This window comes from Moschus berezovskii, chromosome 19 (assembly GCF_049115385.1).
Source record: "Moschus berezovskii isolate FMDL1 chromosome 19, NW_MosBer_1.0, whole genome shotgun sequence".
Taxonomy (NCBI): domain Eukaryota; kingdom Metazoa; phylum Chordata; class Mammalia; order Artiodactyla; family Moschidae; genus Moschus; species Moschus berezovskii.
The window spans coordinates 31,195,145-31,339,323 of record NC_142478.1 but is presented as its reverse complement, the minus strand read 5'-3'; positions in this window follow the sequence as shown (position 1 = coordinate 31,339,323).

The window sequence follows — 144,179 nt, the reverse complement described above, 5'->3', positions numbered from 1 at the left end:
CCTTAAGCCAACTTTTTCACTCTCCTCATTCACTTTCATCAAGAGGCTTTTTAGTTCCTATTGCCATAAGGGTGGTGTCATCTGCATATTTGAGGTTATTGATATTTCTCCCAGCAATCTTGATTCCAGCTTGTGCTTCTTCCAGCTGAATGTTTTTCATGATGTACTCTGTGTATAAGTTAAATCATCACTACAAACAAAGCTAGTGGAGGTGATGGAATTCTAGATGAGCTATTTCAAATCCTCAAAGATGATGCTGTGAAAGTGCTGCACTCAATATGCCAGCAAATTTGGGTAACTCAGCAGTGGCCACAGGACTGGAAAAGACCAGGCTTCATTCCAATCCCAAAGAAAGGCAATGCCAGCGAATGCTCAAACTACCACACAATTGCAGTCATATCACACACTAGTAAAGTCATGCTCAAAATTCTCCAAGCCAGGCTTCAGCAATTCATGAACCGTGAACTTCCAGATGTTCAAGCTGGTTTTAGAAAAGGCAGAGGCACCAGAGATCAAATTGCCAACATCCACTGGGTCGTGGAGAAAGCAAGAGAGTTCCAGTTCAGTTCAGTTCAGTTCAGTCGCTCAGTCGTGTCCGACTCTCCACGACCCCATGAACTACAGCACGCCAGGCTTCCCTATCCATCACCAACTCCCGGAGTACACTCAAACTCATGTCCACAGAGTCGGTGATGCCATCCAGTCATCTCATTCTCCGTCGTCCCCTTCTCCTCCTGCCCCCAACCTTTCCCAGCATCAGAGTCTTTTCCAGTGAGTCAACTCGTCGCATGAGGTGGCCAAAGTATTGCAGTTTCAGCTTTAGCATCAGTCCTTCCAATGAACACACAGGATTGATCTCCTCTAGAATGGACTGGTTGGATCTCCTTGCAGTATAAGGGACTCTCAAGAGTCTTCTCCAGCACCACAGTTCAAAAGCATCGATTCTTCGGCGATCAGCTTTCTTCACAGTCCAACTCTCACATCCATACATGACCATGGGAAAAACCATTGCCTTGACCAGACGGACCTTGGTTGGCAAAGTAATGTTTCTGCTTTTTAATATACTATCAAGGTTGGTCATAACTTTCCTTTCAAGGAACAAGCGTCTTTTAATTTCATGGCTGCAATCAGCATCTGCAGTGATTTTGGAGCCCAAAAAAATAAAGTCTGACACTGTTTCCACTGTTTTCCAGAAAAACATCTATTTCTGCTTCATTGACTATGCCAAAGCCTTTGACTGTGTGGGTCACAGTAAACTGTGGGAAATTCTGAAAGAGATGGGCATACCAGACCGCCTCACTTGCCTCTTGAGAAACCTGTATGCAAGTCAGGATGCAACAGTTAGAGCTGGGCATGGAACAATGACTGGTTCCAAATAGGAAAAAGAGTGTGTCAGGGTGTATATTGTCACCCTGCTTATTTATCTTATATGCAGAGTACATCATGAAAAATGCTGGGCTGGAAGAAGCACAATCTGGAATCAAGATTGCTTGGAGAAATATCAATAACCTCAGATATGGAGATGACACCACCCTTATGGCAGAAAGTGAAGAGGAACTAAAGAGCCTCTTGATGAAAGTGAAAGAGGAGAGTGAAAAAGTTGCCTAAATCTCAACACTCAGAAAACTAAGATCATGGCATCTGTCCCATCACTTCATGGGAAATAGATGGGGAAACAGTGGCTGACTTTATTTTTTGGGGCTCCCAAATCACTGCAGATAGTGATTGCAGCCATGAAATTAAAGGATGCTTAGTCCTTGGAAGGGAAGTTATGATAAACCTAGACAGCATATTAAAGTGCAGAGACATTACTTTGCCAACAAAGATTTGTCTAGTCAAGGCTATGGTTTTCCAGTAGTCATGTATGGATGTGAGAGTTGGATTATAAAGAAAGCTGAGCGCCAGAGAATTGATGCTTTTGAATTATGGTGTTGAAGAAGACTCTTGAGAGTCCCTTGGACTGCAAGGAGATCCAACCCATCCATCCGATAGGAGATCAGTCCTGGGTGTTCTTTGGAAGGACTGATGCTGAAGCTGAAACTCCAATAGTTTGGCCACCTGATGCAAAGAGCTGACTCATTTGAAAAGACCCTGATCCTGGGAAAGATTGAGGGCAGGAGGAAAGGGGGACGATAGAGGATAAGAAGGTTGGATGGTGTCAACGACTTGATGGACATGGGTATTGGGTGGACTCCGGTTGTTGGTGATGGACAAGGAGACCTGGCATGCTGCCATTCATGGAGTCACAAATAGTTGGACATTACTGAGTTGACTGAACTGAACTGAACTGAATTAGGTCATAAAAAATCAGTAGCATCTTGGGCACTCTTTCTCCTTCACAAAATTCCTCACTAACGGGAAATAATCTGCATTTTGTGGCAAACCTTAGGGAGAGCCCTTGGTGAGGAACTGATGACTCCAGACAACAGCTAATGTTGGTCTCTCTTTTTTTAAATTAATTTATTTTAATTGGAGGACAGTTACTCTACAATATTGTGATGGTTTTTGCCATTCACTGACATGAATCAGCCATGGGTACACATGTTTCTCCACATCCTCAACCCTCCTTTCACCTCCCTCCCACCCCATTCCTCTGAGTTGTCCCAGAGCACTGACTTTGGGTGCCCTCTGGTCTCTTAAGTGAGTTTGGAAGTAAGATCTTCTTCCAGTTGAGTCATGAGATAACTGGAGCTCCATCCAAACTTTAATTGCAGCAAGAGACTCTGAGACTTTTAGGTACCTAGCTATACCATTCCTGGATTTCTGAGCCAAAGAAACTGTGGGATTATAAATGTTTTTTGCTTTAAGCTGTTAAATTTAGGGGTAATTTGTTACTCTGAAAATATAACAAATACAACTCTCATGTTTCCCTACTTACAGCCACAACCTTGACATTCAAAGCATATTCCATGGACAAGCAACCTCCAAGAAATTTTTAGAAATGCAGAATCTCAGGCCCCTTCCATGACCTCCTAAATTAGAGTCTGAATTTTTATAAGTTTCCTAGGTGATTTTTAGACTAGTTAAAGTTGAGATGTTACAGTCTGGAAATAATTGTTTTAATTAGAGGTTGGGAATGGGTATCAAAAAAAAAAAGATGTTTGATAAATAACAAAAGGACTATTGATAATAAATAAAATTTCTCAGAAGAAGATTAAGATTGGGTAAAAGCATATTGCAGAAAAAAATTTCCTGGAGGCATTATAATCTCACATCATCAATTACTTAGCCTCATGGAATTTGATCTTTGAAATGCAAAGAAGCAACAATGATGAATTCATTGGTTTATTTCCATAAGAAATAAACTTTGACAAGATAAATGATAGAGAGGCAAAAATAAATAGGAAAGCTTTCAATGAAAAGCTTTGACCATTTTACTGTAACAGCCAACATTTCACTGTTATATCCCATTATGACATGAACTCCAAACCATTACTCTCCAAGGATGTTGTGCCAGTGCATTTCTCATAATAGCAACCTAATCAATTTTGAGGTCTTTTTTATGTTCTCTTTTTCTTAATTCAGAAAAATTGCATGCTGTAGGATCTTATAAGTGAATAACTTGCTTAAAGAAAAGTCTTGCCTTCAGTCTGGAACAGTTCCTCAGCCTTTTCTTGAATTTTGTGACTTCCACATTTTTCAATCAACTAGTTATTTTGTAGAAATGCTTCTGAATTTGATTTGTCTGACATTCGCTTATTATTTCCTCATTATTAGATTCAGGTTGTGTCTATTTCTCAGGAAATCACAGTGCAGTGCTTTTCTATTGTTTCCTAGTTGCTGGTGTACAATTTCAACATGTTCTGTCACTGTTGAGGCGAACTTTGTTTACTTGAGTAAGGAGATGTCTGCCCAGCATAATGAACTTACTGTTTTACATTTTGAAATAAATGAGTGCTCGTGCCATAGTATCTTGAGACTTTGTATATCCCTTCAGACTTTTTTTTCATTTATTTATTTATTAAATTTAATGTCAATATGTAGATTTTAATTTTACTTGATGAGTTTTAAGTCTTTACTATTATTCATTTTGACACTTATGTTGTCTCTGATTTGACCAGTGGGAGCCTTTTAATATTGACAGTATATGATTCCCTTATTATCTAAGCTTTCCTTCCTTTCTGGCATAAGAAAGTATTTCAGACTCATCAAGTACTTTCCCTTATCTATCTTGGAATTATCCCTTTCTCCAATGAACTGTCGTTCCCTTTAGTGAGAGTGGTGTTTAGACGCCAATACTTGGGAACTAGATGTGTTCATTGCTGTTGCCATTTTGCTGCTAACAGGCAGTGAGAAATCTGGCTCCCATTATTCTCCATATATCAAATTTTGAAGTCAGTCTCCACATATTTTTACCAACCTCCTGTCACTGGTACCACATCTCAGTCCCTGGCCAGAGTGTGGATTCTATACCTCCTTACCGTGTTTGGATTCTAACAACTCATGCTGAGCTGTCTTCTTGTATAGATGCCCTCTGTACTTAATTCTGGAGAAGGCAATGGCACCCCACTCCAGTACTCTTGCCTGGAAAATCCCATGGATGGAGGAGCCTGGTAGGCTGCAGTCCATGGGGTCTCTAAGAATCGGACACGACTGAGCAACTTCACTTTCACTTTTCACTTTCACACTTTGGAGAAGGAAATGGCAACCCACTCCCGTGTTCTTGCCTGGAGAATCCCAGGGACGGGGGAGCCTGGTGGGCTGCCGTCTATGGGGTCGCACAGAGTCGGACATGACTGAAGTGACTCTGCAGCAGCAGCAGTATTTAAGTCTCCAAACCATGTACTGGGACACCTGCCCAGACAGAGACTCCCTCCTCTCTTTACTTAAGCTCTAAACCTACATTGGGTTGATTCTCATGCCATCTACCACTTCTTCATGAATACTCTTTTCTTGTCACTCACAATTTGGTATATTCCACCTTCCTTACTCTGCTCATGCCATAGCCCCACTCCTCCTCCAAAATGACAGTCTCCTTACTCTTGTTCAGGTTACTTCTCTACTGGACCAATGCCCACCTAACCCTATTTTGACACTTTACACCAGGCCCCTTGCTCAGCATTAAAAATGGCTTTTGGTCTGAATTGTCTAGGAAGAAAAAGAAGGGGAAAGGAAGAAAAGAAGTAAAGGAAAAGACTCAGTATACTTTTGGCAAATTATTCTTCTGCTAAGTCAATCAGAGCTACTTTTTATTCTTTGCAAATAAATGTTTAAAATATGCTATAAAAAAGAACTTCCTTTCAGGAAGGCTTTCACAAGCAATTTATACAGCTGCCCATTTAGCAATTGGTGATCTAAAGCAATAGTCTATGGGAAACCAGTGAGACAGTCACCACCAAGGGATACTAGGAAATGGATAGGAACATGTTAAAAATGCAGGCAGGAACTCTGCACCACAAATATAAACCATCAAAATCAAGGAGGACCTGGTCCTGGATTAGTTCCTTTTACAGTTGAGCTTGACTCACTTTGGGCATCTGGGTGGACTATAGAGGAGCAATTAAAAGTAATAAGAAGTGAGATGGAAAAGAGGAAACTTCCTGGTAAGAGAAACTTGACTGACATATCTGTCACCTCCTATGTGGCAGAAATTGTGTTAGGTGATGTCTCACACATATCTTTGAATGCTCACAGCAACCCTGTAAGGTTGGTTTTGTTTTGCCTCTGTATATAGTTGAGGAAGTTTAAATATTTTTCCAAGATGGCACAGTTCTTAGACGTCTGTTCTAAAGATATGGTTTGAATTCTACTTGCCTAATTCCGTGCTACCAATATTTTCATCACACCCAACAGTAAACTTGCTATTTTGTTTGATTACATTAGAGTAATATTCTCTCTCAAACACACATACACAAACACATATAAACTCTGGTTTCATTAAGCATTTAATCATTCTTAAAATTTTTTACTTTTCATTACTTCCAGTAAATATAGTGGTTGATATATGATTGTTTTATAATTAATTATTATTGATGGATTCACATAATTTGTAATATGTTTCCCTTGTTATTCATTTGAAACCATCTGATGTCTCAACATTCAGTGCATTTGAATTAGAAAGTATTGGTTCTTAACTTTATTTGGGGACTTTGCCTTGTCAAAAAATCATAAAATCTCTCATTCTTTCTCATACACACATTATCATTTTAGTGGAAGAAAATTTTGAGATAAAACCTGCACTATTAATGGAAAATAGTATTAGAAATAGTTTTAAATTTCATTTATTTAATTATCATCTTACAAACCCCTGGATTCATTTGGTTTCAAATTATGGTCATTTATTACGGAAAGTGCTGATCAGGAAGGAGGAATACATAAGGAAATATGTTCTTATATATTTTATGTTATTATTTTTTCAGATTACTATGATGATTATGTGTCAGTTAATTAAAGATTATTATTCATGTTTCTTTTTTGCGTGTCATAGTGCACGGCTTATTTATAAGCATCTAACTACTGTAATCTGTTTTTCCACCCACACAATGTCAATAAGATTTCATTTCTGACCTTACAAATGGAAAGCACAGCTTAATTGGTTAAACAGCAGTTCCAATACCTTAAGTATTTGGTCAATCTCGTTTCATTCAACTAAAGGTCAGGAATATGTACATACAGGCAAATATGTTTTTCACATTGAGAAAATAGATAGGTTAAAGCGATGCGGTAGTTATGGGTGTTGAAGATTGACAGTCTAATAAAAAGTTACTAGAAAATATTTCATATAACCTTCAAATAGTAGCCATATTAATAGGATTTAGGGCAGTGATTAATGCTTCCATAATCCATTATCATTAATGTAATTATTCAGAGAAGAAATAAGAATTTTAGGGGAAAAGAATCTATATCCATTTCAAGTGCCTGTGTAAACAGATGCCAAATTCAACTTTTGTTTTCATTTCTATTAACTTGATTTAATTAGTTGACTGTTAGTTGACATACAGTCTCAGTGTTTACTTAAAACTAAGAAACTGTAGCCTCACTGAAATATTTGTAGCTAAAAATCAACCATAGTGGAAGGGATTATTGATTTTCAGAATTCATGTTGCTTTTAAATTTTTATTTATTAGTCTGGAAATTTCTAAAATGATTGTTCAGTGTTATATGTTTGCTTTCTTTGTAGATTTAGTGCTGCATATTTCAGCAGATGAGTTCACATATTAGAAATCACAACGCTTTTATAAAAAACAGATGGTTCAGCATCTTGACTTCTGTAATGACCAAGCCTCACATTTCCGAGACTGTGAATCTTTTTGCTTCTTCACTCAGACCTTCTGATATGTCTACCCAAGTATTATATATAGTGCTATACATAGTGCAAGGGACAGAGAAAATTCCTTCCTGAGCCCTGCAGGCAATCAGTTTATACCCTGAAGCATGATATTTGATTGCTCTTATTATCTGAGTTTCCATTTCTAATACAGTTGTCAGAGCTCACAAAATCAACCAGTCCTTTGTAAACATGCAGTTCTAGAATTGGACTTACCCTCTAGTTACAGCAAATTTCATTGACAGTCTTTGTCCTTTGCAAGATGACATTGCATACTTCAAGATTTTATGAACTGAGATGTGACACTTAGCTACTGCTGCTTTCTCAAAAATTGAGCACAGAACTTTATAGAAAAGGAAAAAAATCACTGATAAATTCTCAGTGAAATTTCAAAAAGTTCCTGAAACTTGGTAGTGGTGGTGGTTTAGTTGCTAAGTCATCTGAACTCTTGTGACCCCTTTGACTGTAGCCCACTAGAATCCTCTGTCCATAGGATTTCCCAGGCAAGAATACTGGAGTAGGTAACCATTCCCTTTTCTAGGGGATCTTCCTGACCCAGGAAGTCTCCTGCATTGCAGGTGAATTCTTTGCACTAAGCCACCAGGAAAGTGTCCCCTGCTGAAACTTAATGCAAGGTAAATATGATTTTGCCTAAGTTAATAAACAGATTAATTTCTCCATCTTCTCTCTTGCCTGTTTATTTTATACTAACAAAAACTGATCTACTAAAGAGCTCCATATTTTCAAGTCACCAAACTATATTCACATATATGCTCCCTCCCCTTTTCCAGCAAAATGCCCTGCCGATGACCTGTGTGTTGCTAAATCAAATGATTTGTATTATGTTCTCATCCTATCTGACCTCTCCGCAGATTCAGCACAATTTGGAACACATCCAATTTGGAACACTTCCCTCCCTCTCTTGGTTTCCTCTATATCAGGTTGCCCTGAATTTCCTACCACCTTTCTGACTATTTATCCCCAATCTCCTTCTCTCATCATTCTTAAACGTTGTATAGTTCATCTAGGTTGTACCAGGTCTGTGCACATTTTGCCAGTAAACCCACCTTTATGTTGATGACTCTTGAAGTTATGAGTTTAACCGAAATCTTCCTCTTGATTCCAAAACTGTGTCTGTTTATCTACTTGATGTCATCACATGTGGGTGTATTCCAGGTATCTAATAAAAAATTAATTAAAAAATTATAAAAATTAAAAAAAAATTGAAAATTGAAAAAAAAATGTAATATATCCAAAACTAAATTCTTGATGTCTCCCCTATACCACCACCCTAATGCCTATTCTATCCCCCACTTTTCCCTATCTTGCAGCTTTACAGTGTGCTTGTTATCGTGCAAAAAAATCTCAGTCTTGGGAAGTAATAATGAGTAAGTTGGACATCATCCTCTCCCTTAGAACGTCATTTTCTAAAGGGGAGACAGACAAATGAAACACAGGAAAATAACATAGTTGAAATTCATAATTTCTGTGAAGGAACAATGACAGAATTCAGTCAGGAGCTAACTTCTACTGAGTATTATTTTAAAATGGGGAAGGCTTCTTCACTCCTAAATCTTTTTCTGCTTTGCAATTCCTACTGTCTTTCTACCTTCTCTCACTCCTGTCAGGAGTGATTGTCAGAGCATCATGCATAGTGAACCTCTATAGTTTTGTTCTCCCTTTCAGAAGTACCCTTGACTCTGCCAAGCAAGTACTAATGCCATAAGTGTTTAGAACCCAGGTCCTGCCCCCATGGGGACAACCCACAATCCTTTTACTGGTTCATTTCCTTTTTCCCTCTTGAAATACCATCTATCTAAAAAATATTCTCTCAATGGATCACTTCCATCCCATTAATTTTACAAGTGTTTTCCCTCCTGTTCTGGATCACAAATTGATCCTTTAGGAGTTTTGAAAGGTTTTAGATTTGTGGCTGTGACCTCAAAGACCTCAACATCTAGAATAAGTATTGGAAAACCGACCCAGGCTTAAGTTTGGCCATAACCTGGTTTAGTTTATTAAAGGTTGTACAAAAACAGATGAATATGCAATAAAGAGTGCATGTGACTTGCAAAACCTAAAATATTTACAATCTCATCCTTGACAGAAAAAAAGATGTTTGCTGACTACTACTCTAGAACATGGAGCTAGGAATCTTAAGAAATAAATTGGAAACAAAATTTTGGTACATTAAAATGAATATGGATAAATTTAGAATACTGGTTATTCTCTCTCTCTTTTTCTCACTGTCTCTTTTCTCCCTCACCCCCTTTCTCTTGACAGTACTAAGCACTGGGATCAAGAATGTCATATCATCTGGAATAACTCTCCAGGGACTTGCATAATGGCTTGCTTGCCCTCTTTGGTGGCTTTGGGATTCCATTAGTTCTCAGCTTCTTCAAATATTAGTCTCAAGGGAGTCTTGGCTCTGAACTAATTTGACTTCTGAGGTCTTCCTCCATTCTCATGGAAGCTCAGCTCCTTGTAGGCATCAAGACCTCTCTATCAGAGAATGAGCAAAATTAAAAATTGGGAAGTATGGATTTTGTAATTTATATTTTTTAGACTCAAAGACAAGAGAATTTGATTTGAAATGTTTACTCCAGAGATGATTTTGTTTCCTTTTCTTTGCTGGGTGGTAGGCTGTGTTATCTTGCTCCTTGGAAGAAAAGCTATGACAAGCCTAGACAGATTGTTAAAAAGCAAAGACATCACTTTTCTGACAAAGGTCCATATAGTCAAAGCTATGGTTTTTTCAGTAGTCATGTACAAATGTGAGAGTTGGACCATAAATAAGACTCAGAGTCAAAGAATTGATGCTTTCGAACTTTGGTACTGAAGAAGACTCTTGAGAATACCTTGGACAGCAAGGAGGTCAAACCAGTCAATCCTAAAGGAGATCAACCCTGAATACTTATTGGAAGGAGACTGATGCTGAAGCAGAAGCTCTGATACTTTGGCCCCCTAATATGAAGAGCTGACTCACTGGAAGAGACCCCAATGCTGGGAAAGATTGAAGGCAGAGGAGAAGGGAACGACAGAGGATGATATGGTTGGATGGCATCACTGATTCCGTGGACATGAGTTTGAGCATTTTCTGGGAGACAGTGAATGACGGGGAAGCATGGTGTGCTGCATTTCATGGGGTCACATAGAGCTGGACACAACTGAGTGACTGAAAAACAGCAACAAGGCTATTGTACCAACCCAGCATTGCTCTAATCATCTTAACCTCCATTTGGGATAAGCACTTTGATATGTGCAATTATCCCATTTTTGAAGGTTCAGTTCAGTTCAGTTCAGTCGCTCAGTTGTGTCCAACTCTTTGCGGCCCCGTGAATCGCAGCACGCCAGGCCTCCCTGTCCATCACCAACTCCTGGAGTTCACTCAAACTCATGTCCATCGAGTCGGCAATGCCATCCAGCCATCTCATTAGTTTCTATCTCCCTGTGACATTGGTTTTCTGTTTCATTTTCCAGTCTCTACTCTTTTTCTTTTCATTTTTTTATTCCCTAAGATTTCTACTACTTTCGATGAGCTCAGAATGCATTAAAATATGCTTTATCCATATTTCCTACTACTTGAGTACATCTGGTATTTTATGAACTCTGCTACCCCAAGGAAGAGCCCCTCCACTGTATTCTGAAATTTTCAGCTAGGATATATTTTCAAAATGTAATTTTGAATATTTTGCTCTTTTTATAAATTCTATAAAGATACTTCAATACTCTTTAAATAAAACCCAAACTTCTTTAATGGGCCATGTAAGCACTGTTCTATACCTTCTTCTCCAAATTCAACCTTCACGCTTTCCCTGTAATGATCAAGTTCTGGCCATACTGCTCTTTAATCATTCAGTCACTTTCTGGCTGCTTCTGGTCCATCAGGTCTGGGCTTACACGGCACTCTTTCAATTTCTTCCCATAGCTGGATAGGTCCTTTTACTGTGTGTTTGCTTCACGGCTACAATTTGCTTCTACTTACCACAACTTGCAATTATATGTTCATGTTTGAGGGCAGAACCAGTTTATTTTTATTTTTAATAATCATTTGTCTGCATAGAGTTGGCAGATAGAGTTCAATAAATTCAGTAAATATTGTTGCATGGATGAATGAACATGTGGGAAAATGAAAACTTCTGACTTATGACAAATAATTTTCTCTAAGATTCAAACTAAAACATAAAACAAAATCAGGTCCTAGTTTATCTAGGTTCGATAAAAATGGAGTGGTTTTGAGTTATTTAATAATGATAATTATCAAAAGCATTCATTAAGCTGCTGTTTTATTTTTGGTACCTCTGAGTAACATTCAAAATGATTGGTATAGTTTCTGATCCCACAGGGATCAGCAAATGGTGACTGATGACACTGAGGAATGTACAATAAAAGTTTTAAAAAGAGTCGTTCCTGTCCCACTCTCATTCAAGCATGTGTTCTAATAATGCAATAATTTTTTCCTTTTCCTCTAGGGTTTTTTTTTTTTAACAAGATATTCCTCTCTGAGTATAAGCTTCCTCAGGACATGAAAATGCATTTAATGTCAACCTAGTTTTTAACATTCCAGAATGATTATTAAAAGGAGAGAGAAAAACAAGGAATGTAGATAAAAATATTTATAAACAATAGAGTTACATATAGTATACCTGACTCTGCTAAACCCTCATCAGAGCTAGAAAAAAAGATACTCTTTACTAAGAATGCTAACATTTTCAAAAAACCACTTAAATCAGAGCATGGGTTAGTGCATATTTTCAAAGGGACTCTATTTCCAGTCAGAATCAGACATTTTCTGACAATGGGCAATTACCTTACATTTTTTCAACTGCCATTTCAACTGCTATCATGGTGTCCAATCCTCAATGCATTTTAAAACAACTTCAAACCTCTCACACTTTTCAATGATTTAATTAAACCAAACAGCCTAGTTCTATCAGGAAGTTACTTTTCTCTAAAATTTCAACATATCAGTAATATTAAAATTTCTTTGGACACCTTTTTAGTAAACTTCCTGGATAGTAAATGAGCTGACAGGTTTTTCTGTCATCTAGTTCCTCAGAATTGCACTATTAATTTATGAAAGAACTTACAGATGCCCAAATATTATCTTTAAAAAAACCACATTTATTTCACTAGTTATTAAATTGTAATCTCTTGACTCTATTTAAATATTTTAATTTACTGGTCTTCAACTATATATTGTTCATATATTACTAAAAAGAATTAAGAAAAATATCTTATTTGTCATACTTTTAATGTTCACTGTATCTTTTATTATATATTTAAATAACTTCAAAATATACAGTTCTGGCAAAATTTACAGCCTTACATTTTTTAACAGAATAGTTAAACCATTCTTTTAAATATCTCTGATGAAATCTAAACAATCAGTGATTTAATGCTATATAATCTTATTAAAAGTACATGAACAAGATTGTCTTATATAATGAAACATTTACATCATTCCTTTTTCTCCTGCAGAGCAAATTTTCTACAACTAAGGAAAAAGAAAAGGCTACACTGAGATGGGTAGGAGGGGCAGAGATGCAGTCTAGTCAGAACCCACACCCCTGATGTCTCAGCTTGGGAGTAGAAAGGATATTACAATTATGGAGCTTTCCCTAGGAGCAAGGGGTTAGACTCCCCAACCTGGGGACCTATATTGGGAAGACAAATTCCCTTGGCATCTGACTTTGAAAACCAGTGAGGCTAATGTCTCCGAGAGTGGGAGGGATGTGGGAAATCAAGACTCTACTCTTGAAGGGCTCATGCACAAACCCACCTGCTCAGCATCCCAAAGTAGAGGCAGCAGCTTGAAATGTGCTTGGGTCATATGAGAGGGAGACTCATTGACTAATTTCAGGTAGAGATCTGGTGGAACTTTTTCTGAGGATGGAAGCACTAGCAGGCATGATCTTTTCTATTTTATGCTTTTAGTCTTCTTCCATCTAGCTGCCCCAGTTCAGTTCAGTTCAGTCGCTCAGTCGTGTCCGACTCTTTGCGACCCCATGAACCACAGCACGCCAAGCCTCCCTGTCCATCACCAAGTCCCGGAGTTCACTCAAACTCATGTCCATCGAGTCGGTGATGCCATCCAGCCATCTCATTCTCGGTTGTCCCCTTCTCCTCCCACCCGTAATCCCTCCCAGCATCAAACTCTTTTCCAGTGAGTCAACTTGTCTCATGAGATGGCCAAAGTATTGGAGTTTCAGCTTTAGCATCAGTCCTTCCAATGAACACCCAGGATTCATCTCCTTTAGAATGGACTGGTTGGATCTCCTTGCAGCCCAAGGGACTCTCAGGAGTCTTCTCTAACACCACAGTTCAAAAGCATTAATTCTTCGGCGCTCAGCTTTCTTCACAGTCCAACTCTCACATCCATACATGACCATGGGAAAAACCATAGCCTTGACTAGACAGACCTTGGTTGGCAAAGTAATGTCTCTGCTTTTTAATATGCTATCTAGGTTAGTCATAACTTTCCTTCCAAGGAGTAAGCGTCTTTTAATTTCATGGCTGCAATCAGCATCTGCAGTGATTTTGGAGCCCCCCAAAATAAAGTCTTACACTGTTTTCACTGTTTCCCCATCTATTTCCCATGAAATGATGGGACCAGATGCCATGATCTTCGTTTTCTGAATGTTGAGCTTCAAGCCAAACATTTGCACTCTCCTCTTTCACTTTCATCAAGAGGCCTTTGAGTTCCTCTTCACTTTCTGCCATAAGGGTGGTGTCATCTGCATATCTGAGGTTATTGATATTTCTCCCGGCAATCTTGATTCCAGCTTGTGCTTCCTCCATCCCAGCGTTCCTCATGATGTACTCTGCATATAAATTAAATAAACAGGGTGACAATACACAACCTTGACGTACTCCTTTTCCTATTTGGAACCAGTCTGTTGTTCCATGTCCAGTTCTAACTGTTGCTTCCTGAGCTGCATACAGGAGGCAACAGTTAGTTGCCCCAGGTACCATTTAAGTCACTCTCCTAGCCAGCACCTTGAGCCCTCCCCAGGTTTTTCCAAAGACCAGTCCCACCATCCAATCTCTCTGGCTGGTGCTCCAAAACAGCTCTTACCTCATCCTACTTGGGATTAAAAAATATGTTCATCCCTATGTTCACTACACCATTATTTATAATAGTCAAGATCTGGAAGAAAGCAAAATGTCCATGGATAGATGAATGGATAAAGAAGATGTGACATTACAATGGAATATCAGCCAGCCATATTAAAGAATAGAATCTTTCCATTTATAAAAGCGTGGATGGACCTAGGGCATATAATAGGGCTTCCCTGGTGGATCAGTGGTAAAGAATCCACCTGCAATGCAGGAGTTAGTTTGAAATCCTTGAACAATTTAATTATACCAAACAGTTTTTTACTTAGAGGCAACTTTTAGACTTGATTTAATCAGAGAACAGAAATGTCATTAATTTAATTATACCTTTGCCTATATATTTTTAATAAAATATTATTTTATTACCACACTCATTGAACATACTCTCATGGGAACCTTGGAACATCAGATTTAGTTTATTCAAACTATTTGGAAAATGTCTGTCATGAAACCTAGTTGACAAAGCCATATCTCATTGTTAACTTAATCAGCCAATCAGACTTGCTGCCAGTCAGAAAAACATTAGCTTTATTTTTCAGTTCTAAAAATATGTTAATACACTTTACTATGACACTGTCTCACTTTTGAATTCAAAGAGAGTTAAAGAATGGATGCTTTATGTGAGTTTGCCTGCTAAATGAAATAAAACATGACATTTTAATGTTTCTTTCTGATAATAATATCTTTGCTAGCATGGAATTTGATATTATTGTTTTTGATGATGATAAGGGGAAGTGGAGAAGTGAAGGGAAAGTTGCTTAGTTGTGTCCAACTCTTTGCAACCCTATGGAGCAGCCCGCTGGTCTCCTCTTTCCATGAAATTCTCCAGGCAAGAATACTGGAGTGGGTAGCCATTCCTTTCTCCAGGGGATCTTCCTGATCAAACCTGGGTCTCCTGCATTGCAGGTAGATTCTTTACCATCTGAACCACCAGGGTAGGGGAAGGAGAAATGAGGTCATTAGATGAAAATTTTTTATTATCACTACTACTCTTTCATAGAGCTGAATTCAGAACACCCTAACACCTCACTTTGTTGATAACAAGGAAAGACAAAGAGCTGTTCTGAGGTTTATAACGTCTTAGTTAAAAGAGTTTAAGGGTTAACAGCAGTATTTCAATTTCCTATGTTTGGTATTTCAAAGGACTTACACTCAAGAGCAAAACATCACATGATGGATGTAAAAGTGAAAGAAAAGCCATTGAGGATGGGGCAGTAGCAGTGGTACACTAGTATATGTTTAACAACTGACTCCAAAAAATGGCACATGGGTATATACATACCTAAGTTACTATAAATTTTACTGATCTAAAGGATGTGTAGCATGCATTTTACAGATAACAATGAGACCATTGTAAATCCTGTATAGGGAATTAATTCTCATAGGATGTTTCTGTTGATTTTTGCTAAACTGTTGTATTTATAACCAACCATTGACTACAATTGATGTCTGTGTGTGGTTCTGTCACGAATGTTGATTGATACTTTGATTACAATAACAGGAAAGATGGAAGTGAAACAACAAAGGCATGTTGGAACTTGACTTGTTTGTCAATGATATGACTGATTTCTTTGCTGAATCAGATTATAGTTTGAAATCTTGGAGGAATATTTCCTCAAACTTTTTATACTATGTGCAGTGTAATGTACACTTTTAAATTGTATCTGAATTATTAACATTTTCTCCTTCACTTTCTTATGTCTCTTTTTCTTTCTGGGTGGGGAATGAGTGGGTGAACTGCGCCATGCAGCTTGTGGGATCTTAGTTCCCTGGCCTGGGATTGAACCTGGACTGGCCATGGAAGTGAAAGTGCTATCCTAACCACTGGGGTACCAGGGAACTTCCTCTCCCTTTCTTAGGCATAACTAATCAGCAAACAATTAATCAAACTCTTCTTTGCAGTGTTTGTTGACTTTTTTAGTGATTTTTAAACTACATATCACTACATGTGGAATTTGAAAAAGATATGGAGCACTATTCCATAATATTTCTAACAAACAGATACAGTATATATAAATAATTTCAAAAAGATAGATAATAGTAAAAATAGAGTAAAATTAAAGAAATATGGTGAGTTCTGAGTATTTGTTATCTTTGGTTTTTAATACAATTTGATTGTAAGTTTATATCAATTTTTGGTAATAGCTGAGTTTAACAACTGAATTGCAAAATTTCTGAAAATTTGATCATTGATTCTTAGGATACAGTATGAACCAGTTCTATTCTACTATTGCAGGGAAATCTAACAGCATAATTCTTTGACTACCGATGTGTAGAAAAGAGGACTTATGGACATAGAAATCTAGAAATTGATTCTCTGAGTTTCTTAAGGGAATTGTTTTTAGATACCCCAGTTTATAATTTTCTGTCATATTCTTTCATATAGTCATTTAGATGACATTTTCTTTCTTTTCTTTTTTCTGCAGTACTTTTTCATTGACACTGAAAATGATGTTTCTCTTTATTCAAGGCAAAAATAATCCAGACCTTCTTATTACCAATGCAGGGATTTTAGATTTAATTGTATCTATTATTCATGTCCCCATAGTGGTATTATACAATTCCATCCTTGCCAAGGAGTCATGGTGGGTAGAGCATACTCTCCTACATTGAGACATTGGGTTTGACCATTTGTATAGGATATGGACATGTGCCACTCTGAACTCCATTCGAATAAGGATTCTTGCTTGCCTCAGATAGTGGGAATGCTATCAACTGAGGAACTTCAGCTGATAGCCCATGAGGAGATTGCTTTGGCTCTAAAGAGGCTTCTTACCCAAGTTCATGTACTTACAGGGATGACTCATATCCAAAGGCTGCCTGAGGTGGAAGTGAAAGGCCCCAGACATTTTGCCAGAATGGGTAACAGTTTGATGGGCCATTTCAACTCCTGCTAGATCTGTGAGTTTGGATGACTCTATTAACCTGCCTCATAGCTCAACTTCTTCCACTTCTCAATCCTACTTCTCCTTTCTTCCATGGGTGTTGATCCTGAGAAGACCTCAGCATAAACAAACTGAATGATAAACTCTTGCTCAGAGTTTGCTTTCTAAAGAACCAAAATTGTAACAAGTCATGTTAGAAGTGGTCTGGAAAAATAAGCAATAATATAGGATTTGGAGGCTGGATTACTCACCACCCAGTTGGAAATGATGTTCTTATCATTGGTGGTTAAGTAGGGCACCAATAAACCCTGATACAAGTGGTGGTTTAATTGTTAAAATTCCAGAGGTGATGGATTTGGCCACATATACCTAGGAAAAAGAAAGCATTCACTGTTGCAGTGTATCAAGCATTTGAAAGATTTGAAAAAAATAATATCCAAAAGAGAAATGAGATTGAATGTCAATTACTAACTATACTGACACTCTAGAAAAATATAATGACAGCCTGAGAGTGATTGACTGGCAACTGGAAATTGTCAGGTCGGTTTATTTCTCTCCCTTGGTTCTCGACTCACTGTAGCAAAGATCTGGAACAATGGACTAATTACAGCTCAAGCAGGCAGTATTTATTGGCTCTTGTCTCAGTGTAGCAAGGATTTGAAATATCAGACTAGTTACAGCTCAGTTACAGCTCAAGCAGACAGAACTTTTATTAAACAGACAGTTGATAGTACACTCCAAAGATGTGCGGGCAAGTCAGCCCTAAAGGAGAGGCCACAATCCCTCTCGGCTTACTTTTTATACTTCCCATCTCCTCCTCTTGATTTTGCCCTGTGCAAAATAGGGCTTATACCCACCACCAATTAGGAAAGGGAATGCAAGTGGGCATATGCTCAAGGCCAACCAGGAAAGAGAGCATATCTGGGCACATGTAAAATAGGGATTTTACATATTCATCTAGGTGGGCATGGGCTGAGAGTTTTATAACAGCAGGCTCCATTGCTCATGTCTTTCCCATAATTCAGTTTGTTATGTATGCATAGATTATTTGTTGTTGTTCAGTCATTAAATCGTGTCTGTCTCTGTGAGACTCCATGGACTGCAGCATGCTAACCTCTGACCTTCGCTATCACCTGGAGTTAGTTCAGACTCATGTTCATTGAGTCAATGATGCGTCAAAATATCTGATCCTCTGCTGCCCGCTTCTCCTCTTGACCTCAGTTTTTCCCAGCATCAGGGTCTTTTCCAATGAATTGGCTCTTTGCTTCAGTGGTCAAGTATTGGAGCTTCAACTTCAGCATCAGTCCTTGCAATGAATAATCAGGGTTGATTTCCTTTAGGATGGACTGCTTTGATCTCCTTGTTTTCCAAGGGACTCTTAAGAATCTTCTCCAGCACTACAATTTGAAAGCATCAATTATTTGGCCCTCAGCCTTCTTTATGGTCTAACTCTCATATCCCTACGTGACTACTAGAAAAACCATAGAATATAGACCTTTGTCAGCAAACTGATGTCTCTGTTTTTAATACACTGTTTAGGTTTGCCATTGTTTTTCTTTCAAGGAGCAGGTGAATTTTAATTTCATGGCTGCAGTCAATGTCCACAGTGATTTTGGGCCCAAGAAAATAAAATCTGCCACTGTTTCCTTTTTATCCCACCTATTTGCAATGAAATGATGGGACCAGATGCCATGATCTTAGTTTACTGAATGCTGAGTTTTAAGCCAGTTTTCTTTACTCTCCTGTTTCATCATCATCAAGAGGCTCTTTTTTCTTTTTTGCTGAGAATACATACCATATTCAACAAAAAAAGAAAAAGTGTCAATCCTAAAAGGTCACATGCTACATGATTCAATTTATTTTGCATTTTGAAATAGCAAAATTTTAAAATGAGAGAGATTAGTAGTTGCCTTGGTTACACACCAGGGTTAGAGTGGGGTGAGAAGGAAGCAAGTATGGTAATAAAAGGTCAATAGGTTGAATTCTTGTGATAACAGAACTATTCAGCATCTTGACTATGGTTACAGATACACATGCCTACATGGCAATATTGTATAAGACTAAATACACACACACAAGTGAGTATAAGCAAAATGGAAAATCTGAATATCAATCGGTGGCTTGTATCAACATCAGTGTAATGGTTTTGATATTACCCTACAGATTTGAAAATATTACCATTGGTGTAGACTGACTAAGTTAAATGTTGGATTCTCTATTATTTTTAATTAAAAAATCAAATGTCCAGTAGTACTTAACCCAGGGTTGGAAGTAAGATTAAAGATTTAAAAAACTATTAACGTAATTCACTATATTAAAAAATTAAAAGGGAAGGATACTGGTACCTTTGCAAAATATACAGAATTTTGTATATTTCTGATACTAAGTTCTTGTTAAAATAAATAAGCAAAACATCAAAACAAACCATCCTCTTGGTAATTAAGCTGAGGATAAAAATAAACTTCTTAACTGGGTGATCAAATGTTTATGCAATTTTTCATAACAAGTACCTTGCCTAATCATAAAATACTAGAAATATACTCATTGAAGCAAACAATAACACTAAAAACTCCAGCTTCTCCTTGATGTTGTTCTATAGATCCAATCCAATGTTAAGAAAATAAACTTTCATAAGATTTAAAAGTGATGATAATATGACATAAAGCTATCTTACTTGCAACTGAAATGATTGCCTAAGGAAAAATAATGTACAATAGAGTTAATTAGAATCTATTAGGCCCAATACGGAGAAGGCAATGGCAAGCCACTCCAGTACTCTTGCCTGGAAAATCCCATGGACGGAGGAGTCTGGTAGGCTGCAGTCCGTGGGGTCGCTAAGGGTCGGAGACGACTGAGCGACTTCACTTTCACTTTTCACTTTGACACATTGGAGAAGGAAATGGCAACCCACTCCAGTGTTCTTGCCTGGAGAATCCCAGGGACGGGGTAGCCTGGTGGGCTTCCGTCTATGGGGTCACACAGAGTTGGACACGACTGAAGTGACTTAGCAGCAGCAGGCCCAATAAAAGAAAACTGATCAGAGTATAGATAAACTTACAAAAAAATCCATAGCTTTTCTGTTTAGTGGAAAGAACCAGTTAGGAAATGATCAAATAGAAACAAAACAAAACAAAACACTACATCTAGAAAAGCAACAAAAACTATAAAGACTCTAGAAATAAACTTTAAAAGTTTTCAAGCTCATTGAGGGACATGAGAAGGAACTGAATTAATGGAAAAATATTCCATGTTCTTGGACAGGATGGAGTTCTGTATTTTTGGAGAGATTACTAAATTACTGGATGGGAAAACCAAATTTTTTTTAGTCAATTTCCCAAAATTAAATTATTTATTCAGTAAATATTCTGTTGAAAATCTCAAAGGAATCTTTTCTGTAACTTGATTTTAAAATTCATTTGTAAGAAAAACTTTAGCTAAAGAAATTTTGAAAAGAATACTAAATACTGCTCACATCCAAATATTCTACCAGTATTTTTGTACACATTATATTCAAGGGTGGATAATTTCTATGTTTGGGAAACTGCTTCAGGACACTGGGATGTATGGCAATTTTCTCAACTTAGTCGTAAGAGTTGAAAACTCTGATACTAGATATAGTACAAAAAAATACCTATAAAGACAGTAATTAAATGATACTAGTTCTCACTCAAGAAGAGGCATTTTGATTAATAAAGCAGAAATGATCAGAGAAGCCACCAATTAAAAAATTTATGCTGATTAGATAGTTATGTGTAAACATTTTAAAGGTAAATATATAGGGTAATATGCTTTTTCGAACTTGTGGAGAGGAAGAACTTTGTAATTAAATTATCAAGGGAAATACTGAAAAAGCTGCCTTTATAAAAGTTTTAATTTTCTCTAAATAATGTCAAAATATAAAAATGTTTCTGAAAGAATTACCGTTTGCTATATATTTCAAATGATTTTTTATTGCTGTTGAAAATTCTTCAATATGTCATTCATTAAGAGAAACAACCAATTTGTGAAACTAGCATAATGTTGACTTTATAAAAATGATGCATTCTCTATAAAATATGCTAATACAAAGTGGTTATGTAGTCATACATATATATGTATATACATATATGTAAGAAATTGTGATAATGAAGTCCTTCACTCTTAATCTACATAGTTCTATATTGTTTACTATTGCACCTTCAGTTCAGTTCAGTCGCTCAGTCTGTCCAGCTCTTTGTGACCCCATGAATCACAGCACGCCAGGCCTCCCTGTCCATCACCAACTTCCGGAGTTCACTCAAACTCATGTCCATCGAGGCGGTGATGCCATCCAGCCATGTCATTCTCTGTCGTCCCCTTCTCCTCCCACCCCCAATACCTCCCAGCAGCAGAGTCTTTTCCAGTGAGTCAACTCTTCGCATGAGGTGGCCAAAGTATTGGCGTTTCAGCTTTAGCATCAGTCCTTGCAATGAACAACCAGGACTGATCTCCTTTAGAATGGACTGGTTGGATTTCCTTGCAGTCCAAGGGACTCTCAAGAGTCTTCTCCAGCACCACAGTTCAGAAGCATCAATTCTTCGGCGATCAGTTTTCTTCACAGTCCAACTCTCACATCCATACATGACCACGGGAAAAACCATAGCCTTGACTAGATGGACCTTTGTTGGCAAAGTAATGTCTCTGCTTTTTAATATGCTATCTAGGTTGGTCATAACTCTCCTTCCAAGGAGTAAGCGCCTTTTAATTTCATGGCTGCAATCAGCATCTGCAGTGATTTTGGAGCCCAAAAAAATAAAGTCTGATACTGTTTCCACTGTTTCTCCATCCTTAGTAAGTTAAAAAAATTATATCTGACAGGATAAAATCATTATTGTCAGGATTACTTCGGTTTCAGCCTCTCATTCTTCCAACCTCTATATGCTATGGCACTGATACCTGCAAGTTGCATTCTGATAGCATCTGGAGCTATTTTGATCAAGGCAGGTTGTGACTCAACAGTTTCTGTTTCCCTGTATGTAGCACATCGAATACCCACTTGTCGCAGATGAGCCCTGAAGGTCGTTGTGCCTGTTAAATTTCAACTTTCTGGTACTCTTTTTCACTTAATTTTCCAGCACCTTTTACTTTGGTAGCTTCTCTCTTTAGCACTTCAATTCTGCATCAGCCTGGACCCTTGCCCCAAAGCATGTGCTCTAGAACAATATCTCTGCTTTAGGATTGGGGCATGGCTGAGAAGTTCTTTTTTCCCAGCTTTGCTTTATTTATCACTGTGAGTGAGTTAAATACCAATTCAGGTCTCTCTGATTCTCTACGCTCATTTGATTTAACTTCTGAGCCAAAGGAAACTTAGGGATGTTGGAACATTTCAGACAAGGTACATCACACTCATTACCTGGCCATTGCATTGACTGTCAACCCCAAAGCCTAGGTAATCTCTTTATCTGTGCTTCTGTCTAGCCTCAGGTGCCATCTTTTCTCCACCAGTGAAGTCTAGGTTTTCTTCATTTGTCCTTCAGTGTTCACTTTCACACAGCTCCATCTTTTATTATGTCCTGAGAGGTTGACCTTTGTAGACCATGTCACCAGTGGGATGATCAGAAGGCTGGTGGAAATAGACTTCATTGTATTTATTCTATTTCTGGTTTCTTCCCACAAAACCAAAACTCCTTTCAAAAGGCTCTCTCCTATTGTCAACTTCTGGCAACTGCAACATTCCTTTATCCCTTCAAGCCTAGCAAAAGTAGCTATTGTTTATACAGGATATTTTACTGTATCTCTAAATTTTCCTTAATGTTGCCTACGTCTTTGTTATGGATTCGGTCTTAAAGTTTCTTCAAGCCACTGTTTTGCGTCCTGCTAGCACTCTGATGCAAGTCTGACTATTGCGGTTAGTAAGACTCAAGCCTAAGCACTTTTTAGTTACAGCGCTTAAAGTAGTATGAACGCTCACCCTTTGACTTGATTTTAAAAATCTGTTTCCTCTTAAGGTAAACTATATTCAAAAAGTAAGAAAGATAACAATTCTTGATTCTTCTCTAATCACAGTTGGTATATTCTCTAATCACAGGCTGTACATAGTCACCCTATGTATTTAACTTATATGTAAAGTACATCATGCGAAATGTCAGGCTGGATGAAGCACAAGCTGGAATCAAGATTGCTGGGAGAAATATCAATAACCTCAGATATGCAGATGACACCAGCCTTATGGCAGAAAGTGAAGAAGAACTAAAGATCCTCTTGATAAAAGTGAAAGAAGAGAGAGTGAAAAAGTTGGCTTGAAACTCAACATTCAGAAAACTAAGATCATGGCATCCGGTCCCATCCCTTATTGGCAAATAGATGCTTAAAAAATGGAAATAATGACAGGCTTTATTTTCCTGGCTCCAAAATCACTGCAGATGGTAACTGCAGCCATAAAATAGAAAGACACGTGCTCCTTGGAAGACAGACTATGACCAAACCAGACAGCATGTTAAAAAGCAGAGACATTACTTTGCCAACAAAGGTCCATCTAGTCAAAGCTATGCTTTTCCCAGTAGTCATGTATGGATGTGAGATTTGGATTATAAACAAAGCTGAGCACTGAAAAATTGGTGCTTTTGAACTGTGGTGCTGGAGAAGACTCTTGAGAGTCCCTTGGACTGCAAGGAGATCCAATCAGTCCATTCTAAAGGAGATCAATCCTGGGTGTTCATTGGAAGGACTGATGCTAAAGCTGAAACTCCAATACTTTGGCCACCTCATGTGAAGAACGACTCATTGGAAAAGACCTTGATGCCGGGTAAGATTGAAGGTGGAAGGAGAAGGGGAAGACAGGGGATGAGATGGTTGGATGGCATCACTGACTCGATGGACATGAGTTTGATTAAGCTCCAGGAGTTGGTGATGTACAGGGAAACCTGACCTGCTGCAGTCCAACAGGTTGCAAGGAGTTGGACACGACTCAGCGACTGAACCGAACTGAACTGAATCACAGGTGGAAAATACTAAAGACACTTGATGTTTCTTTAGTCCATGATTAAAAACAATGGTAGTTTAGGGTTGATATCCATACTGATAAAATTAATTATAAATATCTACACTTATCAGAATTAACAATTGTGAACTTAGAAAACTCTTTTAAGTTCATGCTTAATCTATTCAGCATTACATTTTCTTTCTTTTCATTTCTTTCCTACTAAGTGTTGTGTTTATGTGTGTGAGTTGCTCAGATGTTTCTGACTCTTTGCAAACCGATGGATTGTGCCTGCCAGGCTCCTCTGACCATGGCATTTTCCAGGCAAGAATACTGGAGTGGGTTACCATTCCCTTCTCCAGGGGATCTTCCTGACCCAGGGATCAAACCCAGATCTCTTGTGTTGCAGGAAGATTCTTTACTGACTAGGCCACATATTTTCCTGCATGCTTCTCTCATTAAATCATAATGAAATTTTCGGGTATTTTTATCTTATCACCTTGTATTTCATATATGTTCAATTAACTATTTAACAATTTGATTAGAAAGCAGTCTTATGTAAAGTAATTGAAGTTCTGGTTCAATATAACTGATTTGTTCTTCTATTTGGTGGTATACAGTTATTCAGAAAGTGTCTCTTTAGCATTTATTATGTGCAAGGCACTATTTTAGGGACAAGGATTTCACAAAGGAAAAATTTACAGTGGACTGAAACCAAAGTATTTTCTTTTAGCAAAAAAATTTAAAAACTTCAGTGAAAAACAAGTCTTTTTAAAGAGTTGCTGCTGCTGCTGCTAAGTCACTTTAGTCATGTCTGACTCTATGAGACGCCATAGATGGCAGCACACCTGGCTCCTCTGTCCACAGGATTGTCCAGGCTAGAATACTGAAGTGGGTTGCCATCTCCTTCTCCAAGGGTTTCTAGTCTTAGCCTTTTAATACACAACAGAACATTCTTATTATACTGTTTTTATGGAAAAATGCATTATAAGTATTAACGAACTTTAAGAGGATGCCTGGCTTTCAGTCTGTTTAAATTGAAAACTCTTTCTATATGACTGCTTTTAACATTTAGAAGAAGATGCTCTGAAGACTTATAAATCTAGGTTAACAATCAGAACTATAAAAAAGGTAATTTAAACACTTGCTTTAAATCATTTTTGGCATTTCTCTTTCCCTGCAAATGATAAGGAAAGACAAATCGAGACTTAGAAATTAATTAAATATAGAACATTATGCCAAACATAAACTCTGGGAATTGGTGATGTACAGGGGGGCCTGGTGTGCTGCAGTCCATAGGGTCGCAAAGAGTAGGACACGACTGAGCAACTGAACTGAACTGATGGCAAACAGGTTTAACCATTACCATAAATTTTAAATCAGAAAGAAGTAATTACATTTGAATGACACCTGTCTGGGATTGAAGCAAAAGGTACAGTGGGAAAGGATCCTTATTGACTTTTCCTTTTGGGAGTTGTTAGGCCTCAGTAGGTGATGATAAGTCTGCTATGAATGATGATGTCATTCATTATTACGTCAGGAGAAGATCCTCAGTTCCCAGAAATGCTGACCATCTGTCCTGATATATGTTCATCATATCACTCATAACACAAAATCTTCTTTCCAGGCTCCTTAATTTTGTGGCTGTATCCATTTTCAAGTTTAGCTAGGTAAAGAATTTCTGTTCTTGTAAGATGAGTCATTAATCGAATCTTAGGATAGCTTTTGTCAGAAGATTTTAAATGTAATTTTAAACATATGACATAAATGCCTTTTACTTAGTTCTTTTATTTCTTCCTTTACCTTTATCATTCTATTTAAAACGGAAGTTATGAATCCTATAATAAGTTAAGATCTTTTGCACCCAGTCTATCCATTCCCCTTTTCAAAGACTTCAGAAGGGAGGCAGTAGCTTCAGTTACTTCATGTCTAGTGGAAAAATGATAGAGTGATCTTTTGGGTCTTTTTCCAACCTCAAAAACTTCATCTTTCTGAAGGGGAGGTTGCACTTGCCATTTGCTCTGCCACATTTCAAACATTTATCACTGTCGTTTAGAAGCCTTGCCTGCCATCCTGCTGAGGGTGTGCATGTGCTATTTCTTGAAAAGTGTCATGCTGATTACTCTTATTTTTAGATCTAGAGTGTGTTTGTTTCCATTTGTTTCACAGCCTACCAGCAAATAGATGGCTATAGTTTTTCAGCCAGACTTTATTCATGGGGTTTCCCATTCCTATATTTGTATTAATGCTAGAAAAATCTCCCATGCATAAAAATACTTGCACTGTAGGTATGACTACACCTGTGAACTATGCTTTAAAACTCAGCTTTAAAAACAGCCCTCTTGGGGAATTACTTACAATGAATCAATACTTTCAGAGCTTCTGTGTTCAAGTTGCCTTTAGCGATAAATTATTGTGCTAGTTGATTCTGAGATTGTTTGTGAACATTTATTTGTTTCTAATAGGCACCTATAAATCTCAGAAAATACACTCTATTGGAAAGCCAGTACATTTGATTTGCAGATGTTTGGGTCACAAAGTATAACTTCAATTTAGAAAAGAGGCAATCGATAGAATAATTCATTTTCTACACACCTCTCAGTTACTTGATATTAAACCTGCCTAGAAACTCCTCTGTAGTGGACAATGTGATCGTCTTGCAAACATATATTTTATTCTTTTTCCAATGTGAAACCCACTCTGTAGCCCCAGTGTGCAGCAGTTGTGTGATTTGGGAGAAAGACACTCAACCCTGATTGTTAATCTCTCTCTCTTGACACAGTGATTAATTTAGCGATAGGTGTGTGACCCTGTTCATAGCCAAAGACTGCAAGGTGTTTTCCTGGCTAGAGGGCTTCATTCAAGCAAGGCCCAAATAAGCATGGACATCAGCACTTGTATTCCTTAGGTATGGGAAGCAAATGTATTTCCCCATTCTAGGACCACCACCATCATGTAACCTGTGTAAAAAGGCCACATTGAGAACAGAGTGCCCTGTAGTTATGCAGCGTTCAATGAGCATAATCACAAATGAAGCCCCGGTTGCCAGTGGTGACAATCTTGTGACCATGGAGTGAAACCACTCTGAGGACAAAGCTGACATAAGAGTAGAGCTGAGAGTATTACAGAATAAAGATGTTGTATGTTCAGGCAAATGATTTTGTAATATGGCATCATTATATTCATGGTATTAAAGTAAAGTTGGCATGTATTATCTTATTTTTTATTTCAATTTATCTGAAGAAAAGATCAATGTAATGCTTAAGGTATATAAAATACCTTTTCATTTAGTTAATTGTTCAATTTTTGCTTTACCTTTATATTCTCTTTAAAACTAGAGTTATGTATCCCATAATAATTTGAGATTTTTTTGCACCTATTCTATCCACTCTTGATTTTGAAGATTTCAGAAGACAGACAGTAGTTTCAATCACTTTGTGACTGAAGAAAAGATAAATTGAAGAAGGGAAGTTAAATTCAGGAAAATTTTTACCATGAGGATTATTGGTTGTTTAAAAATTACCATTAAAGTAACAAAATTTATGAAAATAGTTTAGAGTTTAAGATCAATCTGTTTTCTTCTGATTAAATGCCCCAGTTTTAGTGAGTAATACTATGAAGGAGGAGACAATTAGCATTGTTCACTCTCTTTCTCCTCCTATTTTTCAGTTCGAAAGGGTCATCATATTTTTGTTCTTTTCTGCTCATAATTCCCTTTTTTTGTCTTTTGATCTTAGTTCTACATATGAACAGACTTACTGCTTAACAATATCACCTTTCCCTTAGCTTCTTCATCCCTGACTTCTTTATTTGAGTCATCTTGTGGTCAGCTGAATGTCCTTTTTGAGAACCTGCTTTATCAAGTGGTTCATGAGTATCATATTATCTGTCCACCATTGTAGAAGATATGTGTCACTCATTTTCATAATTAAATAACACCTTAACTAGACACACTTTTCTTTGATAACACTTTCTTTCCCTTGGAATTTCATAAATATTTCCCTGATGGCTCAGCAGGTAAAAAATCCACCTGCAATGCAGGAGAGACAGGAGACATGGATTTGATCCCTGGATCAGGAATATCCCCTAGAGAAGGAAATGGCAACCCACTCCAGTATTTTTGCCTGGAGAATTCCATGGACAGAGGAGCCTGGTGGGCTACAGTCCGTAGGGTCACAAAAAGTCCAATCCAACTGAGCACACACGCATAAGCACCTCATTTTTACTGGCACTGAAGACATTTGAGGCTAACCTCATTTCCCACACCCCCTCATAGGTGACTTTTTTAATTTAATGGATGAAGAATTATTTCTTTATTCCTGAGCTTCTATAATTTAGCTCTGATTTCTTTCTATCTCAGTAACTCTAAATTTTCCAAATAAAATGTATTTCTTTCATTTGGTTACTTAAGTCTTCCTAAACTTTAGTGCATTTTTCCCTTATTACACCTATGAATGATTTTATGTTTTTTTGTGTGTGTGTTTTAGACGTCTCTACTAGAGAAACACAAGTTATTTTTATGCTGTTTCTTCCTTACTCATCCTTCTTATCCATCATCACTGCTCTAGTTGTTTTAATCTTTTTGCCTCTATCTCTGTCTCTGTGTTCATTCGATTACCTCAAGCCTTTTATACAACATTAATTTTATTTGATTGTAGCCAGGTCTGTCCTGATTTCTGTTATTGAGAGTTTTCTTATTGTGTCAAAAGTTGTGTGTTTTAGTTCTTTATATTCTTAGCTTTGCCATTCTCTCTTGCTTTATATTTTGTTGGTATAACATCCCACCTTTGAGCTATCATATTTCTCCTTACTTTAAAAACTTTAAATTTCTTTACTAAAGTCTTTTATAGAGCAAAACACTGGTAAGAAATCCACCGTGTTTCCTGTATTATGTGTTCTACTGTATTATTTTTTCTGTAGTATATTTGTATGGTTTTTATACCATTTATTTTTATTTTTAGATTCTCATCATCATTGTCCATGATGAATTTAAGTAGCTCCATCCAGATCCTGTTGTATGTGCAACAGAATTCTTTCTGAGTCTTAATATCCTTCTGACATAAATACATTTTTATCTTTCAGCTAATGTTTGCTCTCTCCCTGGCACCATGAGAGGAGACTAATTTCTTGCCATATTGGTTTTGAACTTCACCACTGACATTGATTTTGGACTTTATATTTTATGACTAACGGGATGTGAACAAAGATGTCGTGAACAGGCATTGAATGCACTTGTACGATGACTTGTCCTCCTGGACTTCCACCTTCTGCTATGAGGGGAAGCTTCTCTAGATAGCTGCTAGTTCCAGAATATAGATATGTGTGGGGAAAAATTAAATCCAGCCCCATCCTTGAACCAATCCAAGACTCTCTCAGCTAAGCCTAGGAGTATCACAGCCACCTCACAGACCCACGAGTGAGAAAAATAAATGTCTTTTTGTTGTTGTTCTTCCTGAGATCATGGGGATGTTTGCTTTTCAGCACTATTGTGACAGAAATTGACTAATACCTCTTTTCATTTTATTTGGAAATAGTTTGTCTATTCCTTTCAAATGGACTGTTTTCAAAGTACTTTTCTAAGGCCTCAGACTATAAAGGTGGGAAAGGGATCACATAGCTGAGACTTAGACAGACCTAGGTAAGGGACTTAAGTTCTTCTCTCTTCTGAGGTCCCATTAAATGTCCTGTATCATGGAGACATCCCACTGTTATGGCTTCAACATCTTTTCCATTTTAGTACAATGGCATGAAAGATGTTAGACCTTGGTGGCTGTTTTCACTTCGTGGCTATGTCCTTGAGGTGGTCTTGCTTTGATGTTTTAGCATTTTAGAGTTTTCCTTGATATTTCCCTGGGCCATTTAATCACTGCCTTAATATACTTGCCCTCAAATTGATAGAGCAATATAAATTCTTAAAGCTTTACTGAGACATATGTTCTTTCCTTGTCACTAGCTCTAGGGAAAGAGAGTTAAACAGCTATGCCATATCGCTTACTTTTGGACACATCTGGATGTTTGGTTTTGGTTTCTTATAATTATGAAATTGTTTATTCACTTATTTATTTAATATATATTCATCTTACTAGGCAACGGAGATGAGGACCTCATGGTCCTAGTTTATTTTACAGTCCTAACCTGGAATTCATTTATGTGTCATGTAGAAATGCCAAGTGGAAATTTTAAACAATTAATAGATACAAGTTCAAAATGTATTTTTATGTAGGAAAGGAAGTACATTGCCTGTTAAAAATAAAAAAGAAACTAGCTGAGAAAAACTTTTATTCTAAAAATATGTTTCTAGTATATTATATATCTCAAGTAGTTTTTTCGTTCAACTTGAAATAATCCTCCTTTTAGTACTGTATATGAAAATGTAAAAGATTAAATATTGACATAAAAAAGCCATGGTTTTGGTGTTGTTGACTTCATACCATGCATTTATATACTAAATAATAGGATGTCTGCTAAGTCAATAAAATGAAGTATTTTATTAACATGTCTCACCAGTATATTGCACTAGACATAAAAATAAATACTTAAATTTGTTAATGCCACTTTATATACATGAGTTCACTAATTGATACTTCCTTATGCAAGTTATCTTTTTATATTGTAGTATCTTATTTTTGCTTGATTTAAACCTGACCTAATTTATTAAGGAGGTATGCTAGTGTATGACCCAAGTGTTTTCAAATACTCCATTAAGAATGAACTTGAATATTTTTTATATTTAGTACATCTGTAAATAGAGATGGCTTAGCAGAAACATCTTTCATTTAAAAATGATAAAAGGATCTATATCAATATTTGTGGGAATTAGTGTGTAGTAGATTAGGTTATGTATTATACAATGATAATATTTATTTTAGAAATTGGTCTTCTGTGCAACGTCGAGCTTTAATGGGGAGTAAAGGAGGAAGGTAAGTGACTATATTGTGTATGAATTTTGCTGGTTTTCTTGTATTATCCCCCCAAATTTATACCTTAAACAAAAAGATGGAAATTTATTCAGCAAAACACAAGCAATCAAACCAAATGAAAGTGATCTGAGTAGCAAGTTATCTTGCTTATAATGTGGAATGGAAGCAAATAAGCATGAATAGAAGAAAATCACCTCTTCTTGATGGCTGGCATGGGGTCGTTTAGTATTTAAATCAACTTTACTGGCAAGCTGATTTGTTCATTAATGGTTTGCCTGTAGCAACAAAAATAGCACACTGAACAATGTTGTTTAAATACTGTAGGGCCACAGCATCTTCAGTTATGGGTACTGCCTGGACGTTCAGTTTAGGTTGATTTATACAAGATCATTTATTAAGTCAGTGGCAACGAAGGTTTCACTTTCTTAGTCTCTGAGTTTTGTTGCTTCTGTTTTCTGAACTGTGCTCTCTTTTAAGTTACTAATATACCACAGATTTTTGTGATTTGTTAATTAGCACTGGTGGTGTGTTTATGTTATCATTACTGATTGGTTGGCTAGGATTGGCGGAGACCAAATATTGCAAAAAAATGTTCCACATTACCAGAATTCTAGTGTATATTTTGATTCATGTTTTGAGTCAGGTTCATGTATATTCCTTTTAGATCAAACAGAGAACATTTTATGAATTATTTTAGAGCATTAGAAAGCATTTCAAATTATTTAGACATTTGATACAAAGTAGTTTGTTTTATTCCAAGACTTTCTAAACACAATATTTGATCCACATTTTAGGGATGACTCAGAAGTGAAAATAAACCTGTGTTTAAAAGCTGACCTGTCTCTTCTGAACAGACCGTCTTGAGGGGTGCTCGCAGAGTGGAGCTGTCACGGCACTGGGTTAACTGTGACATTTTGAAATGATTGTGGTTGTAGAGCTTCCTGCAGGCAGTTACTGCTTGCTTTGTTAAATTGCACACATTTTTCAGTCAAAGATTTTCCTGGCTGCATCAAAGGTGTTGAGTAACTGTGTTAACCTTGGTGTGTTTTGGCAATAGGAGATCAACTAAAAGTCAATAAATGTCTCCCACAGCCCTGATAAACTCCAAGGGCACAAACAGAGGTGTTTATGAGCTGTGGGGGACAATTTGGTCAAGTATACGTTTCCCTTCAAATTGCTTATTGCCATTTTAGTGTTAGCAGAACATATTTTAAGTCACTTCTTTGACAGAACATATTGGTTGGCATTGCGTAGGCTTCTGTGTTTTTTAGGAGACAGATGGCAGTCACCCATTTTTGTTCACTCTTATCTTTTAGCTTTAAGTATCACATTTACTGGTGAGCTGGACTTTGTTCTAATTTTTTCTTCTTTTCATTTTGAGCAGTCCTAAGTTATAATATCTCTTTACAAAGAATTGTTAAGATGGGTGCCTAGGAAATCATGATTTTAAATAGTTTAAGAAGGAAGAGATTTCTAAAAATGGGTTCAGATCTGTGACCGAGTTGCTTTCTTTGCATATATTGTTTTCATTTCTCTTCTGCCTTGTGAATATTTTAGAAAGATGGTCATAGATATTGTCAACATAGGTATATACTAACTAGAAAAAGCCCTCCATGTTATTCTTTTAGCTTTTTGGAAGTAAAAACCATTAAAAATGTAACAGGATTTTACTTGTATTTGTGTCACTTTTTTGAAAAGTATGCTGTCATATATATAAGTTATAAAAAACATAAACATCTCTAAAATTTTAAAATTTAGATATTGGTCAAAACATTATCTTTGGAAATAAAAGTTAAAATCTATGATACTTTGATGTCAATATCAACATAGGTGTATCTTTAAATGAAGTTAAATATAAAAGGTTAAGTAATTCATGGTTCACTCTTTCCAGTTCTTCTAACACAAAGGAAAAAATGATTTTTTCTAAATTTTGGCACTATATTTTTGTAATTTGGTTATAGAGACTGACGTGTAAGTAATAATTTTATTTTCTTGGGAGAAAAAAGGGTAGCTAATTAATTGAAATACACTTAATTTAAAGTAAATATATTTTTCATCTATTTAGTTATTCTAGAATGTATTCAAATTGTTCTTAGGATTTCTGATAGGTACAGGTTACAATACAATCTGACATTCTTTTTTTTGTCCTTTTTATAGTAGCATGTTTGTAGTAATAAATCTTGCTATGTGATGAAATTACTGCTCCTTTAGAACCTAGATTTCTTTGTGCAGTCCAGTTTCTAGACAAAATTATATATAGAACTTGGATGGCAGACAATTTTTTTTATAGAATTCATAGCCTTTACTAGTGCTCTGATCAGTTTCCTAAGAATTTCAGAAGTTCTCCCTTTAATCTAGCTCTGAACTGTTTCAGTTCTGGGGTATTCTACAACCACTGCTTCCACTTCTGGTCCAGTTACTTCCTAATCTGGTCCATTATCTTCCAATGGTTGTAATATCACTGAATCTCTTTCACTAAGCCACAAATAACTTATTTGCCAAAACTAATGGCTTCTTAATAATTCTTATCCTCTTTAGAATTTTCATGTTTTTGCACTCTGTAAGGCTATTGACAACCTCTTTCTATTCCTTCCTTCTTTGGCCTCTGTGACAGGATTTTCTCTGCTGAGACTGCTCTTTTTCAGTCTCCTCCAGGGAAATCTCATCCAGTGCCACAGTTACAACTCCCACTATATGCTGTTGACTCCAGAATTTTTATCTCTGTTGCTTACGTCTTTTTAATTTTAGATCTTTAGTTCCAGTGCTTAGTTGATGGACACAGGCTCTTGAATGTTCCTCAAACATCTCAAACTTGACCTGCTGTCATCGTTCCTAAATTGACATTTCACTGCTCTTCATTTTTGCTTCAGGCGTTCATTATTCTGCTTCCTCAACATTTAACCTGGAGGCGAGAAAGCTCTTTTAATCTCCTCTCTCTTCTTAATACTATACCACCAACAACCAGTCAGTCATCGTGTTTGTCAGAAATGTATTTCTCAAATCTGCCTTTTCCTTTCCATTCATTTGTGCAATTACTCATTGCTTCCTGCTTGTCTTAACTGCTGGATAATTATCTTTCTGCTTTCTGTATTACTCCTACTCTAATTTAACCTCTACAGTATCCCTAAAATTTTGCTCTTTTTAAAGGACCCGATAATGTCCCTTTTCAGATCAAAAACTTTGGCCATATCTTGTTTTAAAGAAAAAGTACTTGTTCTTTCTTCCCGGTATTTGAGGCCCTGCACTATTTGTCTTTATAGCCACGGTTATCTTCCCAATGGTGGTGGTGGTTTAGTCCCAATACCTTTCTTCAATCTCCATGTCTCATCTCCATTTTTTAACACCTTGTTGTGTTTTAAACATTTCATCAACAGTATTTTGTTTGGGATAGCATATATTTAGCTGATTTATTGAGAAGACATTACTCATTACATAAGTAATAGCTTTATAGCTTTGTCTTTTTTACCCCAGTCAAGATCTCAATTTTTCTCTGCCAGTCTTTGCTCCAGGGGCATCACCTTTTTTAAAATGACATTGGTCAACTTCTGAAATGGTGTAATTTCAGTTTTCAAACAGTCTTATCTCAAGACTCAAAGCTGATTCAAAGGCCTTTTATTCTTCCAGTAAGTTAGAGCTTTGGCTCTAGTGATTTGCTGGGGTAGGTGAGGATTGGTTTGTGGATTGCTTTTCATACCCCTCACGTTCTCTGCATCTTCCCTACACTGACTGCTCTAATATGGGGTAGAAGAACAAGAGGAAAATTGCAGTTCTCTTGTTTGCTTAGGAGAAGTTCTTGGCTCTGCCTTATTTGGCTATTTGTCCTTTGGATGTTGTATCAGGTAGTGGCTTCAGCCTGCCCATCAATGAGGATCTCAGAAAAGCTCTTTGTGCCTCTACAGTTCCTTGGAAGGTTTGGCTGATTTTTCTGGTTAACCTCCAGCTGTTAATATCATCATTACACCTTCTTCTGATATGTGAGCCTTTCTTTCACAACTCTAGTGCTCTCTAGTGACCTTGCATGTCTTCCAGGGTCAATTCTCAGGATTGTGGGCATCTGCATCTGTGGGAACAAGGCTTTCATGGCAGAGTGGGCTTCACCCATTCATTTCTTAACAGTCTTCCCTTGTACCATCTCTTTTCATTTACTTTTCCCTGTCTGGTGGTAGAGTGAGAGTGGCAGGTAGCCCTAGTTATTCCTCAGGAAGAACAGCATGTGTCCATTTCTTATGTGACCAGGGTAAGATTGCAAGGACACTGACATCCCCAGTGTTTATGTTAGAGTTCCTTTCTCTAGCTTTTTGCTGGACTGTTTTAGTGACCACTGTTCTTCTAAAAGAATAGTGTTCTATAGAACACTACTAGAATCCTATAATAGACAGTGTAGAATTTTTTTTGGAGCAGGAAATGGCAACCCACTCCAGTATTCTTGCCTGGAGAATCTCATGGACAGAGGAGCCTGGCAGGCTACAGTCCATGGGGTTGCAAGTGTCAGACATGACTTAGCGGCTAAACCACCATCATACTGTTTATTATGCTTGCTACTAGCTATATCTGGGTATTGAGTACTTGAAATCTGAGTACTCTGAATCAATATATATATACTGAAAGTATAAAACACACATCAGATTTCAAAGACAGGATAAAAAGCAATCCATATTTTCCATTTCAAAAAGTATCAAATGTTGAAAATATTTTGATTATATTGTTTAGATACTGTTATTAAAAATTAATTTTACTTATTTATTTTTAAATTTTATTAGCTTTATGAGTAAAGTAAATTTTTCTCATAAGCCATGTTTTTAAACTAAGAATTTTATTTTTTTCTTTTTATAGTTTTATTAACAAGAGAGAAAATTTTAAATTATGTTTGTCACCCACGCTATATTTCTATTGGATAATATGGATATAAGAGATAGGAAGAAATGTCAGTTAAATCCTACTGTTTTTGTGAATTCTGATAATTTAGAATGGAGATACTTGGAATCTCTTGTGTTTAGCTTTCGATCTTTTCTAACAAATCAGAGACCACAGGAGTAATCCCACCAACAGTAACAAAGAAATCTGTTCTTTTAAAAAATCTATTGAAAAGTTTCTAGTATTTATTTGTACTTTTCAGTTCTGGGAAAAATGGGTCAAGAATTGATTTGGTTTATATACCAGGCCAACTGTTCATATCACCCAAGTATTAGTATTAAATGAAAGCAAAGAGGGATTTTTGAATTTGCAATCTTAATGAACATTGAAGTGAATGGGAAAATCTTAATGAAAATCAGTCAATGCTAAGGCCAGAAGTCAGTCTATTATTAGGAAGTTTTGTGACAAACTTCAATGACATGCTACAAGTCGTTCTCATCGTGTTTCTTAGTCCTACCAAAATATTGCAGTTATTTTTCTAAACTAATCTAAAAATAAATCCTATCCTGCGATTAAGATCTGAGGTTGAGCACTACTTGCTGCACTAAAATAATATTGTTTAAATCTACTTATGTGAACAGGGTGATAGGTTATCTTACTAAATAGAATTCACATGTTTCTGTTATATCTGCTGAAATGAAAACATTTATTAAATAAATCATCATTAACTGTAGAATTATATGAATTTATCTCTTTAGAAAACCATACTGAATTGGTATAAGAACAAGAAACTCTAGCAATGTAACCTCTATTCCCTTCTTACGTCATTGTGAAATATTTAAACACTTACTTAAAATGAAGTTGTCCTTTTCCTTCAGCCTAGATGTCATATCTTCTTGGTGAAAAATGTCTAAAAATATCCTCTTCCCTACCTAATTAAGTGTATATGAGTATGCCATAATTGGTATTCTGATTGCACTCAGATTCCTCATCATACCCATTTTTGTTTCAATACTATCATTATCATAGTTTTACATTATCATACTTAAAGCACTTGTGATATATGCAGAGAAACTTGTCAAAGATGAGAGTTGTAATGCTGGGTCTCAGAAAAAAAAATATACATGAGTGTTTCTGAGAGGACATTTAAGCATAAAATAAGAAAAATAGAAATAACTAACAATGGTAAACACTAATTCTAATAAGAAATATACAGGTGATCTCCCTAAACCCTAAACTGAAAATTTTGAAGTTTTAACATTATTGACCTGGAGTCGCAAAGAGTAGGACATGACTGAGCAACTAAACAATACTAAACAACAAATATATATGTATATATATATATATATGCACATTTATACACCTATACACATATATAAGGGGCTTCCCAGGTGTCAATAGTGGTAAAGAACCCAGCTGCCAAAGCAGGAGATGTAAGAGACATGGGTTCAATTCCGGATCAGGAAAATCACCTGGAGGAGGACTTGTCAACACAGTCCAGGATTCTTGCGTGGAGAATCCCATGGACAGGAGAGTCTGGCTGGCTACAAACTATAGGGCTGGAAAGAGTTGGACATGACTGAAGTAATTTAGCACACACACGCACATACATAAACATTTTTCCAGCTAAAAATTATTTTTATTAATTCTGAAAAATAGTCCAGAATTGTTCATAAGCCAAAGCATCATCAGTTAATATAAACTGAGCATTTGTCCATTTTAAAATGGACAAGCAAGATAAAATACTGTGGTATAGAATCAGAGACTAATAAAGAAAATAAAGTGAAATTACATGGCCTTTTACTATCTATAACAAGGACATAAAACATAGGGAAGACAAAGGCTTATGAAAACCTCTGAACTTTTTAGAAATCTGATATTGAGATCTCCATGATTATGACACACCATCTTCAGTTCCTTGTGTGCATGCTAAGTTGCTTCTGTTGCATCTGACCCTTTGTGACCCCATAGACTATAGTCCTCCAGGCTCCTCTGTCCACGGGATTTCCCAGGCAAGAATACTGGAGTGGGTTGTCATGCCCTTCTCCAGGGGATCTTCCCCACCCAGGGATCAAAACTGCATCTCTTATGTCACCTACATTAGCTAGTGGATTCTTTAAGCCTGGTGCCACCTGGGAAGCCCAAGTGGTTAAGTACCTATTATGGACCAAATAATTACCCTGTTTTTATGTCCTTGTTGTTGTAGCTATCACTAAGTTGTGTCTGACTCTTTTGTGACCTCATGGACTGTAGCCTGCCAGGTTCCTCTGTCCTTGGGGTTTCCCAGGCAAGAATACTAGAGTAGGTTGCCATTTCCTTCTCCAGCGGATCTTCATGAGCCAAGGATCAAACCTGCGTACCCTGCTTGGCAGGCGATTCTTTACCACTGAGCCACCTGGAAAGCCCCCTTTATGTCCATGCTGCTGCTGCTGCTAAGTCGCTTCAGTCGTGTCCGACTCTGTGCGACCCCATAGACGGCAGCCTACCAGGCTCCCCCATCCCTGGGATTCTCCAGGCAAGAACACTGGAGTAGGTTGCCGTTTCCTTCTCCAATGCACGCAAGTGAAAAGTGAAAGCGAAGTTGCTCAGTTGTCTCTGACTCTTAGCAACCCTATGGACTGCAGCCTACCAGTTTCCTCCGTCCATAGGATTTTCCAGGCAAGAGTACTGGAGTGGGGTGCCATTGCCTTCTCCGCCTTAGTCAACCTCAGCTCAGCTCAGCTCAGCTCAGTCGCTCAGTCGTGTCCGACTCTCCGCGACCCCATGAATTACAGCACGCCAGGCTTCCCTGTCCATCACCAACTCCCGGAGTACACTCAAACTCATGTCCACAGAGTCAACCTAAACATCTTGAAATGGTATCTCCTCTTGCAGTTCATTAGATATTGAAAAAAGTTATAATTAATGCAGTAATTTAGCTTTCTCTCAGGAAAAAAAAATCTTTAAGATGGGATACTCATTTGAGAGAAATAGAGATTGATGATTCTCAAGATAATTATTTATTCAGTTCAGTTCAGTTAAGTTCAGTCGCTAAGTCGTGTCTGACTCTTAGCGACCCCATGAGCCACAGCACGCCAGGCCTCCCTGTCCATCACCAACTCCCGGAGTTCACTCAAACTCATGTCCATCGAGTCGGTGATGCCATCCAGCCACCTCATTCTCTGTCTTCCCCGTCTCCTCCTACCCCCAATCGCTCCCAGCATCAGTCTTTTCCAGGGAGTCAACTCGTCGCATGAGGTGGCCAAAGTATTGGAGTTTCAGCTTTAGCATCAGTCCTTCCAATGAACACCCAGGATTGATCTTCTCTAGAATGGACTGGCGGAGAAGGCAATGGCAAGCCACTCCAGTACTCTTGCCTAGAAAATCCCATGGATGGAGGAGCCTGGTAGGCTGCAGTCCGTGGGGTCGCTAAGGGTCGGACACGACTGAGTGACTTCACTTTCACTTTTCACTTTCACACATTGGAGAAGGAAATGGCAACCCACTCCAGTGTTCTTGCCTGGAGAATCCCAGGGATGGGGGAGCCTGGTGGGCTGCCATCTATGGGGTCACACAGAGTCGGACACGACTGAAGTGACTTAGCAGCAGCAGCAGCAGAATGGACTGGTTGGATCTCCTTGCAGTACAAGGGACTCTCAAGAGTCTTCTCCAGCACCACAGTTCAAAAGCATCAATTCTTCGGCGATCAGCTTTCTTCACAGTCCAACTCTCACATCCATACATGACCACGGGAAAAACCATAGCCTTGACTAGACGGACCTTTGTTGGCAAAGTAATGTCCCTGCTCTTTAATATGCTATCTAGGCTGGTCATAACTTTCCTTCCAAGGAGCAAGCGTCTTTTAATTTCATGGCTGCAATCAGCATCTGCAGTGATTTTGGAGCCCAAAAAAATAAAGTCTGACATGGTTTCCACTGTTTCCCCCTCTATTTCCCAAGAAGTGATGGGACCAGGTGCCATGATCTTCGTTTTCTGAATGTTAAGCTTTAAGCCAACATTTTCACTCTCCTCTTTCACTTTCATCAAGAGGCCTTTGAGTTCCTCTTCACTTTCTGCCATAAGGGTCGTGTCATCTGCATATCTGAGGTTATTGATATTTCTCCCAGCAATCTTGATTCCAGCCTGTGCTTCTTCCAGCCCAGCGTTCCTCATGATGTACTCTGCATATAAGTTAAATAAGCAGGGTGACAATATACAACCTTGATGTACTCCCTTTCCTATTTGGAACCAGTCTGTTGTTCCATGTCCAGTTCTAACTGTTGCTTCCTGACCTGCATACAGGTTTCTCAAGAGGCAGGTCAGGTGGCCTAGGATTCCCATCTCTTTCAGAATTTTCCACAGTTTATTGTGATCCACACAGTCAAAGGCCTTGGCATAGTCAATGAAGCAGAAATAGATGTTTTTCTGGAACTCTCTTGCTTTCTCCATAATCCAGCGGATGTTGGCAATTTGATCTCTGGTGCCTCTGCCTTTTCTAAAACCTGCTTGAACATCTGGAAGTTCACGATTCACATATTGCTGAAGCCTAGCTTGGAGAATTTTGAGCATGACTTTACTAGCGTGTGAGATGAGTGCAATTGTGCGGTAATTATTTATTAGATTTTATATTTATTTCCATACTTTGCTTCAACAATTTTGCAACTCAGGTTGATGACACTTTAAAAGTGGTTGACAAAGATACAGATTCCTATTCATGTGTGCCTAGATTAGTGGAGAGGCAGTTATAGGTTGGATTTCAGAATTTTCTTTGTAAAAAACAGATTTGGTACTTACCCTTCATAGCTGAAAATCAAACAAACATGTTGCAGCACAGAGTAACTGTACAGTTTTCCTGGTGGCTGCATATCAGAGTATGGACCTCCTGAATTTATTCTAAAATACTCTCCAGGGAAAATGCATATAGCTAGTTGAAAGCAGCCCTGAATCTTCATTGGTGAATCAGTTCTACAGGTACTTTACATACTAGCCTTATTTTTAAAAAATGGCTCATTGAAATTTACATACCTAAGATTTTACTTTCAATCTTATCATGTATGGACTGTATTTTAATCGACTACATTATCTTACTGGGTAACTTAAAAGGCTGATATTAATATTTATAGTTTTTATATATTTAGTGATAATCTTTTCGTGCTTGATAGAATTTATCTCTTCTTTCTGAAGTGCTTTGAAAATCAGCCAGGTTTATTTAGGCACTTAAAGCTATAAGCAAATAATAACTTCTGTGTTTAAAGAGATATCATCAATTCTAACTTGTACATATTAATAATTCTTTTCCTGTTCTCTGTCTCCACTGATATTTCCTAAATAATTCCAACAATCTTCTAAGAAATCCAATGTCCTGCCTTCAGTATTTCATTATTTATATAACTGATTCACAGAATGTCTTCCCAGGGGGTGTTGGGGAAAGGGAACTCTGATTCCTTTCGTTGAGTAAAAGGTTTAACCTTTATAACATGACATTCAGAAACCTTAATGATAGGAATTTAGTTTACCTATTAGTCCCATATCTCAACATTCAATTCATCCAACTTAACAGGATCAGTTAAACATCTATGCTTTTATTCTTATTTTTCTAACGAACATGCTCTTCTAGTTTCTTTCTGCTTCAGATTTGCAAGAACCAACTGAAATGCGACTTCTTTGAAATTGTCTTCTGATTGTACCAAAAGAACTTTATTCTCTCTCTCAAATGGTTCTTGGAAAATACATAGATTTTAAAATATTCATGTTATATTGTGATTATTAGTTTATATGTGTTAGGTAACCCAGAAGTGAGCATCCTCTGACTTCTTGGATCTTAGATAGAATACAAGTAAAAACAAGAATTTTATAGACCTCATGATGTCCCCTAAGTCTTGTGATTATATAGCACCATGCTCTAAGTTTCGTTTGAAGTTGATTTCACAAAACACTGATTTGTCCCAATGTTACAATACAGACTCCATTCTTCTCCCCGTTTCCCACTTCCTTCTCATTGTAACTGAATCAATTATTTCTCAGGAGACCTAGGTGTGCTGTTGTATAGCCCTAGGCGTCATCATCTTTCATGCTATTTCCCCTGACTTTCATGCATACTGAAATATGATTCTGTGAAGACGTTAAAATGCCTGTGTGCATATGTAATTCTGTGGCAGTTGTCTCTAGTTTTACATCATAGAGGAACAAACCTTACAGAAGATTAAAATGAAGCCTATAGTAGAGATATTTTAAAGCAATATCAAAAAAAGAAAATGATCTAGAAAAGAAAGCTAAGTCCTTTTTGATAGAAGTTAGATGCAAGTGTTTTCCTTCCAAGTTTCCTGTAATTTTCTTTAAGCCCTAGGACTGTACACAATTTACACCACATTAGAGAGTTAATTTTATGTTTATTTCTGAATAACTTGAGGAGCAGTAAACTATTTATCTTTGAATATTCCCAAAAATGTAATTCCTGATGGCAGTCAGACTTTTCATGAATAAATATTTTTTGAATGAATCTAATCCTAAAACAAAATTTCCATTTTGGTCTTATCTATTTATTAGTAAATACTTGACTTACTACATATTATTATTGTATGCCTATTATCCTCACATTGTGTCAAATCACTGAAGGATTTTAGAGGACCTCAGTCATTGAAAAATGATTTTGGACTTTGGCTTTCAATAGTAGTGAAGTGGGTAATTTGGACCAACTTATCTAGCAAAAATAATTTCTGGGAAAAAAAATGTAAGATATCCTAAAGTCACTGAAACTATGAGAAGGTAGTGCAAAACTCAATAAAATAAAATCAGCAATTTGTCAAGTATGACTAAATGTACAAGAAGAGGGAAAAATATAATATTAGAACACAAAAAGGAAAATGAATATAGACTCAGAAGAGATGAAATATTTGAATATATTATATCAACTTATACTGATACATTTGCAAACCTAGGAAAATGAAAAAAATTGTAATAAGGTAAAAATTAACAAAATCTGAAAATCTAAATGGATTAATAACTATGGAAGAAACAAGCATGGTCATTAAATGCCTCTCATCACTAACCAACCTTCCCCTTGACAAATGTATCAACCTCTTTGTGTCCTGATACTTTTACTATGTGGATATTTCTTTCACATGAACTTAATTAACATGGCAGAGTCAGCCTCACAATTCAAGTCTAAGGTCAACTATCATTAAATAAAGAAAGCTAATCTGGCTATATTTTATAATTATATACTATCTCCGTTGTCAGTTCTCTCTTCATTGAGTTGTCTTATTTTCTTCACAACTTTTGACAATATCTACAGGTATGTTAATTTTTAAATTCATTTATTTATTTACTTGTTTATCACATCTTCTTTACTACAGATAATGCCATAAAAGCAAGAACTTCATCAATATTTTCCACTACTTTATCACTAGGACTTTTATCCCCAGAATATAATCTATCACATTAAAAGCATGTCATAAACAGTTATTGAATGAATTTCAATTAAAATGGGAAACAAAATGAGGATCTTTAATAAGTTTCCATTATGAAGTATTATAAGAGATTCTGACCAATGAAATAATACAGGGAACACAGGGGATATAAATATAAGGATAGATCAGATACAGATCATTATTCGCATGTGTTATTACTATTAGGTAAGAAAAAGAAAGCATTAATCCACATGTATAGGAGAGAGTTTGTCAAGATGGAAATATATGAAATCAACACACATACACACAATTTTTCTTATATAGTAATTAATTATTAAACATAATGGGAAACTGTGACATTCTCAATAGCAGCAAATACTACAAAATAATTAAGAGTAACAAGAAATGTATAAGAATTTTATGGAAAAATCTGAAAACTTTTGCTGATGGATATTACAGTCCTAAATGAGTGGGGAAGTATTCTATCATTACAAGTAAAATACTTCCTTATTTTAAAGACTCTTTATATTAATATGTAGGTGAATTCAACTCCAAGAAAGTCATAAAAGTATTCCTCACAGAACTTGAAACATTCTAAAAGCACATGCATGATAAATATGTTGATAAGCATGCACTACTAAAATCCAAATATTTTATTGTTGAGTCAAGCTCTGTCATATCTGACTCTTTGCGACCCCATGAATGACTACACACCTGGCTTCCCTGTCCTTCCCTATCTCCTGGAGCTTGTTTAATTGAGTCAGTAATGCCATGCAATGTTCTCATCCTCTGTCATCCCCTTCTTCTTTTGCCCTCAATGTTTCCCAGAATCAGGGCCTTTTCCAATGAGTTGACTCTTCACATCAGGTGGCCAAAGGATTGGAGCTTCAGCTTCAGCATTAGTCCTTCCAATGAATACTCAGGGTTGATTTCCTTTAGAATTGACTGATTTGATCTTGCTGTCCAAGGGATTCTCAAGAGCCTTCTCCAGCACTACCATTTGAAAGCATCAATTCTTTGGTACTCAGGCTTCTTTATTGTCCAATGCTCACATTTGTACATGACTACTGGAAACACTATACCTTTGACTAGATGAACCTTTTGCAACAAAGTGGTGTCTCTGCATTTTAATACGCTGTCTAGTTTTGTTATAGTATTTCTTCCAAGGAGCAAGCATCTTTTAATTTCATGGCTGCAGTCACTGTCTGCAGTGATTTTGGAGCCCAAAAAATAAAGTCTCTCACTATTTCCAATTTTTTCACATCTATTAGCCATGAAGTGATGCCATGATCTTTGTTTTTTGAATGTTGAGTTTTAAGGCAGATTTTTCACTCTCCTCTTTTACCTTTATAAAGAGGCTCTTTAGTTCCTCTCACTTTCTGCCATTAGAGTGGTATCATCTGTATATTTGAGGTTATTGATATTTCTCTTGGCAATATTGATTCCAGCTTGAGTTTCATCCAGCTTGGCATTCTGTATGGTGTATTCTGCATGTAAGTTAAATAAGCAGGTTGACAATATACAGCCTTGATGTACAACTTCCTAAATTTTGAATGAGTCCATTGTTCCTTGTCTGGTTTTAACTCTTGCTTCTTGACCTGCATATAGGTTTCACAGGAGCAGGTAGGGTTTTCTGGTATTCCATCTCTTTAAGAATTTTCCACAGTTTGTTGCGATCCACACAGTGAAAGGCTTTAGCATAGTCAATGAAGCAGAAATTGATGTTTTTCTGGAGTTCCCTTGCTTTTTCTATGATCCAGTGGATGTTGGAAACTTGATATCTGGTTCCTCTGCTTTTTCTACATCCAGCTTGTACATGTGGAAGTTCTTCGTTCTCATACTGTTGAAGTCTATCTTGAAGGATTTTGAGCATTACATTGCTAGCATATGAAATCAGCGTTGTTGTTTGAACAACAGCGGTAGTTTGAACATTCTTTGGTATTGCCTTTCTTTAGGATTGGAAGGACAACTGACCATTCCCAGTCCTCTGTTTTATAAAATATTATATAAAACAATTTAATTGTATTGTTTTTGATGCAGTAATGCACAAATATGATATGAGAAATAACCCACCAAATATAGTAGAGATTGAATGCATAATGAAGATAACGTTTCCAATGAATGAAGAAACGCTTACCAGTCTATAAATAGTATTGGGGCTATTTTCTAGTACATAAAAACATTCATGCACAAAAATAAGCAAGGTATTAATAAAGAAATTATGATTAACTCAACAGAAAATTATAGAAAAATATAACAATATATATAGGACTTCCCAGATGGCGCTGGTGGTAAAGAACACACCTGTCAATGCAAGAGATATAAAGAGATTCAGGTTCCATCCCTGGGTCACGAAGATCCCCTGGAGAAGGAAATGGCAGCCCACTCTAGTATTCTTTCCTGTAGAAACCCTTGGACAGAGGAGCCTGGTGGGCTACAGTCCATAGAGTTGCAAGAGTCAGACATGACTAAAGAGACTTAGCATGCACATAACAATATATACAGGGGTAATGATAAAGTGCAATATATTAAATTAAACATTATTTATGAAGTAATTAAGGAAATAGCAATTGAAACAAGAAAACATAATTCTTCTGCTTGATCTTCACTGCTTTTGTTAGGCTTTCCTCCTGTTTAAGTTGCTTCTTGTTTCATCAAATTTAAATATGCATTTCTATTTCTAAATTCTCCTTGCAGGTTTGAGATTTCTAAAAATGCAAGAGAAACTGCCCAACTTACTCTACCATTTAAACTTGGGAAGTCAACATTTTGTTCTTGCTTTCTTTAAAGTTGCTAGTTAAATATTAGTTAAGAATTCAATTATTAAAAGAAAACAAAAAGCTGATTTGTGGGCTAAGAATTATGTAAGGAATAGACTAAAGATTTGGTAATCTTAATTTTAAAGTAGGCTAGACTATATATACCAAAGTTAATTGCTATTTCATTTGTGTAATTCCTCAAAAAGTTACTTCTCTCAGATTTTAAATAACTTTTTAGATCACATTAAGATCACATTAAGTTATATTCTAGAATAAGGAATGCAATTATAATAAATATAAGCTTAGTACTTACATGTATAAAATTGTTTTAGTGCAAGTACAAAGTTTATCTTTAGGTTTTATTAGTTATCTGTCATAATATTTTAACACAATTGAATATATTTAACAATATGAATCATTTAAAAATCTCAAAGAATTCACAGAAAAACCCATTGTAGGTGATTTGGAACATTCACAGAAAGTTCACTTCCTTTTAGTAGTAGCAAGGGAACAAAACAAACTAATGATAAAAGATACCATGTAGTAATTGTCTTTGCCTCCAAATAAACTATTAGGTCCCAATAAATAATTAAAGCAAACAGTCTTTCTCCAAATGCAGTGTTTAGGGAGCTGTGATTACAAATTTCTAGGAGTCATTATTAGTTTATTTTTTATTGTGGCAAAAATCACGTAATGTGAAATCTACATTCTTATATTTTTAAACGGACAGCACAATATTGTAGATTATATGCATGTTAAACAGTAGATCTCTAGAACATTTTCATTTTGCATGACTGAAACTCTAAACCAAGTGCACAGCAACTCCTCATTTCCCCCTCTCTTCAGACCTTGGTGACCGCTATTCTGTTTTCTGCTTCTAAGAGTCTAGTACTTTAGATGCCTCCTATAAATGGAACCATATGGTATTTCTAACTTCTGTCACTGGCTTATTAAACTTAGCATAATGTTCTCATAGCTCATCTATGGTGTCACATATAACAAACTTTTCTTCTTTTTTAAGGCTGACAAATATTTTATAGTACATAAGCTACATTCTATCAGTTCATCCATCAATGAATGTTTAGGAGTTTCTACCTCTTGTCTATTGTGAATAATGCTGTAATGAATGTAAAAATACAAAAACCTCTTCAAGATTCTGATTTCAATTATTTTATGTAAAATGTCAAAAATTGGTATTGCTGGGAACATATGCTAATGCTATTTTTATTTTTTTGGTAGAACCTCAATACTAATTTCCGTAATGACTGCTGAATTTTCCATTCCAACCAACAAAAGGGCTTTAATTTCTCATATCTTCAAAAATATATATATTTTCTGTTTATATATATATATAATATATATGATGGGCATTATAACAGGTGTGATGTAATATCTCATTGTGGTTTTGATTTTCCCTTTGTTGTTCAGTCACTCAGTCGTGTCCTACTCTGCAACCCCATGGACCACAGCATACCAGGCTTCCGTGTCCTTCACCATCTCCCTAAGCTTGCTCTGACTCAAGTCCATTGAGTTGGTGATGCCAAACCATCTGGTCCTCTGTCACCCCCTTCTCCTTCTGCCCTCAATCTTTCCCACCATTAGCGTCTTTTTGCATGACTCAGTTCCTCACATCAGGTGGCCAAAAAACGGAGCTTCAGCTTCCGTATCATGCCTTTTCCTCCTCTTACTTGTCTGATTGTTCTAGCTGAGATTTCTAAAACTATGTTGAATAAAATGGCAAAAATGAGCATCCCCGTCTTGTTCCTCATCTTAGAGGAAACATTTTCATCACTGAATGTAATTTAGCTGTGGGCTTTTCATACATAGCCTGTATTATGTTGAGGTAATTACCTTCTATTCCTAGTTTGTTGATTGTCTTTATCACGAAAGTGTGTTAAATCATGTCAGGTGTTTTTTTTCTGTATCGAAATGAGATGATCATATGGTTTTTATCCTTCCTTCTGTAAGGATAAAAGGATATGGCGCATCACTTTGATCAGTTTTCATGTACTGAAGCATACTTTCATCTTGGGGGTATATCGCACTTGGTTGTGGTGTATGATTCATTTAAAGTACTTTCAGATTTGGTTTTTGGTATTATTGAGGATTCTTGCATCTATATCAGGAATATTGGTTTGGGGTTTAGTTCGGTTTTGGTTTGCATTTTTCTTGTAGTATTTTTTTCTCTCTTTGGTATCAGACCAATGTCCTCCAAAAATTAGTTTGGATGTGTTCTCTTCTCTTTGATATTTTGGAATAGTTTGAGAAGGATTGGTATTAATTCTTTAAATATTTGGTAGATTTCTCCAGGAAAGCCATCTGGTCCTAGGCTTTTCCTTATTGGAAAGTTTAGTTTACTGATTCAGTCTAGTTAATAGTCATAAGTCTGTTTAGACATTTTTTTGTATTCATGATTCAGTCTTTCCAGGTTGCATGATTTTAGAAAGTTGTGTATTTTGTTTAGATTCTTGTATTTATTGGTGACTAATTGTTCATAGTAATCTTTTATTGTTCTTTTAAAATTTTTTCTTGCATCATTAGTAATGTGTCATTTTACCATTTCTGTTATTATTTGAGTCTGTGCTCTCTTTTACTAGGTCTAACTAAAGGTCTGTCAATTTGTTAATATTTTCACAACACTGACTCAGTTTTATTGATATTTTTTCTATTTTTTTCTAGTGTCCATTTTAAAAAAATATTTCTTCCCTAATATTTATTATTTTCTTGCTTATGACAATTTTCAGTTCAGTTCAGTTCAGTCATTCAGTCATGTCCGACTCTCCGCGACCCCATGAATCACAGCACACCAGGCCTCCCTGTCCATCACCAACTCCCGGAGTTCACTCAAACTCATGTCCACAGAGTCGGGGATGGCATCCAGCCATCTCATTCTCTGTCGTCCACTTCTCCTCCCGCCCCCAACATTTCCTAACATCAGAGTCTTTTCCAGTGAGTCAACTCGTCACATGAGGTGGCCAAAGTATTGCAGTTTCAGCTTTAGCATCAGTCCTTCCAATGAACACCCAGGATTGATCTCCTTTAGAATGGACTGGTTGGATCTCCTTGCAGTCCAAGGGACTCTCAAGAGTCTTCTCCAGCACCACAGTTCAAAAGCATCAATTCTTCAGCGATCAGCTTTCTTCTATGTGAGTCCAGCTCTCACATCCATACATGACCACTGGAAAAACCATAACCTTGACTAGACAGACCTTCGTTGGCAAAGTAATGTCTCTGCTTTTTAATATACTATCAAGGTTGGTCATAACTTTCCTTCCAAGGAGTAAGCGTCTTTTAATTTCATGGCTGCAACCAGCATCTGCAATGATTTTTGGAACCCAAAAAAATAAAGTTTGACACTGTTTCCACTGTTTTTCCATCTATTTCCCATGAAGTGATGGGACCAGATGCCATGATCTTTGTTTTCTGAATGTTGAGCTTCAAGCCAACCTTTTCACTCTCCTCTTTCACTTTCATCAAGAGGCTTTTGAGTTCCTCTTCACTTTCTGCCATAAGGGTAGTGTCATCTGCATATCTGAGGTTATTGATATTTCTCCTGGCAATGATTCCAGTTTGTGCTTCTTCCAGCCCAGCATTCCTCATGATGTACTCTGCATATAAGTTAAATAAGCAGGGTGACAATATACAGCCTTGACGTTCTCCTTTTCCTATTTGGAACCAGTCTGTTGTTCCATGTACAGTTCTGACTGTTGCTTCCTGACCTGCATACAGGTTTCTCAAGAGGCAGGTCAGGTGCGCTGGTATTCCCATCTCTTTCAGAATGTTCCACAGTTTATTGTGATCCACACAGTCAAAGGCTTTGGCATAGTCAATGAAGCAGAAATAGATGTTTCTCTGGAATTCTCTTGCCTTTTTGATGATCCAGCGGATGTTGGCAATTTGATCTCTGGTGCCTCTGCCTTTTCTAAAACCTGCTTGAACATCTGGGAGTTCACGGTTCACATATTGCTGAAGCCTGGCTTGGAGAATTTTGAGCATGACTTTACTAGCGTGTGAGATGAGTGCAATTGTGCAGTAGTTTGAGCATTCTTTGGCATTCCCTTTCTTTGGGATTGGAATGAAGACTGACCTTTTCCAGTCCTGTGGCCACTGCTGAGTTTTCCAAATGTGCTGGCATATTGAGTGCAGCACTTTCACAGCATCATCATTCAAGACTTAAAATAGCTCAACTGGAATTCCATCACCTCCACTAGCTTTGTTTGTTGTATGACAATTTTAGACTTAGTTTATTCTTCTTTTTTTTTTGAGGTTGAAAGTTATGTTTATTTGAGACTTTTAGTGTAGATGTTTACCTGAACTTTCCTCTTACATAAATTTCCTTTCTGGTAATGCTTTTGGTACATCCCATAAGATTTGGCATGTTGAGTTTTCAATTTCGTTTTCTCAGTATTTTCTACTTTCCCTTTTTATTTCTTCTCTGACCCATTAAGGGAATTAGACTGTCAAACAGAATGAGCTAGAGAAAAAATAGAATGTTTCAAAGTGTATGTGTTGTTGGCAGGATAAATCCAAGACCTATGGTGAACCATACTGTGTTCATCCCACTGATTTTACATTAATGTATAGAAATCAACCAGTCATAGCCTATTCAATATAAATGATTATTCAGTATAAAATCATCTAATTCATCTGCAGTAAATTTCCCCAATGCACATATCATTCACACACTTATTCCTTTGGAATGGTGATAAACAATCACAGTGTACCTTAATCTCAGGAAATTACTTACAAAGTTTCCTGCAGACGTGGATGCACTCTGCCTCTCATGCTTATGAGATTACCACTGTACATTCCATCCAGTATGAGATCCTCATGCCCTTGAACCAGTAGGTGATCAATCAATAAACCAACCAATCTACCAACAAGGGTTATTTTATTGACTTGGATGATTCATTTTGAACATCAAAGTTATATTGGATTACTAATAATAAACCAGAAATGACACTATTTATAACTCTGGGAACACAAGGAAATTCTGGGATAACTTGTGTTACATTCATGTCATATAAGATAAGGCACATTATCACAACACAAAAGCAGTTGAACCACTGAAGATTCATATCCTTCATGATTGTAGGTTTGATTCACCTAAGAAGGTAAAGAATCCCAACCACTGAGTTGTTGGGATAATCAACTGTGTAGAAAAAGATAAGTTATAAATATCAACTATGTTACCTGTTATAGAGTTGCTGTTACTTGAGGCCATTTTGCATATTTTATTTCTTGATGTGTATATATACATCTTTTTCTCTCCTCTTTTCTTTTTTATTTAATGATGTTATTCATCAGTTCAGTTCAGTTCAGTTGCTCAGTCGTGTCCTACTCTTTGTGACCCCATGAACTGCAGCACACCAGGCCTCCCTGTCCATCACCAACTCCCGGAGTTCACCCAAACTCATGTGCATCGAGTCGGTGATGTCATCCAGCCATCTCATTCTCTGTTGTCCCCTTCTCCTCCTGCCCCCAATCCCTCCCAGCATCAGGGTCTTTTCCAATGAGTCAACTCTTCTCATGAGGTGGACAAACTATTGGAGTTTCAGCCTCAGCATGGTTACCTTTAAAACAGCCTTTAGTTTTCAGATGTGAATGTCACTGAATTTGAGGAGTAATTAATATTGCCTTAAGATGGGTACCATGGCTAACATTCATAAATGAATTAAAAATTATTAGGGATTTCTGTCTCTCATTTTTAGGGATAAGGTAAAAATGACCTTGATTCTTTGAAATTTAGTTACATCTTATGCAGCACTTTACTGTAGTTTGTGATTAAGTATGTGAGGAAGGGTGTTTATAGGTGCTGAGTAAGTCAGAGAGCTAACTGACTCAATTATTAATCTATTGTTCCCTGATTCCAAATCCTACTTTCCAAATTTTGTTCTGTGATGCTAAGTTCAGACCCTGCAAAGCTATATTTTGTCTTTGCCAGCCAGCTTCCCTTAGTTTCTTCCAATGGGTTAGACTAAGGAAGTGGGAAGGTAAAAGAGAGAAGGGAATTACTCCTTCCCGTATAATTGGTCCCATCAGCATGTTCCATCAGTTGATTTTTATCCAAGACAGCAGTTGTTGCTTGTTGTTTAGTCACTAAATCCCATCTGACTCTGTGACTCAGTGGACTGTAGCCCGCCCAGGTTCTCTGTCCATGGGATTTTCCAGGCAAGAATACTGGAGTGGGTTGCCATTTCCTTCTCCAGATGTAGCATGAATTCTGGGAGGTTCTTCTTCTAAGCTTCTGAAGTACCACAAAAAAAAGTCTTTCTTCAAAGTTCTGCATCCAGCTCCATGAGGTTCCTTTTCCAGGCTTCTGCAAACCTAAGTTCAAACCTCAAATTTTCTTTTTGTCTCTCACCCCTAAGGAGAGTAGCCACATTTTGCATATAATACCTCCATCTTACCTCAGTATTTTTTGCTCTTTTGGCCATCAGTGTCTATTTATACAACCATCTATAATAAATGATTTATATTAAAATAAGTAGGTATTTTTCTTTCAGTGGACATTGATTATTACAACCAATCACTGAGAATAGTATGTTCAGTCTTCTACTATATTTACAAATCTATTTATTGTACCCGTATGTATTTTGTATTGTTTATACTTTTCTATTCTACTTTCAATTTTTTATATCTTTACATATGAAGGCTTTTAAATAAAAAAAAATTTTTTTTCATTATTTTTTCTCAGTTCAATTAGTGTTGAGAAAGGATGGAAATAAACGGGATTACCAGTCTTTCATCTTTAAATTAAATCCTAACTTAATTTGTTTTAATATAATTTCTCCCATATAATGAATGATTATGATTCTATAGTTATTAAAAGAATGTTGAATTGTACTGCAGAGTGATTTTTTGGTAATTTATTTTTTTGTAATCTAGTAATTTATTGTAAGTAAAATGCTGGTTGTGGATAAATGAACTTTAATAATTGATTCTTCTAACCAAATTTCTGAAGTAAAATACAATTTTTTTAGATTGGAAATGATTGTTTCTGTTTCAGGAATAAAAAGAGAAAAAGCAATCTAGACTTAGAAATTGTATTATTCTCAGATAATACAGAGGTTTATTGATCAAAGATTCCATCTGTTATTTTATAAACATAATGGGCAGAATGGTGTATTTAAAAATAAAAATTTTAACAATAAGAATTTAAGCTTAAACATTACATTTTTACTTCATTTTTATGTTTCAGTGAGTGTATATATCCTTTGTAAACTTAAATTACACATTAAACATTGGTAACGGCATTCTATTTTAAAAATAATAAGCCTTTTCCTTTCAAAGATAGAATATAAGTGTTTCTATCAGTGAGATAATTGGATTTTAGTTTCTACCTCTGGGTATGGGCAAGGGTTTGCTACTTTTTTTTTTTTTTTCCAATTTTGCGTAGAGAAGAGTGCAGCTCCATGAAAAGTGATAACAAAAATAATAGTGCAGTGCTGGTTGGGAGGAAGCATTTTCTTTTTCAGAAATCAATAGGAAAAGAGAGTGATCCTATTTTTCACCTGAGGCAAATCACCATTACAGAGCAGAAGAGTGCTCATCTGGTGAGCTGCAGTGACACATACTTCCATCAGCCACTGTTCAAGGTTAGGAGCCATACCTAATACTGGGGAGAGGCTAATTAAATTAATTCTGTGGGAAAGTGACAAGATGACTGAGTGCAATCCGAGTGCTCCAAAGCCTTTCCCTTTACCCTCCATTTCAGTACTGCTGCGTCCCTTCTCTTTAGCATCTCACTCACATACACAATACCTGGTGTGTAATACCTGCTTCCTTTCAGTCTTCTCATTTAAGCTGCAGTGTGAATATTTGGCTTTTACTATGACTGATGAGTGCAGCAGGAAAGAGATGTGATTGCTTTGACTATGCAGCAGTAAATGGATATTCCCTTTGGAAACTCAACCTGCTTCATTTAGACCCAAACACGCCAGGCAGATGCAGATGATCAATTCACAGCATATGATACAAGTGAATATCTTTCTCTTTTATGTTCTGTTTTTAATGTAATAGCAAACTAACATCTGTTGTTCTGAGCATCACAAATCTGTTCTTTTCAATGTAAAGGTTTGCTGAGCATTGATATTTTAGTAAGAATAGGATGTGTGTGTCAAGTAGACTGCACCATATTTTTATGTCAAATTCAAATGTTCTTTGGAAAGGTCATTGCTGTGTGTGTGACCTACTGAGCTATATTACTATGATAGATTTAGTATCAAAGTTAAACTATTTAACTGATAATGTTCTGGAAAATGGGTAAAGGAATAGAGAAGAAAGGTAACTAGTTTTCAAGGGATAATTCTGTATTGTCAATAGCATCTCACACATTTTTTGAGTGTGGTCTTTACAGAGCAATTTTGGTCCAGATAAGAAATGCTATTCCACACCTTATGAATGAATATATGCTGTGGGATGGTTGCTCAGTGATAAGAATCCACCCAACAATGCAGGAGACATGGGTTCAATCCCTGGGATGGGAAGATCCCCTGGAGAAGGAATAGCAACTCACAACAGTGTTCTTGCCTGGGAAATCACATGGACAGCGGAGCCTGGCAAGCTACAGTCCACGAGGTCGCAAAAGAGTCTGATACAACTTAGTGACTAAAACAACAAAATTATTTGCTGTATCCGTATGCATTTTCTAACTATCAAGATAGACCTGTGAATGAAGAGTGTAATATTAGAATCTTTATATGAATCATAGAATCACAGGATTGCAAGATTCAAGTCTACATGACATCTATTTCTCTGATGGAAAACTGGTTACAGTGCATGTTTTGATGTTTTGCTGACATTAACATTGTTGGCTGCAAAAAAGACATTGTGAAACAGTGTGACTTAGAGATACATAGCATCACATTTAAGAAAATCCAGTTTAGCATACATCTTTTGCATCTTCCATTAGATACCTTTTAAAACAAAATCAAAATAATAGAGAAAAATAAACATACCTGAATATAAGATAATAAAAATATGAATTCTCTTATTTTGGGGTCTAACATTTTATCTCAACTGAAAATTCAAATTTTGAAGCCCATTGAAGACTGACCATTATTTTCAAAGGTATAATAAGGGATATATTTTTCACATGTAAGGGATAAGCTATGACTTGATAGGAATTTTAAAAATATAAGATCTCTCATTAGTTATAATCCTCAAAGCTGTAGCTTTGGAAATTATGCCCTGATGTCAGTTCATTTTGCAAACCTACAACTGTAGTTTTTGGTTAAAAATTATTTTTTATCCAATAACTTATGTGTTGAGTACACATAACTATTCTCATATATTCAGGAGAATTAAAAACTATAAACTTTGTGAAGAGTTTGGAGAATTAACGTAAATAAGAAAAAATTGAAAGATCGAAAATTTACGTGACTTAATCAATAAAATGAAGCAACTGTTAAGTCATAGTATAAAATAATAATAATTGTAAGTCCAGAATATGGCATCATATAGCAGGCTTCTAAAGCTGTCAAGAATTCCTATTGAGAATGATTGGACCTTTCAAGATACAAAAGAGAAGCTGGGGATATTTGAAGTGTAGATTTATATTTCATACAACCCTAGCCAGAGACATGAGCAGGAGTAAGAAATAGTAAAAGAAAGATGTTTAAATCAAGCCAGGATGCTCAAAAACTATCAAAAAGACATATTAGTAAAAAACAAAAAATGGGTATCTTAATACTATTAAAGGTTACAGCATTTGAGATATTAATAATTTAAGTTGATTATTCAACTAGAAATAACTAGAAATAGCACTCATTATTTATTCAGTCGGAAAAAAAACTAGAAATAACTCTCAATATTTAGAATGCTTTTATTTAAATTAACTTGGAAATGTGTAATTAGTGTATTTTATATTATGTTTTAAAGATAACCCACAATTGAAAATAGAATTATAGCATTGTGTAAATTTATGTTTATTTAGTTGACAAGTGCTCTGTTTGAACAGATCATTTTCATCTGGGGTAAATAACTCACTCTGGGGGACATAGGAGAAGGGAAGAGGGGGCAAGAGAATCTTTAGTTTTAAAAGCAAGTGCCCATGGAGAGTAGTAGAAATTAATGACCTCTGTGCTACTTCACTTTGAAGAATACATCAAGGTTCTTATCTCCGGGTATTCTTTTAACAATGGAAAACTAAATTTAGCAAACAACAAGAAAGAATACTTTCCATTAAGGTACAGACTTCAAGTTGCTGTCTAAAACTTATATGATCACTTAAGCATTTCTGTAGTTACTTTGAAATATTTTGCAATTATTTTTTCTTCTGTGTGAGCTAAATGTTGTGTATAAATAATTATGTTAGCTCTAATTCTGCTTTTATAAATGATAATATGAAAAAATAGGTATTTGAAAACTTCTTTATAACATCAAATTTTTACACACAGTTAATATCTGATTTACTAAAACTTCATCTATGATGTATTCAAAGCAAGCTTTTTTAAATATTTTATTTCAAAGTGGAGTAAATTCTTAATTTCCTTGAATGGATTATGGTTGGAGTTGTTTCTTCCATTGCCCTCTCTTACTGGTATTCCTGAGGCGTAACTGTGTAGGTGTAATTACTTTATGAACAAAGAAGTAAAAAATAAAAATAAATTGAAATAGCCTTTTAATTTTTTAAGATTCTGTTTTCTTCTATTAATTGTTGTCTGCACTGGAATCTGAAAGCCTTCTTGTCTATATGTATCACTGTATGGTTCAGAGGTTTTTAACCTGCTCTCCATCTTGACAGAATATGTCTGACTGATGAATTTGTAAACTGGGATTGAGGGCAATTCTCCAGGGCAGAACCTGTATCATCAGTTCTTTTTTCTCATTAAATAAAAGCAAATTGAATGCAACCAAGGGAGAGTGCTGTATAAAAATAACCTTGAGTCATGCTAAAACAATATTTTACAATAAAATAAATTATCTCACAAATTTTGGCACTTTTAGTATTAAAAAGGACAGATTGTTTATGGCATGCCATTGCATTATGACCGTGGATGAGATGATCTGATAAAATTGTCCATGGTTCTTCTTTTGACTTTCCTATGTCACTTTTGATTCTTGGATGCTATGGTTTGACAGTGGAATATCTTCTAATTTAAAATAATGGTCAGATACACATTTGAAATGGTGTGGTCAGCCAGAATATGCTGCTGTCAGAATACTTCAGCTGAAAGATTCATTTTTATTATCCACTAAGGTAACATTTAATTCCCTGTGACTTTTCTGAAGGTTGCCCAAGTTTTTCTCCAAAAGTGAACATGTAGACACAGAAAAATTTTAAATGGTACCAAATTTATAGAGAAACTGCAATTGAGTGACTAAATTCTAAGAATTCCTAAACTTGGGAAAGGCATAGTCTACTGTGAGTAAGCATAACATGATACGACACAAAGTCATCAAGGAGGATGTCATCAAGAGGAGATGAGGGCTGGTCGACCCTCCAGCTGGGCGTAGGCAATGGGAGGCTCCTCTGACAATCCACTGTCCTTGGAATGTAATTAGCTTTGTCTACTGTTTCCACAATGGTAACTATTCCAAGGATAGAGCCTTAAGAGAGTAAGGTATTGTTGAAACAATTTGGACTGAACCCAGTTAAAGTATTGAGATAAACTTTTAAGATTCTGGTGAGCAAGTGTGGAGATCTATTCATTGTGTGTGGCCGCCCAAAACAAGCTTCATATTTACCTGTCCTTGCTTGTTAAACCTGACACCTACCAATCTGGGAGTGGTTTGCCTCTTTCTTTGGTCTCTCTTTGCCCTCCATGACCAGGGACCAGCTTCAGAGTTCACTTGGGGAACTCCTGAGGTTGTGAGCCAGCAGTGCCCTTCAGAAGTGCAGGTAATTTTTGTATTTAATAATTATTTGTCTGTTGTGAAAATTTTTTACATAAAATTTGAATAAAATTCTAAAAATTGATAAGAAAATACTGTTTTTCTTTGTAAAAGTAACACTCTACTCTCCAAGCTTGCCCTCAGAAAGGACAGCTTTTTCTATTTTTCTGCGAAGATAAAGAATCTTGAGATGGACTTTCTCATTGGGGTTCTTCCTGTATTCCTTCTGTATTCATGAGCTAGCATTAGTGCTGATGGCTGAAGAAGGTTAAAGTGAGAATGAGAAGGGAGGACCATTCACTCTTCCTTTAGCAGTGGCAAATATGTGGATGATGATAATGTGAAAGGAATTGATTTGTGTTTATTGATTGCTTACTGTGGGCCAAGTGCTCTGCTCTAAAGACATGCTCAAAAGTCTCAGAAAACAGAGACTTAGTTTGCTTAATTTTCCCAGGATCACCCAGATAAATTTGAATAACCAAACTAAGATTTGCATTCTAATACTTCAGTTGAAAGACAAATACTACAATGGTATATCTGTAATATATATTAAGAAAGAAAACAGAGGCTAGATGTATTTTTAAAAGGGAAACAAATCCATATGTTAACATTAACATAGATCTACATTTCCCAAAGCATATAAAAGAGAGTATTAACACATATTTTGAAAAATATCTCTTAATGAAAAGGAATTGTAAGTTCCAATAAGATTGGGGAACATTAGCTTAAATAAAATTATAAAGGCTGTTTATTGCTTGAGTTCTCAGAACATGTACTATGTATATGTATCTTGAAGAGGAAAATATATTATATAGCATTTCCTAGACTGCTTGTGCATTTAACATTTTCCCTTGAGCAACTTGCTTTGGGAAGTAATCTAAGTAAAATATGGTTTACAAGGTGAGAAGTTCATATTTTCAGAATGATTTTTAACCTTTCAAATAGTTGTGCAGTGGTGTATCACTTTTGTGTGGTTTCCTAATGGCAAATGATGTTGAGCATGTTTCAATATACATTTTGCCATCTATTGATGCTTGTGTTCCTTGGTGTAGTATCTATTCAGGAACTTTTCTTTAAAGCAACTGACCAATGCACTTTAATAATTTCTGTTTGTTCTATAAACAGCCAAGGAATAGAAATGTTTCTATTGTCTCCCCTCTGCTTTTTCATCTCCCCTATTACCTGACACAGTCCAAGGTGTTGATATCAATCATATAAGTAGTAATTATTGCTTTTCCTGCTTCCTAATGGGAAATAGATGGGGTAACAGTGGAAACAGTGTCACACTTTATTTTGGGAGGCTCCAAAATCACTGCGGATGCTGATTTCTGCCATGAAATTAAAAGACGCTTACTCCTTGGAAGGAACGTTATGACCAACCTAGATAGCATATTAAAAAGCAGAGACATTACTTTGCCAACCAAGGTCCATCTAGTCAAGGCTATGGTTTTTCCAATGGTCATGTATGGATGTGAGAGTTGGACCTTGAAGAAAACTGAGTGCCGAAGAATTGATGCTTTTGAACTGTGATGCTGGAGAAGACTCTTGAGAGTCCCTTCGACTGCAAGGAGATCCAACCAGTCCATTCTAAAGGAGATCAATCCTGGGCGTTCATTGGAAGGACTGATGCTAAAGCTGAAACTCCAATAATTTGGCCACCTCATGCGATGAGTTGACTCACTGGAAAAGACTCTGATGCTGGGAAGGATTGGGGGTGGGAGGAGAAGGGGACGACAGAGAATGAGATGGCTGGATGGCATCACCAACTCGATGGACATGAGTTTGAGTGAACTCCGGGAGTCGGTGATGGACAGGGAGGCCTGGCGTGCTGTGATTCCTGGGGTTGCAAAGAGTCGGACACGACTGAACTGAACTGAACTGAACTGAATGAAAGAGAACTAGTAGTATGTAGTATTTAAATATGAACGTTTGCTCTTATTGTGCTTATTTCTGTAGAGTTTAAGACTTCCCTATATTTCAATATAAGCCATTTTTGAAATGTGTTTTGCAACATATATGTGTTTTGCAAATACTTCCTCCCAATAGGTGACATCTCTTTTCACTCTCTTAACAATAAAGTTCTTAATTTTAATAAATTAACTTTATTAGTTTTTTATTTTCCAGTCATTGGTCATGCTTTTGATGTATCAAAAAACTCTTCACCAAAAGCCAGGTTATGGAAATTTTCTTTTTTTTAATAGAAGGGTTATAATTTTGCATTTACATCATTGATTCATTTTTATTTTTCTGTAAGGTTAAGATCATGTCTAGATTTACAATTTTGCTTTGACCATCCAGTACCATTTGTTATAAGGATTATTCTTTTTCCATTGAATGTCTTTGCATCCTTTTAAAAAATCAATTGATTTTGGCAGGTTTATATCTGGCCTCTGTATTCTGTTCTACTGATATTTATCTAATTCTTTCACCAATATGGATGCTCTCTTGATTACTGTCTTCTAGTAATGTTTCCAAATTAGACACTGTGATTCCTCCAACTTTGTTCTTCTTCAGATATTATTCACTATTCTGGACCTTTTGACTTTTCGTATAAACTTTGGAGTCTGTCTATTGATATCTACAAAACAACTTGGTAGGATTTTGATTGAGATTGCAGTGATGGTATAGGTCAAGCTGTGAAAAATAGGCATCTTAACAATAGTAAACCTTTCATATATAAACACAAAATATCTCTTGATCTATTTAGAACTTTGATTTTTTATCAGTTTTATATTTTTATAGCTATATCCAATATAGATTTGATTTGTCTAAATACTTTATTTTTTTGTTGGTATTAATGTAAAATACCATTTGACTTTTGTGTACACAATTTGATCTTGTATCTTACTGCCTTGCTATAACCTGCTGGGCAATTCTAAAAGGTTTTATTTTTTCTGTTTTGGTAGGTTCTTAAGGGTTTTCTAAGTAGATCATGGAACCTGTGAATAAATATTTTTTAAAAAATTATTTTCTAAACTTTACATAACTTGTGTCTTTTTCTTGTCTTATTGCACTAGGATTGGATTTCCAGTACAATGTTGAATAGAATTGTGAGAGACAATATCCTTGCCTCATTCCTGATATTAGGGGGAAATGTTTTCTCTCTCCTTTTTAAGTATTATGTTACTTATAAGAAAAATGCTACTGCTTCGTCATAATTTTTTTTTAATTCACCAGTGAAAACATCTGAGCCTGGTGGTTTCTTTTTTGGGGAAGTTTAAAAGGTTTTTTTTTTTTTTTTAATTAATCAGTGTAGAAGTATTCTGGTTATCTATTTATTCTTGTACTAGTTGGGGTAGTTAATGTCTTAAAAGGAATTGATCCATTTCATTTACTATTGAATTTCTGGGAATAGTTGTTCATATAGTCCTTTAAATATTCTTTTGAGTTTTTCACATTGTGTAATGATATTCCCTGTTTCCTTACTGACATTTGTAATCTATGTCTTTAAATTTATTCGTTGTTTTTTTTTTTTATAGATTGCCTGGCTAGAGACTTATAAACTGTATTGATCTTTTCAAGGAATAAGCTTTAGTTTTGTTGATCTTTTTCCCCCCAATTGCTTTCTTACTTTCTATTTCACTGATTTCAACTATAACTTTTGCTATCTCTCTCTCTTTCCTGCTTCCTTTAAGTTGTTTTTCCTTCTCTAGTCTCCTGCGCTGCAGGCAGATTCTTTATCAGCTGAGCTACAGATACAAAGATAATTAAAGGTAATGACCAATAATTCCAGCATAGGACACTGCTGCTGCTGCTGCTGCTGCTAAGTCGCTTCAGTCATGTCCGACTCTGGGGTCACAGTTGGACACGACTGAAGCGACTTAGCAGCAATAGCAGCAGCAGCAGCAGTGTCCTATGCTGGAATTGTTGGTCATTACCTTTAATTATCTTTGTATCTGTAGCTCAACTGGTAAAGAATCTGCCTGCAGTGCAGGAGACCCCAGTTTAATTCCTGGGTCTGGAAGATCCCTGAGAAGACATAGGCTACCCACTCCAATATTCTTGGGCTTCCCTGGTGGCTTAAACAGTAAATAACCTTCCTTCAGTGCGTGAGACCTGGGTTGGATCCCTGGGTTGGGAAGAGCCCGTGGAGGAGGGCATGGCGACCCATTCCAGTATTCTTGTATGGAGTATCTCCATGGACAGAGGAGCCTGGCAAGCTGCAGTCCATGGGATTCCAAAGAGTTGGACAGGACTGAGCAACTAAGCACAGCACAGCTTTAATTGCTTTATTTTCTAATATATGGGTTTAATACTATAAATTTCACTCTAAGCAATTCTTTTGCTGTATTTTACAATTAATTTTTTTTTTTTTTACTGTAGCAAAGTGTCTGTAACACAGATTTTCCCATTGTAACCATTGTTAAGTATATAAAGTTTGTGACCTGTAATCAAGAAGTCCCCCCAACCCCTCCCCCAGCCACTGGAAACCATTATTCTATTTTCCCTCTCTATAAATTTAACTATTCTAGGTACCTCATGTAAAAGGAATCATACAATGTTTATCCTTTTGTGTCTGGCTTATTTTACTTGGAATACTGTTTTGTTTAAGATTCAAATGTTTTGTAGCTTTTATCAGGATTTCATTCTTTTTTAAGAATAAATAACATTCCATTGTATTTTCATATCACGTTTAGTTTATCCATTCATCTATGGATGGACATTTGGGCTGTTTTCATCCCTTGACTGCTGTGAATAATGCTTCTATAAGCAAAGTGTCCAGATAGCTATTTGAGCCCCTGCTTTCTGTTTTTGAGGAGTGTATACCTACAATGATAATTCTGTTTAATTGTTTTGTTGCTTTTTTTTAAAATAGAAATGGCATATTCTTTTCCATAGTAAGTATATGATTTTATCCCCACTAGGAATGCACAAGTGTTCCAATATCTCCACATCTTTACTCACACTTGTTATTTTCAGTGTTCTTATTTCTTGTTTTCATTTGTTTTTTCAGTAAAAGTCATACTAACACATGTGAAGTGGATGTGGTACCTTACTATGGTTTTGATGTTCATTTCTATAATGATTACTGATGTTGAACATCTTTTCATGTACTATTGGCCATTTGTCTGTCTTCTTCGAAAAGTATCTATTTAAGTCCTTAGCCTGTTTTTTTCCCCCTTTATTTCCAGAATCCCCTTTTAATTCTTAGAGTTTCTGTCTCACTGTTTACAGTATTTTTCAATGTTGTAAACCTTTTTTATTAGAACCATCATCATATTAAATATAGAAATTCTCTGACTGTTCCAATATGAAAATCACTCTTTTTTATACTGAGCTTTCTTCCTTTTCATCACTTGTAATTTTTGGTGAATGCAAAATATGTATTAAGTAATAAGACCTGAAATAAAAAGCCTTTAATGTAATGATTTTTATAGGAGTTGGAGTGTGTTTAACATTTACTTTAGCTGTAGGAATCGGGCTTCAAATTTCTATAATATTATTTTTTATCTCTGTTCTTGGTTTGGTTGCTTACCTATGTACTGTTCCTAGAAAGACTCTATGTCTTATAACTTTTCCAGCTTTAATCTACTGTTATTTCCTTTCCGATTTATTCTCATTTTCAATCTGCCTCCTACCACTAAACTGGATGGGCTACAGGTATGGATGAAATCTTGGATTTCTTACAGAGACAACTGAGGCTGAACTTTCTTCTCTACCAGTTGTGTAAGTGACCAGTAAGGAAAGTAATGAAAGGCAGCAGATGTCATGAGCTGGATATCTTTGAACTTTGGGAAATGTTTGGGATCCATTTGTGTGAGGTGTAGGTCTTTCTCACACTCTGAAATAGATTCCTACTTTAATGTCCCCCTCCCATCCCCAATAGTCTTACTTTTGGGAATCCATGCCTGTGCTGGGAGTTCCCAAGACTACCCTCAGGCTCAATGATTCACTGTAAGGACTGATAGAAACTGTTTACTCATGGTTCTAGTTTACTACTGTGACAGAATATAGGTTAAAATCAGGAAAAAGAAAACAAATTTATGAGGCAAAGTTCAGGAGAAACCATGTGTAAGCTTCTAAGTGTTTTCACCCAGTGGAGTAAGTAGCATGGACATGCTTGTTTCTCCTAGAAAGAGTGTGTGACAAGACACGTGAAATGGTGACAACCAGGAAACACACTTAAGCCTTGGTCTCCAGTGTTTTTATTGAGGACCACTCACATAGGCATGCAGTTCCTGTGTGACTGAACTCAACTACTAAAATTCCAGCCTTTTGAAGCAAAAATAGTCATTCATCAATAATTGCATTTGTTTGTATAAACTGTCAGATTAAACTGGTTAGGCAAAGCTCATAGCCTCAGGCATGTAAAAAGTCATTCTCCGTAAAATTTATTGTTAGCATAAATTATTTCATCAAAGTGGTACACTGTGGTCTAAGCCCTTAGGCATGCAAAACACTCATATTAGGCAGAATATTCTCAGGGCTCAAAGTTTTTATCCCAAAGGCCAAACCTGAAGATAAGCCTTCTTGCAAATATGCAGGGTTTGTGAAAACCAGGTTTGCTGAGTTAACCCTTTCCCTGCACAATTCCTTTATGTATTTCCTTCCTCCATTGACTAAATGCTTGGTTGTATGATTTGCTTTGGTCTGTGAAATATCAGCAGCTGAGATATAAACCATAAGCTTAGTATGTGTTTATGTTTGCCTTCTTGGAAGCTTACTGCTATGTTAATAAGTCTTGTCCAGCATCCTTGAGAATAAATAAACATATGGAGAAAAAGTTTCAGCAATTTCATCTTTCTGAGCTGAACTTAATCAACTCACCAAATTATGAAAAATAATGACTTGTGTTTATTTTAAGCAACAAGGTTTTAGAGTAACTTATTAACCAGAGAAAAGATAACTGTTACAGAAATTGGGGCTCCAGAATTTGGAACGACTCTAAAAGCGAGCTGATTAATTGAACTAAGTCTACTCTATGTAGTATATCTTTATCTACAGCAAAATGTTTCTTAAAGAGTTGTTAATAGCATACAAGTCAAAATGGAACCCACCCTAAATGGTACTTTTAATCAAGCTAGCCATTAGAAAGGAGTGTGTCTTCATGGTACCCCTGAAGATAAGAGTCACCATGTTTGTTTCCAGTAATTATCTAAGTCATGTATTAAGTAATGAGCTCAAGTCAACCACATTAGAAACATCTGGACTTGGAGTAGGCTGGATCTCCTATTATAGACACAGAAATTTCCAAAACACACTGAATAGGCATGAATGTCTTAGTCGCAAGCGATAAAGACTAACTCTGAAAATCTTAATTGAAAAAATTGTTTAAAGGATATTGGAACTCTTAGACTCTAGGGAAGCATTGAGATAGATTGGGAGGTCCATAGAACCAAGCAGCAGAAATCAGAATGAGTATATTAGAGTGCAAAAACAGACAGATTTGTAAGCATAGCTACTGATGTCTGTGAATCTGACCTCTGGCTATTCCTAAGCCTTGTGTCACACCTTTGGCTTTAAAGTCTCCTTGATGAACACTGGGGCAGTGAGAAGGAGGATTTGATTCCTGCAATAGTGAGGGGTGGCCAATTCTTCCCACTCATACCCCAAAGGAGAGCAGGGAAAGAGGGTGTTGGCTACTAAACAGTGAAAAGAGAAATATGTCCACTACAGAAGATGATGATGACCACCTGGTGATATCCATAAAGGAGACTGTCTCATCCCTTTAAACCTAAAATCTAGTTAACTCAGGAAATAAAAATGGTGCTTCAAAAAAGGAATCCAACCTTGTTCATAAAGCAACTATGTGTCACATATCAACAGCACCATATGTTTCCTTCTTGGACTTGATGAGAGCATCAAAGATGTGAGGGTTAGAATGCAAGGATAAATTTTAATAAAATGTAAGCCTCTGGTAGCTATAGTTACCAGATCTTTTGTGATCAATATCTGACATACCTCCTACTATTAAATAGAATTATGTCTCTTTTAGGTACAGAAGCTTAAGCATATTAGAAATTTTAAAGAGATTGTTAAAGAAAAGGAAAATTTTACAAGAGGCTCTGGCAAGGGTTTCAGTTTCCTGGGTGGATGTCGTAGTGCTAATTTACGACCTCTAGTTAGGCAACCCACTCCAGTACTCTTGCCTGGAGAATCCCAGGGACAGGGGAGCCTGGTGGGCTGCCATCTATGGGGTCGCACAGAGTCGGACACGACTGAAGTGACTTAGCAGCAGCAGCAGCAGCAGTAGCAGTTATTGCAGTATTGCATGCAACAGACAAGAGACAGATATTTACCTTAATTTTCCATGTACATCTTGTATGTAAGAATATGTAAGAAGAGAACAGAAGGAAAATAAAACATTTCTTGAATTGTTTTTTCCTCCTATTGAGTTTTTCCTAGAATGGTTTGTGATATTATCTCTAAAGTTATTAACAAATTTGGTTGATGAAATTGTGGATTGAATTAACTCAAGAGAAACAGTTCCTTGAGAGCTTAGCTGTCTAATGCTGTGTAAACTATATACTAGGTAAGTGATCATTATGTATAGATAGACACAGTATGCAGTACTTCTATATTTAAGAATATATTAGACTTAGATCAAATGTTTTTTGTTAATTTTCAAATTTATTCTATCACAGGATACATTTCAGTAAAATATGTACTAAACTATGTCTCATTTTCTGGTATAAATGTAAACTGCCTACCTGTGCATTTTGATCAATTCATTATGAGCTGATTTAATGACAACGGATATTGTAGATAGTTAAGTTTTCTTGAGTGGTATTTTAAAACTAAGAATTAACCCTTTTATCCCTATCTTTGATAATCCAAAAGAGACAAAGAAAATAATTCAGAATTCTAATATTTTAAAGAATAAATCTAATATAGATTGACTTTGAAAACATTTTTTATGTCAAAATAATAGTTCAGAAAGCCTTAATATACTCAATAGGAAAAGAACTCTATAGATATAAAATCACACGACTCTCATTTTCAGGCCAGCAGCCCAAGAAGCCAAATTAAACTTCTAAATAAAGGTTTTAAAAATCCATTTGAGACAAAAATCACCAACAAAATGAAATCGAGGAAGTGAGGACCTCATTATAAGGAAAGAAATAAAGCAGGGGTACACTCATTCTTGGCAGAATTGTCTAAAGAGGAGGAATAAATCATAGACCAGGAAACAAGAGACCAGTCACAGCTCTAATCAGCTTTTAATGAGCACCTGTTGGCTTATTTGTGACTATTTAAAGCCAAAATAATAAGGTAGTGTGAAATTTAGAGTGTATATAGCAGTAAAACACAAAAGCACAGAGTCAAGGGATGGATAATTAAAATTATACCATTTTTAAGGCTCTTACCCTGTTTATGAAATATTATTTCAAGGTTGTATGTGAATTTTCTGAGATGGTGATTGGTGAGCTGGATGTCAATTAGGATTGCTTTTCACATCTCCACTTGTGGAAGGGAGGAGCTGAAATGGGACTAAGGGGGAAAAGATTTGTAATGGAGAATCAATAAAAGCCTCCATCTACACATGGGTGCTTTCAGGCTGGCACAGTCCCCAGATTTGTCGAGTTGGGATGAGGGAACTGGGCCTTTTCATCCCTGGAATAAGCAGGGATGTTATTGTTCTAATGTTATAAGCATTAGATGTTGTTGACTGCCCCTTGCAAGAAAACATGAACTTCCAAGAGGGAGTTTTCTTCAGCTATGTGTGTGTTAGTCACTCAGTTGTTTCCGACTCTTCGCAGCTCCATGGAGTGTAGCTTGCCAGCCTCTGTCCATGGGATTCTCCAGGCAAGAATACTGGAGTGGGTTGCCATTTCCTTCTCCAGGGGATCGTCCTCATTCAGGAATCAAACCCAGATCTTCTACATTGCAGGCAGATTCTTTACCACCTGAGCCACCAGGGAAGCCCCCTTCTTCAAATGAGTCAATCCCAAAGATAGCTGAGAGCCATCTTACATCTGTGCTTCCAACAACTGGGAAGGGGCAAGTCCTTTATTTCTGAAGGCAAATCTGGTACAACCTAACAACCACTAAAATGTATAAGTATGTGTTTGTAGGGACATAGAGAATTGGTGGAAGTATATGCACAAGGTTCTTCATATTGTCCACTTAGAAACCTAAAATTGGGAGGTATTTGGGAAATATTGAAATATCAACTTTTCCCTGATATATCTGCCCATTATTACTTTACAAATATAACTTCTAACAATATTTCTTACAATATGTAAGGACACACAAACTGGTATTTAAATTCCAACATTCTTTTGCATTTCATACTGACTATATTTGTTTGAGGACAATGATCTTCATTATACCAATCAGTTTGAAGGAAAATAAGAATATTCCTTTAGCAAGTTTATTCAATCTAAAAGATTTCCTTATCTATATTCAGTACATCAGATTTTCTTCTCAGTTTTAAAGCTGTGAGTGGGAGAAAATACTATTCTTGCTACTTTAGTTGCCAACCAATGATAGGTCTCTTTGAACAGAAAACCAATTAGTAGTTATTCTTATTCTGTGGTTGGATTTAAGAGCACTTTCATATTGAAAAACAAAAAGAAAAGAAAGCTTAGTGCACTGTTAGCTGATCATAGATTTTTTGCTTTGGCTTAAAGTAGTTCCTGATCATAGTCTCAAGTCTTATTGAGTCAGATTTATAGCTTTATGCATTTCACTTCTTTTAAGCATCAGTAATTCTGAGTTAGAGGATTATAAGAGTTCATGGAGAATACTAGTCATAGTCAAAAATGAATAACTGAAAAGGATGCCTAGAAGACAGCATGATTTTCTCTATCAAAGGTATGTTGGTATTCTGTTTCCTTCAATTTAAAAAGAGCTATGATGGACAGATGTAGCTACGACTTGATTTTAGAGTCAACAAATTATTTTGAAGGGACGCTTGATCAGAGAATAACTGTGATGCTTGTGAGTGGATTTATGAACAAGAATTATGTAGAGATATTTCTCTAACAGCAGGAATATGTAAAATTGTTTCTATGTTGATAAGGCAACTTATATCTCTATAGACTATTGCTAAAGTCTAAGCATTTATTAGCCATGATTTTTCTTACCCAACATTGAAGGTATATGAATGTAAGCTTTTTTATTGTATGTATTCTGCAAAGTAGTTACTCAAAGTGCAATTGATAACACATCAGTCGATTTTGAGATATTTTAAAAGGTAATAGAATTTCTGTATTTTCTGTAGCAAATTATCACCACCACATACCATCTTGAATACAATATTGATTATATCACTTTATAAAATAGTCTGCCTGAGGTTTAAGTTACTGACTTTAACATCTTATTGGTCTGATAATTGCATTTCAGTTTGCTTTGGGAAACCATGCCTGGATTAATTGAGTCATTATACTTAAAGTTGGTAATAAACAACAATAGGAAATATTTGTCTGTTCAAGTGCTGTTATTGCCTTTAACCACTTTGAATTATTAAACCATCCAAATCAATACTGCTCACTTATTTTTAATAATGAGTTCAATGACATAAAAGTAAACAGTTTTAGGAAATGACTTTCTTTTTGAAACCCAGCACATGTTGCTATGTATGCAGAGTGCAGAGTGAACTTACTACAGCTTTTGGCAGTTTTAAAATTATTGTTAATTAACTTTTCTGTTCAAATTCCTGGAAGCTCAACTATAGTTGATGAGTTATCATGTTACAGCCAATAAATCCTGAAGTAATTTCATAAACATAGTTATCTAACCTAAATTGGATTCTCCATCAATCGAGACAAATCAATTTTTAAATGCCATATTATTGTGAATTTTTATAATACTGCTTTATGCTTATATTGGATTACACTTAAAGAATTTAACATTTATGAATTCTAATATCTTTGCACAGTACTAAAAAGGAATATTATTAGTAGTGATATATATAGAATGTATACTTAAAATATATTTGTTTATCAAAAGTGATATGTAGCAGATATTCTATAGTTTTCAATGCAAGGAAAAGTGAACTAGGATCAGGAGCTCTCAGCTGTAGTTTTAGTACTACCCTGTATAATTTTCATGCACTCCAACAAGTCATTTAATATACTGAGGCTGAGCTTATGCCTTGTCAAATAAAAATAATGCACCAAATTCTTGTAAAGGCATAGAAGTACCTTGTAAAATATAAAAGATTTTGCAATAACAGAAGATTATTTTTATTGTCTATTGTTATTTTTCATTAATTCAAATTTGTTAAATTCACATTCTATATTTCTAAGTAGTTATATTTTATGAGACTGTAATGATTCTAAATTTGTTTCCAAAGTTATCATGGATTGTGTATAATTTTTTCTTAATTTGAGATTCAATATGAGTTGTTCCAGGGATCACTATATGCATATATAAGATGTAGAAATTGATCTCTTAGATAGTAAAATATGCAGAGAAGATTCCATATTAGATAAAACATTCTCTGAGTTAGAACTGGAATTTGTGATTGTGAAAGAATTTTGGAGCAATGATTGATTTCTTATTAGTAAAATCAGCATGTAAGGAAAACTTTGGTTAAAGGAATGTCTTAAAATATGTGTTATAACAGGATAAAGGAAGTAAAATTCTACTGAAAGCTAGTTTAGTATTTTCTGAAAGAAAGTGAGGATAGAGAGAGATTGATGTATTTAGTTCTGGATAGCTATTTTTTGTGCTAAGCACGATTAAATCATTCATTTGTTCATTTATTAATGCAACCCTGTATTGACTATATGCTGTGTGTTTATTGCTGGGTGCTGACACGGCAAGGATGTGAAAGAATGGTTCCACTCCCAGTATAGTAGGGGAAGACAAGTTGTAAGAGATGATTACAGCAACGTTCTGTGTGCCATAATCTGTACATGTCTAAAATGTTAAAATCACATCAATCAAAGGTGTAATTGAAGATGCTAAGAAGTCTTCCCAGAGGACAGATGTTTGGATCTTGTGTTAGCTGGTCAGTTTTACACAATGCCTTCCATTTTTATCTCTGATTGCACTTTTTTTTTTTTCTAGTGAGAGAGTTAAGTACCATACTTTTTGTCTAAATCCATTTCACTATTTTTATTCTCTGCTTACCTCATTTCATAGAATGTAATAAAGATCCTCTTTATGAAATAAAGGTCCTCTTCCTATTGCCACTTCATGGCAAATAGATGGGGAAATAGTGGAAACAGTGTCAGACTTTATTTTTCTGGGTTCCAAAATCACTTCAGATTGTGATTGCAGCCATGAAATTAAAAGACTCCTACTCCTTGGAAGGAAAGTTATGACCAACCTGGACAGCATATTAAAAGCAGAGACATTACTTTGTCAACAATGGGCCATCCAGTCAAGGCTATGGTTTTTCCAGTGGTCATGTATGGATGTGAGAGTTATACTATAAAGAAAGCTGAGTGCCGAAGAATTGATGCTTTTGAACTGTGGAGCTGGAGAAGACTCTTGAGAGTCCCTTGGACTGCAAGGAGATCCAACCAGTCCATTCTAAAGGAGATCAGTCCTGGGTGTTCATTGGAAGGACTGATGCTAAAGCTGAAACTCCAATACTTTGGCCACCTGATGAGGAGAGCTGACTCATTTGAAAAGACCCTGATGCTGGGACAGATTGAGGGCAGGAGGAGAAGGGGACGACAGAGGATGAGATGGTTGGATGGCATCACCGACTCAATGGACATGGATTTGGGTGGACTCTGGGAGTTGGTGATGGACAGGGATGCCTGGCATGCTGCAGTTCATGGGGGCTCAAAAGAGTCGGACACGACTGAGTGACTGAACTGAACTGAAGAATGATGTGTGTGTGCTCAGTCACTTCAGTCATGTCCAACACTCTGCGCCCATTATGGACTGTACCTGCCAGGCTCCCCTATCAACAGGATTCTCCAGGCAAGAATACTGAAGTAGCTTGTCATGCCCTCCTCCAAGGGATCTTGCCAACCCAGGGATTGAACTCACATCTCCTGCATTGCTGGTGAATTCTTTACTGCTGAGCCACCAGGGAAGACTCTATTATCAGTTTACAAAGAATTACACAATACCACAACCCCAGAACTGTTCCTGGAAGAGAGAGAACCAGAAAATGGGCCTTCTGATTTTATTCCAGGCTATTACCTCTCGTCGTGTATCTATTTTCATATAATATTCTCAATTCCATCTAGATTCAGAAAGCTAAGTCATACAATGATATAATTTGTTTTTATTTTATATATCCATTTGTATCCAGCTTCAGATTGACTTTTGGAACAAAAATTTGATGAAATTTTTTTTCTAAATTTATTTATTTTTTAATTGAAGGATAAATGCTTTATAGAATTTTGTTGTTTTCTGTCAAATGTCAACAAGAATCAACCATTGGTACACCTATGTCCCCTCTTTCCCAAACCTCCCTCCCATCTCCCTCCCCACCCCACCTCTCTAGGCTGATACAGAGTCCCTGTTTGTGTTCCCTTCAGCATACAGAAAATTCCCATTGGCTATTTATTTTACGTAAATTACACATTGTAAATTTCCATGTTACTTCCTCCATACATCACACCCTCTCCCTGATCCCCTCCCCCTGTGTCCATAAGTCTGCTCTCTATTTCTGTTTCTCCATTTCTGCCCTGCAGATGCATGAGTACCATCTTTCTAGATTCCATGTATATGCATTAGTATACAATATTTATATTTCTTATTCTGACTTCACTCTGTATAATAGGCTCTAGGTTTGTCCACCTCATTAGAACTGACTCAAATGATTCATTTCTATGACTGAGGGATATTCCATTGTATATGTACTGCAGCTTCTTTATCCATTCATCTGTCAATGGACATCTAGATTGCTTCCACATTCTAGCTTTATAAATCATGCTGCAGTGAACATTGGTACATGTTTTTCAATTTTGGTTTCGTCAGGATACATGCCTAGTAATAGAATTGCTGGGTCATATGGTAGTTTTATTCCGAGCTTTTTAAGGAATCTCCATACTGTCTTCCATGGTGGCTCTATCAATTTACATTCCCACTAGAAATGCAAGAGGGTTCCCTTTTCTCTACACCCTTTCCAGCATTTATTGTTTGTAGACTTTTTGATGATGGCCAACTCCATCAAGGCATGTAATTTATTGAGGCTGAGATTATACCTTGGCAAAGGAAAATAACGCACCAAATTCTTGTGACTGGTGTGAGGTGATATCTCATTGTACTTTTGATTTGTATTTCTCTAATAATAAGCTATGTTGAGCATCTTTTCATTAGCCATTTGTATGTTTTCTTTGGGGAAATGTCTGTTTAGTTTTTTTTCCCCACTTTTTGATTGGGTTGTTTGTTTTGAGTTGTATGAGCTGCTTGTATATTTTGGAAATTAATCTATTAATCTTATGTCAGTTGTTTCCTTTACTATTATTTTCTCCAATTCTGAGGGTTATATTTTCACCTTGTTTGTAGTTTCCTTTGCTGTGCAGAAGCTTTTAAGTTTAATTAGGTCCCATTTGTTTACTTTTGTTTTTATTTCCATTACTCTAGGAAGTGGGTCATGGAGGATCTTGCTTTGATTTATGTCATCAAGTGTTCTGCCTATGTTTTCCTCTAAAAGTTTTATAGTTTCTGGTCTTATATTTAGGTCTTTAATCCACTTTGAGTTTATCTTTGTGTATGGAGTTAATTGATTAATTGAATTTGCTCAGTCATGTCCAGTTCTTTTCAACCCCATGGACTTTAGCCTACCAGGCTTCCCCATACATGGGATTTTCCAGGCAAGAGTACTTTCCTTCTCCAGGGGGTCTTCCCAACCCAGGGATCGAACCCAGGTCTCCAGCATTTCAGGCAGACGCTTTGCCCTCTGAGCCACCAGTGTTAGGAAGTGTTCTAATTTCATTATTTTACATGTAGCTGTCCCATTTTCTCACCACCATTTGTTGAAGACACTATCTTTGCCCCATTGTATATTCTTACCTCCTTTGTCAAAAATAAGGTACCCATAGGTGTGTGAGTTTATCTTTGGGTTCTCTATCCTGTTCCATTGGTCTATATTTCTGCTTTTGTGCCAGTACCATACTGTCCTGATTTCTGCAGCTTTGAAATATAGTCTGAAGTCAGGAAGATTGCTTCCTCTAGCTCCATTCTTCTTTCTCAAATCTGCTTTGGCTATTTGGGGATCTTATGTGCTTCCATATGGATGTGAAATTTTCTGTTCTAGGTCTGTCCTTGGTAATTTGATAGGGATTACAGAGAATCTGTAGATTGCATTTTGTAGTATAGTCATTTTCACAATATTGTTTCTTCCTATTCAAGAACATGGAGTATCTCTCCATCTGTTTATGTCATCTTTGATTTCTTTTATCAGTGTCATAATTTTCTACATATGGTTCTTTGTTACTTTAGATGGCTTTACTCCTAGATATATTACTCTTTTTGTTACAGTGGTGAATGTGATTGGTTCATTATTTTCTCTTTCTGATTTTTCCTTGTTAGTATATAGGAATGCAAGTGATTTCTGTGTACTGACTTTGTATCCTGCAACTTTGTTGAATTCACCGATGAGCTCTAGTAATAGTTTTTTTATGATAGTTTCTTTTGGGTTTTCTGTGTACAGTATCATGCCATCTGCAAATAGTGTGTGTTTTACTTCTTCTTTTCCAATCCAATTCCTTTTATTTCTTTTTCTTATCTAATTGCTATAGCTAAGACTTCCAGAAGTATGTTGAATAATAGTGGTGTGAGTGGACACCCTTTTCTTGTTCCTGATCTTAGAGGAAATTCTTTCAGTTTTTAACCAGTGAGAATAATATTTGCTGTAGGCTTATCATATATTGCCTTTACTATGTTGAGGTAGATTTCTTCTACATCCATTTTTGAAGCATTTTTAGCATAAAGAGGTGCTGAATTTTGTCAAAAGATTTTTCTGCAGCTTTTGAGATGATCATATTGTTTTTATCTTTCAATTTGTTAATATGGTGTATCACATTGATTGATTTGCATATATTGAAGAATCCATGCATCCCTGGAATAAACGCAACTTGAACATCATGTATGAACTTTTTTGTGTGTTGTTGAATTCTGTTAGCTAGAATTTTGTTGAGGACTTTTGCATCTATTTTCATCAGTGATATTGACCTGTAATTTTCTTTTTTTGTGTTGTCTTTGCCTAGTTTTGGTGTTAGGGTGATTGTGGCCTCATAGAATGAGTTCAAAAATGTTCTCTCTTCTGTAATTTTTTGGAAGAGTTTCAGAAAAATAGACATTAGCTCTTCTGTAAATGTTTGATAGAATTCCCCTGTAAAGCCATCCAGCCCTGGTCTTTTGTTCTTTGTGAGATTTTTGATCATAGTTTTGATTTCAGTGTTTGTAATTGGCTTGTTTGTAATTTCTATTTCTTCCTAGCTCAGTCTTGGAAGGTTGAACTTTTCTAAGTATCTGTCCATTTCCTCTAGGTTGTACATTTTATTAGCATATAATTGCTGATAATATTCTCTTATGGTCCTTTGTATTTCTGTGTTTTCTGTTGTAACCTCTCCTTTTTCATTTATAATTTTATTGATTTAATTTTTCTCCCTTTTGTTCTTGATGAGTCTGGTTATTGTTTTGTCACTTTTGTTTATCTTCTCAAAGAATCAGATTTTAATTTTATTGATCTTTGCTATTGTTTCCTTCATGTCTTTTTCAGTTATTTCTGCTCTGATAATTATGATTTATTTCCTGCTGACTTGGGTTTTTTGTTCTTCTTTTTCCAGCTGCTTTAGATGTAGACTTAAAAACATCTGTTTGATGTTTTTCTTGTTTCTTGAGGTAGGATTGTATTGCTATAAACATCTTAAAAAATAAAAATAAAAAAAATAAACATCTTAGAACTGCTTTTGCTGAATTCCATAGGTTTTGTGATTTTGTTCAATTTGTTTCTAGGAATCTTTTGATTTTATTTCTTCAGTAACCTCTTCATTATTTATTAATGTATTGTTTATTCTCCTTGAGTTTGTGTCTTTTTTTGTCGTTTTTTTCCCCCTGTAGTTGATATCTAGTCTCATAGTGTTGTGGTCAGAGAAGTTATTTGATATGATTTCAATTTTCTTAAATTTACTGAAGCTTGATTTGTGGTCCAAGATATGGTCTATCCTGGAGAATGTTCCATGTGCACTTGAGAAGAAGGTGTATTCTTCTACATTTGGATGGAAAGTCCTAAAGATATCAATTAGGTTCATTTGGCCTAATGTTTCATTTAAGGTTTGTGTTTCCTTATTGATTCTTTGTTTTGATGATCTGTCCTTTGGTGTAAGTGGAGTGTTAAAGTCCCCTACTATTATTATGTTGCTGTTAATTTCCCCTTTTATGCCTATTAGTGTTTGCCTTGTGTATTGAGGTGCTCCTATGTTGGGTGCATAATATATTTACAATTGTTATGTTTTCTTTTTGGATTGATCCCTTGATCATTATGTAGTGTCCTTCTTTGTCTGTTAATATTATTTATTTAATTTTATTTTTTAAATTTTTTATTGGAGGCTAATTATTTTACAATATTATATTGGTTGTTTTGTCATACATTGACATAAATCCGCCCTGGGTATATTTTAAAGTCTATTTTGTTTGAAATAAAGATAGCCACTCTGGCTTTCTTTTGGTTTACATTTTCATGGAATATCTTTTCCCATCCTTTTACTTTCAGTCTGTATGTGTCTCTAGGTCCAAAGTGGGTCTTTATAGGCAGTATATATATGGGTCTTATTTTTGTATCCATTCAGTCAGTCTGTATCTTTTGGTTGGTGCATTTAATCCATTTACATTTAAAGTAATCATTGATATATATGATCCTATTGGCATCTTCTTAATTGCTTTGGGTTTGTTTTTGTATGTCTTTCCTTTCTCTTGTATTTACTGACTAGGTAAGTCCCTTTAGTATTTGCTGCAAAGCTGGTTTGGTGGTGCTAAATTCTTTTCACTTTTGCTTGTTTGTGAAGCCTTTGATTAATGCATCAGTTTTGAATGAGATCTTTGCTGGGTAAAGTAATCTTGGGGGAAGATTATTTTTCTTTCTGTACTTTAAATATAACCTGTCATCCCCTTCTGGCCTGCAGTTTCTGCCGAAAGATCCATTGTTAATCATATGAACTTTCTCTTGTATGTTACTTGTTGTTTTTCCCTTACTGCTTTTTTGTGTTTAATCTCTGTTAGCTTGGTTAATATGTGTCTTGATGTGTTTCTCCTTGGGTTTATCTTGTAAGGGACTCTGCTTTTCTTGGACTTGATTGACTATTTCTTTTCCCATGTTGGGGAAATTTTCAACTATAATTTCTCCAAAATATTTCTCAATGCCTTTCTTTTACTCTTTCTTCCTCTGGGATCCCTCTAACTCAAATGTTAGTGCATTTACCATTGTCCTAGAGATCTCAGAGGCTAACCTCAATTGTTTTAATTCTTTTTCCTTTATTCTGCCCTTCAGCAGTTATTTACACTCTTCTATCTTCCAGCTCACTTATCTGTTCTGCTTCAGTTATTTTGCTATTGCTTCCTTCTAGAGTATTTATTTCAGTAATTGTGTTATTCATCTCTGTTTATTCTTTATTTCTTCTGCATTCTTTGTGATTGTACTAACTCTGTTAGTTTTTTCTTGCATTTCCTCCACTCTTTTTTCGAGTCTTTGGAACATCTTTACTGTCATTATTCTGAATTTTCTTTCATGTAGACTGCTTATTTCCTCTTCTTTATTTGGTCTTATGAGTTTCTGTCTTTCATTTGTGCTGTATTTCTCTGTCTGCTCTTTTTGTTTTTCCTAACTCACTCCATTTGAGGTCTCCTTTTCCCAGGCTTTAGGGTAATATTCCTTCTTCCTTTTGGTTTTTGCCCTTGGAGGGAAAGATTTGTTGATTGATTTGTGTTGACTTGTAGGGGTGACTTGTGCCTGTGTTCTAGTCGAAGGAGGTCAAGCAAATCAAGCAGGTAATTATAGAAATAATGGAACATACATACACTCACACACACAGTTATAACCAAAGTATTCTAAAGAAAAGAATAAAGATTGACTTGGTTAACAAGGGAAACCAAAGATGATATCGACCAATGAAAAGCAAAGCTAACTAATGCAAAATCTGGAAAACAGCCTGAGCAGATTGCCAATTGGGGAATATAGCAAAGAGAGCACAACAATTTAACTTACCTGGTGAAAAAAGAAAGAGTGAGGGAAAAAAGAGAGAAGAGAAAGAGAAAAACAAAGAGGGGAAGGGAGAGAAAAGAAAAAAGGAAGACAGGGTTAAAAAAAAGATTGAAAAGAAAAAATAGAAAAGCAAAGATAAATATACATATGTGAAAAAGATTTTTGTATATTCAGGAATAGCTACAACCAGTAAAGAACTATAAAAAAGACAGTCAAATATATCACAAACTAAATCAGAAAAGTCACCAAAAAAGGGGTGAAAGAGATCTTAAAAAGAATTTCTTTTTAAACAAGAAAAACAGAAAGGAAAACTTCACAAAAGGCTAATGTGAAGGTGGAAATATGTAGGGGAAATAAGCAGTGTGATTTATTATAAAAAAAAACAACAACACAGTTCTCAGGGTCATAGTTCTTCCTGGTTGTGGAGTACGCCCCCATGGATGGGGTTGGATTAGTGTCCTGTGATGTTTTCCTGTGTTCTGGTTGAGGGAGCTGGATCTCATCTCTCTGAAGGGTAGTGTAGTGTCCAGTAGTAGGTTTTGGAGTGTGTATGGGTTCAGTATGTCTTTAGGCAATCCTACTGGTTTTGGCAGTTTCTGTAGCTTCCTCAAAGTAGCCCTCTCAGCATATCTTTACTGCCACCAACCCCCCTACTTGTCTCAGGAGTCTTTGCCAGTTTTTCTGTTCCCCGGTCCCACCCAGCACTGCAGACTGATTCTTGCTAGGTAGGAGCTTGTGTGGATTTTTCCTCGGCTCCCCAGCCCTGCCCTCTGTATGGAGGAAACCTGTGTGGGCTTCCCTCAGCCCCTTGAGCTCACCCTCTGCGTTGCGGGGCTTGTGTGCACTTCTCTCATCTCACAGGCCTGCCCTCTGTGTAGCGGTGCTTATGTCACTTGTCTTGCCTCCTGCTGTCTGTGTCGGGGCTGCTGTCTGTGTCTGGGGCTTGTGTGCACTTGTCTCGGCTCCCCAGGCCTGCCTTCTATGCTGCAGGGCTTGTGTGTTCATCTTTTGGCTCCCTGGGCTGCCCTCTGTGCCATGAAGGTTGTGTGCACTGGAGAGGTTTGTATGCTGTGCCTCTCTGGGCCCCCTGGGCCCGCCCTCTTGATGAAGTATTTCAGAGAGAAAAAGGGAAGGACACTGAGCAGGATGGGGAAGGGAGAAGGAATGAAAGTGGGAGAATGAAGGGATAAAAAGGGAGGTAAAGGTAGAAATGGGAGAAAGAGAGAGGTGTTTACATGACTTACTATAGGTAACAAAGCAATTCATTGTGTGAAGAATATTGAAAAAATATTTTCTGGTTATATGCAGAAATATAATTTGTGTCATTGGATTTGTAAAGATTGCTCATGAACCAATTTCAATATATCTTGAAGTTTCAAATGCTTGCTCTAACCCAGCGTATAATTTTATTTCTAAGGTCTTAAAGAGACAGGGATCTATGAAATATGAAATACTAAATTAATTTGTGTGATTTTTTGTTCTGGTACAATTTTCACCAATACATTAAGATATATGCAAGTTTGTTTGTGTCCAAATACTGGCTTTTTCTCAGAGGTTATCCATCTTTCTGTCCTGATGACACTTCCACTGAATTTTAAGGTCAGTGTAACAGCAGGTTCCTTTTTTGCCCTGATTCTTTGTTTCAAAGCAGTTATACTTGGCTATTTAATAATGCTGCATTTGAAGCAAAACTATTATTAACTTTTCATTAATTGTATTTTTTTGTAGCACCCCAACAGAGATTTCTTAATACCCTACTGGGAAATGACTAGGTAATCCCATTATCAGAGCCCTGTTTAATAGGGGTTTCCAGCATTCCCTCTGTTTGCCTTTCAGCAGCTAATAGTGTACCTTAAGGTAACAATTCTAGGTCATAAAAAATGTCACTATTTAACCATTATAACCTTTTAAAATTTATTTTCTTTTCTTTGAGGTGGTGAATAAAGGGGTCAAGCAGTGGACTTGGGTTCAAATTTCAATTTTTTCTACACATCAAAATTAATTAGGCCTATGTCCTTGTACTAGTTTTCTTTTGAAATCATTATTGCTACCCAATCATTCCATGGTCACTGGCAATAATAATAGATTTACCTTTTTAAAAGAAAATCTGTTTCTTCTATTTTAAAATTAGTGTCAAATTTCACTATGTGTTTTTAGACACTGTCAGTTTTATTTTGTGCAGATTATTTCCTAAAAAGACTAACTATTCCCCACACCAATTTTTTTTCTTATTTTCTAAGTCATTTGTTAGGACTCATTTTTTTCCCCCTGTAGCAGTACATAGGAAAATAATTTAGGAGGTTTTTTCTGATTTATGTAGAAAAGGATAAGCCAATAATATTTAATATGAATTCGTTAAACTGAGTTTGTATTGAGTTGTTAACTAACATGTGAGCAAATTGTGATGCATCTCTCTCAGATATTCTAGGTCATTCTATCATCCCTGTTGCTAATCCAATTCTTCCATGTATTTTCAGTGGCTTATAGTGGGGCTTCCCAGGTGGCCGTAGTGTTAAAGAACTCACATGCTAGTGCAGGAGATAAAAGAGACACAGGTTAGATCCCTGGGTTGGGAAGGAAGGACATGGCAATCCACTCCAGTATTCTTGCCTGGAGAATCACACTGACAGAGGAATCTGGCAGGCTATAGTCCATGGGTTCTTACAGAATCAGACATGACTGAAGTGACTTTGTGCTCACTCACTATAGTGAATTAATAGTTAAAATTGAATAAGCACTGTTCATGTTCAGTTCAGTTCAGTTCAGTCGCTCAGTCGTGTCCGACTCTCCACGACCCCATATGTTAGACCTGTGCTAAGTGTTTCCATGCATTATCACACTTAATTCTCATATCAGCTTTATAAGGATTCCCTATTTATGTTAATAAAAGTAGATATCTATTATCTTCCTCAATAGATAAGAAGTTGAAGCAGAAAGAAGTTACACAGTTTGCCACAGGCTGGTAGGTTGTAGACCCACAGTTAGAAATAAGGCAGCTTAACTCTGAAATTGGTCTCTCCATTCTTCTCTATATTACCGTATCAGCAGAGGAAAAGGCCATGTATAAATAGCAGAATCAAAGAGCTGTGTTTTTAGTGTATACATAAAACAAAATAAAACAAAGCAAAATATTTGGACATTACAATGCTGATTTATACTTTGTTTTTATTTTCTACTTCAAATTCTAAGCATTTTTTTCCGTAGTAGGGTAAATAACCCTTGTCGAACATGATATAATAATGGTATCATAAAATATAGTATAAAGATACCATAATTTACTTAATTATTCTCTACTTTTTTTTATTAGAGCATAATTGTTTTGCAATGTTATGTTAGTTTCTGCTGTGCTACAATGTGGATCAGCTGTAATTATACATATATCCCCTCCCTCTTCAACCTCAATTCCATCAACCCCACCATCCCACCCCTCGAGGTAATCACAGATCACCAGGCTAAGATCCTTATGCTATACAGCAACTTCCTGCTAGCTATCTTACATAAGGTAGTGTATCTATGTCAATCTTACTCTCCCAATTCATCTCATCCTCCCCTTCCCCGCTTGTGTCTACATGTCCATTCTCTACATCTGCATCTCTATTCCTGCCATGAAAATAGGTTTATCTATACCATTTTTATAGATTGCATGTATATCCATTAATATATGATATTTGTTTTTCTCTTTCTGACTTATTTTATTCTATATTACAGAGTCCCTAGGTGCATCCACATCACTACAAATGACCAAATTTCATTCCTTTTTATGGCTGGGTATTGTTCCATTGTATTTATGTACCATATCTTCTTCTCTACTTTTGAATATTTGTATTGTTTTTGATTTTATAGCATCATAGAGAAATTAATACATGTTGATGCATGGATATCTTAGCTCGGAGTACTATAACAAATAGTACCAACTGGGTGGTTTATATGACAGAAATGTGTTCCTTACAGTTCTGGAGGCTGGATGACCCAAGATCAGGGTGCCAGAATAGACACAAAGTTTGGTTTGGTTCTGGTTATACTCCTCTTCTTTTCCAGTGAGCCTGAACTGAACTGAGCTGAATAGTCCTCTTCTAGGCTGTAGACTGATAATTTATCCTATCCTTATGAGAGCAGAGAGGGGAAAAAGCTTTCTCATGACTCATAATAAGAGCACTAATCCCATTCATGAGGGATCTACTCTCAGGACTTCATCTAATCCCAATCACCTCCAAAGCCCCAACTCCTAATACCATCACATGGCAGGAAGATGCAGCCTCAACACAGGAATTTGTGGGGGGACAAACATTCCACCTATAACAGTAAAAAAATTATTTCTTTCATATACATTTTTATGCAGAGGATTTTGTGACCAAAGAGTTTGAGCATGAGTCACTAGACACTTCAGCTAAGGAAGACTCTATGGAGACTCCGTTCCCTACAAGAATCTCACACTTGCATAAATCTCCAACTAATAAACGCAGAGCATACCTATGAATTGTTCTAGTCAGTAAAGTTTATCAAAGGTTGTGTGTAATCAACTCCCATGATTAGGTTACATTATATGGCAAAGATTTTTTTCAGATGTAATTTGTGTCACAAATCCATTGTTTTCGAGTTAAAGAAAAATTGTCCTGGGTGGACTTGACTTAGTCCAGTGAAAACTCTTAAAAGAGGATCTTAGATTCTCTCTGTGTTCAGAAATGGTTTCCAGTAGACCTTGGCTAAGGAAGTTATCATGAACTAAATTGATGTAAGAAAATGACTCTGTTAAAAACCTTGAAGAGCTTGGAAGAATATTTTTCTCTGCTCATGCCTCCAGGTTAGAGCTTGGTCCAGCCAACACCCTGACTGTATAAGACCCAGAATAGAAGACCCATCTAAGCTATCCTAGGTTCCTGACCCATGGACACTGTGAAGTGAATGTACTTAGGCCATTAAATTTGTGGAGCCAGTGGTCTGAAAGGCCTGAAAACAAGGTTATCTCCTGGTCTAAGTGCAGGAGAAGACCAATGTTCCAGCTCAACAGTAAGAAAGAGAGTGAATTATTCCTTCCCCCACCATTTTGTTCTATTCAGGCTCTCAACAGTTTGGATGACTCCCACACTATCCGCATTGAGAAGGGAAATCTGTTTTACTCAGTCTACCTAGTCAAATGATAATTTCTTCCTTAAACATCTTGAGACACACCCAGAAATAATGTTTAGTCAAATACATGAATATCCTTTGTCCTTGTAACGCTGGCCATCACACGACAGATGATAATCTCAGCCATCATGGGGCAAATCAAAGAATGGAACAAGAGAGGAACCCAAGAGGCAAAATGGTTTTCAGAAGAAGGCAAGAAACTTATGGGAGAAAAATAAATTTGGTGATGGTAAAGAGATATTCTTTACCATGTAGCAGTGCATGCATGGACCTTTTGAAGGAGGACACAATTATCTTCATTACCTCCACCATAGTTTGACCCCAGGTAAATAACAGGGAGGGAACGCAGCACCCATCAGAACAAGACCCAGTTTCCCTGTCAGTCAGTCTCTCCCATCAGGAAGCTTCCATAAGCCTCTTATTTTCTCCATCAGAGGGCAGACAGATGAAAACCACAATCACAGAAAACTAGCCAATCTGATCACATGGACCACAGCCTTGTCTAACTCAATGAAACTATGAGCCTTGCCATGTAGGGCCATGCAAGACAGATGGTCATGGTGGAGTGTTCTGACAAAACGTGGTACACTGGTAAAGGGAATGGCAAACCACTTCAGTATTCTTGCCTTGAGAACCCCATGAACAGTATGAAAAGGCAAAAAGATAGGACACTGAAAGATGAATTCCTAAGGTCAGTAGGTGCCCAAAATGCTACTGGAGATCAGTGGAGAAATTATTCCAGAAAGAATGAAGAGACAGAGCCAAAGCAACACCCAGTTGTGGATGTGATTGCTGATGGAAGTGAGGTCTGATGCTGTAACGACCAATACTGCATAGGAACCTGGAATATTGGGTCCATAAATCAAGGCAAATTGGAAGTGGTCAAAAGAGATGGCAAGAGTGAACACTGACGTTTTAGGAATAAGGGAACTAAATTGGACTGGGTGAATTTAACTCCGATGAACAATATATCTACTACTGTGGGCATGAATCCCTTAGAAGAAATGGTGTAGACATCATAGTCAACAGAAGTCCAAAATGCAGTTCTTGGGTGCAATCTCAAAAACAAAAGAATGATCTCTGTTTGTTTCCAAGGCAAATCATTCAAAATCACAGGAATCCAAGTCTATATCCTGACCAGTAATGCTGAAGAAGATGAGGTTGAACAAAGTTCTATGAAGACCTACAAGACCTTCTAGAACTAACACTCAAAAAAGATTTCCTTTTCATTATAAGGTACTGGAATGCAAAAAGGAAGTCAAGAAATACCTGGAGTAACAGGGAAATTTGGCCTTGGAGTACAGAATGAAGCAGGCAAAAGGCTAATAGGGTTTTGCCAAGAAAACGCACTGGTCTTAGCAAACACTGTCTTCCAACAACATAAGTGAAGACTCTAACATGGACATCAACAGATAGGCAATACCAAAATCAGATTGATTATATTCTTTGCAGCCAAAGATGGAGAAGCTCTATATAGTCAGCAGAACAAGAGTGGGAGCCGACTGTGGCTCAGATCATGAACTCCTTATTGCCAAATTCAGACTTGAAGAAAGTAAGGAAAACCACTAGACCATTCAGGTATGACCTAGATCAAATCCCCTACAATTATGTTGTGGAAGTGACAAACAGATTCAAGGGATTGGATCTGATAGAGTGCCTGAAGAACTATGGTGGAGGTTCATGGCATTGTATAGGAGGCAGGCATTAAGACCATCCCCAAGAAAAAGAAATGCAAAATGGCAAAATGGCTGTCTGAGGCGGCCTTACAAATAGCTGTGAAAAGAAGGGAAGCAAAAGGGAAAGGAGAAAAGGAAAGACATACCCATTTGAATGCAGAGTTCCAAAGAATAGCAAGGAGAGATAAGAAAGCCTTCCTCAATGATCAATGCAAAGAAATAGAGGAAAACAAAAGAGTGGAAAAGACTAGAGATCTCTTCAAGAAAATTAGAAATACCAAGGGAACATGCAAAGGAATTTGGGCACAATAAAGGACAGAAATGGTATGGACGTTACAGAAGCAGAAGATATTAAGAAGAGGTGGCAAGAATACACAGAACAAATATACAAAAAATATCTTCACAACCCAGATAATCACAATGGTGTGATCACTCACCTAGAGCCTGAAATCCTGGAAAGTGAAGTGAAGTGGGCCTTGGGAAGCATCACTATGAACAAAGCTAGTGGAGGTGATGGAATTCCAGCTGAACTATTTCAAATCTGAAAAAATGATACTGTGAAAGTGCTGCAATTAATATGCCAGCAAACTTAGAAAACTCAGCAGTGGCCATGGGACAGGAAAAGGTCAATTTTCATTCCAATCTCTAAGAAAGGCAATGCCAAAGAATGCTCAAACTACCACATAGTTGCACTCATCTCACACCTTAGCAAAGTAATGGTCAAAATTCTCCAAGCCAGGTCTCAGCAATATGTGAACCATGAACTTCCAGATGTTCAAGCTGGATTTAGAAAGGACAGAGGAACCAGAGATCAAATTGCCAACATCCATTGGATCTTTGAAAAAGCAAAAGAGTTCTGCTGTATTGACTATGCCAAAACCTTTGACTGTGTGAATCACAACAGACTGTGGAAAATTCTTAAAGAGATGAGAATACCAGACCACCTGACCTGCCTCCTGAGGAATCGGTATGCATGTCAGGAAGCAACAGTTAGAACTGGATGTGGAACAACAGACTGGTTCCAAATCAGGAAAGGAATACATCAAGGCTATATATTGCCACCCTGCTTATTTAACTTATATGCAGACCACATCATGAGAAATGCTGGGCTGGGTGAAGCACAAGCTGTAATTAAGATTGCCGGGAGAAATATCAATAACCTCAGATATGCAGATGACACCACCCTTATGGCAGAAAGCAAAGAAGTAATAAAGAGCCTCTTGATGAAAGTGAAAGAGGAGAGTGAAAAAGTTGGCTTAAAACTCAACATCCAGAAATCTAAGATCTTGGCATCTGGTCCAATTACTTCGTGGCAATAAATGGGGAAACAATGGAAACAGTGACAGACTTTATTTTTCGGGGGCTCCAAAATCACTGCAGATGGTGACTGCAGCCGTGAAATTGAATGACACTTACTCCTTGGAAGAAAAGTTATGACCAACCTAGATAGCATATTAAAAATTAGAGACATTACTTTGCCAACAAAGGTCCATTTAGTCAAGGCTATGGTTTTTCCAGTAGTCATGTAGGGATATGTGAGTTGGATTATAAAGAAAGATGAGTGCCAAAGAACTGAAGTTTTTGAACTGTGGTGTTGGAGAAGACTCTTGAGAGTCCCTTGGAGTGCAAGGAGATCCAACCAGTCAATCCTAAAGGAAATTAGTCCTGAATATTCATTGGAAGGACTGATGCTGAAGCTGAAACTCCAATACTTTGTCCACCTGATGCGAAGAATGGACTCATTTGAAAAGGCCCTGATGCTGGGAAAGATTGAGGGAGGGAGGAGAAGGGAATGACAGAGGATGAGATGGTTGGATGGCATCACCGACACAATGGACATGAATTTGAGTAAACTCTGGGAGTTGGTGATGGACCGGCAGGCCTGTCGTGCTGCAGTCCATGGGGTCACAAAGAGTCAGACATGACTGAGCGACTGAACTGAACTGACTGAAAGAGAGATTCGGTAGAAAATTTTTCAAATGAGGTACTTTAGATTCCATATTGCAGCCTAATACCAATAAAAGTTTTAGTTCAAATTACACCATTCACACATTTGTTTTAAAATAATTGTATCCTTTGGACTAAATCTAAGAAGTTTTAAGGTTTTGATCAAATTTGGCATGGGACTAGTCTCATCAATATCCAATAACTGGACTACACAAACTATATTATAGGAATTATCTTCATAACTCCATGAAGTAGATTCCTTTTCTGGCTTGTTCAGTGTCAGTTTGGTTGAGTTTCAGGTTCCCTGAGTCTCTTTTTCTTGTATAGTTTTGGTTAGAGTTTGCTAGGAACTTGGGTAAGATTTGGATGACGGAAGTTAGGAAGCAAACATTGGTCATAGTTTTCATGGTCAGGTAATGTTAAGGTTCAGAAACAGAAGTCCCCAGTGGATTCTAATTTGTTGTTCTTTGTTCTTCCATCAAGCTTATTTTCTGGACAGATAGCCATACTGGCCATAAGTGGCACCAAACTCAGTTCTGTCACTTGACTATGGACAGGCAAAGGCAGTAGCTGCTAGATAAAATCATGGCTTCTTATAGACCTCTTCAGAAACTCTTCATAGTTCGGCTATGGTGGTTAACAGGGTTGGCCTCTTGGATTTTCCAGCAAGCTCTTACATGTCACAGTGCCAGTTCTTCAGACTAATCACTGACTTTCTTTGATGATCCATCCCCCTTCCAGACCTTTATTTACCCAATCTGCTCACACCCAAGCCCCAAGTTTGTGTAAGGGATTTATTCCTATACGACTAGTAGTTTGTTTTCTTGACTGAACACTGACTGAATGACAAAATTATTTTTTTAATTTTTATTTTGTATTAGAGTATAGTTGATTTACAATGTATTAATTTCAGGTATACAGCAAAGGATATATATATCCTTATCAGTTCAGTTCAGTTCAGTCACTCAGTCATGTCCAACTCTTTGCAACCCCATGAATCACAGCACGCCAGGCCTCCCTGTCCATCACCAACTCCCGGAGTACACTCAAACTCATGTCATTCGTCGGTGATGCCATCCAGCCATCTCATTCTCTGTTGTCCCCTTCTCCTCCTGCCCCCAGTCCCTCCCAGCATCAGACTCTTTTCCAGTGAGTCAACTCGTCACGTGAGGTGGCTAAAGTATTGGAGTTTCAGCTTTAGCATAAGTCCTTCCAATGAACACCCAGGATTGATCTCCTTTAGAATGGACTGGTTGGATCTCCTTGCAGTCCAAGGGACTCTCAAGAGTCTTCTCCAACACCACAGTTCAAAAGCATCAATTCTTCAGCGATCAGCTTTCTTCACAGTCCAACTCTCACATCCATACATGACCACAGGAAAAACCATAGCCTTGACTAGACAGACCTTGGTTGGCAAAGTAATGTCTCTGCTTTTTAATATGCTGTCTAAGTTGGTCATAACTTTCCTTCCAAGGAGCAAGCGTCTTTTAATTTCATGGCTGCAATCAGCATCTGCAGTGATTTTGGAGCCCCCCAAAATAAAGTCTGACACTGTTTCCACTGTTTTTCCATCTATTTCCCATGAAGTGATGGGACCAGATGCCATGATCTTCGTTTTCTGAATGTTGAGCTTTAAGCCAACCTTTTCACTCTCCTCTTTCACTTTCATCAAGAGGCCTTTGAGTTCCTCTTCACTTTCTGCCATAATATACAATATATATAAAATATATAATATTTTAAAATGATATATATTTACATAATATACATAAAATTTATACATAATATATTTATATTTTTTATATATAGTATATGTATATATATTCTTTTTCAGATTCTTTTCCTATATAATGTATTACAGCCTACAGAGTAGAGTTCCCTGTACTGTACAGTACATCCTTGTTGATTCTTTATTTTATACATAGTAGTATATTGGAGAAGGAAATGGCAACCCACTCCAGTGTTCTTGCCTGGAGAATCCCAGGGACAGGGGAGCCTGGTGGGCTTCCGTCTATGGGGTCACACAGAGTTGGACACGACTGAAGTGACTTAGCAGCAGCAGCAGCAGCAGCAGTGCTTATATGTGAATCCCAACCTTCTAATTTATCCCTCCCCTATCTTTCCCCTCTGGTAATTATAAATTATTTTCTAAGTCTGTTTCTATATTTTAAATAAATTCATCTGTATCTTTTTTAAAAGATTCCATGTATGAATGATATAGTGTGATATTTGTATTTCTCTCTCTGACTTACTCACTTAGTATTACACTCTCTAATTCCATCTGCTGCTGCTGCTGCTAAGTCACTTCAGTCTACGTTGCTGCAAATGGCGTTATTTCACCCTTTTTGTGGCTGCTGTTGTTCAGTTGCTCAGTCGTGTTTTACTCTTTGTGACCCCATGGACTGCAGCATGACAGGCTTCCCTGTACTTCACCATCTCCCGGAGCTTGCTCAAATTCATGCCCTTTGAGTCAGTGATGTCATCCAATCATCCCGTCTTCTGTTGTCCCCTTCTCCTCCTGCCTTCAATCTTTCCCAGCATCACATCTTTTCTAATGAGTCTTTGCATGACGTGGCCAAAATATTGGAGCTGCAGCTTCAACATCAGTCCTTCCAGTGAATATTCAAGACTGGTTTCCTTTTGGATGGACTGGTTTGATCTCCTTGAACTCCAAGGGACTCTCAAGAGTCTTCTCTAACACCACAGATCAAAAGCTTCAGTTCTTCAGTGTTCAGCCTTCTTTATGGTCCAACTCTCACATCCATACATGACTACTGGATAAACCATAGCTTTGACTAGACAGACATTTTTTGGTAAAATAATGTCTCTGCTTTTTAATGTTCTGTCTCGGTTTGTCATAACTTTTCTTCCAAGGAGTAAGTGTCTTTAAATTTCATGGCTGTAGTCACCATCTGCAGTGTTTTTGGAGCCCAAGAAAATAAAGTCTGTAACTGTTTCCATTGTTTCCCCATCTATTTGCCATGAAGTGATGAAACCAGATGCCATGATCTTCATTGTTTAAATGTTGAGTTTTAAGCCAGCTTTTTCACTCTCCTCTTTCACATTCATCAAGAGACTCTTTAGTTCCTCTTTGCTTTCTGCCATTAGGGTTGTGTTATCTCCATATCTGACATTATCATTATTTCTCCAAGCAATCTTGATTCCAGTTTGTGCTTCATCTAACCCAATATTTCTCACGATGTACTCTGCATGCAAGTTAAATTAGCATCATGACACTATACAGCCTGGGTAAATTCCCCTCCCAATTTTGAACCAGTACATTGTTCCATGTCCAGCTCTAACTGTTGCTTCTTGACCTGCATACAGTTTTTCAGGAGGCAGGTAATGTGGTCTGGTATTCTCATCTCTTTAAGAATCTTCCACAGTTTGTTTTGATCCACACAGTCAAAGGCTTTAAAGTAGTCAACGATGCAGAAGTTGATCTATTTCTGGAACTCTCTTGCTTTCTCTTTGATCTAGTGGATGTTGGCAAATTGATCTCTGGTTCCTCTGCATTTTCTAAATCCAGGTTGAACATTTGGAAATTCTCAGTTCACATACTGTTGAAGAGTTTTGAGCATTACTTTGCTAGCATGTGAGAAGAATTGTCATTGTTCAGTAGTTTGAACATCATTTGGCATTGCCCTTCTTTGGGATTGGAATGAAAACTGACCTTTTCCAGTCCTGTGGCCACTGATGAGTTTTTCATGTTTGCTGGCATATTGAATGCAGCACTTTCACAGCATCAACTCAGGATTTGAAATAGTTCAAAGTTTTGTTTGTCGTGATGTTTTATGGCTGAATGGAGTAATATTCTGTGTTTTCATTATTCATTCATCTGTTGATGGACATTTAGGTTATTTTTATGTCTTGACTGCAATGAGCTTTGATGTGCATGTATCTTTTCAAAGGTTTTGCCCATATGGTTTTCTCCAGATATATGCCCAGAATGAGATTGCTGGACCACAAGCAAGCTCTATTTGTAGTTTTTTTTAAGGGAACCTTCATAGTGTTCTCCATAATGGCTGTAAGAATTTACATTCCTACCAGTATAGGGAAGTTCCCTTTTCTCCACAACCTCTCCAGCATTTGTTGTTTGTAGACCTTTTGATGATGGCCATTCTGACCAGTTCAAGGTGATACAGTATTGCAGTTTGATTTGAATTTCTCTAATAATTAGCAATGTTGAGAATCTTTTCATATGCTTTTTGCCTATCTCTATGTCTTTGGAGAAATGTCCATTTAGATCTAGTTGTTTTTTTTTTTTTTTTATCTAGTCCATTTTTTGATCTAGTTTTTTTTTTTTTGGATATAGAACTGCGTGGTGTTTTATACATTTTAGAGATTAATCTGTTGTTCATTGCATAATTTGAGAACATTTTCTCCCATTCTGTTGATTATCTTTTTTTTTATGGTTTCCTTTGCTGTGTAAAAGCTTTTATTTTAATTAGGTTCCATTTGTTTACTTTGCTTTTATTTTCATTACTTTAAGAGGTAGATCCAGAAAAATATTGCTGTGATTTATGTCAAAGAGTTTGCCTTTGTTTCCCTCTAAGAATTTTATAGTATTCAGTCTTAAATTTAGGTCTTTAGTCCTTTTTGAATTTATTTTTGTGTATGGTGCTAGAGAATGTTCTATTTTCATTCTTTCACATGTGTCTATCAAGTTTTACCAGCACCACTAATTGGCAGGACTATCTTTTCTCTATTGTATAGTCTTACCTACTTTGTCATAGATTTATTAACCATGGGTGAGTGGATTTATTTCTGGGTTTTATATCCTGTTTCATTGATATATTTGTCTGTCTTTGTGCCATTACCATACTCTTTTGATTACTTTAGGTTTATAATATAGTATGAAGTCAGAGAGCCCAATTCCTGAAGCTCCATCTTTTGTTCTAGAGATTTCTTAGACTTTTTAAGGTTTTCTGTGTTTCCATACAAATTTTAAGGTATTTTGTTCTAGATCTGCAGAAAAAAATGTCATTGCTAATTTGATAGGGATTGCTTTGAATCTGTGGATTACCTTGGGTTTTAAAATGATTTTAAATATGTCAATTATTCTAATCCAAGACCATGGGTGTATCTTTTCACCTATTTGTGTCATCTTTGATTTCTTTCATCAGTGTCTTACAGTTTTCAGAGTACAGGTCTTTGCCTCCTTAGGTAGGTTTATTCTTAGATAGTTTATTCTTTTTGATATGATGGTAAATGAGATTGTTTTCATGATTTCTGTTTCTGATCTTTTGTTGTTAGTGTATAGAAATACAACAAATTTCTGTGTATTAATTTTCTATCCTGCAACTTTACTGAATTCCAGAGGTTTATTTACCCAACCTGTCCATACCTCAGCTCTAAGATTGTGTAAGGGACTTGTTCTTATAAGACTTGTAGTAGGTCTGTTTTCTTGACTGAACACTGACCAGTGGACATAATTATATTATTATTTTATACTGAGACTCCAAGAAGTTGCTTGATTTGCTCAATTTTACAATTTTTTTTGTGTGGCAGAACTGGAATTTAACTTAGGGTGGTCTTGCTGTAAAGCAAAGATCCTGAATTCAAATAGCCTCAGAGGACAGGTAAAAGAATGACACAAGCTTAAAGGAGGAAATATTTCTCAGGAAGAAATAATGGGATTTTCTAGTACATAGCTCTCTAAAACATTCACTCAAGTTTCCTTGAGAACCAAAGACTTAAATTATCAGTTAAAACTCTTGCTTTTACTTTAGGTCAGTTCATTTACCTAATAAAAAATTAGGTGAATATAAGTTATAGTTGAATTACCAAAAGACCTCTGGAGACAATTTTTGGACTAAATGGGACTGATCAAAAATTAAAGCCAAACCTTCATCTTTTATTGATTGATCATCCTGGTATATATTTTAAGCTCTAGATAAGTGTTACTAAGTAGAATTTCTGGCTTAGTGTGGTCTGATTTTCAAATATTTTCAAAGATGCCAATGGTGTGAGTTTTCAAATAAAATTTTCCACATTAAATTATTAGGTCCGGGAGTTGGTGATGGACAGGGAGGCCTGGCGTGCCGTGATTCATGGGGTCGCGGAGAGTCGGACACGACTGAGCGACTGAACTGAACTGAACTGAACTGATAATAGGGAACATGCTACATTTAATGTCCCTATCACTCCTGACAGTGTTAAACATTTAGTATATTCTTGTGCTGAGTGTTTTTAAATCTGGAAAGATTCGGTAACTTTTCATATGTTAATTAGATCATAAATATTTCTTGATAAAATATTCCATATGAAAGCTGAAAGATGAAACTTGCTGAGTCATCTGTACTGGGATTTTCTGTGTGTTAATTAGGTAACTTATGGGGCAATGAATGAGGAAACGGAACAAAAGGTCTCCGTACCACCCAGTGCATTATACGTTGCTATTATCATTCTAATGTGTCTTAATTTATCCTTGTAATTAGTCCCAAGTGTACATTATTCATGGTTCATTATGATATTTTTATTCCTCTTATAATCACACTTTGAAATAAATATAGTACTTAATCAATTTGTATCATAATTCCTACTCAAATAATCATCAAAGCACCATGAAAATTGGTGTGATAGAGCTAGCGGTTTTTCTCCCACTTTCAATGAGATAATTAACATTAGCCAGTGATTACTAAAGTTGTAAATATATTTTAAAAAAATATCCTTGATGGAGATGTAGACTTATTTTAGAAATATTTTTATCAAATGTTTTCTTTATACGTGCTAATATGAAAATGACTGAAATCAGCAAATTGGTACTCACTTACCAATCTCTTTATGCTTACTTTGTTAAACATTAAAATTTTATCCTCTCCTATGTTTTAAGAATGATCAATATGAAGTCAATGGTATGTTCAGCATTGCAGCTATTTCTGCCCATCAGGAAGTATTTGAAAGAAATGGATGATTATGGTTGGAAGTGGTTTATAAATAATTTTCAGAGTAGATATAAATTTTCTCCGTATAATTTCATATATTTTATGTCACAAGATTGCAAAATCAAAAGAAAGGGTTTTGTTTGATTCTAAAGTCAACTTTTAAAACTTAATACTTGTACTTTTTGTCATCAAAATTTTATATCTAGACTTGAGTTTTCAGTTGTGACATCTCAAGAGCTTGGGGATTGTCACTCCTGTCCTTTGAGCAACAAAAAGTCAAACAGACAGAAAATCGGTGACTCTTTTTGGAGTTTTCAGGGCAAAGCATTACTCTGAAATCTAGAGACAGATAAGTACAGAGTCCAAGTTGAGATCAGATTACCTGACTCAGAAGACCCTGGAGTCATCGATTGATAGCAATACTTAAATGAAAATTTTGACATATTTTAGAGACAAAATGAGTGTTAGCAAGACTTTGGGAGACTTGGGAGCCACAGTTGTGGAGCCACATTTTTGGAGCTTTACCAGTTTCCAGTGTGATAATCTGGGAAAGAACCCCTCTTTCTCTGGTAGTGTGAAGGAAAGAGTACTCACAGTGATTATTTTTCATAATACAGATCCTTTTCCATAATAAAGGCTTACTTTACAGGAGAAAAGACTTTACCACAGCTTAGTTGAAGGAAAGCAACTTCCAGTCTATAATTCTATATCCAATGAAATTGCCCTATAAAAGTGAGGGAGAAATAAAGGATTTCTCAGACACAAAAAAAAACTGAAGTAACTTACCATCAGCAGACCTGCCCTACAAGAAATGTTAAATGATGTTCTTTAGGTGGATGGGAAATTGTATATTAGAAACATGGGCCTAAATAAAGAAAATAAAAGCAACAAAGGAAAAATAAGGTAAAAATAATTCATTTTTTTCTCATTTTAATTACTCTAAAAGGTACTTGTTCAAAGAAATGATACTGACAATATATTGGGTGTTTATAGCATATGGATAAGTGAAATAAATGGCAGTAATGTCATGCGATGAGTTGATTCACTGGAAAAGATTCTGATGCTGGGAGGGATTGGGGGCAGGAGGAAAAGGGGACGACAGAGGATGAGATGGCTGGATGGCAGCACCGGCTTGATGGACATGAGTTTGAGTGAACTCTGGGAGTTGGTGATGGACAGGGAGGCCTTTTGTGTTGTGGTTCATGGGGTCGCTAAGAGTCGGACACAACTGAGCGACTGAAATGAACTGAACTGGATGTCATAAGGGAGAGGAGAGGGGAAACAGTATTCTCTGTTAGAAGAAGCTGCACTAAAGTGTAGTAGAATAGTATTATTTGAAGGTGGACTTAAATAAGGGAAAAATGTACATTGTACACTCTGGAACAACCACTAAGTTTTATTTAAAGAAATATATCCACCAAGAGAGGAGATAAAATAATCATATAAAATGCTCAATTAAGACCAGAGGAGGCAAAAAGAGAGGCTCTGGTAATGACTAAACCACAGTTAAAACACGGTTTATATTAATCCAAGAATATCAGTTATCACTTTAAATGTGATTAGTCTAAAAACACCAATTAAAAGGCAGAGATTGTCAGAGTAGATTAAAAAAGAGAAAGCCCAACTGTATGTTGTTGACAATAAGCCTGATTCAAATATGAAAACTTTAAACAGTTAAAAGTAATGGGATGGAGTAAAGTGTTCAATGCCAATACTAATTGGAGCAAAGCCTGAGTATCTCTTAGATTTAGACAAAACACACTTCAGAACAAGAAAAGTTATCAAGAATAAGAGGGGTTCTACGTAATGATAAAGGGATCAGTTCTCCAGGAAGACTTATAATCCTAAACATGTATACACCTGATAACAATCAAAATATGTGAGGCAAAAACTGTTATAACTGAAAGAAGAAATTCACTCTTATAATTGGTCATTTCAACACCCCTTGACAGTAATTGATAGGTCAGGCTGGCAGAAGAATCAATAAGAATGTGGTTGACCTAAATAACACTATCAGTTAACTGGATATAATAGATATTTATAGAACACTCCACACAACAACATCAAAATGTATATTCTTCTCAAACTCACATGGAATATTCACCAAGATATACCACATGGTGGAACATGAAACACTTTCTTTAATTTTTTTTTTTTTAATCTATCCAGAATTTTTTTTTTCTTTCTTTCTTTCTTTTTTTTATTGGAGGCTAATTATTTTACAGCATTATATTGGTTTGTTTTGCCATACATTGACATGAATCTGCCCTGGGTGTACATGTTTTAAATTTTTAAGAATAGAAATTATACATGATATGTTCTCCAACCACAATGGAATTAAAATAGATATTAAAAACATAAAGATAGCACACTTAGGAACCCAAATTTGAATTTCCAATACAATGCTACAATGAAAGGAAACAAGGATTCTCAGAAAAATGGCTGGCTCTAGGACTAAGACAGAGAATATTCAGGATGAACCTGGAGTATCTTGCAGTGATAGAAAGTAAGGAATTGCTGAAACAGCACTTCCACCACAATGATGGGGCATGTCAGAAGGATACCAAAGTCAACTGAAAGAGCTCCTAATGGCCAAAGCAGGAACAATCTGATAAAATAAGCATAGTAGTACTGGCTTATAACACAAAGTACGAAATAAATATCCATGAGGTCATAGTGAAAAAATTAAATAATTGAAAACTAAATAGTAGAGAACAAACAAATCTTACGTGCAAATAACTCCAAATAATTTATGTAGATTCTTCACCCTTAAGTATAACTGGCTGTTTGACTTAAGAACTGTACTTAAACTCCTAGTTTTCCATATAGAATTCCCTTTCCTACTTTCATCTGCAAGGAGTCTTTTAATCTGGATCCTGTCTCCATCCAAAATAGTCATCTCCGCTTCAATCAGGGACAGACAGGGAAGTTGCCCCCCACCATGGGCTGTAGTGAGAACTGGGGGGTTGGACTGCTCTTTGCCCTGTGCTCAGTTGTTCAGTCATGTCTGATTCTTTGCAGCCCCATGGACAGTAGCCCACCAGGCTCCTTCGTCTGTGGAATTTTCCAGGCAAGAATACTGGAGTGGGTTGCCATTTCTTACTCGAGGGCACCTTCCCAACACAGGGATTGGACCCTTGTCTCTCGTGTCTTCTGTAGGTGGGTTCTTTACCACTGTACCAACTTGGAAGCACTTTATGCTGCTGCTGCTAAGTCGCTTTAGTCGTGTCCGACTCTGTGCGACCCCATAGACCGCAGCCCACCAGGCTCCTCTGTCCCTGGGGTTCTCCAGGCAAGAATACTGGAGTGGGTTGCCATTTCCTTCTCCAATGCATGAAAGTGAAAAGTGAAAATAAAGTCTCTCAGTCGTGTCTGACTCTTAGCGACCCCATGGACTGCAGCCTACCGGGCTCCTCTGTCCATGGGATTTTCCAGCCAAGAGTATTGGAGTGGCTTGCCATTTCCTTCTCCGTGGAAGGGCTTTATACAATTACTAAAAAGAAAAATAAGGGACACTTCCCTATTTTCAGCACCAATGTCAACATTGCCTTGCATTCATAAGGCCTACTCTCCTGAATCTTTCTGAGTTCTGTGGTGACAAATGGGCTTTCTTCTCATTGACACTGGATATGATTTCCATCCTTTCTACTTCCATCGTTTCCATCCTTTCTACTTATAGTTCTTGTGTATTGTCAGTCAAGGTCCCAGATGCCTCTTGTTTTTACCGATGAGCTTCTGTTTCTGTGTTCTGTTCTTTTTGTTTTAGAAGTGATTTTTTTGGGGAAAAGGATACAGAAGTATCTTCACTGTGTCATCTTCAAACTGGAAGCCCGCAGTTAGCTTCTTAAGGGTCATTGTAATATGATAACTAATCTCTTTTGACAGTACTGTAAGAGCAGGCTGACTAGTCTGATAACATTCTACCACAACGCTCATCAATAATGAAAATGGCCTTTCCAGCAAAGACAATCATTTCATGACATTTTTCAAAGCATTTACATATCCTTAAGGAAAATATGAAATATTTTATACCTTTCACATTCTGCTGTCCAGGGAACACACAATGTTATTTATTTTTTTAATCCCTTAATTATCTTCATAGAGCATGGTTCTCCTTTAAAATAAGTTGATCTCCATATAAGTTAAAGAGAAATGTGGACTTAGAGTTAGGTGATAATATATATAGCTTAAAATTAAGTCAACAGTTGGTCAAAATTGACTCCAATATACACAAACGAGTGAATCATAGCGATTTCTATCCAAAAGTTACAAAATCTAAGCTTGTCTTAATTTATTTGAAAAAGAAATGAATTAGATAAAAGACATTCAAATGCCCCTAAGTACACATAATAATCATTATTAGTAATATTCCTGTCATATTATTACATGTGAATTATTATTCTTACCAAATAAAAGACAGAGGCCCTCCTTCCTCCCTTTATGTTTCATGTTTCTATTCATTCATCATGGATTTATTGCCTATTATTTTCCAGGCACTGCTCTGTGTCCTGATAATCTGTCAGTGAACACAGTAGATGAACATATTTGTCTTTATACTACTTATATTACTAGGTATGTTAATAATTTTTAACTCTTATGTGGTGTTTACTGTGAGCCACTAACTCAACTGCCCAAGACATGATAGCAACTATTAGTGTTTTACAGATAAGGAAACAATGGCACAGAGAAGCTAAGTAATTTGGCTGTTACACAGCCAGTAACACATGGCAATGGGACATGAAGTGGTCAGAAGCAATTAACCTTAACTATCAGACATATATATAGTATGAATGTTTGTTTGATTTATATACTAGAATCAGTTATCAACTGGAGCTATAATTATCTTCATTTTGCTTTTCCATATTTCAACAATAATATAATGATCTCTGCAAAAAACTAGAAAACATAGAAAAGTCATGAGAAAAATAAAATAATCTGAATTCTACTACCTGAAGACAGTTAACATATTTGTGCATGTGCATGTGTGTGTTTATCCATATGTGTGCAAGCTCAGTGGCTCCGGCTCTGTGTGACCCCGTGGACTGTAGCATGCCAGGCTTCTCTGGCCATGGAAGTTTCTAGGCAAGAATATTGGAATGGATTGTCATCTCCTACTTCAAGGGTTCTTCGCAACCTGTGATCAAACCCACACCTCCTGTGTCTCCCACATTGGCAGCTGGTTTCTGTACCACTGTGCCAAATATATGACTGTATAAATCCATATAGATAGATAGATAGATACAGTGTATGTACTGCTCAATATGTAAGGTTTTGAAATGTTTCTTTTCACTTAAAACATTATTTTAAGCTGCCAGTAATCTGTTACATGGGGCTTCCCAGGTGACTCAGTGGTAAAAATTTATCTGCCTGTCAATGCAGGAAATGTGGGTTTGATCCCTGGGTCAAGAAGATCCCCTGGAGGAGGAAGGAGATTATTGCCATTTTAAAATACACAGAGGGGAATGTCTTAATTTAAGCATGTAGAACAAAATAATATCATTAATTGGATAGCTGAATATTGCAATAGTATTTGCAATAATGTTATGACTGTATGGTAGGAAAAAGAATCCCTGCCCTATTGGATTCAATTGGACAGAAATATCATGTCTCATAAAACTGTCAAGTTAATCTGAATCATAGATGTTGACAGGGAAATAAAGATGAAAATCATTGTTCCAAAAATTGGGGATTATATATCTCCTACATAAATATACATGTTCAATTTAATAGTGATAATCCTCCAATATAGATGAGCAGCATTATCTGCCTTGATAATATTTTTTAATATCAAGGGCAGGATTTTATCTTCCACATCAAAAATACTTTGAAAAATTATTACTTGGGGACCCTATGCACACTGTAAAAGTAATGATATAACAGAATTTTTTCTTATTGATATGAAAGTGGAATTAGAATCTATGCATTTACAGGTTAAGAATAATCTCTTAAAGCTTATTTTCAATCAAAATTCATAGCAAATTCTGACCACTTTATTTTTCTTAAGGGAATTCATTACTATGGTTATTTCTCCACTAAGCCTGTCCTGTTAAAACTCTATAAAATGTAAGAACAATTTATTAACTAAAGAATGTTTACTAAAGATGTTTTAGGAAATCTTGATGTTTAAAGTACACCTTTCATAAGTAAGGATTGTTGACTATTTCATTTTATAACATAACAAGAAAAAATATAAAGAAAAGTAATGAGCAAATATCATCAAGTATTTGCTGTTCAGTCACTTAGTAGTGTCTGACTCTTTGCGACACCACAGACTGCAGTACACCAAGCTTCCTTGTCCTTCACCATCTCCCGGAGCTTGCACAAACTCTTGTCCATTGAGACGGTGATGCCATCTAACCATCTCATCCTCTGTTGTCCATTTCCCCTCCTGCCTTCAATCTTTCCCAGCATCAGGGTCTTTTCTAATGAGTCAGCTCTTTGCAACAAGTGGCCAAAGTATTAGAATTTTAACTTCAGCATCAATCCTTCTATTGAATATTCAGGGTTGATTTCCTTTAGGATGGACTGGTTTGATCACCTTGCAGTCCAAGGGACTCTCAAGAGTCTTCTACAAAACCGTAGTTGAAAAGCATCTCAGTTTTCTTTATAGTCCAACTCTCACATCCATACATGACTACTGGAAAAATCATTGCTTTGACTACACAGACCTTTGTTGGCAAATTAACGTCTTTGCTATTTAATACTCTGTCTAGGTTTGTCATAGCTTTTCTTCCAAGGAACAAGCATCTTTTAATTTCATGGCTGCAGTCACCATCTGCAGTGATTTTGGAGCCCAAGAAAATAAAGTCTGTCACTGTTTCCACTGTTTCCCCATCTATCTGCCTTGAAATGATGGGACCAGATATCACGATCCTACTTTTTTGAATGTTGAGTTTTAAGCCAGCTTTTTCACTCTCCTCTTTTACCTTCATCAAGAGGTTCTTTAGTTCCTCTTCGCTTTCTGCTATAAGGGTGGTGTCATCTGCATATCTAAGGTTATTGATATTTCTTCCAGCAATCTTGATTCCAGCTTGTGCTTCATCCAGCCCGGCATTTCACATGATGTACTCTGCATATAAGTTAAATATGCAGGGTGACAATATACAGCCTTGACAAACTCCTTTCCCAATTTAGAACTGTTTCATTTTTCCATGTCCAGTTCTAACAGTTACTTTTTGACCTGCATGTGCGTTTCTCAGGAGTCACCTAAGGTGGTTTGGTATTCCCATCTCTTTAAACATTTTCTACAGTTTGTTGTGATCCATACGGTCAAAGGCTTTAGGATAGTTAACCAAGCAGAAGTAGATGGTTTCTGAAATTCTCTTGCTTTTTCTATCATCCAACAGATGTTGGCAATTTGATCTCTGGTTCCTCTGCTTTTCCTAAATCTGGGTTGAACATCTAGAAGTTCTCAGTTCACGTACTGTTGAAACTAACTTGGAGAATTTTGAGCATTACTTTGCTAATGTGTGAAATGAGTGCAATTTTGCGGTAGTTTGAACATTCTTTGGTATTGCCTTTCTTTGGAACTGGAATGAAAACTGACCTTTTCCAGTCTGGTGGCCACTGCGGTTTTCCAAATTTGCTGGCACATTGAGTGCAGCACTTTAACAGCATTATCTTTTATGATTTAAAATAGTTCAGCTGGAATTCCATCACCTCCACTAGTTTTGTTCATAGTGATGCTTCCTAAGGCCTATTTGACTTCATATTCTAGGGTGTCTGGCTCAAGGTAGGTGATCACGGCATTGTCGTTATCTGGGCCATGAAGATCATTTTTGTATAGTTCTTCTGTGTATTCTTGCCACCTCTTTTTAATAATTAATTTAAAAATTAAATAGTAAATTTTTTTTTTATCTTTGTGGGAATTTTATTTTACATACTCATTTATATAATTTTTATATATAATGGTTAATACCATCGATATTTTTATAAGACATTTGTCCACACTCACTAGTAATTTGTTTAGCATAATGTGATAATGATACATTGACATATTTGCCCAAACTCAAATTTTCTGGATTGCTATGTAGCAAACACACAGCTTAATGATGACTATCACTGTATCATTTTTGAATAGGAGGCTACAATGGTCTATTTGCTTCTGTTGCATGTGAGACTTTTTCCTCAGCTATATCTCTAGGCAAAGTTAACACCATGATTTTTTATTTTTATTTATTTATTTATTTTTTTCAGTTAAAAGCATTTTTATTGAAAAAGCACAAATGCAAAGAAATGAACAGAGGAAAATTAATGCGTCGAACCTGGACTGGTCACTTATGATAATATACATGCTACAATTCCATTCTCCCCAATCATTCCACCTTCACCCTCTCCCACAGAGTCCCAAAGACTGTTCTAAATGCCTATGTCTCTTTTGCAGTCTCTTATACAGGGTTCAGGTTACCATTTTTCTAAATTCCATATATATGCGTTAATATACAGTATTGATGTTCTTCTTTCTGGCTTACTTCACTCTGTATAATTGGCTCCAATTTCATCCACCTCATTAAAACTGATTCAAATGCATTCTTTTTGATGGCTGAGTAATACTCCATTGTGTATATGTACCAAAGCTTTCTTATCCATTCATCTGCAGATGGACATCTAGGTTGCTTCCATGTCCTGGCTATTATAAACAGTGCTGCAATGAACATTGGAGTACATGTGTCTCTTTCAGTTCTGGTTTCCTCGGTGTGTATGCCCAGGAGTGCAATCGCTGGATCATATGGCAGTTCTATTTCCAGTTTTCTGAGGAATCTCCACACTGTTCTCCATAGTGGCTGTACTAGTTTGCATTCCCACCAACAGTGTAAGAGGGTTCCCTTCTCTCCACACCCTCTCCAGCATTTATTGCATGTAGACTTTTGGATAGCAGCCATTCTGACTGGTGTGAAATGGTATCTCATTGTGGTTTTGATTTGCATTTCTCTGATGATGAGGGATGTTGAGCATTTTTTCATGTGTTTGTTAGCCATCTGTATGTCTTCTTTGGAGAAATGTCTGTTTAGTTCTTTGGCCCATTTTTTGATTGGGTCACTTAGTTTTCTGGAATTAAGCTGCAGGAGCTGCTTGTATATTTTGGAGATTAATCCTTTATCAGTTGCTTCATTTGCTATTATTTTCTCCCATTCTGAAGGCTGTCTTTTCACCTTGCTTAGTTCACAGAACTAGAACAAATAATCTCACAATTTGTATGGAAATACAAAAAACCTCGAATAGCCAAAGCAATTTTGAGGAAGAAGAATGGAACTGGGGGAATTAACCTGCCGCACTTCAGGCTCTATTACAAAGCCACAGTCATCAAGACAGTATGGTACTGGCATAAAGACAGAAATATAGATCAATGGAACAAAATAGAAAGCCCAGAGATAAACCCACGCTCCTATGGACACCTTATCTTCGACAAAGGAGGCAAGAATATAAAATGGAGAAAAGACAGTCTCTTTAACAAGTGGTGCTGGGAAAACTGGTCAGCCACTTGTAAAAGAATGAAACTAGAACACTTCCTAACACCATACACCAAAATAAACTCAAAATGGATTAAAGATCTAAATGTAAGACCAGAAACTATAAAACTCCTAGAGGAGAATGTAGGCAAAACACTCTCCGACATAAATCACAGCAGGATCCTCCAAGACCCACCTCCCAGAATATTGGAAATAAAAGCAAAAATAAACAAATGGGACCTAATTAAAATCAAAAGCTTCTGCACAGCAAATAAAAATTAAATAGTAAATTAATTTAATAATTAATCTTCTTAGATCTATACCATTTCTGTCCTTTACTGTGCCCATCTTTTCTGAAATATTCCCTTGGTATCTCTAATTATCAAGTATGCTACACCACTATTTTAATCAGATTTCTGAATAGTTTGCATTTTTATATTTTGGAGATAAAATTAAATTGCTTCTTATAAAATGTAATTCAAAAGATCCAGTATGGATTCTTTTTGCAGCGGGGATTAGAAATTGCTGCGATGCTTTTTTTAAATAAAGAGACAACTTTTATTTATTCAACTTGAATAAACTTGAAACTGGAACTTTTTTAACGGAAGGAAGGAAAGAACGGAAGAAGAAATGAAGGAAAATCTTCGGCCATGTGTTTAACCAGCTTTTATTGCAATATTCTATATGCCATATTTTGTGTTTGAAGTCATTCTACTTGGGTAAGGTCCTGTAGCTAATACTAAGTAGAGGTAAGATCTGAAGCACCTTCTCTTCACCCTACTGCCTTGCTTGAATGGTAGTATTAAAAGGTGTATAGAAACCAAATGCTAACAGGGAACGGTCAATAAGAACTGTAAAAATACTGGGGTCACAAAGACAAATTGACTGAATTCATTCAACAGTGCCGTGTGAAATGGGCAAAATTATATACTTATTTTACAGCTCTTTTTTTAAGAACTGAGAAATATTTATTCAAAAGTATAGTAAAAAGAAAAAAAACAGTATTTGTAGCTGTCTTTAACAATGACTGCAAATATCCATTAATATATGTAATGAAAGATATTATGTCCTTTGGGGTTTCCCAGGTAGCTCAGTGGTAAAGAATCTGCCTCCCAAGCAGGAGATGTGGGTTCGATCCCTGGGTTGGGTAGATCCTCTGGAGAAGGAAACAACAACCTGCTCCAATATTCTTGCCTGGAAAATCCCATGGACAGAGGAGCCTGGCAAGACTCGCAAAGAGTGGTACATGATTTAGCATCTAAACAGCAGTTATGCTCATTAATAGGGAAGTTATCATGTTAATTAATATTTTATTGAGTTAATTCAAGAGAATTATTCAAACACATAATCACTGAAGCTGTTAAATTCCAACTTTGTAGGCATAATTTAAGTAAACAGTGAGGCAACTTAAAATGTTTTATTATGAAGTGAAATCATGTAGTTTTTGTCCTTCTGTGACTGACTTATTTCACTTAGAATAATGACTGCATGGTTAATGTTGTTGAATATTTCAAAATTACCTTTTTTTAAAAACAATGTATAGTACATTGTATGCTCAAAATTCTCCAAGCCAGGCTTCAGCAATATGTGAACTGTGAAATTCCAGATGTTCAAACAGGTTTTAGAAAAGGAAGAGGAACCAGAGATCAAATTGCTAACAACCGCTGGATCATGGAGAAAGAAAGAGAGTTCCAGAAAAACATCTATTTCTGCTTCATTGATTATGCCAAATCCTTTGACTGTGTGGATCACAATAAACTGTGGAACATTCTGGAAGATGGGAATACCAGACCACCTGACCTGCCTCTTGAGAAACCTGTATGCAGGTCAGGAAGCAACAGTCAGAACTGGACATGGAACAACAGACTGGTTCCAAATAGGAAAAGGAGTACATCAAGGTTGTATATTGTCATCCTGCTTATTTAACTTTTAATTTACATGTAGAGTACATCATGAGCTGGGCTGGAAGAAACACAAGCTGGAATCAAGAATGCCAGGAGAAATATCAATAACCTCAGATATGCAGATAACACCACCCTTATGGCAGAAAGTGAAGAGGAACTCAAAAGCCTCTTGATGAAAGTGAAAGAGGAGAGTGAAAAGGTTGGCTTGAAGCTCAACATTCAGAAAACAAAGATCATGGCATCTGGTCCCATCACTTCACGGGAAACAGATGGGGAAACAGTGGAAACAGTGTCAGACTTTGTTTTTTTGGGCTCAAAAATCACTGCAGATGCTGATTGCAGCCATGAAATTAAAAGACGCTTACTCCTTGGAAGGAAAGTTATGACCAACTTAGACAGCATATTAAAAAGCAGAGACATTACTTTGCCAACCAAGGTCCGTCTAGTCAAGGCAATGGTTTTTCCAGTGGTCATGTATGGATGTGAGAGTTGGACTGTGAAGAAAGCTGATCGCCGAAGAATTGATGCTTTTGAACTGTGGTGTTGGAGAAGACTCTTGAGAGTCCCTTGGACTGCAAGGAGATCCAACCAGTCCATTCTAAAGGAGATCAATCCTGGGTGTTCATTGGAAGGACTGATGCTAAAGCTAAAACTCCAATACTTTGGCCACCTCATGGGACAAGTTGACTCACTGGAAAAGACTGATGCTGGGAGGGATTGGGGTTAGGAGGAGACAGGGACGACAGAGGATGAGATGGCTGGATGGCATCACCGACTCGATAGACATGAGTCTGAGTGAACTCCAGAGTTGGTGATGGACAGGGAGGCCTGGTGTGCTGTGATTCATGGGGTCGCAAAGAGTCGGACACGACTGAGCGACTGAACTGAACTGAACTGATACACATTGTAATATTTTCTTTACCCATTTATCTGTGGATTGACATTTATATTGTTTCCATATCTTGGCATATCAATGTAAATTGTGCTGCAATGAACAGTAGAGTGAAGATATCTTTTTGAAATCCTGATTTCAATTATTTTGGAGATATATCTTGAAATGAGATTATGGAGTCATATTAACTTTTGAAGAAACTCCACACTGTTTAACTTTGTGACTGTACTATTTACATTCCTAGCAACAGTTTTTATAAGGATTTCAATTTCTCTACATCCTCACCCACAGTTTGGCTTTTTTCCTTTTTTTAAATAATAGCCATCTTAACACCTGAGTCAGTCAGTCAGTCAGTTCAGTTGCTCAGTCGTGTCCGACTCTGCGACCCCATGGACTGCAGCATGCAAGGCTTCCCGGTCCATCACCAACTCCCGGAGTTTACTCAAACTCATGCCCATCGAGTCGGAGATGCCATCCAACCATCTCATCCTCTGTCATCCCCTTCTGCTCCTGCCTTCAATCTTTCCAGCATCAGGGTCTTTTCAAATGAGTCAGCTCTTCACATCAGGTGGCCAAAGTATTGGAGTTTCAGTTTTAGCATCAGTCCTTCCAATGAATATTCAGAATTGGTTTCCTTTATGATTGACTTTTTGATCTCCTTGCAGTCCAAGATATTCTCAAGAATCCTCTCCAACATCACAGTTCAAAAGCATCACTACTTCCTTGGTGCTCAGCTTTCTTTATAGTCCAACTCTCACATCCATACATACTACTGGAAAAACCATAGCTTTGACTAGACTTTTTGACAAAGTAATGTCTCTGCTTTTTAATATGCTGTCTAGGTTTGTCATAGCTTTTCTTCCAAGGAGAAAGAGCCTTTTAATTTCATGGCTGTAGTCACCATCTGCAGTGATTTTGGAGTCCAAGAAAATAAAATCTGTCACTGTTTCCATTGTCTCCCCCAAGTATTTGCCATGAAATGTATAATAGTGAAAATCTCCTGTTTATTGCTGCATGTCTTCCTGCTAGTTGTTTTACATTAGTGTTTTTATTACCTTTATTTACATCGTATAAATACATTTATTTACATTATAGTCTCTCTTTTATGAGTGATATAGCTAAGATTTTGAAAGGTTAAAAAATTTTCCCAATGTCACATAGCTGATGAGTGGCATTACTGAGATTCAAAACAAGATCTGCTTGACTAAAATCTGTACTCTTTCTTTATAACAGTTTGCCTTGTTTTTCTGTCTCTTGCGTCCCAGCTGTCTACCATTATTTACTAAGGTAATAAAAGGTCTTATTTATAGAACTAATTACCCTTATATCAGAGGAAGTTTTCTGTGTATGTATTACCCTCTACTCCCCTACTTCCCACCGTAAATATATCGGGGCTATTTTAATAGTACTGGAAATTAATTTCAAAGGCTTTAATACGAAGTAGTAGATCTAAAGACAGTTGCTCTGCTTGTCCGTCACTATTTCAACTACAAGGATTTTCTAATTGAAATAACCATGCAAGTTCTTACAGAATTTTGTCTCCTCAGAGAACTTACTGTGTTTACAACGACTGTATTTTCATAATGTTTTAATGGATTATGAATTTATCTCCTTTGGGCTTGATGGATTAACTCTACTAGCTTCTGGCTTCACACTGGCACACACTAGAAATGTACCTATACTTGTAACAAATCCACCCAGGATTAGAGCAAATTCTAACAACAACTGCATAAACAAAACTAAAGGGCTAATAGTTGTTCCAGGGATAAACTAGAAACAGGCTACTCATCAAAAGTAACCGAGGAACCAATTTTTAGTAATTGTAGTTTGGTTATCACTTTTGTCTTCTACTATTAATTGCTTTGTCTTTTATTTTAAGTTTTCATTTTATAAATTTGGATCTTTGTCTTTTAAAGCTATCTTTCGACTTTCAGCATGTAAAAATCTTGGAAGTCAACACTCCATCCTAACAAACAAAGGCTGAACAAACTGAAGTATCAAAAACTTTTCTTTAAAAAGATATAGTAATTAAGACATTTTTCTCTCTTAAAGAGGAGTGAGGTCACAAGGCAAACTTGAAGAGATAGGGTAGATACAGAAAATCATAACATAGCAGAGCAAAAACCCATGAGCAGAAGTTTCTGTGGAACCAGAGTTGGGTGGGGAAATACTCATCTGTCATTGACAAGTTTCAGAGGCTTAATATTGGTAATTCTGACAGTTAAAAATCTAGGGGGACCTAAAGGGTTAAAAATCTAGGGGGACCTAGTCAGAGAAAAGCTCCACATTTTTTTCAGTTTTACCTCAAAGAATTTAGCTTAATTCAATATCAATTAAAACAGAATCACCATATGATTCAGCAATCCCACTTCTCGGTGTATGTCTGAAAGATGTCAAATCACTATCTTAAAGAGACACCTGCGCCCTCATGTTCTTTGCAGCATTACTTATAATAGCCAAACCTGGAAATGACCTAGTGCCTGTTTATGCATGAATGGATGAAGAAAATGTTATATATATTATGTAATTTTCACTGCATACCGTTATGTGAGGTGATGGGCGTGTTAACTCATAATTTTGGTGATCGCTGTACAATACGTCTGTGTCACATTAGCACATTGTACTAAAACTTACACAATATTATATGCCAATTGTATCACAATAATGCTGGAAAAAACATAAAATTGATTTACCTAAATTGATTGTTTTGGGGGACTGTTTCAAATGTTGGTTCCTTAATTTCTCTGATAACACAAATACATAACATTTCTCCCACCACTTTGCCCACTCTTTCCCAACCATCTTTAAGGCTTCTCTTTTCTTTACTTATGTCTTTAATATTGGCACTCCTTAGCATTTTGTCCTGTGTCCATATGTCTTCTTACTCTGTACTTTCACTCACACTCAATTCATAGGTTTATGTATATTATGGCATTGAAATCTGGGACTACATTTTTAAATTCACGTTGTCACCTAGGTGACTGCATACACCTAACATTTACTATGTCTAAAGATGGACTCCTTGTGTTTGCCTTAGAATCTGATTGTTGTCCTTGATTCTCCGTCTTTGTTCATTTGTATAGCATCTCTTGCATCTCTTGAATTCATCTACCTCTCTACACTCTTACTTCCAGTAGTCAATTTCAGACAACCTTTAAACTCCAACTTCAGTTACACCCAGTGATTTTAACTCATATTTTTCCTGTTAGTTGATCCTCTGTATTATAGCTGGAGTTATCTTCCTAAAATTTAGATAGGTTCATTTTCAACTGTAAGCTTAAAAGCATTGCTTTGTTCCCATTGCTTATAAGATAACATCAAAACTCTTTGAACAAGAACTTAACTATCTCCTCCTCCTTTGGACCGTGCCTACTTCTTTAGCCTTATCCCCACCATTTCCCTCCCTAACCATATGCTCCAGCAATATTTTTTTATTTTCCTTTTAAAAGATCACCTTGATTAAGATTTCACTGTCTCTTTTAAGTGTTTCCTGACCATCCAAGTCTGAGTTAGGAGTTAGGTCCTCCATAAAATACCACTGTCTCCTTTGTGGCATTTATCACCTTCAATTTTAATTCACTGTTCACTTGTATGCATCTCTACTTGTCTACGTGATTACTATGAAGAGTGATCGTTGCCCGCCATGCTCCTCTTTATAGCCCCAGAGCTTAACATGAACGTGTGAATGAATGGATGAACTTGTTTTGAAGAGTTTGCATATGGATGTAAGGGGAGGTGAGAACTTAATAGAAGGGAAAATGCCATTTATTTAACACAAATCAGTATACTAAATATTATATAATGTATTACTGCTTAAAAATCCTTAATAAAAATGGGTGTGATCAAACCAATGTTCAGAAAGGTTAACTTACCCAAGATCACATACATAGCAATCAAGAGAAACAACAGAACTGGGATTTGTTTTGTTTTTTTCTTTTTCTATTTTTTCTTAATTAATTTTTTTTATTGGAGGCTAATTATTTTACAATATTATATTGGTTGGTTTTGCCATATATTGACATGAATCCGCCCCGGGTGTACATGAGTTCCCCCTCCTGAACCCCCCTCCCACCTCCCTCCTCCCTTTATCCTCCCTCTGGGTCATCCCCACACACCAGCCCGGAGCATCCTGTAACACGCATCGACCCTGAACTGGTGATTCATTTCACATATGACAACATACATGTTTCAATGCCATTCTCCCAAATCATCCCACCCTCACCCTCTCCCACAGGTGCCAAAGACTGTTCTATACATCTGTGTCTCTTTTGCTGTCTCGTATACAGGGTTATCATTTCCATCTTTCTAAATTCCATATATATGTGTTAATATACTGTATTGGTGTTTTTCTTTCTGGCTTACTTCACTCTGTATAATAGGCTCGAGTTTCATCCGCCTCATTAGAACTGATTCAAATGCATTCTTTTTAATGGCTGAGTAATACTCCATTGTGTATATGTACCAAAGCTTTCTTATCCATTCATCTGCAGATGGACATCTAGGTTGCTTCCATGTCCTGGCTATTATAAACAGTGCTGCAATGAACATTGGAGTACATGTGTCTCTTTCAATTCTGGTTTCCTCGGTGTGTATGCCCAGGAGTGCGATTGCTGGATCATATGGCAGTTCTATTTCCAGTTTTTTGAGGAATCTCCACACTGTTCTCCATAGTGGCTGTACTAGTTTGCATTCCCACCAACAGTGCAAGAGGGTTCCCTTCTCTCCACACCCTCTCCAGCATTTATTGCAATGTAGACTTTTGGATAGCAGCCATTCTGACTGGTGTGAAATGGTATCTCACTGTGGTTTTGATTTGCATTTCTCTGATTATGAGGGATGTTGAGCATTTTTTCATGTGTTTGTTAGCCATCTGTATGTCTTCTTTGGAGAAATGTCTGTTTAGTTCTTTGGCCCATTTTTTGATTGGGTCATTTATTTTTCTGGAATTGAGCTGCAGGAGCTGCTTGTATATTTTGGAGATTAATCCTTTATCAGTTGCTTCATTTGCTATTATTTTCTCCCATTCTGAAGGCTGTCTTTTAAGTGGGATTTGAATTCTAAAAGTTATAGTACATTCTTCTTTACATTACTTTTGTTTTATTCATGACAGAAGCTTAGGAAATAACTTGGGAGAAGTGAGAGGCATTAGGAAGTTGTTTTTTTGGTAGGAGTCTATTTATACTCTCCGAACATCTCACAGTGGTGGGTCTGTGATAAGTTGTTGGTATCTTAACACTTTCAAAAGCTCACCTAGTACTATCATTCCAGATGCCATGTCAGCAACATGAGACTTGATTTTACTTATGTCTTTAAGTTATGGTCTTATCATTCAGTATGCTGAACTCAGTTCAGAGATATTTGTGAATTTATCCATCATCAGAACATTGAACACTTCTGTCCTAAGGATGTATGAATAATACAGTGAAGTACATGTGTGCTAAGTTGCTTCAGTTGAGTTTGACTCTGTGCAACCCTCTGGACTCCCACCCACCAGGCTCCTCTGTCCATGCAATTCTCCAAGCAGGAATACTGGAGTGGATTGCAATACAATGACAACTATTGTTATTGTGGGAGGAAGAGAAATAAGAGGAGGGTTGAAGGTATTGTTTACCATCCTGAAAAATCTGAATCAGAATTCGGTTGTGCTAAAGATGAAAAGAGCCCTGCTACTCAGTAGTAGTTATAAATCTTCTTTGGCTAAAATAATGAAAGGTCATTCTCATAACATATTTGTTATACATTGACCACCATTCTGTGTGCTTTACATTTGGTAATTCAGCCCTACCAACTCTCTAGTGATGCGTTCTTCTTCTTCAGGTTTGCTTAGGAATTTGAGGCAGAGATTACCCAAGTAAAACCCAAATAAGTAGCTGAGTTGACATTTTAACCCAGGCATTCTAGTCATAAGGTCTATGGTTATAACCATAGTGCTTACTTTAGAATGACATATTAAATTATCTTTTCTTAAGATGCTTTGATTATACATTTATTTTTAGAAGTTGCTGCTGTTTATATTTAGTTAAACTCCTTGTTCTCACCCCTACTAAGGATTGTCACTTGGGAAGATGTGTTGTATATGGTATTTCAATTCTCTTGGATGGTAGCAAGATAGCATTTGTTTCTAAATAAAGACAATTGAATTTCAAAGTCATTTTGCTTCATTTTGTGCCTTTTATTTTTATGTATACATTTGCATAACCACTGGTCAAGATAACCTTAATGATCCCTCCGCTTGACTGAACTCTAAGTAGGCTTCTTCCCGATTCTAGGCCCCTGAACTCCCTTTTCTGAAAACATTTAGTTTAAAAACCTTGTAATCGTGTTTCCTCTGCCAGTTTTATTGTCTAGGAGTATTTTTCTCAAGGATCTGGGAAACATCTCTTTGACATGTCATCAAAACAGAGTACCCTCTACTCCTAGTCTTTTGAGTACGAACCTAACTTTGATGGGTGTCTTGCTACAAATTGGCAAAACTACCTGCTATCGATAAGGTAAGAAAACTTTCCCTTTTCTTTGGATCAAGCCACTTAGCAAACACAGATGGCCTCTGAGCTTCCTCTCACTGCTATCTTTAAAAGCTCTTCTACTCTTTGTTTCAATGCAATTGAGTTCAGACTTAAATGTGACCTCTTTCATCCTTACAGTAACCTAGAAAAAAAATGTTCTTTGCCTGTTTAACTTTTTCTATTGCAGTTTTTGCTTTGACACCATAGCTATAGGAAAAAACACATGACAAAATAAAGATTTATATTTTGACATTAGACAGCAGTCTCTTCAAGGGCTTAATTCTTTACATATATTCAAAATTGCAAGATTTTGATGAAGACAATCAGGTTTGTTATCTCATATTTTTTGAAATAAGAAACTGAGCCTCAAAATACTCTTGGTAAGCTCTTGTTTAACATCAAATGAAAAAAGCAGTTATGGAAGAAAGCAAATTTCCCACTTTAATTTTGGGATCAAGATATTACATCTCTTTATAAAGGTTGGCAAGGTAAAGATCTGAAAATATGTATGTGTGTCACCATATCTTTGAGGGGATAGAGGTTGGGGGAATTTTATCCATAAGAATTATATAAACCAATGGAAGTTAAGAGACAGAGATTCAAAACAGAACATGTGGGTTTAAAATATTAAAAGTTGCTTATTTTGGTCATGTATTTCCTTGGGCAATAACATTTGTTATATTCATTTGTTTGAAACGGAAAACCAACAGAAGGATGAAATAGATATCTGAGGAAATTTCTATTGTTAATAACCACTTATGGTCATTTAATATATGTTTAGTGTAACCAAAAAAGAGAGTCTTAGCTATTCTGATTGCTACTTTTATTTTATTAGAAAATTAATTCTGTTGTGGTTTCTGTTGAAGATTGACTGGAAGTCACTTTTTTCCTTTGGAATTTTTCAGTTATGCTCAGTTATTTATCTTTCATTTTCATAGGGATCTGAGATTCTTTTTCCTTCAGAAATAAAAAGGGCAGTGTGCTAAAGTAGGACACAATTTATTTTTTCCTCCAAAGTTAAAAAAAAAAAAAAGAACACAATATTTGCATAGTTTTCACGTTGCTTTGTGTGCTTTCTGAAGCAGTGCTAAGTGAATCAGCACATTTATCTAAGGAGAAAATGATATCCTAAAATACATTGAGAAACTTAACTTGTTATAGAGCTTCTTAGTGTTCATGAAAGAACAAAACAAAAACCTTCAAAACATAAAAAGACCATAAATCAATTAATCAAGTTAAGGACTCGCTTTTGGACATTTAAACAAATTTTAAAAGTAAAAATTAAGTAAAAATTGAATTCTGTGCAAGAAAACACATATCACTTGAGCAGAATAGCTAACTGGGGAGAAACAAAAATAACAGGAAATTCAACACACTATCGCTGATAAAATATTTTTCATGTACCTACTCTCAGAGGATAATATTAAGTGAAACTTTGTTTTCTCATAATTCCCATCAACTCCAAAAACAGTTGCTATTTGGCTTAATTTTCTAACCCAGGAATGGTCCCTTTTCAAGTTATATTTGTGAAAACTGTATGAAATCTAGGTTAAAATGTAATATATAAACATCATGAGGTGGCTACTTTTGGTCGATCACTTTGGTTCTTGTTCTGAAATTGCTAACTGAATAGAGAACGTAATAAGAGTGTGATATCTCTCTCATTAATTTTGGTATCATAACATGGGGATTTTAAAGGTTATTTCAAATTAGGCACTTCCCCTGAAAAAAAATAAACTTCTTCTGGAGAAAGTCCTTACAACTTTACAAGCTGTTCGGACATTTGCACTTACTAGAGCTTCTATCTGAAAGTGGTGCGAAGGAGTGATTCTCTGCCAGAGCCACCTCTGCCTGGAGGGTTAGAGTAAAAGCTTCAACATCAACAGATTTCTCCTCATGCTCACTATGTGTGACAGTTTAGAATAGAAAGATCTACCAGCTGTTTCACTTCCTACCTTTCTTGCTTTTGGTAAGATGACAAATATAACAGATTTATCAACATTTTTTTTTCTATAGTTAAAATGTCAGAGTCCCTTTTCTAAATACAATCTCCAAAAAAATCCTTCAAAACCTTGCTTTTAAAAAACTGTTAGCACACCACCCCTAATTTTTTAATATATAAGTCTACTCACAAAATTGCACAAAAATATAAGCTACTTTTCCTTATGAATGACTACAAGAGGAGGAAATAAAATTACAGTGATTCCTATTAAAACTGCAAAATATATATATCTCTAGAAAAAGGAGAAACAGAGAAGAACACAGATCATGATTACTTTGTAACTGAAATACAACTTAACAGGGGAAGGGACTGAGGGGAACTAGGAAAAGGCATTTATAGACTGCTTCAAAATTTACTTCCTGTGTGACCTTAGACATCTCCCACAACCTCTGCAAACTTTCTTTTCTATTTTTAAAATAAAAAATAGTGCTTGCCCTTCCTATCTGAAAGAATTCAAATGAGGAATGATAAAGCTTTTGCATATGTTAAGGCCCTGTACAAGTGTTGCTTTTGAATTCATTAAATATGTAATATATAAAATAATCATTAAGTGTTTAACAGTATTTTTCACTCTTTCACATACTTACCATTGGTGTGGAACCCAGTTGAGTCCATAGAATCTTGGTCTGGAACTCCGGAGGATCCAGGTGGTTCTTGCTCATTTTAAGTCTCTGGTTGCACTGCCTGACTTCCACTCTTCCCTAGTCTTGTCCCTAGTCTTTCTATTCCTAGCTAAATTAATTGCAAGCATAGACAAAGTATAAGACACTGAGGGACCTTAGATGTGTTTCCATCTAAGAATGCAGTGGAGAGATATGAATTAGGGTCTGGCTAGGCCAATACCAAGGGATGGAGAATGGAAGAAAAGAGGGAGATAGTGAAATCTTTATACTGCCCATGTGTTGGGTCTTGCTTCTTCTTGACAATGGAAAACTGACCTCTGCAGACAACCCTAGCCTACAGGCTGCTTGTGAGATAGCTGCATATACTCTGTTCAGTTCAGTTCAGTCGCTCAGTCGTGTCCGACTCTCCCCGACCCCATGAAACACAGCACCCCAGGCCTCCCTGTCCATCACCAACTCCCGGAGTTCACTCAAACTCATGTCCACAGAGTCGGTGATGCCATCCAGCCATCTCATTCTCTGTCGTCCCCTTCTCCTCCCACCCCCAAACTTTCCCAGCATCAGAGTCATTTCCAGTGAGTCAACTTGACGCATGAGGTGCCAAAGTATTGCAGCTTCAGCTTTAGCATCAGTCCTTCCAATGAACACCCAGGATTGATCTCCTTTAGAATGGACTGGTTGGATCTCCTTGCGGTACAAGGGACTCTCAAGGGTCTTCTCCAACACCACAGTTCAAAAGTATCAATTCTTCGGCAAACCATAGCCTTGACTAGACGGACTTTTGTTGGCAAAGTAATGTCTCTGCTTTTCAATATATTATCAAGGTTGGACATAACTTTCCTTCCGGGGAGTAAGCATCTTTTAATTTCCTGGCTGCAATCAGCATCTGCAGTGATTTTGGAGCCCCAAAAAATAAAGTCTGACACTTTTTCCACTGTTTTCCCATCTATTTCCCATTAAGTGATGGGACCAGATGCCATGATCTTTGTTTTCTGAATGTTGAGCTTCAAGCCAACCTTGTCACTCTCCTCTTTCACTTTCATCAAGAGGCTTTTGAGTTCCTCTTCACTTTCTGCCATAAGGGTAGTGTCATCTGCATATCTGAGGTTATTGATATTTCTCCCAGCAAACTTGATTCCAGCTTGTGCTTCTTCCAGCCCAGCGTTCCTCATGATGTACTCTGCATATAAGTTAAATAAGCAAGGTGACAATATACAGCCTTGACGCACTCCTTTTCCTATTTGGAACCAGTCTGTTGTTCCATGTACAGTTCTGACTGTTGCTTCCTGACCTGCATACAGGTTTCTCAAGAGGCAGGTCAGGTGGTCTGGGATTCCCATCTCTTTCAGAATGTTCCACAGTTTATTGTGATCCACACAGTCAAAGGCTTTGGCATAGTCAATGAAGCAGAAATAGATGTTTTTCTGAAACTCTCTTGCTTTCTCCATGATCCAGCGGATGTTGGCAATTTGATCTCTGGTGCCTCTGCCTTTTCTAAAACCTGCTTGAACATCTGGGAGTTCACGGTTCACATATTGCTGAAGCCTGGCTTGGAGAATTTTGAGCATGACTTTACTAGCGTGTGAGATGAGTGCAATTGTGTGGTAGTTTGAGCATTCTTTGACATTGCCTTTCTTTGGGATTGGAATGAAGACAGACCTTTTCCAGTCCTGTGGCCACTGCTGAGTTTTCCAGATTTGCTGGCATATTGAGTGCAGCACTTCCACAGCATCATCTTTCAAGACTTGAAATAGCTCAACTGGAAATCCATCACCTCCACTAGCTTTGTTCGTAGTGATGCTTCCTAAGGCCCACTTGACTTCACATTCCAAGATGTCTGGCTTTAGGTCAGTGATCACGTTATCGTGACTATCTTGGTCGTGAAGATCTTTTTTGTCCAGTTCTTCTGTGTATTCTTGCTGCCTCTTCTTAATATCTTCTGCTTCTGTTTGGTCCATACCATTTCTGTCCTTTATCGAGCCCATCTTACATGAAATGTTCCCTTTAATTTTCTTGAAGAGATCTCTTGTTTTTCCTATTCTGTTGTTTTCCTCTATTTCTTTGCATTGATCACTGAGGAAGGCTTTCTTATCTCTCCTTGCTGTTCTTTGCAGCTCTGCGTTCAGATGCTTATATCTTTCCTTTTCTCCTTTGCTTTTCGCTTCGCTTCTTTTCACAGCTATTTGTAAGGCCTCCTCAGACAGCCATTTCGCTCTTTTGCATTTCTTTTCCATGGAGATGGTCTTGGTCCCTGTCTCCTGTACAATGTCAAACCTCCGTCCAGAGTTCATCAGGCACTCTATCTATCAGATCTAGTCCCTTAAATCTATTCCTCACTTCCACTGTATAATCATAAGCGATTTGATTTAGGTCATATCTGAATGGTCTAGTGGTTTTCCCTACTTTCTTCAATTTAAGTCTGAATTTGGCAATAAGGAGTTCATGATCTGAGCCACAGTCAGCTCCTGGTCTTGTTTTTGCTAACTGTATACAGCTTCTCCATCTTTGGCTGCAAAGAATATAATCAATCTGATTTCGGTGTTGACCATCCGGTGATGGCCATGTGTAGAGTCTTCTCTTGTGTTGTTGGAAGAGGGTGTTTGCTATGACCAGTGTGTTCTCTTGGCAAAACTCTATTAGCATTTGCCCTGCTTCATTCCGTGCTCCAAGGCCAAATTTGCTCTTAGAATGTGCCTGGAAAAGATTTGGAATGCTGTGAACTAATTTTCATTCAGAAGTCATATGCAGGTTGAATGCCTTGTTCCTCTAAACTTTCAGTTGGAATCTCTCTTTGTGAGGGTGCTGTTTGTGTTGTGGGTGTGGATGGTAGCTTGCAGTTTCTCCAGGATGTTGAGAAAATCTCTCTTGAAAATGCAAGGAGGTCTAGACACTGAGAAAATGTAGTCATGTCCAATGTATTAGGTAATTTGCTACTCATTGCTACCAGTCACCATGGCAGCCAAGGTGGTTCTGCCCCTTTTTCTCAGCCCCAGTCTAAACCAGATGGTGCCTACCTTAAAACAGAAAAAAATAAGCCAATATGTGCTCAAAAGAGGTAGGGAAGGTAAGTGGTCCCAGGAGAGGAGCAGTCTGATCATTCAGCTCAATGCTGGACCACTGTCTCCCACTCTGTATTATCTCCAGCACAATTGTGTATGGATATGATGAGTTATGATGATAGTGGGCAGGTGGAAGTGACCCCATTGCCTTTAGGAGACTTGATTATCTACTTTCCAGAAGCTCAACAGCAACACTTCTCACTAAGCGAATTTCTTACAAATCTGGAAGATAATTCTCCCTTTAGTCTTCAGGAAACTTCTCTATAGATGGTCCCTGCATTCAGTTGGTGGGCTTCCCAGGTGGTACTAGTGGTAAGAAATTGCCTGCCAGTTCAGGAGATATGAGTTTGATTTTGGGGTCAGGAAGATCTGTTGGAGAAGGAAATAACAACCCCATCCAGTATTCTTGCTGGGAAAATCCCAAGGATAGAGCAGTCTTGCGGGCTATAGTCCACAGGGTCTCAGAGAGTTGGACATGACTTGAGACTGAGCACACATGCATTCAGATGAGGTTCTAAAGATCTGAGAATAATCCTGGAAGACAAATTCAATCATCTTAATGATCACTAAATTATTTCAATTATCTAACCAACCCCTCAAATAAGACAGTGCTTCAAAGAGGTACAGACACATTAATCAGACATCCCAGAATGACAGCATCAGAAGACACTTTAATCAAAAGTCTTCCAAAACAAGTAGTAATCCCTTAAAGTAGCACCCTTGGCAAAATGTTACCCAGACTTCATCACCCACAACAGCAGGGAGTGCACATTCTCTTGAGAGCTCTGTGTAGAAGAAAGCACTCAGCTTTGGGAATTTAAAGAGACTGGTTTCAATTCTGTCCTTTAGTACTTTGGTAACACTGTGAATGTAAGCTAGATAGTTTACCTTTGGCTTCTTGGTATATTTATGACAGAAGAGAAAATAGTATCTTTTTCACTGCAGTCATCTATCTGAACATGAGGTGAGACAATGGGAATAAAGCAGCAAAGAACATTCTTAATAATTGGTAGTTTTCTTCCCAGGCTTTTGGTGGTTGGAATCTGCCTTCTGCCTTTAAAAATATTGCTATAAACTGTGTAGTCTCAAGAAATGTACTCTGCCTCTCTGGACCTCAACTTCTTTGGATGTGAAATGAGTAACTTGTACTGATTGATTCTAAGGTCCCTCCAAGGACTTTTTTTTTTTTTTGCTAAAATATGAAACATCATGGTAGATTTCTGAAGACATTACCATCGCTTTTGTTCCCTGATAGCCAGCCATCTGTTATCATAGGCTTGGCTGGGCTAGACATAATTACTTTTCCCCTATGGAGCCAAGAAACAAACTAAATGGCAGTGTCCTTGAATAATTTATTTGACTCCTAGAATTAGTACATTATCATTGTTATTATGGAAGAAGTAATTTACATTTTGAAAGGCTATTTTACTTCTTTTATCTCTGAGTGTATTTTAATCCTTTTACTACTTAGAAGACATGACTCCATTATTTTATGTCAATACTTCTCCTATCCTGTGACTTGGGTGGGGTCAGTTATTATCAGCAGTGTCTGATGAGGTTAATGCACTGGGACTCTGAGTGCCTACATTTAGTTAATGAATTTGAAACAGAATCTCCGAGTGCATATACCCACCAGTACCCTATCAGCCCCTAAGCTTTTGTTTGCTTTCTGTTGTGTGATCTGTAGAATAACAGCTTGTATACACATGGAGTTTAACAATGAAGAGAAGTCAGATTTGGAAATATGCAGTGCTGTGGCACCCCACTCCAGTACTCTTGCCTGGAGAATCCCATGGATGGAGGAGCCTGGTGGGCTGCAGTCCATGGGGTCGCAGGGAGTCGGACACGACTTGGTGCCTTCACTTTCACTTTTCACTTTCATGAATTGGAGAAGGAAATGGCAACCCACTCCAGTGTTCTTGCCTGGAGAGTCCCAGGGACGGGGAGCCTGGTGGGCTTCCGTCTATGGGGTCGCACAGAGTCAGACAGGACTGAAGCGACTTAGCAGCAGCAGCAGCAGTGGAAAGAAATATATATTCTGTGATCAGATGTAGATTCAAATCCAGACTTTACTAGAACTTGACTTTGACTAGTCATGCTACATATCTATACTTCAGTTTCTTTCCCTGTAAAATAAGGACAGCGTTGATCTCCATGTTGGTTGAATGGTTGGTTGGTTAGATGAGAAATAATTTGTTAAAGAATATAAATTCTATTATTGTTATTTGTTAAAGTATTATGTCACTTCTATGTGGAAATTTAAAACCGGTATAAATGAGTCTACAAACAAAACAGAAACAAACTCACAGACATAGAAAATAGTGTTATGGTTACCAAAGGGGAAAGAGAAGGAGAAGAGGGCTACATTAGAAGTAAGGGATTAGCAAAATAATAAATAAAAAATAGATTAGCAAGAAGTATTTACTGTAGAGCCCAGGAAACTGTATTTCATGTTTTGTTATGGTCTATAATTAAAAATGATCTAAAAAATATAAACATGCATATATAATTGAATCACTTTGCTGTAGACCTGAAACTAACACATATTTTAAATCAATTGTACTTCAAAGAAAAAAAATTGTTAAAGTAGCTTTTAAATATTTCTCTATACCAATGTAATGCATTATTTTGATTAACAAGATTATTTGATTGCTGTCTATCAATTTCTGGGAACATTTGCTGTAGAGAGTTATAAGGTAAGAGAAGATGAATAAGATATGTGCATTATAGAATCATTGGAAATGAACATCAGAAACTGAAAGTTGTTAAGATAAATGCTCTGGAGTTAGTAAAGACATGGTAAAGAATGCACCACATAGGATAAGACGAAGTCCTAAAACAGGTGTGAGAAACTTATTTTCAGCCCTTTGAATCCCTAATGATAATAAATATATGTGGTCAATATGGCTATTTTCCAATATTTTGGTTCCCCTCACTCCAGAAACATTGCAAGGTTATACTTCTTTGCTCCTTTGAAATCATTTGTGGCCACATGACTTGTTTTAACCAATGATATGTGTATGATCATGCCAAGCAGTTATGTCCCAGATGGTTTTCATTCCCTCAGCCTATCCCCTCAAAGATAATGTGGAACAGAGTCCCAGCTGACCTATGAAAATCATGAAAAATGAACAAGTAATAAATGTGTCATCTTAAAATATTTTATGGGTTTTTGGTAGTTCAACATAACCTAGATTCTCCTAGTTCAACATGACCTAGATTCTCCTGGAATAAATAATGGTAATTAAGTCACCCAGGGGGCTTAACAGAACCTCTGCTCTTTCATTTAAGTGAGAAGCCGGAAGTAAGGTTTGGGGTGAATCTTAATCTGGGGGAATATTAGGAATGAGCATGGGATAGTATCGCCCTCTTCAGAGAAACAGTTTTTTCAGGAGCCAGGGCTGAGCTGCACCAAGCAGTTACAGGTCAGTGGCCCAGGCTCTGCCCACTGCCCAGTGACCACTCCTGTTTCCACTGTTCCATTTCTATCCAAAGTATACAGAACAGTGATTATATGTGTTAATAGGCTCAAGAGGAACCTAACGATCCTTTGAAGGCAATGCTTATTACATAGCTACACACATATTAAGGAATACAGCTAAAGTTTGATTTAGGTATTTTTCCTTTGGTTAGATAAGGAAGCTCAGCAGCAGTGCACATGAGGGGTAAACTAGTATCCTTCATTTATTAGCTCCTTATGCATACACTTTAAGACCTTTCCAGCCTACATTATCTTGCCTCCCTTTTTCTCTCATCTCTTGCAATCCTCACTTTTCTCCCCCGCCTTTTAACATTGTTTTTTTTTTTTTTAGCCCAGGGAACTCAAGTGAATCCGTTGAATATTAGTTCAGTTGTCACTTTTCAGACTCCTTCCTTGACCTAAGTTCATCAAATAATGGTATTATCTGCTCATAACCTTATGCAATTCTCCTTTGCAGCACCTACCATGACTGTTACTTTAAATTTAGTTTTGTAATTGCCTGAGTAGTGACTGTCTCTCTCTGGTGAGTGTAAGCCACATTGGGAGAAAAGGCTTTCCTCTGTGTTTATTCATTTTGACCTGCTCTGACACTGGTATAGTGCTTCACGCATGGTTGCCCTCCACAGATACTTGTTAAATTAATAATGAATGTATGTCACATGGTGGTTATCTAACATGCTCATCTTTATAGCCATTCAAAAACATGTGAGATGAGCAGCTATGTCGTCATTTTAAAAATAAGGATTAGTTAAAAGATTTGCTCCAAATCCACCTTTCTAGATGGTGGAGCCAGATTTTGAATTCATGTTTATATGACTTCAAAGCCATGCCCTTTCCTTTATATGCCTCTGCTTCACCAGAGACAAAAAGAAATGCTTTAATTTTGAGGGAGTTAATAATGCATGAGACCTGAATTGAATATAATTTTATGCTGTCCTGCTCCAGAAGAATTTTTTATTATCCAGTTGTAGCTTTGTGCCTTCATCTCTTATCAAGAAGAGGTAATTATCTTCATTAGCAGGCAACTCCTTTTCTCCCATATAACTTTGATGCAGTTGGTAAAACTTATTTTCTCTACTCCTTGCTCCCTGTGAACTGTTATCTTCAAAAGCTGTCAAAGTTTGCAAGCAGATGGCCAGCTATTATTCACTCCTTAAGTTTCTCTGCAGCAATGCATCATCAGGTCCATCAGCAAATAGTAACATATGAAAACATATTGTCTCATCTTTAGTATCTCCAAATGTCACTTTTACATTTGTTATTCCACCCTTGTTCCTAATTAAGGAAAGCTCATTTCCAATTCTCCTGACTGATATCTACCATTTCAATAATGCCCTTTATGTTGGTCCTCGAATATTCATCATTGTCTTATTAACGTGGTCGTTTTCAAACAAAATGTTAACTAACAAAGTCCTTTCTTGACTTTTCTACAGTCTGTGATTATTTCTGTTTGCCATCCTCTGCTATCTTATGCTATGATTCCCCTCTGGATTCCTATACAGTGGCATTTGCCATCTGAAACTTGATGGGTGTTTTTACCTTTTTAAGCTCTTTATCACACTTATCCCTCTACTTCTGCTGCCAGCCTGAGTCGTATTTTTCCTGCAGCTCCCAGTCACTGTTCCCTTTTCCATCTTACTTCCCTTGCTGTTTATCTCACACACTCAGACTGCCCCACACTTCGCTTAGGTTCACTGAGGTCTAATACCTCTCATGTCATTCATTTTGCTTTCATATTCATTGAGCTTCTTAAGAAGATCAGCTCGTCTCTATGATTTAATATCTAGTTCTTAATTTTATACCTAAAAGATAATACTCAAAGAAAATCATTCTTACCTTCTCTGTTCTATGTTTGAAAGGCATTTGATCCTATCATAGTGACATTGATTTGCATTTTGAATTTATTGCCATTTAAAATAAATTAAAATTTTGTCTTAGCTTATAATCAGATTACAATAACAGCATGAATCCACCTGACTTTTAAAAAATCTGGAGAGAGACACTTGCTTGAATAATAGGTCAAGTTGACTAATATCATTTTGAGTGTACATTATATTGCTGGTACCAGTATTTTGTGATAACACTGCTTCTAAAAATTAAAAGATTTGACGATGAGAAAAATTTCTTTAATAGGAATATGAAATTCTAGAGAGTATGCAGCTGTTGTTTAAAGAGTAGATGGCAAGACAAAGGATGTATTTGCTTTTAATGTTCAGATAATGGTAGGGGAGGTGAAGGACCGAGTTCAGGATGCCCCTATTATCATTTCCATAGGGTTGGATTGTTCATGAAACAATCAGCGTCACAATATGGGACATTCAAAAATGTGGTAACAATGTCCCATTAAAGTCACAGAAGTTAGCTTGATTTATATGCCCCACAAAAGTCAAGTTTCTTCTTAGGTATAAAACCAGGTCAAAAATGGATTCAAACTAGGATTGCTGAAAATGAAAAGATAGACCTAAATATATTTTTACTCACCATTTCTATGCAAACATTATCATGGAAGATTATTTCTAGGAAAAATAAGTATATTTTCCAAGCATATTCAAGAAATAAAAATAGAAAGCACTAAAGAAATCAAGTAGAGATGAGATGAGAGATCTTATTAAATATGGCCTTGTTGAATACGGATTCAGCAGAATAATATTTTTGGAGTTTTAAGTGGAAAGGTAGTAACATTCAATTATACTAATAATGTATATTAATATAAGAACATTGCCTTACTGCTTTCTGTATTGGTCAGCACAAGGTGAATTTTGATCACAGGTAAAGATCAAATGTGAGTTCTGTAATCTTAAAGTTGAACAATGATAAAACAGAATAAAAAGAAAGATGGCTAAGATGATAAAGAATTTGGAAAGCATGTCATGACTATGCATTCATGTGATAAATTCATCTAGCTCCCTGTCAGATATCAGAGTTGCAAGGACCAATATGACAAACATAGCTCCTACCTTAGAGAAGAAATGAGAAGACAGAGAATTGAAAACCACAGTGAACTGATTAATGTTATGGGAGAGAAAGCAGAGACAATAGGAAGAGCATGTCGAAAGGAGCTTAACCAAATTTACGATCAGAAGAGGTGGAGAGACGAGGAAGTGAAAGAAAAGTATGAATGATTCTCTGTAAAAGGCTTCAGTTCAGTTCAGTTGCTTACTCGTGTCTCACTCTTTGCGACCTCATGAATCGCAGCATGCCAGGCCTCCCTGTCCATCACCAACTCCCGGAGTTTACCCAAACTCATGTCCATTGAGTCGGTGATGCCATCCAGCCATCTCATCCTCTGTTGTCCCCTTCTCCTTCTGCCCCCAATCCCTCCCAGCATCAGGGTCTTTTCCAATGAGTCAACTCTTCGCATGAGGTGGCCAAAGTATTGGAGTTTCAGCTTCAGCATCAATCCTTCCAATGAACACCCAGGGTTGATCTCCTTTAGGATGGACTTAGCAGATCAGAAAAAGCATGGTGTTAGGAGGGAATGAAAGTAAGAAGTTTGTTGAGTAGGTGAGTAGTGTTAATGGAGTAGCTGCTAAGCTGCTAAGTCACTTCAGTTGGGTCCGACTCTGTGTGACCCCATAGACAGCAGCCCACCAGGCTCCCCCGTCCCTGGGATTCTCCAGGCAAGAACACTGGAATGGGTTGCCATTTCCTTCTCCAATGCATGAAAGTGAAAAATGAAAGTGAAGTCGCTCAGTTGTGCCCGACTCTTAGCGACCCTGTGGGCTGCAGCCTACCAGGCTTCTCCATCGGTGGGATTTTCCAGGCAAGAGTACTGGAGTGGGGTGCCATTGCCTTCTCCGTAATGGAGTAGAGGGAAATAAGTAAAGCAGAAAGTGTGGTGAGGTCAGATACTTAGAGTTCTATTAATATAAGCCAAGCACTGGAGCTTGCATTTAATTCTAGAACTATGGAATGGGCTTTGACACTCAAACCCAGTGACTGAGGCTCACATTGTAGTCTAACCAGATAATAACCTACAGAGTGTTACAGTGCATAACTGGTGCAGCTAACTGCATTGGCCCCAAATTGAAGGTACTTCTTAGCTGCAAGCAGAATAATGATGTAATTAGGTTTGGGTTTTAAATTATATAAAAACACATTAGCTGTTACATGAAACACTGATTGTAGGATATACTTATTTATTTACTCATAAATAAATCTTTATTATATGGATATTATGTGTCTGGAACTAGTCTGCTCATTATAGGATTCAGCATTTAGTAAGGTAGTCAAAGTCAAAGTCACTCAGCCATGTCTGACTCTTTGTGGCCACATGGACATGGAATTCTCCAGGCCAGAATACTGGAGTGGGTAGCTTTTTCTTCTCCAGGGAATCTTCCCAACCCAGGAATCGAACCCAGGTCTCCCACATTGTGGGCAAATTCTTTACCAACTGAGCCACAAGGGAAGCCCAAGGTAGTCAAGGGCCCCATAACTGGGGAGCTTCCATTCCAGCATAAGGGAAAGAGAAAAAAATCAAATTATCACTAAATAAACACAATAGTTTCAAACGCTGATAAGCATTATGAACAAAAAGAGATACCATTTCAACTTAGATTGGAAAAGACTCCAAGGCATTTGCCATCTAAGTATCTGGAGACACAGGGACGTTGGCAATAACAAGCATAAAGACCTAGGCAGGGATGGCAATTATGTGATTAAGGAACAAAAAGAAGATGAGTGTGACTAGAACATATGTGAAAGAGGAATTCAAAAAGATCAGGTGGGCTATCTGCACAGGGGATTGTAGGGATGGTTGAAAGAAGTGAATGTGTAAATGTGTGCAAGAGAAAACAAATTGAATACAGAATAAATATGTTCAAATATGTGATGGTAATTCACATAAAAAGGGAATTAAAACTAGTTTTGTGTTGCTATGTGTGTGCATGTTCAGTCGCTTCAGTGATATCTGACTCTTTGTGACCCTATGGACTTTTGTTCTCCAGGCTCCTTTGTCCATGGACTTCTCCAGCAAGAATACTGGAGTGGGTTGCCATGCCCTCCTCCAGGGGATTTTTCCGACCCAGGGATTGAACCTGAGTCTCTCACTTGGCAGGCAGGTATTGTTTTTTTTAACTATTTGTGTCACCTGGGAAGCCCCTTTTGTGTTGGTACCCCCAACCAAGTTAGGTGAAATGAGTGATTGTTAAAAGATGGAAGATTTTGGTTCCACAAACTGTCCAAGCATGAACAGAGCTACCTGTCGCTTGAGAATTTGTGCAGAGTCATTAGAAGGAACTTCGGGTCTGTGTGACAGTTAGGGCTAGTTTGCCTCTAAAGTCTCCCAAAATGTTTAAATTCATTTGGGGAAAGTAAAGTGTACAAAGGGTTCTTAAATTTCATATCAGGAGCTTTTGTCAACTGTGGTCATTGCATGTAGAATCGGGCCAGTGTTTCTGTTGTTCTTAATGCTTAGTTCTATAAACACATGGAATGTAGGGTTTGCACTGTGACTGGTTATAAATAACATAATTCTTTCTGTCTTCATATGTCAGAGACAGAAGAAAGGAACATTTTCCTAAAAAATATTGTTTTAAATAGGATAATCATACCTTAGGACAGAAAAAAACCCACTTTCCCATATTTTCAAATAATAGCACTAATCAATTTTCTTTCACTTCTTTTCTTTTGAATTTTGAAGTTTGCATTATTTCTGATCTGTTTTTCTAGATTATACACAAAATTTACACCTGTTAACATGTTCAAGAGGAGGCATCATGGTATTTCTAAGATTGCATTTATTACACAACTAGTAATACACTAGTTCCCTGGAGAAGGTAATAACAACCCACTCCAGTATTCTTGCCTGGGGAATCCCATGGACAGAGGAGCCTGGCAGGCTAGTCCATAGGGACACAAAGATTCGGACACAACTGAGTGACTAATATGTTCACTTTCACTTTTCAATACACTAGTTAGAGTTACATAGAAGTTATGTTTGTGATCATTATGTGGTTTGGCTGTAGATGATTGTTTCAAGCAATGAGTGCAAAGTGGACAGATCAGCTCACAAGTACTGAGTTTCTCCTCATGGGGATACTTGGATATCCTTCCACTGACCCTAGAATAAAGACAGTCATTTTCATCTTGGCTTGAATAGTCCTTTACCTGCCCTTGACCCCCTAGGCCCTCTAGAATATTCTTACACAAAGTAGAGAAAGAATCGGTTCTAAATTCATTGAAGCACTTGTTTTCTTAAAAAGTATACACTCATATATTTACTTTAAGTATTTTATAAAGGATTGCCTATGGACGAGTTCGTGACATTATACAGGAGACAGGGATCAAGACCATCCCCATGGAAAAGAAATGCAAAAAAAAACTGGCTGTCTGAGGAGGCCTTACAAATAGCTGTGAAAAGAGAAGCGAAAAGCAAAAGAGAAAAGGAAAGATATAAACATCTGAATGCACAGTTCTGAAGAATAGCAAGGCAAGCCTTCCTCAGTGATCAATGCAAAGAAATAGAGGAAAACAACAGAATAGGAAAAATAAGAGATCTCTTCAAGAAAATTAGAGATTCCAAGGGAACGTTTCATGCAAAGATGGGCTCGATAAAGAAATGGTATGGACCTAACAGAAGCAGAAGATATTAAGAAGAGGCAGCAAGAATACACAGAAGAACTGGACAAAAAAGATCTTCACGACCAAGATAGTCACGATAACGTGATCACTGACCTAGAGCCAGACATCTTGGAATGTGAAGTCAAGTGGGCCTTAGAAAGCATCACTACTAACAAAGCTAGTGGAGGTGATGGAATTCCAGTTGAGCTATTTCAAGTCTTGAAAGATGATGCTGTGAAAGTGCTGCACTCAATATGCCAGCAGATATGGAAAACTCAGCAGTGGCCACAGGACTGGAAGAGGTCAGTTTTCATTCCAATCCCAAAGAAAGGCAATGCCAAAGAATGCTCAAACTACCGCTCAGTTGCACTCATCTCACACGCTAGTAAAGAGCAAGCCAGGCTAGAGCAACAAATGAACCGTGAACTTCCAGATGTTCAAGCTGGTTTTAGAAAAGGCAGAGGAACCAGAGATCAAATTGCCAACATCCGCTGGATCATCAAAAAAGCAAGAGAGTTCCAGATAAACATCTATTTCTGCTTTATTGATTATGCCAAAGCCTTCGACTGTGTGGATCACAATAAACTGTGGAAAATTCTGAAAGAGATGGGAAACCCAGACCACCTGACCTGCCTCTTGAGAAACCTGTATACAGGTCAGGAAGCAACAGTTAGAACTGGACATGGAACAACAGACTGGTTCCAAATAGGAAAAGGAGTACGTCAAGGTTGTATACTGTCACCCTGCTTATTTCACTTATATGCAGAGTACATCATGAGGAACGCTGGGCTGGAAGAAGCACAAGCTGGAGTCAAGATTGCTGGGAGAAATATCAATAACCTCAGATATGCAGATGACACCACCTTATGGCAGAAAGTGAAGAGGAACTCAAAAGCCTCTTGGTGAAAGTGAAAGAGGAGAGTGAAAATGTTGGCTTGAAGCTCAACATTCAGAAAACAAAGATCATGGCATCTGGTCCCATCACTTCATGTGAAATGTGGGAAAACAGTGGAAACAGTGTCAGACTTTGTTTTTTGGGCTCCAAAATCACTGTGGTTGCCGATCACAGCCATGAAATTAAAAGACGCTTGCTCCTTGGAAGGAAAGTTATGACCAACCTAGATAGCATATTAAACAGCTGAGACATTACTTTGCCAACCAAGGTCCGTCTAGTCAAGGCTATGGTTTTTCCAGTGGTCATGTATGGATGTAAGAGTTGGACTGTGAAGAAAGCTGATCACCGAAGAATTGATGCTTTTGAACTGTGGTGTTGGAGAAGACTCTTGAGAGTCCCTTGGACTGCAAGGAGATCCAACCAGTCCATTCTAAAGGAGATCAGTCCTGGGTGTTCATTGGAAGGACTCATGTTAAAGTTGAATCTCCAATCCTTTGGCCACCTCATGTGAAGAGTTGTTGCTGCTGCTGTTGCTGCTAAGTCACTTCAGTCATGTTCGACTCTGTGTGACCCCATAGACGGAAGCCCACCAGGCTCCCCTTTCCCTGGGATTTTCCAGGCAAGAACACTGGAGTGGGTTGCCATTTCCTTCTCCAATGTGTGAAAGTGAAAAGTGAAGTAAGTCGCTCATTTGTGTCCGACCCTTAGTGACCCCACAGACTGCAGCCTACCAGGTTCCTCAATCCATGGGATTTTCTAGGCAAGAGTACTGGAGTGGCTTGCCATTGCCTTCTCCGATGTGAAGAGTTGACTCACTGGAAAAAAACTCTGATGATGGGACGGTTTGGGGGCAGGAGGAGAAGAGGATGACAGAGAATGAGATGGCTGGATGGCATCACCAACTCGATAGACATGAGTCTGAGTGAACTCCGGGAGTTGGTGATGGACAGGGAGGCCTGGTGTGTTGTGTTTCATGGCGTGCAAAGAGTCGGACAGACTGAGCGACTGAACTGAACTGAACTGAACGAAAATCGAGCGATCTAAACATTTATATATCTTAATCTGTTTTCTGCCTCTGTGTATCAGGTAATGGATGTGGACTTCATATTGGCCAGGGTTCTTGGCCTTCCCCAATGAATAGAGTTCACTAGAGGCCACACAAAAAATTCAGGCAAGCCTTTATGAGGGCCTCTCCTGTTTTTGCAAGAAGGGGTGAAAACAAATAACAGGTTTCCTTACTAATGCCCCAAGGGAGGGTGAGTTGGTTCCTTATATTAGGGGAGTGTAGTGGTGTGTCCAGGGTTAGGTTAGAAGAGTGGCTTAGGTAGTTTGCCAAGTTTGCCGACCCCTTTGGTGGTGTTGACCACAGGGAAGAGGAGTGGTACCTTGATTTTGCTTCAGGATCTTTAAAAGTAGCAGTTGGATTATGTTCTTTGCTTTGTTTTTTTAAAACATCTTTTTGTATCTTATTATGCAGAGTTTGCCCCAACCATGCATGTGTGCAGTTATTTTTAGTCTCCTATAGCTTCCTTTTATTTTGTTGCTCAACGAGGTGTTTGTCCATGTGTAAGCCTTGCAGCACTGCTGCAAAGGGTCCCAGGTCCCGGGCCCCATCCTATCTCAAACTCATCTCCATCTCCATTGATTACAGAACCTTGAGGATCCTGAGGAGCTGGGGGTGGGGAGGCATTCTTAGGCTCCCCTGTCTTAAAAGGAACACTTGTTGATGCTTTAATGTGGTACTGTGAAAAGTTTTGCCTCTCCCACTTAAATTATTTTCTTATATAAAATGTCTTATATAGGAAACATTGCCTTTTGTCAAATTGTGACAATTTCTACTTCCTTTAGAAGGAGTAGGTTCCTTAAGAATTTTGGGCACTGCACAATTTCTTTAGGGCTGATGTATTGTTTTAAATCATTTTAGATTTCTGCTTTTGTGAGTCCTGCTGTTTCATTTTTCAGAATTCATTTAGTTTTGCATTAGCCTGTGTCCATTTAGTACAAGATGAGGATAACATTCTTTTGCCAGATCATCAACTTTTAAAAGATTCATCTTCACTAATAAAACACAGTTGAGGATTATGTCAATTAGCCCAATAATTGGAGCAAAGAGCAAACTTTTCCCTATGCTTTTTAAAAAGATGTTTTGAGCTGGCCTATAAAATTGCATTAGAACTATAACAACATGCTTGTGGCTCCGGTGAAGCAAATTTTGTATGTACTCTTACAGGCAGACTGGTCAGGAGAACCTCTCCATAGCTAAGTGTAATATTGCCGTTTGAGTTCGCAAAGTTAATCTTGTGCACTGAGCTATTTAAAGGGAGCTCACTGGCTTAAAAATTAACAAAAATGAACAAAACCTGGAACACTAAAGAAAAACAAAGCACTTGAAACCAATCCATTTAGAAGCATAAGCAATAGCTAATGCATGATTTCAATACTTACTTTGATTTCTTTACCTTGACATTTAAATTTTAGTTTGTCATGCTTTAGATACTGTTGATAGTGTTGATATTTTAGCTCTACGTGCTATCATCTATACATTTTATTTTCTTTTTTGCTGTTTTGAATTTTTTAGATTGCTATGTAAAAGGGGTCAGGGGAAATACCTTTTGTATAATACAGATGGCTGATATGAATTGATTATGGATAATGGCTGTAAATGTTTTTTTCATTTCCTGAATAGTTGGGGTTTGACTAATCTTCACTGTCCTTGAGAAAGTTTTCAAAAAGATTTTCATCCCTGTGAAGTGAATAAGAGTCTATATTTGCCCATAAAACTCTTCTCTTTGTGAAAAATTTCAGCTTTTAAAAATTAAATCATGGAAGAAGGTTGCATAGATTCATGCTCCCTGTGCTAAAATTATGTTAGAAATGAAAAGTGCCTGAAAACAGAGATAATACAATGCAAATTGGTCTTTGCATGTCATTAACCTGACATCTATGATGTGCTTTGCTCAATTTCAATATTTAATAAGTGTCCAATTTCTTAAGAATGTATAAAAATTGGAAACAATAACAAGTAAGTTACTTTTCAATAAATAGACATGTCCTTACTGATTTAAGAATAGTAATTGGGTGTAGCATATTAACTGAGTGGCCTAGAGCAATTTTATAATAATCTTCTAAGAGCTCAGGAAAAAAAAGATCAACGTTTTATTACTTTTAACACACTGAAGTTACTACTTCTCTTAATTCATTTTAGTGAGCTGTCAATAAATTTCACTCCATTAGATGCTGAATTTAATTAGCTCCAGGGTTGCAATTTATGTAATTTCTAAGTTGTGTGCTATTTACAAGATCTAGTAAATGTTACCTATGGCGACATAAATATATTTAATCTATAGCAGACAGTGGACACTTATTTTTTATTCCTTGGATATTAAACATTCAACAGTGCTGTTTCTTATTATTTTCTGGACTTCTCTACTATATTATGCAGGGATCGGACTGGCTACATAATTTGAAGTTTCTATTATGTGATGAAAACACAGGAACCCAGAATTTTAACATGGCAACAAGAGAGCATGAGGTCAGGACCATTTTGAACTTGGCATCTCCTGGGACTGCACAGATTGTATAACTAGGAGGTCAGCCTTTGGGAGAGAATAAACATTTTTAACTTACAGCAATCTCTAATGTATAAAAATTATATTTTTGGTCAATACTATGGCTGAATAAATAACATTAACCAGAGATTGGCCTGCGATGTATAAAGGCAGGAACTTTGCATTCTCTGACTTTCAGCAAAGGTGACACAGGTTTATGATGCTAGCAGAACAGTCCTTAGGAAAAGGTAAATTATCCTTTGATCAAGGGTATGAGAATCTATGTCCCAAACTAGTGGATTCCATTACTGTGTATTCTTTTTGAATTTCCATACTTTATTCTGAATCAAGAGCCTGTTCAAGAAACTTGAGCTTTTCTTTGTGATTTGGTGAGGTATTCTGGTGGTCTGCCTGCTCTCCATTCTTCTGTTCCTTTTGGTATCAGAATACCTGGTAAGATAATATGCTGAAAATCTAAATTTACATCCTCCTTGGAGACATGTGTGAGCACAAGCTGTCCCCTCTCTCCCTGTCTATAATAACGTGAGGGCTGAAGCTTCAGCAACCTTGAGGATGGTAAACACAACTTCAGTTCAGTTCAGTCGCTTGGTCGTGCCCGACTCTTTGCGACCCCATGAATCACAGCACGCCAGGCCTCCCTGTCCATCACCAACTCCCGGAGTTCACTCAAACTCATGTCCATCGAGTCGGTGATGCCATCCAGCCATCTCATTCTCTGTCGTCCCCGTCTCCTCTTGCCCCCAATCCCTCCCAGCATCAGAGTCTAACTTATGGTGAAACAAAAAGACAAATTTACCCTACTCTCTTAATAACTTTAAAGGGGCTCTAAATCAGCTCAGAATTGCCTGCATAAATAAATTACACCCTGATTTATTAAAATCTCTGCAAACCATTTTGTTAGTTGCACCACAATATTGGCTGCACTCTTTTTTTTTTTTTTAAATGTTCTCTTAGATCCTACTTTTGCTGTGGTGATAACAGATGAATTCAAAAGCACCTATATGGTAACATAAAGTAGAGAAAAGTTATTCAAGACAAACAAATTTCACTTCTTTTTGTTAGAATGACTTTAAAAATCTTGTTGATTATTTTATATAGTTGATTGGGGGTTTTACTTTATTTTTGTTCTTTGGTTTTTTTAATGTGCTTGAATGTCTATTTTCTTTATTTCTTGTAATCTATTGCAAATTACTCTAGTCTTTATTCATTCATCTAAGCAGTACACCATACTGATGACATGAAAACAGTAAGATGTGGCATCTTCCCTTAAATGACTCATAGCTTAAAGAGAGATCAAATATGTAAAATATATAGTTCAAACTACAAGCCAGGAAGAGATAAAATAGAAGAGAAAATTGTTATGAGTTTCCAGTTCCACTAAGGCAAATGTCTGTCTAACTTCTTAGGGAAATAAGGAGGGCGACTGAGCGACTTCACTTTACTTTTCACTTTCACACATTGGAGAAGGAAATGGCAACCCACTCCAGTGTTCTTGCCTGGAGAATCCCAGGGACAGTGGAGCCTGGTGGGCTGCCATCTATGGGGTCGCACAGAGTTGGACACGACTGAAGCGATTTAGCAGCAGCAGCAGCAGCAGCAGCAGCAAATATCCAGTATGAGAGAAATACCTTACAGAGTTCTGGAATTTGATGTCCTTTATCCCCACTGCTAAATAGATAAAACTTTATCTTTGACTTTTTCCACCTTAGGAATAAGACTTTTAGATCGGATTCATACACTATTTCCCCTCTACATAAAATCCAAGGATGATATTTAGATTTTAAAAATTAAGCACTTTCTATTTTTTTTTAAATGATAGAGTTGCTTCATTTTAAGAAGTGGAGAAGGGATCATGAATATTAGTAGCATGCATTTTCTCAGGTACAATCTATATATTATACCTGCCAGAAGGTGACATTTGCTTTTAAGTCCCTGTTGCCCAGGAAGTATTTGGTTACACTCTAAATTTCATACTTGGTGTTTCTGCCATTCATTCATTTTCAATATTTTAGTGGAGTTTTGTCCAGCTGAGATAATGCATTTTTTTTTCTCAACAGGATTCTGTAGTAGACTGCTGAAAAGTATAATTTCACACACATATGATGAAAAAAAAAAGGAAAGCAAAGCTGCATTTGATAAGAGAGTAGACTAGTGTAAGCTTCAAGATAGAGGATGTAGCATTTATCAGTAGATAAAACTTCAATGACTACTACTCTCTTCATTTAAAACAGTGAGAGATTCACAATTTCAAAACACTAGTAGGTACATGAAATATCTAAAAGCAAGTCAACTAATACAATATATTCATGGTTTCATAACCCAAAACACAGTAAACAAACTAATTAATAAATCTCAGCCTATATTTTGTTTTTTTTTTCTTGTTTTAATTTTATTTATTTATTTATTTATTTGCATTACAATAGTTTAATATCAACAATCAGAAAGCATTACAATTTTTTTTGATTGTATCTATATATATACAGACAAATGCACTTGCATATATCTTATACACCTACTGGAAAAATTGGAAAGCAGAATAAAGTTAAAAAAATTAAAACATGGTATATTTCTCCATCTATTAGAAAATAATAGCAAATGAAGCAACTGATAAAGGATTAATCTCCAAAATAGACAAGCAGCTCCTGCAGCTCAATTCCAGAAAAATAAGTGACCCAATCAAAAAATGGGCCAAAGAACTAAACAGACATTTCTCCAAAGAAGACATAAAGATGGCTAACAAACACATGAAAAAATGCTCAACATCCCTCATAATCAGAGAAATGCAAATCAAAACCACAGTGAGATACCATTTCACACCAGTCAGAATGGCTGCTATCCAAAAGTCTACATTGCAATAAATGCTGGAGAGGGTGTGGAGAGAAGGGAACCCTCTTATACTGTTGGTGGGAATGCAAACTAGTACAGCCACTATGGAGAACAGTGTGGAGATTCCTCAAAAAACTGGAAATAGAACTGCCATATGATCCAGCAATCGCACTCCTGGGCATACACACCGAGGAAACCAGAATTGAAAGAGACACATGTACTCCAATGTTCATTGCAGCACTGTTTATAATAGCCAGGACATGGAAGCAACCTAGATGTCCATCTGCAGACGAATAGATAAGAAAGCTTTGGTACATATACACAATGGAGTATTATTCAGCCATTAAAAAGAATGCATTTGAATCAGTTCTAATGAGGTGGATGAAACTGGAGCCTATTATACAGAGTGAAGTAAGCCAGAAAGAAAAACACCAATACAGTATACTAACACATATATATGGAATTTAGAAAGATGCAAATGATAACCCTGTATACGAGACAGCAAAAGAGACACAGATGTATAGAACAGTCTTTGGGACTCTGTGGGAGAGGGTAAGGGTGGGATGATTTGGGAGAATGGCATTGAAACATGTATGTTGTCATATGTGAAACAAATCACCAGTTCAGGGTTGATGCGTGCTACAGGATGCTCGGGGCTGGTGTGCAGGGATGACCCAGAGGAAGGATAAAGGGAGGAGGGAGGTGGGAGGGGGGTTCAGGAAGGGGAACTCATGTACACCCGGGTCAGATTCATGTCAATGTATGGCAAAACCAACCAATATAATATTGTAAAATAATTAGCCTCTAATTAAAAAAAAAAAGTGAAAAAAAACAGTTAATACGCATGTTAACTTCATGTTTCAATCATTTGTACCACGGTCATGCAAATATGTTAACATTAGGAGAAAAGCTGGTCAAGGGATATATGGACATTTTTTAAACTACATTTTTAAAAGTCTAAAATTTAGAGTTTTCATTAGATAAAGCCTGGTATACCCCAAGTCACATGACTTCATTCGTTAAATGATTATAGTCTGATGTTAATCTCCTGGTTGTACATTATGGAGCATCCGACGTTTATCTGAAGATTGTTACTGAGATAAGCCTTAGAAACTAACTTAAGTGTCCTTTTTAATAGACTTATAATTCTTATTTTACTAATAACTGCTAGCTATGGCTATATTATTTTCTATCTCACTTGTTTCACTGAGCCTGTGATATAATGTTGAACTGACAGTTCCATATGAGATCAATAATTGTAATAATGTGACTCTGGGTATGGGAAAAAGCAACAAGAGGAAATATTTTCCTGGACAAGGAGGCTAGTAAGACAGTGGTCCAGAGACTTTTGCTACTTGCAAGGCCTGGTCCACTTTTAGCACACTGAGTGGCCATCACTTCCCTAGACCTGGGAATGAGCCTTCCCAGCACTGCGGGACACAATGGCCATGAAATGGTGTCACATGGTCAGATATGTGGCTATGAAGGGACCCTGCTGGGTGGAAGTTGGTCCTTGCCAGCTGCCTCTACAAAGATTACATCATGACCATTGCAAGCTGCTGACCTTCAACACCCCCTGAAAGAAGTTCAGGGTGAAAATCAGGAATGAGGCACTCTGTGCTCTGAAAAAAAAAAAAAAACAAACACAACTGGCAGAACAGGCCTTCAGATTGTTAGATCTTTTCAGAAAAAGGTTTTATGAGTTCCAATTCTTGCATTTTCTCATACCTAGAAAAACACTGACATCATTAATGGTGAAATCGGCTTTGGCTATTAAAAAAAAATTTTTTTTTTTAAATTAAAAGTCAAAATAGAGTAACTATGGTTCAGACATCCTGGGAAATAACTATTTCCCAGATATCCTGAAAAATGATATTATGGGTGTGATTTCAGATTAGATGCTGTGACCTAATGTATAACTTAATGCTCCTGTAATGCATTTTTGCTTCTGTACTCTGCTTGCTGTTCGTAAAACCAGTTACTCCATTTTAAGATAAGGTTGTTTTTAAGTAAAGATTCCTAAAATTGTTTTTGAAAATAAATAAATAAAACTAAAAAAAATATATATATATAATTTAGACTTTTAACTGTAAGTTAAAACTTTTAACTGTAAGTCTAAAGCTAAATCAAAAATAAAAGTTAAAAATATGTCAACGTCATAAAAAGTGAAGACTGAGAGACTGTCACAGATTGGAGGAGACTGAGAAGACACGACAGTTCAACATTTCTCATCGTGATTGTGGTGATGGTTTCATAGGCGCGTGCACATTAAAACATCGAATTGCAACCTTTAATCAACAGTTTACTCTAAAAAGAAAAAAAAAGAAATTAAAACAAAAATAAATGACCACTTATCTTGTTTGACCTAGAAATAAAATTCTGTGAATTATCTGATATTTTAATTGATTGACATAAATAAATCCTTATAAATATATATATATTTATAAAAGTACAGCCCAATTGTATATGTCTTAACACTTTGATACAATTCTGGGAAAAAATAAGGCTGATACAATCTGAAAATAAACTTTTTTTTTTCTTCTTCTACTTTTGAACCTAATCTCTTCACCTCTCCTGAGCCTCATGGTAGCTTGTGCCTTCAGGTAGATGAGTGTAAGCAAGGGAGGCCTGGATTTTGTTTGAGTTACATGGAGAGAATCTGCCAACTGGAAGCCTTGAGAAGTATGGAAGATGAAGAATCAGGGGAAATTATTGCAGAAACCATAGTGACATTGACTTTGTATGAATAGGTCTGATTTCTCTGGCACAAGACCAAAGGACAATTGGGCCAGGCCTCCCCAGATCTGAGGATTTAAGGAGAGCATAGCAGATTCTTTGGGGATTTCAGAAAAACCTGGAAATCTGTATTTTTACTCACTGCTGGCCTATAGAGGAAGTGGGTGTTTTGTCTCCCAACCCTTGTGCAACTCCTGTTGCTTGGTAACAGCAGTCATACCTGAGCCCAAGATGTTCAGCATGATGAGTTACAACCCATCTAAACTCACTGTCACTCACAAAGAGTGATCAGTTTGGTCAGAATGACATTTACCCAGCAAAACATAGCTGCTGCATGAGACAAACAGACACTTGAATAAAATTAAGTAATGAAAGTACTTAAGGGAAATGAAGTTCCACACCAAAACCAAAATAAAATGGAATAATTTCTTTTAAATTTAGAATGAAAAATGTAATCTGTCATCCAAACAATTTAATAGATGATTTGAAGATGTGATAATCACTTGCTGTCTGAAACAATGGTCTGTCAAGTGAAATGCAAAAAAAAAAAAAAAAAAAGCTTAAAAATAAAGGCAAAAAATAGAGGCATCAATCATGATTTTAAAAAAAGAAAATGAAAAAATGGTATAGAAAATGAAATAACCTAACAAGTGAAATACCACAGTTCCAGGGGAATAAAAAAGAATAAATGTTAGAAGCAATAATAAAGAAATGATAGAAGAGAATTTCCTGAGGAAAGGAGAGATCTGAGACTCATTCATTGAAGATGTTCACTAACTTCCAGCCTGGACTGACGATAAACAGTACACACATGTAAACTATTAAGTTTTTTGCATGCTAATGAGAAAGAAAAACAATTAGCTTCTAGATTAAAAAAAAAAAAAGAATCTTGGACTCACATTGGACTTCTCATTTCCAACCTCGGAAGGTCGTCCTAAGAACAGCATCTATGACCTGCTGAATGAAAAGATCTGCAAGCAGAAAATTTTATATTCTGTCAGGGAAAAAAAATTAAGATGAATAGTACTAAGAAAATACATATCCATATAAGTCTTCCAAATAAAATTTTCAAGGAAGAGATTTTGGACCAACTGAAAAATAAAACTAGAACAAAGGTCTCATGATAGAAGAGAGAAAACAGAGTTTACAACTAATCTTTCTCTTTTGCCCTCTTTTAATAATTTAAGGCTAAGTGAATAGGACACCCTAAGAGTATGTAATATTTGCCTGAGAGAAGGACTCATAACAAAAAGAATATATTCTTCCAGTATTGATACATGCCAAAAGTACTAAATAATCTTGTCGAAATTCTGCATTGGGAAGAGCTCACAGGTCAGGAAGGGGAGTGATAAAACCATCCTACTTCAATTTAGAGGTGAAACTGGGAAAAAATGTAGAAGACAGAAAAAGTAAAAATATCCTAAGGGATTTATCATGATGTGGTGAGAAGGAAAAGAAAGACTTAGTGGGGAAAAATCTATTGATATTTTTAAAGGAGAAATGTATATTTTGCATTGCATGAACAATTATAAAATACATATTTTATTAGTAGGTTAGGGAAGAGTAATTTTTAAAAGTAAGGTGGAATTTCATCCTTAGGGAATAATGGAATGAAGAGCAGTGAAGTAGAAAAGAAAAAGAGAAAGCAGCAATGTAAAATAACAAATACAAAGTGAAGATATACGGAAATTCAAGTATACGTAAATATACCTCAGTGTATGAAATAACTGCATCACACTTTCAGCTCAGTTCAGTTCAGTCGCTCAGTCGTGTCTGACTCTCCGCGACCCCATGAATCACAGCACGCCAGGCCTCCCTGTCCATCACCAACTCCCGGAGTTCACTCAAACTCATGTCCATCGAGTCAGTGATGCCATCCAGCCATCTCATTCTCTGTCGTCCCCTTCTCCTCCCGCCCCCAATCCTTCCCAGCATCAGAGTCTTTTCCAGTGAGTCAATTCTTCGCATGAGGTGGCCAAAGTATTGGAGTTTCAGCTTTAGCATCAGTCCTTCCAAGGAACACCCAGGACTGACCTCCTTTAGGATGAACGGGTTGGATCTCTTTGCAGTCCAAGGGACTCTCAAGAGTCTTCTTCAACACCACAGTTCAAAAGCATCAATTATTCGGCACTCAGCTTTCTTCACAGTCCAACTCTCATGTCCATACATGACCACTGGAAAAACCATAGCCTTGACTAGACGGACCTTTGTTGGCAAAGTAATGTCTCTGCTTTTTAATATACTATCAAGGTTGGTCATAACTTTCCTTTCAAGGAGTAAGCGTCTTTTAATTTCATGGCTGCAATCAGCATCCGTAGTGATTTTGGAGCCCCCAAAAATAAAGTCTGACACTGTTTCCACTGTTTCCCCATCTATTTCCCATGGGACCAGATGCCATGATCTTAGTTTTCTGAATGTTGAGCTTGAAGCCAACTTTTTCACTCTCCTCTTTCACTTTCATCAAAAGGCTTTTGAGTTCCTCTTCACTTTCTGCCATAAGGGTGGTGTCATCTGCTTATCTGAGGTTATTGATATTTCTCCCAGCAATCTTCATTCCATCTTGTGCTTCTTCCAGCGCAGTTTTCCTCATGATGTACACTGCATATAAGTTAAATAAGCAGGGTGACAATATACAGCCTTGACGTACTCTTTTTCCTATTTGGAACCATTACATATCTCAAATTTATTAGAAGATAAGAGATAAGTTGAAAGTATAAACATCTTTACATAAGATGCAAATGGAGGTAAAGTGAAAAGAAGGCCATACACGACATATTAATATTATTATTTTCCTATATTTCTGAAATCCCTAAAATAGTTACTTGCATAACAATATTTTAGCAACAATAATTATGTCAACAAATTAGATACAATTTAATATATAATAAGCGTTTTGTCTAAATTCTGCGTGCAAAAATACTGGTTGCTTTACAGCAGGTTTTCCCAAAGTGAATGTATAGTTACAAAGTTATTGCCTTTATTCGAAGTAGATTTGTTCAACCATTGCCATTCAACATCTTTGAAAGAAATTTTTAAAAAATTATTTATAATTTTTACATCTTAGATTTGCATTTCACCACTCATACATCACCTGTGGCAATGCAAATAGATACATGGTATTTAACTACCAGAAAATGCTTATTAAAAGAAGTGGAATGTATTCTATTTCTTTCTAAAACTAGCAACTCTATTCACAGCAGAGAGAACAATCATTTTCTAAAAATTCATTCCCTCTGAACAAAGTAAACTGGAATAGGTCAAAATATCTCCTCTACCTAGATTCTGATCTGAGTAGCGAAACAGTCCATAGATTTTTAACTGCTAATCTCCAAAGGAGACAAGAAAACGTTAGATGATGATATAGTTACAAATTCTACTCCTCTGAGGGCATATAAATGTCTCAGGAATTAAAAACAATCCATCTCTACTCTGAATAGCATAGTCTTTTTAATAGCTAGTTCTTGCCCAATATTAAGTTAAAAACTGAAATCCAGAGTGTGCTAGAGACACAAAAGACATACAAATACATGTAGCTTCTATGACACGGACAAGCACAGTGGCATTTTAAAGTTAAACTTTATGTATGTGTGTTAGAAATGGAGGGTTGTAAACACTCTGTGTCCTAATTTGCATCCATTTGGAAATCAGAAATGGAACCTCATAAATTTCATATTAAATGATATATAAATTATATATTAAATGATATATAAATATCATAGGTTAGAGGACAAATTTTCAATACAGTGTTATGCTCCAAAAGTCAAATTCACTGAAGATAGTCCAATGAATAGAGTTAATGCCCCAGGTATTAAATTCAAAATATAATCTATAGGATTTTAAAGTGTACTCTAAATAGCTCATGATATTTTCTGCAGAATATGTAAGCAAGTTTTTAAATTTGGCAGCTGTGTTATGTGCACTTAATTTTCTTCTGAGTTTCAAACAGACCTCCAGAACTGAGGCTAATGCATTTGCCTAGAAATTCAAGATGTCAATCACCTTCTTCACTTCTTCACACTTTGGTGTCTACCCCTGCTCTGCTCCCCACTACACCCACTGGAGCTATGTCAGAGAAGATTTGATTGATAACCAGATGTGTTGTCTCTGGGTGCTACTGCATACAGCAGGGGATAGAATTGTATTTATTTGTAACACTACTGGTCTAATTATCTCCCAAGACATGTCGCCTGGTAAAGCAGCTTCACAGTTGTACACTGCTCCCATGGGGCACAGTTTCCCTGGTAGCTCAGCTGGTAAAGAATCTGCCTGTAATGCAGGAGACCCCGGTTTGATTACTGGGTCAGGAAGATTCGCTGGAGAAGGGATATGCTACCTACTCCAGTGTTCTTGGGCTTCCAGGTGACTCAGACTATAAAGAATCCGCCTACAGTGTGGGAGACCTGGGTTGAGAAAATCCCTGGAGAAGGGAATGGCTGCCCACTCCAGTACTCTGGCCCGGAGGAGTCCATGAACGTATAGTCCATGGGGTCACAGAGTCAGGCAAGACTGAATGGCAAAAAAAGAAAGCCATCTGAAACCTGAATGTAGTGGACCACTTTTCTGCTCCTGGGGAGCTCTCATCTCCAAAATTCATTTCACCTTGCAGTATTAAGCAGTCTGGAAATATTAAGCTGTAGGTATTAAGCCAATATGCAAATTTATCTCTTCCATGTGGATTATCACTTTCACATGATCTTATTTTTCTATTCTTGTTCCCTCCTTTCTTTATCTCTAACGGTTTCTTCATTGTCTATTGTTTCCTCATGATGCCTTTTTCTTCAGAGGGCAGATCAGGGAGGAAGGCGATTTGCTATCTTAGGGGGCTAGTGGTGCCTAGTTTTTTCTGTAACAGTTCCTCTCCGAATTCTCACCACACCCCACGTCTTGGCTGCATTAGCATTATTTAGAAGAGTACCTTTGAGATTCACTATAATGCTATCCTCAGGGTCCTTTATCCTCTGTCTTAAGGTGAAGCTATTTTATACAGAAATCCTTTCAGTTCTTTAGTAACAAAACCATCTTTTAAATGGAGTTCAGACCTTTTTTTGATTTTAATTCAGTTCTATAATAAAAAATGTTACTTTCATTTTTTAAAAGTGTGGAGAGTAAGTCCCAATGCGGGGAAAAATCCTCTCATTTGGTTTAAGACAGATGAATAATAAAGAGAGAAAAAGATAACCAGATTGTTAAGATTTGACTGCAAGGAGAAGATAATTTCAATTCGAGAGCTGTCAGCACAGAGCAGAGAAAGGATGATAAAGCAGGATCAGAGGTACTTCAGGCTAGTGAGAGTTTTGAATGAACATCTAATAATACTGTGGACAACCTGTGGACATTTTGAGAACATAAGAAATGTGGTATCTAAAAGCACATTTTTCTTTATACTTTGTGTTTTATGGAATCTAGATATTTTAGTAAATCACAGTAATTTACATAGATGTTCAGATATTCTTCACTTATCAATACAGTAATGCCACAAATGAAATAGCCCAAATAGTGGGTAAGAGATCCACACACGCAAATAACTGTTTTTATGTTATATTAAAATTTATTTCTATGTAATAAATAATGATAAATACAGATGCTGTCTTGTGGTAGATAATTTTTAGGCTAGTCTTTGCTTTTATTTTCCTTTTTCAATTATTTCCACTCTCTGTTCCTTTCTCACATCTTTCCCCACAACCATGTCAATAACTTATTATATATTTATACATGATACTTATATTCTCTTAATTTTTCTCATAAGATTTTTATTGTTCATGTTTTATTTTTAAGCTAAAATCCATTAAATTTTTTTCTTTATTTACGGTCTAAGGACCTAGTTGTGTTTTCCTTCAGATAGATGGAACTTATTTATACCCATCAATTATCTAACCTGTTTCCTTTTTCACAGTGGGTAGAATGACTATCTTGGAGAAATACTGAATTGTTATATTATCTATTTCTATGTTATCTTAAGTTCCAGTGACCTGCTTGTTGTTTCTCCTCCAGAATCACACTGAAGTGAATACAG